The sequence below is a fragment of the Elephas maximus genome, chromosome 22 (assembly GCF_024166365.1).
Source record: "Elephas maximus indicus isolate mEleMax1 chromosome 22, mEleMax1 primary haplotype, whole genome shotgun sequence".
In the NCBI taxonomy this organism is placed as follows: domain Eukaryota; kingdom Metazoa; phylum Chordata; class Mammalia; order Proboscidea; family Elephantidae; genus Elephas; species Elephas maximus.
This window is the reverse complement of record NC_064840.1, coordinates 20,212,202-20,326,091: the sequence shown is the minus strand read 5'-3', so window position 1 is coordinate 20,326,091 and position 113,890 is coordinate 20,212,202. Positions and strand designations below refer to the sequence as shown.

The following is a 113,890-nucleotide window of genomic DNA, read 5'->3' as shown; positions in this document are numbered from 1 at the left end:
CTACCTGGAAATGGTAGAGGAGTGACCTAAAGCCAAGGGTATAAGTAAAAGACTTGGAGCCACCCAGGAAAGGTGAGTGCCCCTAATACTCCCCCCTCCACTCAAATCCGCACTAAGCCCCCACACCCCTCGGTGCAGCCACTAATCTGTGAGATGGGGTGAACGTCACTTTATTGGCAGTTATAACAGTAAGAGATAATTATAGTTGGGGATATGTGCCAACCACATGTGGGTACCATATTGGATGGCTCAGCTGTGAGGGATGTGTGTCCCAGACAGTTAAATTTGGAGAAGGATTCTAGCAGAGGAAGGGTGGGTGGGTTAAAGGTGAATCCCAAGAGAGAAAGACAGGATTACAGCTCTGGTAGCTGGGATGAGATGACAGAGTCTCCTCTCTGCTTCCAAGACCCAGCACCCAGCTGGGGGCAGCCCCAGGGTGAGACCCAAGGCAGGGCCTCCATTCTGAAGCCAAATAGGCCCCCCGTTTGGGGATTGGTGGTGGTTTGATATTCTCCATTGCGCAGCAGTTAAGAGCTCAGGCTCTGATAAGGCAGGTCTGCATTCAATCCCGGCTGCTTCTCTGTCCCCTTGCTGCGTGTCTTTGGGTAGCGATTGTACTTCTCTGAGCATCATGGGAATGTAAGATTTATATCCTGCTAGGTGGCCATGAGGACTGACATTTAGCACGGAGCCTGGTGTCCAGTCTGCCTACCGTAACTGTTGTTAGCTGCCACTGGGTTGATTCTGACTCATGATGACCCCACGTGACAGAAGAGAACCGCTCCATAGGGTTTTTTTGGTCTATAATCTTTAGGGAAGCAGATTGCCCGGTCTTTCTTCTGCAGAGCTGCTGGGTGGATTTGAATCACCAGCCTTTAGGTTAATACTCAGGCACACACTGTTCGCGGCACCTGGGGACCTTACAGTTACTGTGGCTGTTGGTAGTTGTAGCAGTAATAGTAATGTCGTCTTTGTCACCTGCCTGCCCTTCCAATGTGGTAATCCCAGGTGACTGTATAAAGGGCAGAGGCACAGCATGCCAGAATGGCAACTATAGGGGGCCTTTGAGATCAGCTGGAGCCCTGGTGGTGCAGTGGTTAATAACTTGGCTGCTAACCAAAAGGTTGGCAGTTTGAATCCACCAGCTGCTGCTTGGAAACCCTATGGGGCAGCTGTACTCTGTCCTGTAGGGTCATTGTGAGTTGGAATCGACTTGATGGCAATGGGTTTTGAGATCAGCTAGCCTAGCCCTCATATGGGGAAACTGAGGCCCGAGGGAGAAGGGAACCCAGCCAGGGCACACAGGGAGTCAGTGCCAGGATGGGGCTAGAACCCTAGCTGGGCTCCTGGGGTTGGTCCTCGAAAGTCTGCCCTGTGTCCACCTACTTTGCACACAGGCCCCGCCCTGTGGCAGGGAGGAGGTTTTCCCTGGATAGTATGTGGGTCCCTGGCCCAGATCTCCACATGTGGGGGACCACTGATCAGAGGGTGGCTCCAATTCTGCCTCCCTCCCCTTTTCGAATGTTCCAGTATGGGTGGGTGTGGCAGTGGGCCCAGCTACCTAGAGACCAAATTGGCGATTGGGTGGCCAGTGGTGGCACCTGGTAACAGCTGAGCCACAGGTCACCACCCGGCCCTAGACCCTGCTGCTGTGCCTACCCCTTTCCTGAGTGCTCATGCCGTGCTTTGTTGTTATTAGTTGCTGTCGATTCCGACTCGTATGTGCAGAGCAGAACTGCTCCATAGTGTTTTCCATATCTGATCCCTTGGAAGTAGATTTCCAGGCCTGTCTCCCGAAGTGCCTCTGGGTGGGTGTGAACCAGAAACCTTTCAGCTAGTGGTAAAGGCTTAACCGTTTTCACTGCCCAAGGACTCCAGCTGTGCTCTGGTCTCTCGTGAATTCCATCTCTGGTCCTGGCACCTGGTTCAGGATTGCTCACCAGTAGCAGTGTCAGGATTCCAGCCCAGGTGTGGCTCTCTTCAGAGGCTGTGGCCTTACCCCTGGGCTCGCCTGCCTCCTGGGGCTGCCCTGGGCACTGTGATGCCTTCAGGTGGGTTGCGGAGTATGTATGGGGAGGTGTGGGGGAGAGGACTGGGGCTTGATGCTAGATACCTGGCTCCCTTTTACCATCCTTGTGGTGGTGTCTCAGACGCTCCCAGTCCTCATCTGTAAAATGGGATGATTTTATTATGTGCCTGATAGGATTGCTGTGAGAATCAAGTGAGGTCAGAGATGCACTTTGTCGCCTGCCTGTGGCACTTGTAGTATTTATGATTCTCCTGGCAGCTTGTTACCAGTGTTCCTGCTCCTTAGGGGCTGGGCTGGGGTGATAAGCTTGGCTCCCTGACCTGCCTCAGAAGCATACCTCCCCCGCCGCCACCAGCTTCAGTTTCCCCCTCTCTGGAATGATGTTTCCTGGGAGGCTGTGGGAGAGCCTGGTGCTGAGCCCAGCCGGCTCCCAGGGACCTGGTGAGGTGTGCCACCAGGCTCCAGGTGAAGTGAGGTGGGGTGGGGCCTTTTCCTGAGCAGGTGGAGGCCCCCAATGCAGGGTCATATGTACAGCATCCTCGCTTTCTCCACCCCTGGCTCACACCTCTGCCCCAAACCTCTGCATGCCAGCCGTCTGGACACGGCTGAATGTGGGAGGGGCGCCCACATCAGACTGGGGGCCTCCAGACCCCCCCCCCAGCCCATGGAAGAAGAGGGGGCCAAGCAAAGGCTGGGACGGGATGTGGGAAAGAGTTCGTGCTGGGGGGTGTGGATCCCAGCTCTGCCACCTGTTTGCTGTGTCACCTTGGGCAGTTCACTTCACCTGAGTGTCCGTTTCTTCCTCTTGGACACCCTCACCTTGCCAGGGGACTGTGGGGCTCCACTGAGATACAGTGGATATGGAAATGCCTGGCACAGTGAAACCAAGACAAAACCAAACCTGTTGCTGTCGAATCAATTCTGACTCATGGCGAACCCATGTGTTACAGAGTAGAACTGCTCCATCAGGTTTTCTTGGCTATAATCTTTATGGAAGCAGATTGCCAGGACTTTCTTGTGCTGTTTGGGTGGGTTCAAATCGCCAACCTCTTGGTTAGTAGTCAAGTGTAAACTGTGCCATCCAGGGACCTCTGGCACACACTAAGTGCTGAGCTCTGTGGGGTAGAGATGGTCTCCTGCCAATGCCCGGATGGGGGGTGGGTATGTGCTGGGGTACCTGGCCCGGCTGTGGTGGGGCTGGCCAGGGAGATGGCTGTTGCCCACCACTCTGGCCTATCTGAATGCCACACTGCCACCACTGAAGCCTAGGGCATGCCAGGCACAGAGAGGCGCTGGGGAGGCATATAGTGATGGGGGGATGAGGGCGGCACACCCAGGTCTACACACTGTACAGGGACAGGGCCAGAGGGCCCAGGTCAGGTCTGTCTCTGCCACTCTACGGGCTGACCGCAGGCCACGACCCAGCAGCCGCCAGTCTGTGTGCTACTATATAAACGGGGTGAATCATAGTGTCTGCTTCGAGTCGGAAGCCAATGAAACCCCAAATGCACAGTGCCCCCAACATGCAGGGGCCAGGAGGCTCTGGCCAGCTTCCCTGGGGGCTCCATGCCAGCCAGCTGGGAGGAGATGGCCTGTTTTCCTCCAAAGGGGAAGGAGAAAGAGCGAAAACAAGAGCTAAAAACAATCCAACAGCTGAGACACCATCTGTGTTTTTTTTTCTTTTCTTTCTCTTTGCTTTTAAAACAATATAGTGCAGACCGCACTTCTCACAGTAGAATATAATGGTCAATTTTAGTATAAAAAAAAAACATTCTCAGAGATTTGTAAATGCACTTAGTGCTTGAACAGGCCTTGGAGAGATACAGTACCACTTCCGGAGTGCCAAGGGGGGCAGGGCTTGGGGGATTCGGGCCCTGGGGACTTAGAGGGGGACCCCTGCCTGCCTTACCCGCCTGATGCTGGCAGGCGGGCCTTGGAGGTTGGTTTGCAGGAAAGGAATTGGTTCCCCAATTAAAACCAGTCGCCCCCTCACTAGCTTCAAGGAGACCCCTGAGAAAGGTAGGGTGGGGTCCCTCTAAATGGGTCTAAGATGGCAGACCCACCGCTAGCCCCTGTGGCGCCTTTGTGCGAGTATGAAAATGGCGCCCCTTCCTCAAAATGCGGAAAATTGTGATGAATATCCAAGTTTGGGGTACGCGTAGCGTCTCCTTGGATGAGGTGCCCTTGTGCAGTATACAGCCTGCACAAACTGTGCCTGGCAGCCCTGTAAGATGTACTGGGGGGAAGGGGGAGGATGGTAGTCGGGGGTTTGGAAAATAGGGATAGGATTCTTGTTAGGAAGGAATGGGGGTGGGGAGAGGAGGGACTGGGGACTAGTAGTCCCTGGGGCATCTATCTGGGTGGTCTTCGCCTACATTGGCCAGTGGGGGGACGGTGTGAGCCCAGTGACTTCCTATAGGCTCCCTCTGCTCCTTTTCCAGGAGGCTGGGGAGTCTTGGGGAAGGGGAACCGGCTGTCTGACCCAACTCCGACTCTGGAGCATCACATTTCCTCCCGTGTCCCACCCTGGCCTGAGCCCTTTTCCCGGGAGAGCCAGAAAGAGCCATCCCCGTTTTCCAGTGGTTTCTCTTTCCCCGCCTCTGCCGGTGTAGATGGAAGGCGCAGACTTCAGCGGCCGCTCTGGGCCCTTCTGGGTCCTGGGCAGCCGATGGGGGAGGGGTAATCAGTGCGTGAGGTCGCCCTGCCACCCCCATGTTGGGTGGCAGCATGGCTGCAGCCAGCCGGACTTCCCTGTGGGCATCATGGGCACGGGGGGCCTGGCCCCTGTAAGCTGCCCACCCTGCCCCAAGGCCTGCCTCCCCCCAGCGCCCTGTCTGTCTGTGCATGCGCCAGGCAGGCCTTATCTGTAGACAGGCAGGCGGATGTGGGCGTGCTGGTGGTCAAGCAGCCGGGGCACTGCCACCGTCTCGTAGCCCTTGCCCAGCATCTGCTCCTTGATGCAAGGCGGCCGGATGTCGTTGATGAGATACTCCAGCGACTGCAGGCTGCTGCTCAGCACTGACGTGTTGCACACACTCTTGCTGGGCAGGCCCGAGAGGGCATCAGTGGGGGGCCCTGCCAGCTCCCGGGCCACCCCCGGCCCCAGCTCGGCAACTGCCACTGTCGCCGTCGGATTGTAGCAGTCGCTGGTGGGGGTCACCAGCACACTGTTCCAGGGGGCGGCAAAGTACTGGCCCACGGTGAAGTTGGCTGGCAGCCCAAGGCCGCAGTTGAGGGGCGACCCACTGGCCCGCTCATATGCCCGTCCCCCACACACCTCAGGGGATTTGCTGGCCACCGTGCTGCCGCTGTAGGCACGTAGTGGCTGGGGCGGCGGTGGGGGTGGCTTCTGCGGCCACAGCAGGTAATCCAGGCCACCATCCACATACCCTGCAGGCTTGGTGGCCCCAGCCAATGTCAAGGCCGGCGTGGTTCCAGGGCCCAGCTCAGTACCTTTCCGGCAGTCAGGCAGACCAGCAGCGGCAGAGTAGGCCATGCTGGGGAAGCTGGGCACGGGGCCATGCTTGGCTGGGCTAGGGTGGGGGATGGCCACACCCTGGCAGGCCGAGGGCACAGCGCCCGGGGCCTGGCACTGCTGGTTGAGCTGGTAGAGAATGCTGTGGATGGAGGGCAGGTTGGAAGGCGGCAGGGGCAGGCCACGACCAGGCAGGGGGATGACAGAGGCGGCGGTGGCAGCTGCAGGCAGGCCAGCCGGTGGGGCAGGTGCCTCGGGTGGCTTATGGTAGGCCAAGGGCCCCAGAGTGCTGGGTGCCGGGTAGGGCGCGATGCCCACCTGCACAGCGGCTGGCGACAGCTTGGTCCGCTTGCCCTCAGCACTCTTGAGCACACTCTTGGCGGGCCCAGTGGGCGCAGCCCCATTGGAGGAGGAGACGGCAGCCTTGACGATGGCCAGTAGGCCCTGGTAGCCAGTGGCATGCTGTGGGTAGGGGCTGTAGCGCTGGCCACTGGTGTCATAGCCATTGATGGTGCGGCTGAGGTGCTTGTGCTGGGGCACCCGGATGTTGGTGGGGAAGATCTTGATGGAGAGCGGGCTGTTGGCCACCTTCTCAGCGTAGGCGTCCAGCTCGGCCGGGCTTGGGTACCGGGAGGACTGCATGGAGCTGGCCGCCGGCTCGCCTGGGGAGATGAGCAAGGAGATAAAAGCACAGGTGAGCACGGACCCAGCCTCTCCTGCTCCCCACAAGGGCTCCGAGAGCTGCCTTTTCCCCATCTTTGGCTTCTTCATTCTTTCTAGATTTTTTAAGCCTTTTTACCAAAGTATAAAACAAGTAAAGGAAACTACACATATAAGCTTGAACTTTCATGGCGGAACATGCCCATATAACACCCAGGTCAAGAAAGAGAATGTTGTCAGCCCCCCAGGAGGCCCCCATCCCAGTCACTAACCCCTCAAAGTTTAACAACTACCCTGACTTCTAAGTATACAGACCCAGTGGTGCCTGGCTTTTGTACATGGTGAGATGGAATCCAATCTATCTGGCTTCTTTCACATCACATTATGTTTGTGAGATCCACACAGGCTGCTGTGTGTAGTGGTTGCTCGTTCGTTCTCACTGCTGGGTGATGTACACTGCGTGAACACCCCACAGTTTATTCGTCTTTCCTGCTGCTCATGGGTATTTGGGCTGTGCTATGACGAACATTCTTTTTTTTCTTAATATCTTCCAGTGTTTTCGGTGAAAGTTTACACAGCAAATTAGGTTCCTGTTCAACAATTTTTACACAAGTTGTTCCCGTGACAATGGTTATGACGCATGCGCCTGTACATGGCCCCTGGCGCACGTCTGCAGTGAATTCTGTTGGGAGTGTACCCAGAAGTGGAATTCCTGGTTGGAGGGGAAGTCTCTGTTCAGCTTAAGGAGTCTGGCTGGGACAGTGGTTAAGCTCTCTGCTGCTAATTGAAAGGTTGGCAGTTCGAACCCACCAGCTGCTCTGGGAGAAAAGACCTGGCTGGCCATCTGCTCCCATAAAGATTATAGCCTTGAAAGCCCTATGGGGCAGTTCTACTCTGTCCTATAGGGTTACTATGAGTTGGAATCAACTCGAGGGCACACGGCAACATGTTCAGCTTCAGGAGAAAATGTCAAACAGTTTTTCAAAGAGTCTGTGCCCCGTTACACTCTCACCAGCAGGGCACAGAGTTCCAGTAGCTCCTCATCCTTGATGACCCTTGTTATCGTCTTTTATTTAACACCGTCCTGGTGATTGTCCATTCCTTCTAACCCTTCACTTACCTTCTTGGTGCCTCCCTTTCCTCATCTGTAAAATGGGATGACGGGGGCCTGCTGACCTCCTGGGATGGGTTAAGCTCGGTGCCTGGCGTGAGGGGTGGGCACGAGGCTGTGTAGGTCGGGGCTGCTGCTACTGGTTTTCATCCCTGCGCTCACATTCACTGGCTCAATCAAGAGACGGATGAGACACTACTCAGCCCTAAAGAGAAATGAAGTCCTGATGTATGCCGCATGGGTGAACCTAGAGACCATCGTGCTGAGCGAAAGAAGGCAGTCGCGAAAGGACAAATACTATATGATCTCACTTACGTGAAGTACGCAAATACATAAACACCAGAGATTATTAGTGGTTGCCAGGGGTGGGCGGGAGGAGTTTTGGCATAGGGGTAGGTAGTTTATGTTAAAGGTGGTGAAATCCTTCGAAAAGGATATCGAGAAAAGTTGCATAACTTGAATACAATCAGGGTCACTGAATTGTACATGTGCATTGTTGAACTGGTGACGGTATTTTGGCATATATTTTTACCACCAAAAAAAAAAAAAAAGGTGGGTGAAGAGGAAAGGTTTTGGCCCCTTTCTTTGGCTTCCCTCACCCTCTCTGCCCCACAGGCTGCCCGTCCCCCACCTCCCCCCAGAGTCTGCCTGTCAGCTGCAGGGCCAGTGTGGCTGCCACTGCCTTTTTTTGTGTGTGTGTGTGAGCTGTCAGCAGAGAGCTGAAGGGTGTAATCTGTGTGACAGGCTGACTGTCCCCACTGTTAGTGGGCATAACTGGGCCCTGCCACAGGGCAGGTGGGTCACTGACAGGCAGACCGTTGCTCCCATCCAGAACCTCCTCTGGTCCTCAGACCAGTGCCTCCCAGGGCCCTTTGGGGTGGACGGGAGGGGGGCTTTGGAGCTGGCCAGGCCTGGATTGAGTACAGGTTGTGGGGCTGTGTGGCCCTGGGCAGAGTCCTTGGGTGGAACAGTTAACCGAAAGGGTGGTTCAAGTCCACCTGGAGGCTCCTCAGGAGAAAGGCCTGGTGATCTGCTTCTGAAAATAAGCCAATGAACACCCTGTGGAGTACGGTTCTACTCTGACACACACGCGGTCACCATAAGTTGGAATTGACTTGATGGCAACTGCTTTTTTTTTTTTCTTTTTGTGGTCCTGGGCACATTAGCTCATCTGAGTCTAGTGACTCCTGGGGGGGACCTTGGGAAAGTGGCTTCACTCTGAGGCTCAGTTTCCTCATCTGTAAAATGGGAATACTGCTGCTGCTCACACTACCTTCCAGGGTCCAGGGTGGCTGTGAGGACCTGCTAAGTCATGATGGTGGGGCAGGCTAGCAGGAGCAGGTGCTCTGTGTGAGTGTTCATGCCCTCCTGGGCAAGAGCCTTCCTGGGAGAGAAGGGACAGAGGACTCAGGTGGCCCCTCCAATGGGCACAGGTGGGTCTGGTGTTCTGCTGGGAGTCAACTGCAGACCCCTTACCTTCTCTGATCTCGCTACTAGGCAGAAGCCACACAGCCACGTCCCCTCATCTCAGAGCCTCATCCCAGAACCCCCGCACCAGGATCCAGCAGCCAATCAGAGCAAATTCATACTGCGATGGGGCAGCAGGGTCAGCACGGAACCCGGGAGAGTCTATCCCAGCCCGGGCTACCGAGACAGCTTTCTGGAAGAAATAGCCTCCACGTGAAGTCCTGGGGCTGTAGCATAAGGGCGAGGGAGGAGACAGGCATATTTCAGGAAGAGAAAAGGGCACACAGCAAAGGCGCAGGGGCGAGGAAGCAGGCCCGTGTGGGAAGGGGCAATACCTCAGAGCTAGCAGGAGGCTGGGAGCAGGTGTGCAGAGGGCAGAGGGCGAGGGCGGCTCAGGGGGCAGAAGTGAGCCGTGCGAGGGGCTTGGCTTCACCTAAGGTCAGTCAGGGGTGGTTCTGCCCCCAGGGGACACCAGGCAATGTCTGGAGACACGTTCGGTTGTCACAACTAAGGGTAGGGATGCTACTGGGATCGAGTGGGTAGAGACCAGGGATGCTGGTCCCCCCACGCAAAGGATTGTTGCGCTGTTAGTTGCCATCCAGTCGATTCTGACTCAAAGTGACCCATGTGTCAGAGTAGAACTGCCCCATAGGGTTTTCAAGGCCGTGACCTTTGGAAGCAGATTACCAGGCCTGTCTTCCGAGGTGTCTCAGGGTTCAAACTGCCAACCTTTTGGCTAGTTGTCAAGTGCGTAACCATTTGTGTCCACTCAGAGAGTCCTCACAAAGGACTGTCTGCCCTAAATGTCAGCAGTGCCCAGGTAGAGAACTCTGCCCTGGGGTATCGCACAGCCACGAAAGGTTTTAAGCAGGGGAGGGCCAGGGCAGACAGGCCTGCAGTTTAGAAAGATCATTCTGGCTGCCCCGAGGAGAGGGATCCAGCCTGCCTGGGCTCAGGGAGGGATGAACTGAGCAGCCCAGCCAAGCGCCCCGGCGGGGGCGGGGGGAGGGGGGGCTGGGGCAGTGTCCCTCTGTCCCCACCTGGGCTGGGCAGGTGGAGCTGAGCCCAGACCCCCATCCTGGGGCAACCCCCTCCTTAGCGGCCTAAAATAAACTCGGTGTGGAGAATGGAAATGTCACTTTGGCCAATGGGGGAATCTTTCTCCGAGATTGGATTTAAACTACATTATACAAGCAATTTCATGGGCACTTAGCACCGCTCGGAAAGTCCCACAAAAAAGGGCCCGGCTCTTCATTTACCAGCCGTAAATCAGCAGTTGCTATAATGAGCACAAAAATGTCACTTTTATGCAATTTTACAGATGAACAAAACTGGTGAAATTAACTGTGGTAACCTACTATAGTCAGCAAAAGCGGCGGCTGCCAGGGGAAAAAAAAATTATATCTGTACGTATTTTCGTTCCTCTTAAACTCTCTTGCCAAGCAAGTTTCTGCCATTGTGGTGTGAAAACTCATTTGTCCTCACCATTATACTTTCATTTGGAGTTTATCTTGAATATCCAATGAGCCACCAACTGTGAAAATGATTAAATCTACAAAATCTATCTAATGGATGGAATAAATTAGGTGTTTAAAATCTTAAGGAAAAGAAAGAGGGATGCCTCTTCTTAGTCCCTGTTCATTGAAAGAAGGGGCCCCTCTTCGCCCCCTCTGGTGAGCAGGCCTCAGTGAGGGTGACTGGTCCCTCTGCTTTTGTTGGAGCCAATGGTGGTGTCGTAGAGGCCGCCATTGCTGAGTGCTTAGTATGAACGAGGCTCTGTGCCCACTGCCTTTCTTGACGCCTCTTGTTTGGAGCATCTAACACCTCTGAGAGGTGAGTGGTAATGGTGGGCTCCCCAGATAGATGATAGCATTTGGTAGCCAGCCTCCAAGATGTCGACCACCTTTCCTCACGATGATCGTTGCCTTCTGGTTTTCACACCTTTGTTAGCCCCCTCCCACAATGAATAGGGCTGGCCTGTGTAACCAGTATTCTGGAAGTGACAGTGTGTGACTTCTGCAGCTAGGTCATAAAAGATACTGTGGTGCCCTCCTCGCTCACTCTTGGATTGCTCCCTCTGGGGAAGCAGCCGCCATGTTGTGAGGATACTCAAGCAGCCCAGGGAGAGGCCCATGTGGGAGGAACTGAGGCCTCCTACAAACAGCCAGTGAAGAACTGAGGTCTCTAGCTAGTAGCTATGTGAGCCTTCCTGGAAGTGGATCCTCCTTTCCCAGTCAAGCTTTCAGATGAGTGCAGCCCTCCCTGGCCAACATCCTGACTGCAGCCTCATGAGAGACATGGAACAGAACTACCCAGCTGAGCCACTCCCAAATTCCTGACACACAGAAACCAGGAGCGAGAATAAATGACTGTTGATGTTTTAAGCCACTAAGTTATGGGGCCACTAAGTTACACAGCAAGAAATAACTGATACAGGTCCCCATCTTACAGGTGAAGAGCTTCCTGTGGTCACACAACCAGCAAGGGGCAGAGCTGGGATGTGGACCCTGTCCATCTGCCTCCCAATTTATCTTAACCCACCCGAGGCAGGACTCAGCTGAAGCCAGGAGACTCCTGAAGCTCTCCCTCTTTTTCCTTAGAATTAAAAACCAGTTGCTGGCAAGTTGATTCCAACTCATGGTGATCCCACGTGTGTCAGAGTACAACTTCACAGAGTTTTCAGTGGCTGATCCCTTGGAAGTAGACTGCCAAATCTTTCTTTCAAGGCACCTCTGGGTGGACTTGAACCTCCAGCCTTTGGATGGCAGCTGAGTGTGTTAACCATTTGCACCACCCAGGGACTCTTCCAATTGATTGTCGTTGTTAGGTGCTGTTGAGTCGGTTCTGACTCGTAGCGACTCTACGCACAACAGAACAAAACACTGCCCGGTCCTGTGCCATCCTCACAATCATTACTATGCTTGAGCCGATTGTTATGGCCACTGTGTCAGTCTGTCTCGTTGAGTGTCTTCCTCTTTCCCTGATGACCCTGTACTTTACCAAGCATGATGTCCTTCTCCAGGAACTGACCCCTCCTGACAACATGTCTGAAGTATGTGAGATGCAGTCTCCCCATCTTTGCTTCTAAGGAGCATCCTGGTTGTACTTCTTCCAAGACAGATTTGTTCCTTCTTTTGGTGGTCCATGGTATATTCAATATTCTTCACCAACACCACAACTCAGAGGTGTCAATTCTTCTTTGGTCTTCCTTATTCATTGTCCAGCTGTTGCATGCATATGAGGTGATTGAAAACACAATTGCTTGGATCAGGGCACAACTTAGTCCTCAGGGTAACATCTTGGCTTTTTAACACTTTAAAGAGCTCTCTTACAGCTGATTTGCCCAATGCAGTGTGCCTTTTGATTTCCTGACTGCTGCTTCCATGGGTGTTGATTGTGGAGGAAAATCCCAGGAAGGACCATAAAGTCAGGCAGGAGGCTCAGAGAGGAGGTGGCATGGCCCATCAGAGGCCACAGGGCCAGGCAGCTCTCCTGCCCTCAGCTCTTGCTTTGCTCCCAGATGTTGTCACCTGGCAGCCCTGAGCGAGTGGTGCCTGGAGCCATGGGTTGGATGGGGCCTGCTCAGCACTCTACAGCTTTTGGGATGTGACTGCCTCCAAGTGGAGCATGGACCCTCTGGCTCACCACAGTCCACTCTCAGACCTGGCCTGGTTTATGGCGCCCCTCTGGCCCCTGTAAGCCTGGAGTTTGTAGCTCCTGCTTTATACCTTGTTCCCCGAAGGACTTTCTCCTGAGCCCACCCCCAGGGTGCTTCAGACCCAGCCTTTTCACCAGAGTGGGGTGGAGGTGGCTCTAGGCTCCCTGCAGACCCAGCCAACCTCTACTCACGCCAGGCAGGGCCCCCACCACAGCTAGGTAAATGTGCCACTACCTCCCCTGGAGCCACTACCACTTGGTACAATTGCACAGTTGCATTTTGACAAGGTAACAACACAGAGCAAGGCTCCCCTGAGCATTTCCCACTTGGAGGAACCAGGATGGGCCAGCTGTTTGGGTGGCTTCTTGGCAGACCCGTCCCCCAGCCCCAGCAAGTGGCAGGGATGGGGGACAGTGCTCACGGACTGAAAATGGGGTGTGAGGGGGCCAGATGGCCCTTTGGGGAGCCCCAGCACCCAGCTGCAATGCCACTGCCTCCCAGAAACCTTCCCTGTCTCCTGGCTGGGTAAGGGACCCCCACTTGAGTTTCCATCGGGGCCTGGACTCTCCCATCAAGGGGTTTCCATCAGGGCCTGGACGCCCCCATCACTGGGTTTCCGTCGCCTGGGGTCCCCCATCACCGGGTTTCTGTTGGGGCCTGGGCTCCCCCATCACTGGGTTCCATCGGGGCCTGGGCTCCCCCATCACTGGGTTTCCACAGGGCTTGGACTCCCCCATCACCGCGTACTCCGCAGCATATTCTGACTGCCATGGCTCGTCCTGCTCCCCCACCAGCCTGGGCTCCAGGACCCGAATTGTCCACTGCTGCATCCCACAGCCAACAGGACATGTGGTGGGTGCTGAAGGGCATCGGGGCGAATGAGCAAGAGGCCATGGCCAGATAGGCTGTCTTGCTTGGGAGCCCCTGTTCACTGCTGGTCATGACACATGGGATGGTCAGTCCTGGGAGGACCCCATGGAGAGCTGCCTTCTGGAAGCCTCCATCCAGCCCTATATCCACCCAGTGTTTACTGAGTCCCTCCTGTTTGCAGGCACAGTGCTGGGCATTGGAGATATGGCAGCAACCAAAACCAACAAGAGTCCCTGCCCACATGGTGCTGACATTCTAGTTCTGTGCCATTGAGTCAATTCCAACTCACAGCGACCCTACAGGACAGAACAGAACTGCCTCTTAGGGTTTCCAAGGCTGTAATCTTTACAGAAGCAGAGAATCCACGTCTTTCTCCTGTGGAGCAGCTGCTGGGTTCAAACCACTGACCTTTCAGTTAGTAGCCAAGTGCTTTAACCACTGTGGCACCAGGGCTCCTTGGCATTCTAGTAGGCGGAGGCAATAAACAAATACATAATGTGTCAGACAATGACAAGTGCCACAAACAAGGATAAAGCAGGTGTGGTCACTTTAAAACATGCTCACAAATTATCTGGCACTCCTCCTCCAAATTGTGCTTTCTAATTTTCTGCCCACTCAGCAACTCAATCGTAATGAAGAGAATGTAGCAGAATTAACACTGTGACGCTCATGGCTAGATTGTAAAAGGCAATATGGCGTCCCCTTAGAGAGCTATCTCTAGAGGTCCATCCTTGAAACCCAGTCGCCATGTTTTGAAGAAGCCCAAGTTATGTGGAGAGGCCATGTGCGGCCCAGCTAAGGTCTCAGCCCACTGCCAGCATCATCCATCAGGTGTGAGAAGAACAAACCTTCAGAAGCTCCCAGCCCCCAGCCTTCCAGCTCACCTCCCCACCCTCAACATCATGGAACAGAGAGAATCCCTCCCTACTTTTCTGTCTCCAAATTCCTGAGCATAATAGTTGTTTCGTGCCACTAAGTTTTGGGGCAGTTTATTAATGCAGCCACAGTAACTGGCCATCGCTCGTCTGTCAGTCTGTCATACGGTGGTGGCTTGGGTGTTGCTGTGACACTGGAAGTGATGCCACTGGCATTTCAAATACCAGCAGGGTCACTCATGGTTGACAGGTTTCAGTGGAACTTCCAGACTAAGACTAGGAAGAAAGGCCTGGTGATATACTTCTGAAGATTAGCCATTGAGAACCCTATGGGTCACAACAGAATATTGTCTGATATAGTTCTGGAAGCTGAGCCCCCTAGGTTGGAAGGCACTCAAAATACATAGTGGCCTCAACAACGATGTTGAAGATGGTGCAGAACCAGGGCCATCTTGCTCGTGGGGTTACCATGAGTCAGAGCCGGCTTGACTGCAACCACCAACAACACAGTAGTGGGAATGGCAGGGTTGGGGGGCTGAGAGTGACAGGAGGAGGGGCAACTAGCTGGGACACAGAGTCAGGGAAAGTGGATTTAGAGTAAAGATGGGAAGGAGGGGAGGCGTCAGCCATGTGGATACTGATGAAGGACCGGTCTAGGAGGAGGGAACAGCAAGTGCGAAGGCTGGGGCGGGGGTGTGTGTGTGCATCCGGAGAAGCAATTGGGGTTTGTGTTGTTAGTGGTCCTGGCAGAGTGGCAGAAGAAAGGTGGGGCGGGGGGTGGTGCAGTGCACACCCTCTGGGGCCTTGGGGGCCACTCTGAGCACCAAGCCTTTTACTCTGTGTTGCAGGGACCAGATGCAAGCTGGGTTTTAACAGGACCCTCAGGCTGCCTGTGGAAAATGCACAGGGACAGGAAGGGGGGCATCAGGATGAATGAAACCCTGGGAATGCCCGACTGCCCACACGAGGGGGTGGTTTAAATCCCTTGCAGCACACCCAGAGGCGGTTGCCACGGGCAGGGCTGGCGGCACAGGGCCTGGCACACAGGAGGCCCTCAGCAAAGACAGAACTTCCTAGGCATTAAAATCAGGTTTTAGCAGACCAGCACTATGGGGAACTGTTCACGGTCCAGGTGTGTGAAGAGAGGCAGTTACAGCACAGCTACACAGCACTGTCTTGGCCGACTCCGTCTCCCTCCTTCCCTCCTCTGAAGGCTTGAGGGCAAAGGCCCCAGAAGCACACAGTGGCCACCCTAGGAGGAGAGGTGGGCTATGGGACCCACCGATGACCGCCTAGTGCTTTAGCTGGGGGCACGGTGCACAGCTCCCAGCTCTCCTAGGGTCCGTCGTGAGCCTGCAGTGCCCATGACAGCTGCATCACACAGCCCTTCCGAGCGTCCTCCCATCCCCCTGGCCTTGGGCAGCCGCCACATCCCATGGCTGCTGGTTCCCCTAGTGGGCAGAGCACAGGTGGGGGTTCCCAGCCCTTTGAGATGGCAGCAGAGTTTTGGGCGAGGTGAAGGTGGGCTCTGCAGTCACTGGCCTGGGTTCAAATCCTGCCTCTGCCGCACACTGACCGTGGTCTCAGCTGGCTGTCCCTCTCTGAGCCTCGGTGTGCTCTTCTGTAAAATGGAGATGACGTGGCTGCTGCTGACCTTGGTGGGTTGTGAGGGCTGGCTTGGTACCAGCCTCGGTGGGTGCCATGGTGGCGTTGGCAGTGATGATTTCATTAATTTCCCTCTACCACCTCCGAGCTCCCAGCTGCCTCTCTGTGAAACCCTCCATTGAGCCTGTTTGTATGAAGTCTGAGCTGCTCAGAATGGCATTTGAGACCCTGGCCACCTGGCCCAGGCCTCCCTCTGCAGCCCCTCCCTTCCACAGGCCCCTGGACACACACACAGTGTCCCCCCGGCCCCCAACAGTCCCCTGCTGTCGTGCGCTCACTCTGAGCCAGGCATTGTGCCAAACCCTTGCCCTTCCGTCATCCTCATGGCAGCCTTGGGAGGTGGCCTGGGCTTCAGATGGGGAAGTCAGACATTCAAAGCCCAGCAGTATGTCAGGTGCAGGCTGCAGAATTCCCAGCTGACGGGCTGGGAATGAGACTGAAGGCCTGGGCAGGGGAGGCTGTGGCTGCCCAAAGACGTTCACAAACGTGAAAACACTGAGCAGGCCAGGCTACGCACATGGTGGGCAGTGCGGCCTAAGGGCTGCCAGTTTGAGACTCTGATGGCGGAGAAAGGACTTGGGAGCCCGGATATCTACCCCAGGCCCCCGCGGTCAGTCGCTGGCCGTAGCTCAGGCTGTGTCTCTCAGGCTGACGGGCCCTCCCTCGCTGAACGCCGTCCCACTGGTCCTCTAGGGTCCGGCTGGGATGCAGCCTCGCTTTACGCTTGCGTCTGGCCTACATCTGTCTGCCCCACGCCAGAGGCAGAGCCTGGGCCCCCAGAACCTGACCCAGAGCGGCGACTGTGGGTCACGTGGTTGTTGTTGGTTGCCGTAGGGTGGATTCCGACTCGCGGTGACTCTGTGCGTTGGCAGAACAGAACTGCTCCGTAGGGGTTTTCCTGGTGGCACAGTGATTAAGTATTATGGCTGCTAATCAAAAGGTCGACAGCCCAGCTCCACCAGGTGCTCCTTGGAAACTCAATGGGGCAGCTCTACTCTGCCCTATAGGGTTGCCTTCAGTTGGAACCAACTCCGTGGCAATGGGTTTGGTTTGGTTTGGGTTTTTCTTATAGGGGTTTTCAAGGCCGTGACCTCTTGGAAGCAGATCTCCAGATCTTACTCCTGAGGTGTCTCTGGGTGTATTTGAACCACCAGACTTTTGTTTAGTAGTTGAACGCTTGAAGCTCTGTGGTGGCTATGGGACAGAGTGGGATGACCCATGTGGGCAGGGCCGTGTGTTTGCTCACCATCGTGCTCCAGTGCCCGGCAGGGCCCAGCACACAGCAGGGCCTGAACTATTGCTGGGTGAGTGAAGTATGGGTGTGCTTGCACACTCCCTGGTCTACGGGCTCTCCTGACCCTTCCGGTGTCAGCTGAGATTCTGCCTCCTCCAGGCAGCCTTCCCTGATATGCGGCACCCCCCCCCCCCATGATGTAGCCATCTGTTGACTTGCCTCCTTGGCTAAATTTGGATGCCTTTGGAGGCAAGTCCTGATCTTTCTCACCACTCTGATGCATAAAATAACGCTTGGTATACAGTAGGCGCTCATGAAACAAGGCATGAATGACAGCGCAGAGTCTAGAGAAACCCCTGCCCAGAGGCTTTGAGCAGTGGCAGGAGCGGCCACCGGACAGAAACTAGGCTCCAGTGGGCAGAAGCGAGGCGCCCACCCTGTGTACTGGGCTGCCCCTTCCCCTGCCCCCTCCCCAGCCCACGAGGCCCCCTATTAAAGCCTTGTAGGGAAATTTAAAAGGCTGGCTGGCATCACCATCGCTGCCATTAAGTTAACGTTATGGGCCTTTTACAGGTGCGTTAAATAGCCGCAGTTATTAACGAGTATATTAAGCCAATTAAAAACAGCCCTCTGAGTGGGATTTAATGTTGCTACAGGGAGACAGGAGAGCAGATGGCCACGGCCGCCTCTTGGAAGCCATGAGGAGCGCAGAGGCAAGGTGGGGGGCGGGGGCTCCATTGTGGCAACCGCAGTGTGGTGAGCTGCTGGGGCCCTGACTGGACTCATGTCACATGGGCTTGACGCCCAGCTTTGCTACATGCTGCAGGTAACCTTGGGCAGCCACTTAATGTGAGCCTTAGTTTCTCATCTGTCAGAGGGCATGAAGGGCAGGCGCGTCGTGGAGTTGGTGAAGAGTCAGCGAAGACTCTGCACTGTAAGGCCCATAGTACTTGCTCTTCAAGTGGTGGGTGGAGGTGGTGATGGTGGTGGGGGAGGCAGGGGTGGGACACCAGCCCAGACTTCTGATTCCATGATCCAGGGTTCTCAGTGGACCCTAAGCATCTACTGTAGATATAAGTCAGTCCCTCCAGGGACTGCCCAGCCAAATGCAGGAGGCAGACTCTCCCCCAGCACCCACTAGCCAGTGAGGTGAGTCTGGAACTAGCCCCATTTGACAGATAAGAAAACTGAGGCTCAGGGAGGGCCAGTCACCTGCCCTAGGTCCCATGGCCAGCAAATGCAGGTTTGGAACTGGATTCTGCTGACTCCAGAGCTGTTGTCAGGTCCACTCTGAAGTCCCAGGCTCCTACTGATTGACTGGGTGCTCCCCTGTGAAGTTGTTCCCTCAGTGGGTCTTGGTTTTCCCAACTGTAAAAATGGAGCTAACTGTGGCTTTCCCATAGGAGGGGTGGGAGAACTAAAGGCATGCCTGGCACCCGCTAGGTGTTCAGTGGACATCATTATTGCTCACTCTGTTACAGACTCCTGTCCATCCCTTCCTCCCTTAATGCTCAGAAAGTCGCTGTGGGCATTATCTGTGTTGAAATGAGGGAGGGAGGGGCGTCTGGGCTTCCTGGGACAGATGGGGTCCTGAGTGTGGGGCCTGGCCAGCCCTGCCCCAGCCGTGGCCGCAGCCCACAGGGAGAAGCAGCCCACATCTGCATTCCCCTTCGCTGCGACACTCTGCCCTTGGAGGTGGCAGCCTCCTGAATGCTCAATTAATGTGACACTAATTAGCTGGTGGCACCAGAAGAATCCCTAATGAGACCGCCCAGAAGAGGGGGTGGGGGAAGGCAGCCAGGCCAGGGCAGGCACAGCTGTTCTCTGGCATGGAAGGGGCGTGGATGGTGGGGGAAGGCTGCTCAGCCCCTTCCTGGGCTGTCCCAGGGACCTTGCCCTGCCCCCACGACCTGGGTGGCAGCCTAAGGGGCTTTGGGGTCAGACCCAGTATCAATCAAGGTACCCCAGTTACCAGCTGGGTGACCTCAGGCAAGTGACTCCAGCTCCCTGCCTCTGTTTCCCCCAAGATGGGGGTGAGCTTGAGGGTTAAATTAGAGAATACAGCTCAAAGGGCTTGTGCGTAGTTGCTGTTAGGTGCTCTTGAGTCAGTTGCGGCTCATGGCAACCTTAACGTATTGCAGAACGAAACCTTGCCCACTTCTGTGCCATCGTCATGATTGCTAGGTATGTGTGAGCCCGTTGTTGTGGGCTCACAGAGTAAAAAACCAAAAAAACCAAACCTACTGCCACTGGTGGTTTTGAACCACCGGCCTTTTGGTTAGCAGCCAATCGCTTTAACCACTGCGCCACCAGGGCTCCTTGTGGGCTCACAGTAGGTGATCAGAAAAGGCTGGCCGCCTTCCTAACAGGTCTTTCTGGGCCAGATGAGGCAGTGAAGCATAGCGGGTAGTACTAGGCACTGCACAAAGGACCCTCTCTTATTCTCTGAACACGTGTGCATTCACACATATGCGTGCTCACACACATACATGCTTAGGGGCACACGTGTGGAGCTACATGTGCCCAGACACTCAGGGACACCCTGCACGCACAGATGGGCAGGTGCTCTTAGGCAGAGGCACACGTGTGTAGCCATACATGGCTCCCCCTCCCCTCCCCCAGCCCCCAAGACAGTCCCCTTCAGCCCGGGCTGGACCCCTGAGTAGCCAAATGGTCCCTGTAGGTGGGGCTGGGAGTACCTTACTCATTCCTTATCATACTCATTCCTTATCAGAACCTGCCTCAGTTTCTCTTGCCTGTGTTGCTCCCTCTAGGAGCTCACTCCTCTCTCTTCCATCCTGGCCCTTGGCTTTGTCTGTGTCTCCATCTCACGAGCTTGTTGCATTGCTGCCTGTCCGTCTGTCCTCACCGTGGCCCTCTTTGTCCTTTGAAAGTGCCATACCCTCTTTCTTGCTGTCTGTCTCTGTCCACATCCGTGTGGGTCTCATTCATCTATCTCCACCCTCTGCAACCTAATCTTTGCCTCCAGCCATCACTCTCTGAGCCCCCCACCACCCTGCCCCGTCACTGGCTCCCTGCCCATCCCCACACCTATTTTTCTGCAGCCTCATTCATGTCTCTCTCTCCTGGATACAGGTCCCCTCTAAGTGCCGCAGACCCTCTGTGTGGCTTGTCTTGTCGTATGTGGTGCATTTTGTTGAGCCAGTTTTTTTTTTTTAATTGTAAAAACATATAACACAACATTTGCCGATTCAGCAGTTTTCAGGTGTACATTTTAGTGCTATCAATGGCATTAATAACGTTGTACAAGTATCGCCCATAATTGCGGCCAGATTTCCCATCACCCTAAACAGAAATTCACTGCTTCCTAAATAGTGGCTCCCCATTCCCCCATAACCACTAAGAAACTTTGTTCTGTTTATATTTGCCTACTGTTATGATTTCATATATGTGAGGCCATATAGTATTTGTCCCTTTGTGATTGACCTATTTCACTCAGCATAATTTTTTCAAGGTTCATCTTGTTGTGGTGTGTATCAGGACTTCATCTCTCTTCGTGGCTGAGTAATATTCCATCGTATGTACGTACCACGTTTTGTTTATCCATTCATCTGTTGATAGACATTTAGGTTGTTTACACCTTTTGGCTCTTGTGAATAGGGCTGCAGTGAACACTGGTGGACAGGTTTCTGTTTGTGTTGCTGCTTTCAACTCTCTTGGGTACATACCTAGGAGTGGAATTCCTGGGTCACTTAATAGCACTATGACTTTTTGAGGAATTGTCAAACTTTTCCACAGTAGCTGTAACATTTTCCATTCTCACCAGCAATGTGTAAGGGTTCCAGCTTCTCCACACCCTCGCCAATTTTTGTTGTTTTCCATTTTTTAAATCTTAGCCATCCTAGTGGGAGTGAAGTGGTAGGTCATTGTGGTTCTGATTTGTGTCTCTCTAATAGCTAATGGGAAACCCTGGTGGCGTAGTGGTTTAGTGCTACGGCTGCTAACTAAAGGGTCAGCAGTTCAAATCTGCCAGATGCTCCTTGGAAACGCCACACAGTCATTCTACCCTGTCCTATAGGGTCACTATGAGTCAGAATTGATGGCCGTGGGTTTTTTTTTTTTAATAGCTAATGATGCTGAGCATCTTTTTATGTGCTTTTTAGCCATTAGTATGTCTTCTTTAGTGCATGTCTGTTCAAGTCCTTTGCCCAGTTCTTGAATGGTTTGCTTATCTTTTTGTTGTTAAGTTGTAGGAGTTCTTTGTATATTCTGTATATTAAATCCTTATCCCATATATGGTTCCCAAAAGTATTCTCCCGTTCTGTGGGCTGTCTCTTTACTTTGTTGTGAAAGTCTTTTGGCGAACAAAAATTCTTAATTTTTATTAAGTCCAAAATATCTGGTCTTTTGTTGTTAGTGGTTCTGGTGTCAAATCTAAGAATCCACTGTTAAAAAGAGGTCCCAGAGCCATACTCCTGTGTTTTCTTCTAGGAATTTTATGGTTATATTTCTTTCGTCTAGGTCCTTGATCCATTTTCAGTTAATTTCCGGGTACAGTATGAGATATGAGTCCAGCTTGATCCAGCATGTGGAGACCCAGTTGTCTCTACACCATTAACTAAACAGACTCTTTTTTCCACACTGAATGGACTTAGCGCCCGTGTTAAAACCAGTTGACCATAGATGTATGGGTTTATTTCTGGACTCTCAATTCTATTCCATCCGTCTATGTGTCTATTAGTGTACCAGCACCAGACTGTTTTGATCACTGTAGCTATGTAGTATGTTTTGAAATCAGGAAGTGAGTCCTCCTTTGTTCTTGCTCAAAATTGCTTGGTGAGCTACAGTTTAAATTAAAAAAAAAAATTGTGGTGAACTCTTCAGACAAAGATTAGACTGGACTATCAAACATAAAGCAGTACTTGTGAAGAGTGTGCTTCTTAGTTCAAGCAGATACACAAGACCAAATGGGTGGCTCCTGTCCGAAGGCAGGATGAGAAGGCAGGAAAGGACAGGAGCCGACTGAATGGACACAGGAAGCCCAGGGTGGAAAGGGGGAAGGTGCTGTCACATTATAGGGATTGCAACTAATGTCACATAACAATATGTATATACGTTTTGGTATGAGAAATTAACTGGAGCTGTAAACTTCCGCCTAAAGCACAATAATAAAAATTGTGGTGAAAATATACATAACGAAACATGCCACCTCAACAGTTTCTACACGTACAATTCAGTGACTTTGATTGCATTCTTCAAGTTGTGAAACCATTCTGTCTTATTCCAAACCATCCGACCACCGTTAACGTAAACTCGCCGTCCCTAAGCAAAAACTCCACCTTTCCCCTCCCTTCCTTTTATATATTTGCTTATTTCATGTGAGATCATACAGTATTTGTCCTTTTGCCAATGGCTTATTTCGCTCAGCATGTTTTCAGGGTTCATCCATGTTGTGGCATGCATCAAGACTTCATTCTTTACGCTGAGCAGTATTCCATTGTGTGAATATATCCATTCATCTCTTGATGGACATTTGGGTTGTTTCCACCTCTTGGCTGTTGTGAAAAGTGCTGCAGTGAACACCGGTGTACAGGTTTCTGTTTGTATTCCTGCCTTCAGTTCTGGGTATATTCCTGGCATTGGGATTGCCGGGTCATATGGTGGTTCTAGGAACTCTGGGGGCACAGTGGTTAAGAGTTTGGCTGCTAACCAAAAGGTCAGTAGTTCAAATCCACCAGCCGCTCCTTAGAAACTCTATGGGGCAGTTCTACTCTGTCCTATAGGGTTGCTATGAGTCAGTATTGATGGCATTGGGTTTGGTTCGGTTATTAACGGCTAAATAATCTTTTCACGTGCTTGTTGGCTATTTGAATATTCTCCTTGGTGAACTGTCCAAGTCCTTTGCCCATTTTTTGATTGGGTTATTTGACTTTTCGTTGTTGTACAAGTTTTTAAAATATATTTTAGATTAGACCCTCATCAGATATATGGTTCCCCCAAATTTTCTCCCAATCTGTGGATTGTCTTTTTAATTTTTTGCTAATGTCTTTGATGAACTTTGGTTTTAACTTTTATGTGGTACCATTTATCTATTTTGACTTTTGCTGCTTGCGCTTGTTGTCGTCAAACCTGATGGCATGGATTGAACTGTGTCCCCCCAAAATATCTGGCAACTTGGCTAGGCCATGATTCCCAGTATTGTGTGATTGTCTACCATTTTGTCTTCTGATGTAACTTCCCCATGTGTTGTAAATTCAATCACTATGATGTTAATGAGATGGACTAGTGGCAGTTATACTGATGAGATCTACAAGATTAGATAGTGTCTTAAGCCAATTTTTTTTGAGATATAAAAGAGAGAAGCAAGCAGGGAGACAGGGGGACCCCATACTGCCAAGAAAGCAACACCAGGAACACAGCATGTCGTTTGGACCTGAGGTCCCTGTGCATGAGAGGCTCTGACCAGGGGAAGACTGATGACAAGGACCTTTCTCCAGAGCTGACAGAGAAAGAAAACTTTCACCTGGAGCTGATGTCCTGAATTTGAACTTGTAGCCTACTAGACTGTAAGAGAATACGTTTCTCTTTGTTAAAGCCATCCATTGTAGTATTTCTGTTACAGCAGCACTAGATGACTGAGACACCTGATAATCCACTGTTAAAAAACTAGGCCTACAGCCACACTCCTATAATTTCTTCTAAGAATTCTATAGTTTTTGTTTCCACATTTAGGTCCTTGATCCATTTTGAACTGGTTTTTGTGTATGGTATGAGGCATGGATCCTGTTTCATTCTTTTGCATGTGGAAATTCAATTTTCCCAGCACCATTTACTGAAGAGACTCTTCCCCCATTGAATGGTCTTAGCACCTTGTCAAAAATCAGTTGATCGTAGATGTATGAATTTATTTCTGGACTGACAATTCTATTCCATTGGTCTATATGTCTAATACTGTACCAGTTCCAGGCTGTTTTAATTACTGTAGCTTTGTAGTGTGTTTTGAAACCAGAAGTGTGAGTCCTACTTTTATTCTTCTTCAGATTTGGTTTAGCTATCAGGGTCCCCTGCCCTTCTATATAAAATTGAGGATTGGCTTTTCTATTTCTGCAAAGAAGGCTGTTGGAATTTTGATGGTGATTGCATTGAATTTATAGATTGCTTTAGGTAGTACTGACAACTATATTAAGTCTTCAATCCATGAACATGGGATATCCTCCCATTTATTTAGGTCTTCTTTAATTTCTTTTTAGTAAGATCAGGAACGAGATAAAGATGCCTGATCTTGCCACTTCTGTTCAACATGTACCAAAGGTTCTAGCCAGGGCAATTAGACAAGAAAAAAAAAAAATCATACTGGAAAGGAAGAAGTATCTTTTAATCTTTTCCATAGAAAATCCTAAGAAAGCCACTAAAAAAACTATTACAATTATTACATGTTCATGGATCAAAAGACTTAATAGTAAGTCTTTAATGCTGAGCTACAGATTCAACACAATCTATCATTAAAATTCCAGATGGCTTCTTTGCAAAAATTGACTGATTCTGAAATTCATGGACCCAGCCAATATAATCTTAAAAAAGGACAGAGTTGGAAGGCTTGCACTTTCCAATTATAAAACTTAGCTGTAGTACTGGCCTGAGGATAGACATAGAAATCAATGAGATAGAACTGAGAATCCAGAAATAAGCCCATGCATCTATGCCCAACTGATTTTTGACAAGGGTGTTGTCTTAATTATCTAGTGCTGCTATAACAGAATTACCACAAATGGCCAGTAAGCACATGGAAAGATGTTCAGTATCATTAGTCATTAGGGAAAATGCAAATCAAGACTATATGCAATACCACTTTATACCCACTAAATCCATTATCATCAAGTCGATTCCGGCTCATAGTGACCCCATGAGTAAAACTGCTCCATAGGGTTTTCTCGGCTGTAATCTTTATGGAATGGATTGGCAGGCCTTTCTTCCTCAATACAGCCTTTGGGTTAATAGCTGAGTGCAAACCACTTTCGCCACCCAAGGGCCACTAGGATAAAGAACAAAACAACCCGTTGCCATCCAGTCAATTATGACTCATAGTGACCCTATAGGGCAGGGTAGAACTGCCCCACAGGGTTTCCAAGGAGTGCCTGGTTGATTTGAACTGGTGACTTTTTGGTTAGCAGCCAAACTCTTAACCACCACACCACCAAGCTTTCCAAGCCATAATCAAATAGATAATAACAAATGGTGGCAAGTATGTGGAGAAATTAGAACCCTCATCCCCTGCTAGTGGGAATGGAAAATGGTGCAGCCTCTTTGGAAAAGCTTGGCAGTTCCTCAAGAAGTTAAACATGAAGTTACCATGATCCAGTCATTATTCCCCTATATATATAACCAAGAGAAATTAAAACATGTCCACAAAAAAACTTGTATACAAATATTCATAGCAGTATTATTCACAGTGGTCAAAAAAGTAGAACTGACCACTTTTGAATGAGCCACTGACAAATGATTAAAACATGCTATTTCTATACAATGGATTATTATTCAGCAATATAAAGGGATGAAGTACTGATATATGCTACAGCATGCATGAACCTTGAAAATACTAGGAAGAAAAATATTATGCTAAGTGAAAGAAACAAGTCACAAAAGACCACATACTGTATGTACAATTCCATTTATATGAAATGTCCAGAACAGGCAAATCTACAGGGGCAGAAAGTAGATCAGTGGTTGTTTAGGGTTGGTGGGGACGGGGAATTGGGGAGGTGATGGCTAAAGAGTACAGGCTTTCCCTGTAAACAGCCATCTAGAATACTCCACTGTTCTCACCCCTTTGGGAGCAAGGGAGAATGAAGAAAATCAAAGACATGGAAAGGTCAGTCCAAAGGACTAATGGACCACAACTACCACAGCCTCCACCAAACTGAGTCCAGAACAACTAGGTGATGCCTGGCTATCACCACCAACTGCTCTGACAGGGATCACAATAGAGGGTCCCGGACAGTGCTGGAGAAAAATATAAAACAAAATTCTTACACACAAAAAAAGACCAGACTTATTGGTCTGACACAAACTAGAGAAACCCCAAGAGTATGGCCCCCGGACACCTTTTTAGTTCAGTAATAAAGTTACTCCTGTGGTTTACCCTTCAGCCAAAGATTAGACAGGCCCATAAAATAAAACGAGACTAAAGGGGCACACCAGCCCAGGGGCAAGGACTAGAAGGCAAAAGGAGACAGGAGAGCTGGTAATAGGGAACCGAAGGTTGAGAAGGGAGAGTGTTGACATGTGGAGTTGGCAACCAATGTCACAAAACAATATGTGTACTAACTGTTTAATGAGAAGCTAGTTTGTTCTGTAAACGTTCATCTAGCCAAAACCAAACCAAACCTAGTGCTGTCGAGTCAATTCCGACTCATAGCGATCCTATAGGACAGAGTAGAACTGTGCCATAGAGTTTTCAAGGAGCGCCTGGAGGATTCGAACTGCCGACCCTTTGGTTAGCAGCCGCAGCACTTATCTACTACGCCACCAGGGTTTCAAAAAAAAAAAAAAAAAATTACAGCCAAAAAAGTACAGGCTTCCTTTTGGGGGTGATGAAATGATCCTAAAATTGACTGTGATGATTGTACAACTCTGTGAATATACTAAAACCATTGAATTATACACTTGAAATGGGTGAATTCTATGGCATGTGAATTATGCCTCAATAAAGCTGTTACCAGGGGGCAGTGGTGGTTCCGTGGTAGAATTCTCGCCTTCCATACAGGAGACCCAAGTTTGCTTCGTGGCCAAGGCCTGTGTGTTGCTATGATGCTGAACAGGTTTCAGCGGAACTTCCAGACTAAGATGGACAAGGAAGAAAGGCCTGGTGATCTGCTTCTGAAAATCAGCCAGTGAAAACCATCTGGATCACAACAGTCCGATCCACAACTGATCATGGGGATGGCACAGGACCGGGCAGCATTTCACTCCACTGTACATGGAGTCACCGTGATTCGGTGGTGGACTGGTGGCAGCTAATAACACCAGCAAAAGCTACCATGAAATATATGATCTTACACCCCCCATCTTGCTGAACTCTTATCCTAATAATTTGCTGTGCATCCTCTTGGGTTTCCCATGCAGTTTTATTCCTTTCCAGTCCTTATACTTTTAATTTTCCCATCTCACTATGCTAGCTACACCCTCTGTACAGTGTGGAAAAGAAGCAGTAATTTGGATCTTTGTCTTCCTCTGATTTTTGCAACCATTGGGCTTCTTTGTTGTGGATTGTGATTGGATGGTCTGTAATAGATTAAGGAAGTTGCCTCAGTTCCTGGTTTGCTAAGAGCTTATTTTTGGTCTTTAAATCGTTAAAGGGGGCTAAACCTGTCTGGCCCTCTCCCCACCACTTTATCTAGGAGCCTGCCTCTGTCCTCTCCCCGGGGACCCGGGGACCGGCAGCAGGGGAGGCAGCTGACCTTCCCTCCTGCAGGCTGCGGTGAACAACAGCTGTATAATTGAATCTGCTCCACGGCCTGAGATTTGTTTTGAATTGTATTGGAATTTTCAGTTGCTTTGTTTCTTCTGTATTTTATTAGTGTCAGCCGAGGTGGCACCTGCAGGAGTGCTCTCAGGGGCTGCCGGCTGTCTGTCTGTGGCTTGCTGGGCAGTGGCTCCAGGCTTTCAGGGTCTGGGGTCCTGCTGGGTGGGGGCGGGGAGAAGAGCTGACCCTGATCTTCCGGGGTAGGTGATAGGCCGAGCCCTTGAAAGGTGCAGCTCAGCAAAATGAGAGAGACAGGCAGGGAGCCTCTGGTGTCCTTGGGTGTGGCGGCAGGTGGAGTGTTTGAGTCAGCTGGCAGGCCCTGAGGGGTTCTCTCCTTGCCTTATCTCCATGTCACAGGGGAGGAAACTGAGGCCCCAAGAGGGGCGGTCACTTACTTGCCCAAGACCACACACACACCCACACCCACTCAGGGCACAGCCAGGGTTTCCCCCCCAGATCCACTTTAGCCCCAAAGCCGGCACCCTGGGGGCTCATAGGGGGAAAGCAGGCTCACTTACAAAGGGTCCTGCAGGGTGGCAGGCCCCCACGGCGCCTCTCTGGGGCTCTCTGCAGGCCTGTATTTTTAGCAGCGCGTGACTCAAAGTTTGTATATCAACACCATGCTGAGAAAGTCAAATATTTATTAGGGAGGAAGGTCCTGAGCAGCTGAGATAAACAGGCTTCTGTCCCAGGGTGGGCAGGTCCTGTGTGGGATTCGGGGCTCTGGCCAGATGAGAACAGCCTGAGATCTGAGGTGGGGAGGGGGTGGACTCCCTCCCCTAGTTCTTTCTCCTTTTGTTGCCTGGAACAGGCTAGCCAGACTCCTGGACACACGGCTGGCCGTACCCTACCTGCTGTACCAGGCCTGCCCCTGGGTCCCAGAGAGGTGACCTGCAGCCAGTTCTCAGTACAGCCCTATGACAGACGTCAGGCTACCCTGAACCCGTTTTACAGCTGATGACACTGAGGTCAGAAAAAGGAGGGAGGGGTCTCACTGTCATCACAAAGGACCAGAGCTGGATGGCTTCTTTGGTCCATCTGATCTGACCCCTTGCTTTGCAGGAAGAGGACACAGGACCCGAAACGCCACACTGCACGTGGCCTAAGCAGGACCTCTCCCCCTTCATGAGAAGTGCAGTGTGGCCCAAGGTCTGGTCATGTATCTCACGGCCAGCCCTTCCTGTCTTGGTCCTGCCTTGGGGCATGGAGACAAGAGGAGAGACTGAGGGCCTGGTCACCCAGAAGTTGTGCCCAGGAGGAAAGGGCAGGGGCCCCCCGGCTGGTGTCCAGGCATTGACTGGCGGCAGGATGCCCAATTCAATTTGCTTATCTCCCTTCCTGCCTCCCTCTTTCCTGAGCTCTTCAATTACAGGCAGAGTCAGTGTCTTTTCCAATAAGTGCCGGGATGTCAAAAGATGTGAGTGGGCAGAGGACGCAGGACGTCCTTGGTGGCCCTCTGTACTCTCAGGGCAGAGAGCCTAGTTCCAGCCCTGGAGCAGAAGGAAGGGCCAGCCCAGGTCGTTGGGCCTAGTCCCTGCCAGCTGGCAGCAGGGGCAAAGCAGGGGTCCCTGGCACCTGGACAAGAGCAATCAAAGGTTAAAATGCACAGACCCTCCAAGCCAGGAAGAATTTCTTTAGCGGGCACACGTGCACAAAGATGTTCTTTACAGTAGTGAGAGACTAGAAACAACCCAGATGTCCATCAACAACCGGGTAGTTAAACACGTTATTTCTTTTTTTTTCATTTAGTTTCAAGGCTGTGACTTTTCAGGAGTAGATCCTCAGGCCTTCCAAGGTGCCTCTGGGAAGATTCAAACTGCCAACTGAAGGTTAGTAGCCGAGTACTTAACTGCACCACCCAGGGACTCCACGTTATCATTCTTTACCCGTGCAACAGAATACAAGGCATTCTTTCTGTTGAATGGGGAATAAGCGCCAAGATACATTGGTGAGAAAAGGAGAAAAGTCAAGGTGCTGAGAAAGAAGAGTGTAAGGAGGAGAATGTTTACGTAAAAGGTATTTACCGCCCCACACAGATGCCTGGACTTTTTAGGAGGGTGTTTAAGAGAACTGCTAACACTGATTTCCTCTGGGAAGGGGGATCATTTTTCACCGTAAACTCTTAGACCTTCTGAACTGTACGCCACAGTCTATTCAGTAAAGTTGTTAATTTTAAGAAGGAGAATGAGATGTTCTCCTGGAGGTAACAAAGGTGTAAAGGGAGCTGTGTATGAAAAGGCCCTTCAAACCAAACAAAACCCGTTGTCGTCGAGTAGAACTGCTCCACATAGGGTTTTCCAGGCTGTGATCTTTACAGAAGCAGCTCACCAGGCCTTGCTTTGGCAGTGCCGCTGAGTGGGTTCGAACCACCGACCTTTAGGTTAACAGCAGCATACGAACCATTTGCGCCATGCAGAGGCCTCCCAAGGGCCTTCCAAATTATCTGCCATTGTTCTGTTTTTGATGGGGCAAATATTTCTCTTAAGTCCTCTATCTCTGAAAGAAAATCAACAGAAGACCTTCAGTTTTGGGGACTTTGATATAGCATCTTAGGTCCCCCTTCTCTTCCTAGAAATAATCTGAAAGGAACATGCAACGAAAACACAAATTCCATTTTTGGCTAAACTAGGAGGTAGATAAGCTAACCCCCTAAACAAAACATGGAGAGAGAAGCTGCCAAAAGCAGCTGAGATGGAACAGGGCTGTGGGAGAAAGCAGAGAGAAGGTGCCATCGCTTCAGAAAGAGCCAGCAGCGAATACTTCCCAAAGGTGAGGGGCACACCCTGGAGTATAAAACCCAAACCCCTTATTTGCAGCAGTGGAACTGGGGCTTCCCTCCACCCAACTTCGTTCCAAAGAGCAAAGGAAGTAGGGCTAGATCAGAAATCACCCAGATAAGCCATATTTGTAGGTGCTGGGAAGGAACTCTGGTGGTGCAGTGGTTAAGCACTCAGCGCTGCTAACCAAAAGGTCGATGGTTCAAACCCACCAGCTGCTCTGTGGGGGAAAGATGGGGCCATCTGCTTCCATAAAGACTTATAGCCTTGGAAACTATGGGAAAGCTCTCCTCTGTCCTATACAGTTGCCATGAGTCAGAATCAACTCGACGGCAATGGGATTTATGTCTGGAAGTCCCTAGGTGGTGCCAGCAGTTAATGCACTTAGCTGCTAACCGAAAGGCTGGAAGTTTGAGTCCACCCAAAGATAACTCAGAAGAAAGGCTTGGTGATATAAGGCTTGGTGATATACTTCTGAAAAACCAGCCGCTGAAAACTGTATGGAGCACAGTTCTATTCTGATGTGTACGGGGTCGCCATGAGTCAGAGTCGACTCGATACTGGTACTAATTTATATCTGAGACAACTGGAGAGAAATAAAGAATAAATGACTGCAAAACACGAAACTCTGGGTCATATGAAAAATTCCATTTAGCCCAGGACATGGCCCTGGCCTTTTTCCCCAGCCTGAACAGCCTGCAAAAAGCTAGGCTGAGAAAACTCCACCTCCTTCAAAGGTGGTGTTTGTCTTTGGGTGCCTCAAGTCGTTTTTGACTCATGATGAAGGAATCAAAATTGAACCAGCGTAGAATGTGATAAAAAAAATATGTAAGAAAAATGAAGGAAGGGCAAAGCGTACGTAAATGGTAGGCAAAAAACACTTCCCACCCGAAAAATGTAACCACAGAAGAGAGGAAAATTAATGGCTAAACATTTCATCATGAAGGAAAAAACGTAATAATCGACTATTCCTGCAGAGCAAAAAACAAAAGGCAGATACACAAGGGTAGAAGAAAGGAACTTTCTGCTAAAGTAGGGGAAATGGAATGAGCAACGAGGAAAACAAGGTGCTGAGAATGTAGGCAGAAGTTAGAAGAGCGAGCCAAATGAAAAGCAAACAGGGAATCAGAAAAGATTAATCAGAAAAAAGGTGTCTAGGGAAAGAACAGGTAAAAGAGATCCAATACTACTGAGTGGATCCCCACGGAACAAAGCGGAAATGGTACAGGCCTTGACCCTGCAGGTTGAGAGGGCCCAGGACTGTGTTCCCAGGAAAAATACTCTGAATGGTCAACCCCAAGACACATCCTAGTCAAGTAACTGGACAGGAAAGAGAGGGAAAGATCAAAGTCACACGTAAGGGAAGAAAATCAGACCTGCTTCATTCAGCTTCTCCATGGCAACATTCAATATTCGAAGAGAGAAGAACAAAGCCTACAAAATCCTCAAGGAAACAAAGTGACCCAGGACTTTTGTACTCATTCAAGTTGAAGGGCAACAGATAAGGCTGTTCCAGACGTCCGGGAACTCCAGGAGTACTGTTTCCATGAGAAGTTTTTTTTTCAATTGTGCTTTTGGGGAAAGTTTATAGCTCAAGTTGATTTCTCATATAAAAATTTATACACACATTATTACATGACCCTAGATGCAGTCCCCACAATGTGACAGCATGCTTCCCCTTTCCACCCAGGATACCCTGTGTCCATTCAGCCAGCTCCTATCCCTTTCTGCCCTCCCATTCTGCCCTCCGGACGGGAGCTGCCCATTTAGTCTCCTGTACCTGCCTGAACTACCTGCCTGAACTAAGAGCCACACTCCTCATGAATATTATCTTTTGTTTTAGAGTTCAGTCTCACCTTTGTCTGAAGAGTTGACTTCGGGAGTGGTCACAGTTCTGGGTTAACAAAGAGTCCTGGGGCCATGTCCTCTGGGGTTCCTTTAGTCTCAGACCATTAAGTTCTGGTCTTTTTATGTGACTTTGAGTTCTGCACCCCACTTTTCTCCTGCTCTGTCAGGGAGTCTCTGTTGTGTTCCCTGTCAGGGTGGTCATTGGTGGTAGCCGGGCACCATCTAGTTCTTCTGGTCTCAGGCTGATGGAATCTCCAGCTTATGTGGCCTTTTTGCCCACGAGACCTTCTTGAGCAATATGCTAGAGGGCGAACTTTGGGTGATGGGCGGAACTGTGGTGTAAGCACTGACTGCTTTCTAGGGAAGGAAGCAAATGTGGAGATGGTACTGACGTAACCAAATGCTAATATTACACAAGCCCTGAGCACACTGTAATGGTAAAGCTAAAAACCATTACCATTACTGTACTCTCAGAGCTTGTAACGGCACAGCTAAGAACGAGAGCACTGGCGGTTCAGTGGCGGAATTCCCGCCTTCCATGTGGGAGACCTGGGTTTGATTCCCAGCCAGTGTGCACGGCCACCACCGGTCTGTCAGTGGAGGCTTACGTGTTGCTATGATGCTGAACAGGTTTCAGTGGACCTTCCAGGCTAAGACGAACCAGAAGGAAACTCCTGGCGAGATCTACTTCCAAAAATCAGCCAAAGAAAATCCTATGGATCACGACAGTCCAATCCACTACTGATGGTGGAGATGATGCAGGACTGGGCAGCGTTTCGCCCCATTGTGTGTGGGGTCACCATGAGTTGGGAGCCAACTCCACAGCAGCTAACGACAAACCTAGCTAAGAACAGAAGGGAGGGGACAGAGGTACAAGTGTACTGATGTCCTCATCTTAAATAGTTGGGATCAAAAGATGTAATTTAAAGCTGATGTCAGGTAACAGAGCTATATTTAAAAGTACAAAATGAACACCAAGAGAACTGTATGTGCAAAGAAAAAAAGTAAACATGCCAATGTCACCACAGGGATGAAAGTGAAGAGGACTAGAAGCATTTGCTCATGAAGATCAGAGACCACAGCCTTCAGTCTGGATTACACCTCCAGATAAAGAAAACAGAAATCCTTACAACTGGACCAATAAGCAACATCATGATAAACGGAGAAAAGATTGACGTTGTCAAGGATTTCATTTTACTTGGGTCCACAGTCAACACCCACGGAAGCAGCAGTCAAGAAATCAAAAGACGCATTGCATTGGGTAAATCTGCTGCAAAGGACCTCTTTAAATGCTGAAGAGCAAAGATGTCACCCTGAGGACCAAGGTGCGCCTGACCCAAGCCATGGTGTTTTCAGTTGCCTCGTATGCATGTGGAAAGCTGGACAGTGAATAAGGAAGACAGAAGAAGAACTGACCACTTTGAATTGTGGTGCTGGCGAAGAATATTGAATATACCATGGACCACCAAAAGAAGAAACAAATCCGTCTTGGAAGAAGTACAACCAGAACGTTCCTTAGAAGCAAGGATGGCAAGACTGCGTCTTACATACTTTGGACATGTTGTCAGGAGGGATCAGTCCCTGGAGAAGGACATCATGCTTGGTAAAAGTACAGGGTCAGTGGAAAAGAGGAAGACCCTCACCAAGATGGACTGACAGAGTGGCTGCAACAATGGGATCAAGCATAACAAGGATTGTGAGCATGGTGCAGGACCGGGCAGTGTTTCATTCTGGGGTACACAGGGTAGCTGACTCAGCAGCACCTAACAACATCTTAGGGGAAGTAATAAGTACTAGAATAAAGAAATGAGAATCAGGGTCTCATTTAAGGTTATAACCACTAGAACAAAAACATCGACCTTATTAGTAGAAATACACAAAGCAGCCTTTTAAAAGCAATGAAATCAAAATACAAAGTGGCTGAACTAAGATCAGACGTCTGTCATATCGATAATGTAAATGGGCTAACTTCTCCTACTCAAAGAAATAAAAAAAGACATTCAAATTGGATCACAAAGCTTAATCTAACTCTACAGTATGAGTCACAGCTAAACAAAGTAATTCCGAACAGTTGAAAGGAAAGGATTGGCAAAGGTTTAAGGAAAATGCAAATGAAAGCAGAGGTTGCTGTCACAATAAATAAAAGTCAATCCAGGCCAAAAAGTATTAAATAATGCAAAAAAAAAGGGGGGGGGTACAGTTCACGGTGAAGATTTCAGTTATTAATATCTATGCATTAAATAACAAAGCAAAACATAAGGCAAAAGGTCTAAGTGCCGCAAGGAAAAACAAAGGGGAACACATCAGCAGTAGACATTTAATTCGTTTCCCTGTCTGTGACAGGTAAGTGGGGACAAAGAGGACCCGACTAGCATAGTTGATGAGGTAGATATAATTGGTACATACCAAACTGTGAAGCCTGAAAATGAAGCCACACCTTCTTTTCAAGTCCCCATAAAAAAATTCACAAAGCTTATATATATCATAGCTTATATCACAAGGGAAACCTCAATAAACTCCAAAAAAAGTAGAAATAGTAGCATTTTTTGATCATAATGTAATAAAGCTAGAAACAGCCAAATGCAAAAGCGCCTACTACATGGGTGGGTGGGACTCAAACCAAAATTATAAAATATCTAGAAAATAGTAATGAAAGTACCACGTTTCAAGTCCTATAGGATACAGCTAAAGGGGTGCTCAGAAGGAATTCAGAGCCTTAATTTTTCCTTTCTTTGTGTTTTTTATTAATATAAAGATTTGTCACCAACTCAGGAAATTAACAATAGGAAACCAAGGAAAGCAGAAGGTATTCATAAAGGTAAAGGCATAAATTAACGAATGAGAAACCAGAAAATGGTACATACTAATAAATAAATCTTAAAGATGGTTCTTTGGGGGAGGGGGTAATCTCCTGGCTAACTAACCTAATCAAGAAAAACAGGGAAAGAAGCACAAAATACATAAGAAATAATGGTGAAACGTAAAAAATTGTTTTGTTCAATGTCATGCAAATAAATATGACAACCTGGATAAAATGGATACTTTTCGAGAGACATATCATTTACCAAGCTCATTCAAGAAGCCATACAATGATGAAACAGACCAAGTTTTACAGAAGAAATACAGAAAATTATCAAAAAGCTACTCATCCCCCAAATAAAGCATTAACCCAGGTGGTTTCATGGGGGACCAACCAAAGAGATTCTTCTATTTCTATTTATAAACTGTTCCAAAGCATAGCGAAAGAAGGAAAGCTTCCGTTCATTCTCTTTATGAAATGAGCAAAATATTCATAGGAAAACCCAACAAAAATTGTCCCCACAAAAGAAAACTAAAGCCCAATCTCACTTATAAAATTGAGGCAAAATTCCAAATAAAAGAGCATTTCAGGCATACGTGTCCCCCCCTCAAAATATGTGTTGGAATCCTGACCCCTACACCTGTGCGGGATACCTGTAGATGTAATCCCGTTTGGGAATAGGGTTTTCTTTTTTGTGTTAAGGAGGCTATTATCAGTGTAGGGTATGTCTTAAACCAACCACTTAAAACAAAAAACCAAACCCACTGCCATTGACTCGTAGTGACCCTATAGGACAGAGCTGAATGTCCCCCGTACCTGGTGGATTTGAACTGCCAACCTTTTGGTTAGCAGACATAGCTCTTAACCTCTACGCCACCAGGGTTTCCCAGCCATTTTCAGGGGCACCTAAAAGGAGCAAGGAAGCACAAATGGGGAAAGACTGATCCCACGTGGAGACATGGGAACAGAGGAAGCCCAGCTGAAAGAGACAAGGATTTCCCCCAAAGCAGAAAGCCTTTGCCTAGAGTCAGTGCCCTGAATTCAGAGTTCTGGCCTCCTAAACTGTGAGAAAATAAATTTGTTTGCTAAAGCACCCCACTTGGTGGTATTTCTGTTATAGCAGCACTAAGAAACTATGACTGCAATAAAAAAATATTCATCATGACCAAGGGGGGTTCAATCCCAGAAATACAAGGATGGTTCACTATTAAGAACTCTATTAATATAATTATTCATATTAACAGATTAAAGGAAAAAAACGTACCATTATCTCCATAGGCAATGAAGAATCAGTTGGCAAAGTTCAACTGCCATTCTTAATGAAGCAGGAATAGTGGAGACTTATTTAAACTGATAAAATATCTATCTACCCCAAAGGTGGCATTTTGTTTAATGGGGAAATGCTAGAAGCTTCTTGTTAAAGTCAGGGACAAAGCAAGAATGTCTATTATCACCACGGTTATTCTTCATTGTTCCAGAAATAGCAGTCAACACTACTAAATAAGACAAAGAAATTAAGGTATAAAACTTAGAGGAAAAAAAAAAATTATCACTTACAAATGATATGAAAATACACCTGGAAAACCTAAGAGACTGAAATTGAGAAACCATCGCAAACCATGAAAGATGTCAGTAATGTGGCAGAATTTAAAAGCCTTCATATAAATAACCTCCATTTAGAAGATGTAGTAGAAGAAAAGACCAACCAAAAAAGATAAACTATCCACAAGTTAACTTACCCAAAAATGTACAGAATCTAAACGAAACAACTATGAAAACATTCCTGGGGGTCACAAAAAGAGGCCTGAATAAAGGCACGTCACGTTCCCGAAGGGAAAAAGACATCGTAATAAACCCATTGCCACTGAGTCGATTCTGATTCACAGTGACCCTACAGGACAGAGTAGAACTGCCCCATAGGGTTCCTAAGACTGCCACAGCTTTCCTCCCGTGGAACGTGGAACGTGGAACGTGGAACCGGCTGATGTGTTTGAACTGCTGACCTTTGACCTTTTGGTTAGCAGCCAAGCACTTAACCACTGCACCACCAGGGCGACTTAAAGGCATCATGAAAGTGTCAATTCTTCCTAAGTTTATGTACAAATTTGATGCAATCCCAGTAAAAACAGGATTTTTGTTTTAACCTACAGCTCAGACAGAAAAATATATAACAGCCACGAAAATTCCAGAGGAAAAAAAGAATAACGAAGAGCAACAAGTACCACCAAATATTGAAATGTATTGTAATGCTATGCTGATTAAAACACTATGGTACTCATACTTGAATACACTTGGAACCATACCTTACACTTCACACCACATAAATTACAAGACAATTATAGATCATATATTTAAAAAAATAAAACCATTAAAGAGCTAAAAGAAGCCTTGGGGAAATTAAAAAAAAATAATAATCTCAGCATGAGGAGGCACTTTCTGAGTATGACACAAAACTCAAAAGCCATAAAAAGAAGCACTGACAAATTTTACTGCACAAAGAAAAGTCCTACATGGCAGAATCAAAGACAAGTGACAAATTGGGGAAAACATCTGCAATTCATATCACAGACAGAAGTCTAATTCCATTATATACAACTAGCTCCTATAAATAAGGCCCAAAACAACCCAATCGAAGAGACAAAGATTAGCTCAAAGGAAAATCAAATGGCTTAACCTCATTCATATTAGACTTAATTTAAAACTACCCTATGACCTTGCATGACCCTACAATTCCACTTCTAGGTGTATACCCAAAAGAACTGAAAGCAGGAAGGCCAGGTACTTGTACACCAATATTCATTTCAGAACTATTCACAACAGCCAAAAGGGGGAAACAACCCCAGTGTTCATCAACAGACGAATGGAAAAACAAAATGTGGCATATACATACAATAGACTACTACTCAGCCATAAAGAGAAATGAAGTCCTGATACATACCACAACGTGGATGAACCTTGAAAACATGTTGAGTGAAGTCAGTCTGTCAGAATAGGACAAATATTGTATAATACCACTTACATGAGATATCTAGAATAGAGGAATACATAAAAACCCATTGCAATTGAGTCGATTCTGACTTATAGCGACCCTATACAACAGGACAGAACTGCCCCACTGGGTTTCCAAGGAGTGCCTGGTAGATTTGAACTGCTGACCTTTTGGTTAGCAGCCCAACTCTTAACCACTGTACCATCAGGGTTTCCAGCAAATACATAGACCTAAATTTATCAGAGGTTATCAGAGGTGGGTGAGTGGGAGGGAGGGGAAAAGGGGAACTCACTGCTTAGGGTACCCTGAGCTTCTGTTAATGGTGATGGAAAAATCAAGAAACATTTCGTTGTGATGCAAGTTCAAGTTGAAACTGAGGAAAATTAGAACAACTTCATGAAAGCCAAAGTATGACCTTGAGTATATCCCACCCCAACTTAGAGACCATCCAAGAATAGATTTGATGCATTGAACACTGATGACTGAAGACCAGATGAGTTGTGGAATGACAGCAAGGACATCATACATGAAAAAAACATGAGGTCATTAAAAAGACAGGAAGGAAAGAAAAGACCAAAATGGATGTCAGAAGAGGTTCCGAAACTTGCTCTTGAACATTGAGTAGCTAAAGCCAAAGGAAGAAATGATGAAGTAAAAGAGCTGAGTGGAAGATTTCAAAGGGCAGTTTGAGAAAACAAAGTAAAGTATTATAATGACATGTGGAAAGACCTGGAGATAGAAAACCAAAAGAGAAGAACACGCTCAGCGTTTCTCAAGCTGAAGAATGGAAGAAAAAAACTCAAGCCTCGAGTTTCAATAGTGAAAGATTCTACGCAGAAAATAGTAAACGACGCAGGACGCATCAAAAGATGGAAGGAATACAGTCACTGTCTCAAAAAGAACTGGTCAACGTTCAGCCATCTCAGGAGGTAGCAATATGATCAGGAACCAATGGTGCTGAAGGAAGAAGTCCAAGCTGCACTGAAAGCTTTGGCGAAAAACAAGGCTCCAGGATCAAAGGAGAATGAAGAACACCAAGGTCACAAGATAATTATGAGCCCAAGAAACAGAAAGGGCCACATGAACTAGAGACTTACATCACCCTGAGACCAGAAGAACTAGATGGTGCCCGGCCACAACCGATGACTGCCCTGACAGGGAGCGCAACAGAGAGCCCCTGCGGGAGCAGGAGATCAGTGGGATGCAGACCCCAAATTCTCATAAAAAGACCAGACTTAATGGTCTGATTGAGACTAGAAGAATCCCGGCGGTCATGGTCCCCAAACCCTCTGTTGGCCCAGGACAGGAACCATTCCCGAAGACAACTCATCAGACATGGAAGGGACTGGACAATGGGTTGGAGAGAGATGCTGATGAAGAGTGAGCTACTTGTATCAGGTGGACACTTGAGACTGTGTTGGCATCTCCTGTCTGGAGGGGAGATGGGAGGGTAGAGAGAGTTAGAAACTGGAAAAATGGTCACGAAAGGAGAGACTGGAAGGAGGGAGCAGGCTGACTCATTAGGGGGAGAGCAAATGAGAGTATGTAGTAAGGTGTATATAAGTTTATGTGTGAGAGACTGACTTGATTTGTGAACTTTCACTTAAAGCACAATAAAAATTATTTTAAAAAAAAATGGATGCAGAGCCTCTTTGCCAGGAAATTTGGAAGACAGCTACCTGGCCAACCGACTGTTGAAATGCTCGAACAATATCATTAATATCACATGCAAGTAAAATTTTGCTGAAGATCATTCAAAAGTGGCTGCAGGAGTATATCAACAGGGAACTGCCAGAAATTCAGCCGGATTTAGAAGAGGATGTGGAACCAGGGATATCATTGCTGATGTCAGATGGTTCCTGGCTGAAAGCACAGAATAACACAAAGATGTTTACCTGTGCTTTGTGGACTATGCAAAGGCATTCGACTGTGTGGATCATAATAAATTACGGGAATTCCAAAACACTTAATTGTGCTCATGAGAAACCTGTACATAAATTAAGAGGCAGTCATTCAAAAAAAACAGAACAAGGGGATACTGTGTGGTTTAAAGTCGGGAAAGGTATGTGTCAAGGTTGTATCCTTTCACCATACCTATTCAATCTGTATGCTGAGCAAAGAAAATCCAAGAAGCTGGACTATATGAAGAAGAACAGGGCACCAAGATTGGAGGAAGACTCATTAACAACCTGCATTATACAGATGACACAACCTCGCTTGCTGAAAGTGAGGAAGATTTGAAGCACTTACTAAGATGAAAGAACATAGCCTTCAGTACGGATTACACCTCCACACAAAGAAAACAAAAATCCTCACAACTGGACCAGTAAATAACATAAAGATAAATGGAGAAAAGACTGACGTTGTCAAGGATTTCATTTTACTTGGATCCACAATCAACACCCATGAAAGCAGCAGTCAAGAAATCAAAAGACGCATTGCAAAAAAAAAAAAATTTTTTTTTTTTTTTGCAAAGGACCTCTTTAAAGTGTTTACAAGCAAAGTTGTCACCTTGAAGACCCAAGCCATGGTGTTTTCAGTTGCCTCATGCATGTGAAAGCTGAACAATGAATAAGAAAGACCAAAGAAGAATTGATGCATTTGAATTGTAGTGTTGGCGAAGAATATTGAATATACCATGGACTGCCAAAAGAATGAACAAATCGGTCTTAGAAGAAGTACAGCCAGAATGCTCCTTAGAAGCGAGGATGGTGAGACTATATCTCACATATTTTGGACATGTTATAGGAGGGATCAGTTCCTGGAGAAAGACATCATGCTTAGCAAAGTAGAGGGTCAGTGAAAAAGAAGAAGACTCTCAACGAGATAGATTGACACAGTGGTTGCAACAACGAGCTCAAGCATAACAACGATTGTGAGGATGGCGCAGGACCGGGCAGTGTTTCATTCTGTTGTGCTTGGGGTCACTATGAGTCAGAACCGACTTGACAGCACCTAACAACAACAAGTTGAACAACAATTTGAATGTGGTTAATGTCCCTGAATTGTACATGTAAAAAATGTGGAAATGGCCAAAGTTTTGTGACCTATATATTTACCACAATAAAAAAAAAAATCATTTCTGGGGAAAAAAAAAAAACTGCACCGTGATACTATTTTCACTGACCAAGTGAGCAAAGCCTCCAGGTTTGATGCCATGCCATGCCGTGCCAGTGGAGGCGTGGGGAAAGGGGTTCACCGCACAGTGCTGTGGGGTGTCAACAGGTACGACATCTAAAGACGTCAGTAAGACCCACATCTATCAAAGCTACCCATGCACGTACCTCTGGCCCAGTGTTTCCACTTCTAGGTATTTATACTACAGACTTACAACCCTGTGACCCCATGACACATACTCGGTTTTACTGCCACATTGCTTGTAACAGCACCAGGTTGGGTACAGTCTGAGTAGGTGACCAGTCACATAAATTATGGCTCCTTCCTTGCTATGGAAAACTATGTGGCTGTAAACAAGAACAAGGATGCCCCCTAGATGTTGACATACAGGATATATTGCGCGCGTGGAAAAGCGAGGTGCAGGAGGTGTGTAAAATACGTGCGCGCACACTTTTGCTGGCCGTGCATACATCTTCCGGAAGGATACCCAGGAAGCTGATAACACTGGCTGCCTCTTGGAAGGGGAGCAGTGTTTGGGCAACAGGGGACAAAGAGGGGCTTTCGTCTGTATACCCTTTATTTCTTTTGAATATTGGACCACATGAATGTATTGTCTAAAGAAAGGTAAATATTACAAAAGAAAAGCAATTGTGTAAACAACAATGCTAAATGGCAACTGATTCTTGGTTAGGTCAGAGGCAATAGGGAAGGGTGGGGACTGTGGTGAACTGGAGATGGATGTCCCCTTTTAAGAGGCAATAATTCAGTTCTCACCAACAGCAGGAGTGCAGGAACACAGGCCTTTGGTACCGGATCCTCTGATTTTTTTTCAAGAGACACTAGAAGTCCAGTTTTATGCAAATCTCCCTATTTTTAAATACTTTCAAGTGCTTCTTTTTTTTTTTTTTGAACCATATGGGGGTTAAAAATAATCAGACTAGAGGGTTTGGGATCTGTGTCCTAGGTGATCAAGAAGGACAGACCCTTGGAAGCCACTGAGTGCAGCTCCCGAAGTTAGACATATTAAAGCAGCAAGGCCCAGAGAGGGGAAGAATGTGCCCAAGGTCACACAGGGAATCGGGCCCCTAGCTGGGACTAGAATCCCATTCAGGACTATTTTTGCTTCCACTTTATCCTACTTTCGGCAAACATGAGAAAATGACAGCGAGGGAGACAGACACAGCACATGTGGGGATGCAGAGAAGGGCTGTGGTGCCGGTAGTGGTCCGGGAAGGCTGCTGGGGAGGAGGTCAGCTTGAGGGGAGACCCAGTGGACATTGGCCAAAGGTGGGGGTGCCATTGTGGGGAGGGACTGCACAGCTGGGCAAAGGCTGAGAAGCCCAAAAAGAATGTGGAGAGTCTAGGTATGAGTAGCATCCCTGGCTCGGGGGCCTACTCTACAAAGGCCCTGAGCTTGCGAGTGAGCTTGGTGTGCCCAGGGAAGAGAAAAAAAAAACCCTGTGGACTCAGAGTGGACAGAGGGAGGGGACGGGGCTGGGGAAGGGGCTGGTCCACTCACACTTGCGCAGCTCCAGGCTCTTGCTTGGGCAGGCCAGGTGTTGGCCCGGTGGATTCTGGGTCCTCTGCAGACAGGCCAGCATGGCTGAGCTGGGGGCCCGCAGTGGGGCGTGCTCTGTGGCAGGGTCCCTGTGACAACGAGATGAGGTGCTTGTCATATGGGTTGCTCCATACCTGCCTCCCCTACCACTCACCACTGGGAGTTCCTGCCAGCAGCCTCCATCCCTCACCATGAAGAAATGAGAGACTTTCAAAGCAGAGACCCTTCCTCCCCCATTTGACAGATGAGGAGATTGAGGCCTGGAGGCATCAAGAGGCTCATTGAGGCCTCACAGGAAGTAAAAGAGTCCAGGTCTCTAGAGTGGTGGCTTTCCACTACGTCAGGGGTAGAGCTGACCAGTCACGGGCCCTGGGCCCCGCTCAGCATGCATGTTACTTCCTCCAGGGACCTCACTGATGCCCCCTGACTTGGCCAGGTGTCTGTTCCCACAGAGCCTGTCCTACCAGCTAGTGGCAGACATCCAGCTCTTTATAACCACTCGTGAACAGATCTGCTCCTCAATTGGCTTGAGGTCATCAAGGGTGAAGACCACATCTGGTCATCTTTGGTGTCTGTGTGGAGGCGGACCCAGGAAATGGTGGTGGGTGCTGGTGCCCTGATTTATCTAGCCATTGGTCTGCCCCCTGCCTGGGGTGTCCGCACAGCACCTCCGAGTGGGAGGTGTCCAGGATGGGGTCCCTGGGAGGACAAGGGGCGCTCTAGCCCCTATCCCTCCTGAGTCTAACCTTGACCTCAGACTGAGCCTAACCTTGACCTCTGACTGAGCCCTGAGCCCCACCTCCATGTGCCACCAAGGCTGCCCTGGGGTGACCCGGGACCTCTGTTGCTGCCTGACCGAGCTTCCCACCCAAATGAGGAGGGCAGGGCCATGTACAGCAGCTTCGCCAGCCAGGTCTCCCTTAGGTGGCAGCTCAGACATGACTCCGACAGGTCCACTGCTCACCCAGCCTCAGTCAGAACACCTGGCCGACAGTCACATGGAAATGCGTGTTTTAGCTTCACGCAGCCCACTTTCCTGCTGACGGGCTGAGGAACATTCCAGAGAGCCCACACCCCCTGAGTGGCAGAGTCAGAGCGGGCAGGATCTTGGAGACTGCGGTGAGAGGCTGGGAGTCTCCCCACTAGTGCCTTCCTTCCTTCCCTCACAGTAAAGAGAAGGCAGGTCCAGGTGGAGGTTCAGCTCTGGCCATCCCTGATGTCCACCAAGCCCTGGGTGCCCCAATCCCACCCCCCACCCCGAGTCCTGAGCTGCAAAGCTGGGTCAACTCCGTCCTCGTGCTGGTTTTGGAAAAAGAGAAGAAAGAAGCGGGGGTGTGTGTTTGAGGGGAAGAAAGGGAAGTTATTTAATACTAAACAGGTGTCTGGAGCCCCAAATTCTGCCGCTTTCTTCTAATAATGAAGTATTCATGAGGAAAAGCCTTTTTTCACTACTTTCTTAAGATCCTAATTTCACAACAAGCTCCTTGTTACGGCGCAATTATTCCAATCTTGTATTTCCCCGAGACGGTGGCAGCCTCCCGTCTGTCCTGGCCTCGCGGTAAATGAAAGACAATCACGTAACCACCTTTCATTATGCTCTATTTTACTTTCAGCAAAGGTAGCCTGAAAGAAATGATTTCCTCTGAAAGGGACTTTTATTCAGTTTCAAAACCAATTTTCTCCTATTACTGTCTCAAAAAGAGAGAGAGAGAGAAAGCGGGGAATGGATGTAGGGGGAGGCGGGTGGTTCTCAACCTCCCTCCCCCCCCAATCACCAGCCTTAACGCAGCAGCGACGCAATAAAAGCTGCAGTATCCACTTCCCGGCTTTGATTTCTGGTAATTTTAAAATATGCCATTACAATCAGGCAGAAATTATACAGTTTAAAAAGGAAGTGAAGTGGGGCTCATTGCAGGCATGAAAGCCCTTGACTGCCGGGACATGGCGCCTCGACTCAGGGCCTGGGAACCTGAGGGGTGTCAGTGGGGAGCAGTCCTTGGCAGGTCACCGCCACCATGTCCTTGGGCACACTGCACACTTGAGACGCATTTTGCCCACCTGGACACCCAGGGACGTGTGGACACTGGGCGCACTGCCCGCGCCCTCGGCGTCCACACATGCACCAGCTCACTCTCGCATACATGTATTTTCCAGGAGATGGGCATGCCTACACTCAATCCCGCGCCCACGTCGGTGTGACACGTGCCTTCACTCACATGGGCATCTGCTGGCACCCTCCCACACACACGCAGGCAGGCCCACGGGACACACGATCATATGCACACTGTGGACACCTGGAAGTAAGAGGCCTGAGGCAACTCCCCGAGCAGCTTGGCGTATCTGCTGCACTCCTCCCCTCCCTACCTCTCACTGCTCGGACACGGGTGGGGGGTGGGACACAGAGGGGAGCCGGAGAAGGCCAGTCAGTTGGAGCTAAGAAGACCTGAGCCCTCTCCTCCCACAAATGAGGAAACCCAGGCCAGAGAGGCAGCACCCAGCCCAGGGCCACACCATTGGGCTACGCTGCTGCCCACAGGTGGGAGGTCGGCACACTGCTAAGTTAAGGAAGCCTAGGCTGGAAGCCCGGGACCCTCACCCCTAGTGCTCACAATGTGACCCCACGGAAGCCGCTGGCCTTGAAAAGTGCTCTAGGACCCCTGTGGTCCCTTCCGTGTCTTTTTCTTCCAGGGCCCTGTCCATGCCCAGCCCCACCTACACAGGTCCTCCCCACCTCTGGCTTTTCCCCAACCCCTCCCCAGGACCCCACAACTCCCTAAGGGCCATACCTTCCCAGCATGCTCTGCCGCTGGAAAGGGTAGGCTGGGAGCTGTGTGTTACGGTGTGAGGGGCAGGTTGCTATCATGGGGCCTCCCTGGACCCCATCACCTGGCCTCCCAGATGTCCAGGCACTTCTGGGGGCCAAGAGGAATCGCCTGACTCAGCTTGGGGGCCACAGCAGACTTCCCAGAAGACACAGCATCCAAGCTGGGGCCTCCGCTCAGCTTTTCCAGGTCAGCTGCCTGGGTCGTTCCATCTCACACTTCTGGAGGACCAGCAGGCAAGGCCTGGCAGCCTGAGAACCATCCTTTACTTGGACAGCTTTTCTCTCTCTGCGCTCTTAGGCCTCCCAACGTACTGCCCAATCTCCCTGTGCCCTGCTGCTGGGGCAGATGGAGGGTCCAGGGTGGGAGAGGGGCTGGGCCAGCTGAATGTGACAAAGTAGATGACTACTTCCATTTCCTTGGTATCATCCCCACTGCCTACAAACAGGACAGAGTCAGGTCCCTCTCTCTGGCCTTCCAACTTCTCTGTCCTCGGAATAGAGCCAAGCCCTCTCTGCCTGGCCATCTGGACCCCCGTGGCTGGCCTACTGCCCCACCCCTCCCTCATGCTACCCCTTGGCCCTCTGTTGGCTACGCAGGCTGCCTCACACCTCCAACCCCCCTGCCCACAGCCCCACCACCCTGATCCATTCTGTTAACCTTGACTTATCTTTTCAGCCTCTGTCTCACTGATCCCCTCCTCTACAAAGCCTTTTTTGACCCCTCAGGTTGGAGGTGCCTCCTCTGGGGACCCTAATCACACTAAGTACAGTGGCCAATTTTCACATCTGTCTCCCTCCACCGGACTATGGGTTTCCCAGGGGCAAGGGCTGTGTCTTATTTCTCTCCCCATTGCCTGGCAAAGAGTGCTCATTTAATCAATATGCGTTGAATGAATGGTTGAATCAGCAAATTGCTTATTGTCAGATGAAGTTACCGAGGCCCAGAGAAGCCAAGCATCCTGTGCAAGGTCACACAGCAAGCTGGGAACAGACTGGGGTGGGTACCTAAAACACTCATGATCTTCCCATTGACCCAGGCCTGCCCCTCCCCAGCTGGCATTGTCCTATCTGCAAAAAGCCATTTTCAGAGCCCCCACCCAGTCTTCTTACTCCCCCGGCCAGGAACCAGCTTGGGAGCACTGCTCATTTTGAAACCCTGTCTGCAAATCAGACTGTTTATAAGTCCAAGGTCTTTTGTGACTTTAATAATAAAACCAGGCAGGGGGAGGGGGAAATGTCACAGCCTCAATGACAGAATGCTTTGGCACCATCCCTGACATGGGGGCTGATAAGACAGCCTTATCTCAGAGACGCCCCAAGGAAAAGGTCCCTCCGCCAGATAACTCCCCCAGCTGTTGATATGCCCTTTCATAGCTGAGGATTTAGATAAAGGAAACGTGACAGGGGAGGGGAAAGAAAGGAAGGAACTTTCCCAGTCCGAGGAGGAACTGAGTCTTTGCTGCTTGCCTTGGCAGAACAATGAGAAGGAGGAGAAGGATGTCTGCAGGCTGTCTTTATTTTTATTAAAAGAACAGGGAATTGGGGCCTTTGGCCCTGCCTGCCATTTGTCATCTCTCCCTTGCCGGGTGGCTACAGGGGCATCAGGGAGCCCCCAGGCCAGTGGCAGGGAGAACCCAGAAATAACAACATGCATGTTAGTACTATTACTGCTGTCCCATGGGGCAATTCTACTCTGTCACATGGGGTCTCTAGGAGTCGGAATCTAATCGACGGCACACAACTACCACTATAGCGAGGACTGAGTGAACGTTCCCTCTGTGTATCACGCCTCACCACATCCTCCTAATGGCCTCAGGGAGTGGGTTCTCTTCCCAGCCACTTTTCATAGATTAGGAAACCCTGGTGGCGCAGTCGTTAAGTGGCATAGCTGCTAACCAAAAGGCCAGCAGTTTGAATCCACCAGGCGCTCCTTGGAAACTCTATGGGGCAGTTCTACGCTGTCCTATAGGGTCACTAGGAGTCGGAATTGACTCCATGGCAATGGGTTTGGTTTTTTTTGTTTGTTTGTTTCACAGATTAAGAAACAATCACAGAAAAACCAAAACGGTTGCCATCGAGCAGATTCTGACTCATGGTAGCCTCACGTGTAACAGAGAACGGCTCCGTAGGGTTTTCTTGGGGGAGCAGGTCACCAGGCCTTTCTTCTGCATCGCTGGGTGGCTTCAGATGCCCAACCTTTAGGTTACTAACCGAGCGCAGGCTGCTTGCACCACCCAGGGCCCTTAACAGTCACAGAGTGGGGAAATAATCTGTTCAAGGCCACAAAGCTCCTAGGTGGCAGAGCCTGAGTGTCTCAACCCCAGCCAGAGCCTGCGCCCTCATCCCCGAACTGGACAGCCCCCACCCCTTGCCCTACCATGTGGGGGGCTGTCAGCCTGCAGCTCCCGGTCAGCTCGGCATGGAGGAGCAGAAGCAAGGGCATCTTCTCCCCAGTGCCCAAACCCACTCTGATTCCACTCTGGGAAGAGCTGGGCACAGAGGGGGAGGAGATGGGAGGGGGAGAAGGAGGGTTCCCAGGAGGCGACTTATTCATCCCATAAACATTCACAGAGGACAACGCGGCAAGGCTCAAGTTGGGTAGAACAATACTGAGATGAATAAAACCCAGGCACTGCCTGGTCAAAGGAACCGTTTTGAGGCAGCTGTCACTTACCCACTCATTGATTCATTCACTCACTCATTCATTCATTCAGGCAGCAAACACTCTGGAGCATCTGCCATGGGCCAGCCCTGCACCATGTGCTCGGAGTCTGGAAATCAGTGAGAATGTCCTGACAAAAGGGGACACCCAGCCGGAACGGACTCCCGTTCCCAAACCCAGCCCAAAGTGAAAATGGGACTTTTCTGCCTCCTCCCGTTCCTGCCTCCAACATTCCCTCGAAGTGGCAGAAGGGGACAGCAGGTGGGTGAAACTCTCCCTGCTGCGTCCTGCAGGTCAACAGTCTGCCCCCCACCAGGCTGAGCTGGCCCTGGAGCAGGCAGAACGTGGGGAACACAGCAGGGCCAGGCTGTGACCCTGTGAAGGCCATAGGCTGCGCCACTTCCAGTCTCCCCCCACCCCCAGAGTTTCCTACCCTGGCCTCTATGGCTCCACTCAAGGCCAGACTGGCTGTGGCTTGCAGGGGAAGGTTAAGCCAGGCCCTTCCTAACATCCAGCGGGGCTAGGAGTTCAGAGAGTCAACCTCAGAGGCCTCAGGGTGGTGCCTGCCAGCCAGGAGCCTGGGTTCTGATGGGCTGTGTGACCTTGAGGAAGTTGCAGCACCTCTTTGAGTCTCAGTTTCCCTAACTGAACAGTGATGGGGACTAGGCAAGCTGGTCGTACAAGACCTTGATCCTGCAGCTTGAACATGAGAGGATGTTATGATTCAGTTTTCACGCACGATCCAGGACACCTGCTCTAGACACAGTTCCTGTCCTTGAGGGATTTAGAATCCGGAGTACGGGACGAGACTGGAAGCTGGAACAAGCTAGCAGTTACGGAAAGTGCTGAGTGGACTGTCGGGACCCTGAGTTCCCTAAGGCGACAAGGCAGGTGCCTGCCGTTGCTCAGGGCCTCACAGCCTCTGGGGGAGGGGGGGAAAGGTGGGCACTCTCCTGCAGTTCTCCCCTCAGACCCGTCGGTGCCACTAAAGCTTCGTTCTCCTTCACCCTGTCCTGGACACAGAGTCTCCCCTCAAATGCAGGGACGAGTCTGAAATGGTGGGATGCGAATAAGCACTGGATCAGGAGTCTGGGTGAGCTGGGTTCAGACCTGGCTGTGTGGCCCTGAGTGGGTCACTTCTCCATGTGAGTGCCCCCGAGTCACAGCTGCCAGGCCTGGGTGAGCTTTTGATACACAGTGCCACATTTAATCCTCAAGCAACCCCAGGAGTAGGTTCTAGTCCAAACCCCATGTTACAGAAGAGGTAACCAAGGCTCAGAGACACTGGGTGACTTGCCCAAGAACACACAGCTATAAAGCCAGAAGGACTAACTACGAAACCAATGGTAGCGGAGGGCAGTGGCTCTGAGTGCAGTCTCTGGGGTTTTTCTGGCCTGAATTCAAATTTCAGCTCAGCTACTTATTAGCTCTGTGACCTTGGGCAGGTTATTTAACCCTTCTGGGCCTCAGTTTTCTCATCTGTAAAACTGGAAGAATAGTACTTTCCCCACAAGGTTGTTCTGAGATGTCAGTAAGAGAATGCCTGGTATGTAGTGTTTTTTTTTTTTTTTTTTCCTGTGGCCATCAAGCAGATTTCAACTCGTGGCAGTCCCTTGTGTGTCACTCATTCCATAGGGTGTTCAATGGCTGATTTTTCGGAAGTAGATCACCAGGCCTTTCTTTCAAGGTGCCCCTGGGTGGACTTGAACCTCCAGCATTTTTGTGTTAACCTTTTGCACCACCCAGGGACTCCTGGCATACAGTGTAGTTGTTGTTAGGTGCTGTCAAATTGGTTTCAACCCAGAGCGACCCTGTGAATGAAAACACTGCCTAGTCCCGCACTGTCCTCACACTTATTGCTGTGTTTGAGTCCACTGCTGCAGCCACTGTGTCAATCTGTCTTGTTGAGGGTCTTCCTCTTTTTCGCTGACCCTCTGTGAAATGCAGTAGGGCCTCCATAAAGGGCCACCGCTGTTCTTACTAATGAAACGTTGCCGTTACGCAGAATGAATCACTCTGCCTCTGGCCTGACTCACCTATAAAACAGAGAGAAGGAGTACTCCTTCCCAGTACTATGGAGGTGGTCAGGCATCACACACCCTAGCAGGCCAGGCACACGGGGCTCCTGCAGTGTTTCATGGAACCACCAGCTCCAGATGGAGCAGTCTGAACTGGAAAGTCAAGGCGGTGGGCTGGCAGAGGGGCCATGCTAACAGAGCCCAGCAGCTGGAGCTGGGCCAGCATGAAGCCTCAGTCAGCTCAGTCCTCCCTAACCAAGGAGGGGAAGGAAACCGGCCTGCCCTCGGCCAGGACAGAAGGCCGGGGATCCTTGGCCAGTAGTGTCCTAGGGATCTAGGTGCACAGTCCCTCCTGAGCTCTTCCTAGAGCTGTCACCTCGGGAGACGTCGCAGCCTTTTTCTCTCGTCCTCTTCTGTCCCTATCCCTGTCCCTACCGCCACCTGCCTCCCTCCTCTGCTGTCTCCCTGCCCCTCATTCTGTCTCTCTCTTCCTGACCCCATCTCTCCCCTACCCCTTTCCCTCTCTCTGTCTCTCTCTCTCTCCCCCACCACCCTGTCTATCTGCAAGGCAGCCAGAGCCGAGGCCTACCCCCACCCCCTCCTGGGCTCCCCCCCCCCACGCCTGCTCCAAGCCTGAGGCCTTCCAGGGGACCCTGTTAATAATTAAATGTTAATCTAAAAAGCAATTTGAGCTGCGGCTAGGCAGATCTGGTTAGAGATTATATTAACATGGAGGAGGCGAGGGTAATTTTCTTTAACCTGCTCCTGATCTCGCAAGCCCTCGAATCTTCGAGTCACACCGGTACTGCTGATTAAAGCGGCACAGGGCTTGGCTGTGGATAAGGGACCTGTGAAAAGTGATTATTTCCCACTGCCATTTGGGCTGCTGCACCAGAAGGGGATTTTCACTCACTCTCGTTTTTTAAGGGCAGTGGAGCGGGGCACTGCCCCCTTCAACAGGGAGGCCTCAGCTTCTGCCTGGATTACTGCTGCATCCTCCTACCTCCAGGCTGGGGGTCTCTCTAAAATGCAAGTCTGGTCACAGAGCAGACCTGGCTCGCTCTGTTCCCAGAACAGAGTGCCAGCCCCGGCCTGGCCCAACAGCCCTTCGTTCTGTCCTCACCTCCTGTCCTAGCACTTCGACTGGGCCCCGGTGCCAGAGAGCAGGAGCGACAGACAGGCAAACCAACAGTCACGCGTTCTGGACGGCAGCCGGAGTCCTGGGGTGGACATCCCCTTGCACAAACCTTGATGCCCACACTGCCAGGCTTCTGCCCAAGGCACCCCCCTGCCTGCAAGCCCTCCCCAGTTCTCTACATTCTGAGATTCTCTACTCGACCTTCAGTTGAAGCACAGGCTCCTCAAGGGCTTCTCCAGAGACATGCAGGTGCACAATAAACATCTGATGAATAATGGAATAAATGAGCACCCCAGGTGGCCCTCCTACACCCTCCACAGCTTCCTGGTGTTATCAGCCCAGTAGGCCCTCAGGAAAATGTCTCCTAAAGGAAGGAGGGTCAAGAGGATGGACTGGGGTGTTGGGGTACAGGGGGGCATAGGAAGGGTCTGGCTGGAGTACAGGGGTGAGGTTTGGGGCTGGGCAGCTGTCCCAGGGCCCTTGGGCAGCTGTCCCAGGGCCCTTCGGCACCACGGCCAGCTCCCAGTTCAAGGTCCCTTGGACAGGGGGCAGGACCGAGCCTGGGAGCAAGTGATGGCAGTCACCACTGGCACCGACCTTGACTGGTACCTGCCCCAGGCACCACTCCAACCCCTGGAAGTGCATGAGAAGCATGTATTAAGCCCCTACTGTGTGCCAGTTCCTGTTCTGGATGCTGAGTCAGTTGACAGCTGTCGGGCACTGCCCTCTCCTGGGGTGGAGGGAGGCGTGTTACAAGGCAGGGTGACAAGTGGTACCTGTGATGGGGCCACCCCTACCTAGCCTGGGAAGGTCAAGATGAAAGGTTACACCCACTGCCTTGTGAGAGGGTGATGGCATCATCTCTCAGGCTTCAGAACCAGATGCCTGAGCAAGAATCTTGGCTTTATTCCTTAACTCTGGGCCTTGGGCAAATCCCTCCATCTCTCTGACCCTCAGTTTCCTCATCTGGAAAAGGGGTTGATGTCTACCATGAATCAGTACAAATAAAGTGCCAGGGGCCATAGTAGGAGCTCCCTGAGTGGGAGGTGTTATTATAATTGCTTATGATTGTTACCAACAGGTGAAGAGGAAACAGCCAAGTGAAGACGGCAGGGAAGGGGACCCAAACATGGGACTGCTCAGGTGAGGGTGTGGGGACTAGAAGGAAATCAGTGGGGAACCTAAGCAGCTCCATGTTGCTGGAGAACGAACCCCCCTGGTGAGCAACTGAGAGCACCCCATGTGTGCAAGGCCAGCTGGGGGTCACTAGGAGGAGGTAGGGGTGAGAGGAGAGCCTACCACTAAGGTTCCCCACCTTCAAGGCAGGGAGACCCACCTCCTGTGGACAAGTGCTAGTTCTGGGCTGGGAGAGGCTTGGAGAAGGTGCTGGGGGTGGGTGGTTCAGATGAGGGCCACTGGCAACAGACTGGGCTGGCCCTCTTTGCCCTCTGATGGGTGGTACCTTCAGAGTGAGTGGGTGGGGCTCATTCTCATGCAAATGAGACTTAGGGAGGCCCCAGCTGGGGTGCAAAGGCCCTAATCACAAACCCCCCAGCCTCCTACCCTCTCCAGCACCCTTCCCAAGAGCCGGATCCCAAGGTCGGAAGTGCAGGGTGGCCTGATTGTATCTGTCATTTCAAGGTTCCTAGCTCCAGGGCTGGATTTTAGCTCCAGGCTAAGGAGCCCTGGTAGTACAGTGGTTAAAGAGCCTGGCTGCTAACCAAAAGGTCAGTGGTTTGAACCCACCAGCCACTCTGTGGGAGAAAGATGTAGCAGTCTACTTTCATAAAGACTGACAGCCTTGGAAACTCTATGGGGGCAGTTCTACTCTGTCCTATAGGGTTGCTATGAGTCAGAATTGACTTGATGACAACAGGTTTGGTTTCGTTGGTTAGTTCCAGCCTTGGCTCTGTAAGTAAAAGTGAAGTCCAGTCTCCATAGTCACCTTCCATTCCCGAATGCCATCAGATGCTATAATGGAGGCTGGGGGAGCTCCGCAGAAAGGCCTCAACCCAGGTTTTTGGGTGGAGGTCATGGAACCTTACACAGAGCCACACATAAACAGATAGGGGGCGTTACCAGAAGATGCTGGGACACTGGGGTCCCCAGGAGAGTAGTGGCATGTGCAAAGGGCAAAGACAAGACCCATCATGGAGCCCAGAAGGACTCAGGGTTCTAGCCATCCTCCCACCTATTTCCTTGTGTCTGCACCCACAGTTCTGGGTTAAACCTAGCAACAGGGAAGGAGAAAAGCTAATAAGAGCAGTAATAAGAGCTAGTTGTTATGTTTAGTGTCCCCCATGGGCTCAGCACTTCACATCCATCCCCTCGTGTAACCCACCCCACTATGGGGAGAAAGAGAAGACGACTCTGGCAGTTGTATTCATGAGGAAACAGAGACCCAAGGGGGGAAGGAGCTGTCCAGGACCCCAGGGCTGGGTGGTGGAGGAAGCAGAAAAGCCCTGTGCAAGAGGTGGGTCAGGGCCAGACTCCAGACCTGAGGAGTTAGACCCTGAGGGGAGTGGGCCCCTGGGCAAGAATGGCCCAGGGGTACTTGGAAAATAGAGTCCAAGGTTGGGGGGTAGAGAAAAGCGGCTACTCGGGGATGGCCTTGACTTTTAGCCTGAAGCCAAGGGTAGAAAACTCAGATGCTTCTGGGGTCAGGCTGGGGCAGAAATGAGAGGAGTGGTCTGGGCAGGGGCTCGGCAAATGCAAGAAAACACGCCTGCCCAACAACGGTGCCAACCACCCACCCGGCAACTGCATATCCCAACACCCTGCCTGGCTGTTCTACATCCTGCCACTGTGCCCGGCGACTGCACACCCCAACACTCAGCCCAGCAATCCCACACCCCAATACTCAGCCCAGCAATCCCACATCCCCACATTCATCCGGCAGCGAGTCCAGATCCCAACACTCTGCTCAGCAGTTCCACATCCCTGATTTTCCAGGAGAAGCAGGAATTCCTGATTTTTACATGAACTCTTCCAATTTTCAAAATAATTAAAAAAAAAATTTTTTTTTTAACCCCGAAGAGCCAACCAGCCCTCCTATGCGGGCCAGGTGTCTGACATTTGCCCTTTGCTGTGAGCCAGGGTAGAGGTCATGGGTGTCCTCACCCCTTCTCTGGTTGAGGTGCTACCTCCTTGTCATCGGCCACAGGACACTATGACTTAGAAAGAGCAAGGCTCGGGAGCCAGACCGCCTGGGTTCCAAGCCCAGCTCTGCCACTCCCTAGCTAGCTGTGTGATTGTCTCCAGGGCATTTTTCTTCTTCTTTGTGCTTCTCTGTATTTCCCGTTCTTCTACTGTGAACAGGCATCACCCTTTCTAGGGGTGGAGGTGTGGGGGAAAATAACTTTTCAAAAGGGATTTCAACTCCTGACCACCTGAAGAAGAGGAAAGTGGTGCTCGGTGTCAATTCACTCACGTGGCAGTGAGCAGCTGCCCCGGAAATCCCGGAAGGATGACGAAGATGGGGTAGGGTGAGAGGCAGGAGGACAGAAAGCCCCAGAGGCTTTGATGTCCATGAGTGGCAGGAAGCAGGGAACTTTCTGGACAGCCAGAGCTGGGCCAGCTAACCCGCCAGCAGGTGCTGTCAGTGCCTCTTCTAAAACAGGTCCTTGGCTGGCCCCATCACATCCCAGCCTCCACACCATTCTCCACCCCGCAGGGGCCAGGCGAAGCTTTTCCGTGTGTAACTCAACCCTCTCCCCACTCAACAATCCCCCACTGGCTTCCACTGAGTTCCCAATAGGATCCTCTGAGGCCCGTGTGACCTCCCCTCCCGTTCCACTGTCTCTGTCTCCTCGCTCATCCAGCTTAGTCACACTGGCCATCTTCCTGGTCCTCTAACAGGCCAACCAAGGTCCTACCCCAGGGCCTTTGCACTTCCAGCTTTCTCTCTACCCAAGTACTCTATACCAGTGCTGTCTAAGACAAACAGAATGTGAGTCCCGTCAGTAATTTTAACTTTTCTAATAGGGGAAATTAAGTTTCATAATATATTTTATTTAATCCAATATATTCAAAATATCATTTCAACACACAGTCAATATTCAAAAGATCCTAATGAGGTATTTTATTCTTTTTCTCACCTAGGTCTTTGAAATCTGGTGTTTATCTTCCACTCAGGAGTCCCCGTGTGGTGGGAACGGTTAAAGTGCTCAGCTGTTAACCGAGAGGTTGACGATCCAAGTCCTCCCAAGAGGCTCCTCGGGAGAAAAGCCTGGTGATCTAACTTCTAAAAAATCAGCCATCGAAAATCCTGTGGAGCACAGTTCTACCCTGACACACATGGGGTCACCATGAGTTGGCACAGATTCATCAGCAGCTGGTATTTTACAGGACTTCTCAATTCCAGCTTGCCTCAGTGCAGACGCTTAATAACCACCTGTGGACAGCTCTGTCCCCAGCATGTCCCCAACTCCCATAAGTAGGCACTTTTTGTGCCAGCTCCATCTCCCCATTCACACCTCAGCTGAAATACCACCTCCTCCAAGAAGCCCTCCTTGACCACGCTAAGTTGGCAACTCTCTGCTCCAGCCACCATGCCATCACCATTCTATTTCCTCTGTTGTTCTTACCCCTCTCTGAAATTATCTTACTGATGACTAGCTTGGGGTCTTCTGTAGACTCTGCTAGATGCACAGTAGGGCACACAGGTGCTCAGGGTGGGCAGGTGGGTGAAGGCAGAGGCAGGAATGGCAGTGGGCGCAGGCTCAGGGCACTGGTCCACCCACCTCATTCTGAACTGCACTCAGCAATAAAAGGCAGGATGGAGTGTGTGTGTGTGTGTGTGCACGCACACGCTCCTGCACGGGCACAGTATATGTGTGGGGGACGTGTGTACATCCCCTCCTCCCCCTGCCCCTCCGAGCTTCTGAAAAGCAGCCCCAGAAGATGGGAAGATGGGCCTTCTTTCAAAATCAGCCCGGCGCAGAAAAACGGCTGTGACAGCACAAAGCCGAGATTGAATCAGCGACGGCCCGATTGCCTGGTGACGGTTACAAATGATCTGATGTGGAAAAGACGGGCTCAGATGTGTGCAGAACAACGGCGGCTCCGCGCCCCTGTGCGCCAGACAATGGGTGGCTGGGTGGGCGGGCAGGTGGCTCCCAGGGGCCCAGAGCAGAATGAGCCGATGGCTCGGGCCCCAGGACAGGCTTGTCATGGAGCAGACCCTTCCTGAGGGCCAGGCCTGGGCTTGGCGGTGCCAGGGCACCAAACCCATGGGCCCTGCTCAACAAGGACGGTCACAGATGCAGGGGGAAATGGGCACTCCCCGAATGCCCACAACCTGGGGATGGTATGCCCCAACGTGCCACCAAGTGCTTAGCTCTGGGCAACTGGATGAGGGGTGAATTTTATTTTCTTCATCAGACTGGTCATTGCTGTTGTTAGGAGCCATCTGGTCAATTCCAACTCACAGCAACCCCATGTGACAGAGTAGATCTACCCCACGGGGTTTTCTTGGCTGTAATCTTTACAGAAGCAGATCTCCAGGCCTTTCTCCCGCATAGGTGCTGGGTGGGTTCGAACCACCAACTTTTAAGTTAGTAGCCAAGTGCTTAACCATTGTGCTACCAGGGCTCCTTTCAAATACTACATGATAAATATTACTACTTTCCTAACAGGGGAAGAAAAAGAATCTACTCCCTACTCCTCGGCCCCCCCAGCCCAACCTCCACCTTTGTACTTAGCCTCAGAAAGGGGGTGGAGAAGCTACCCTCTCTACCATACACAGCTCTGTGACAGCCATTGGAAACGGTCCCTCCCCTACCCACAAGTGACAGGTGGGGGTTTGACCCTCCGTCTGTGAGACTCCTCGGCCTATGCTCTTAACCACCTAGTAACATAGGTTATCTCATAGTGACCCTTCCCTCAGCCCTGTGTGAGGTGGCTGGGTCCAGAGAGGGTGTGCAGCTTGCCCAGGAGTGCACAGCAGTGAGGTGGCCGGGCCTCAGGCCTCACAGAACCATTCTGAGTCCTTCTACTCCAAGGCCAGGCACGTAGTAGATGCTGGATAAATCCCTGTTGGGCAAACAGAGGGATGGCTGGTGGCTTATTTCCTGCCTGCTCCCTGCGTGGCCCAGGGTCCACAGCTCTCCTCTCCTCTTCACCCTGGCCATCTGCCCTGGGCCTTGGGGGTCTCCCTCCCCTTTGTTTCATTAGACACTTTACCACTTCGACCTCAACCCCACCGTATACCTAGAACACCTGGGCCACCCCAAGAACTGAGTGCTGAATGAGTACCACAAAGTGCTTAGTTCTGAGCAACGGGTGGGCAGGCAGAGGTGGCAGGGCTGGCAGCGATTTGTCAAGACCCTCCTCTCTCGGGCCCAACTGTCACCTGTCAGTCAGGGGCTCCAGCCCATGTCGCTGAGGTTCAAGGTCTGGGAAGCTTCTGGAGGAAGGAGAGGGCCTATCCCACTGGAGTTCTGAGCTGGGGGTACTTCCCCTGCAGTGGCCACACATCTCAGTTCTTGCTGGAGCTCAAGACCATCTTGTGAGTGAGGTGTGAGTGTAGCCATGCCCCCATTCTCCAGAGGGGATGCAGAGGCTCAGAGAGGAGGGGAATTTGCTCAAAGTTACCAGGTGGGTAAGGATGTGCACTGGGGTCTGCTGGACCCTAAAGCCCATGGCATGGCCGTGCCAAGGGGGGCTGGGGTTCCAAGTGGGCAGCCAATGTCCCACATGACTGGTCACTTCTAAGATGGGCACCAGGAGCCAGGCCTCTGACCCAGGCCCTGAGCCACCTTCCCTGGCCTTGGACCTGAGTGGCTGGCATACAAAGCTAATCCCAAAGGGGTTGTCCTGAGGCCAGTGAAGTCACACACACCCCACCCTTACCCACACAATGACATCCTCCTCTTCCTCACTCCAGACACACAAGGCACTGCCCTTTGGTCCCTGATAGGAGGCGTCCGCCTAGAAAAAGCAAAACAGCGCGTGGCTCTGGCACACACCCAGAACTGAATTTGAATCCCTGCTCTGCCACTTATTAGCAGGGCTATATTGAGTCAATCACTGAGTCCCTTGGGGCCTCAGTTTTTCCCATCCGAAAAATGGAATTAGAATGGCACTCCTCACCTGGCCGTGGTGAGGATAAACCAGACAATAAGTCTACCGAGAACACTGACTGGCTCAGTGGTACTCTCAGCACTGCCCTCCCAGGGATGTGACTTCTAGTGCCCAGTGGCGCCCACTGTACTGATCACACCCATTTCAGCTCTCATGCCCGCTTTCACCACCAGGGCCCAGAGAGGACAGTGAGGGGCTTAGCGAGGTGAAGGGGTTTGTCTGGGGTCATACAGCAGCAGGGGGAGGAGGTGTCTGCAGCCCAGGGCTGGGGCCCCTGAACTCCAAGACCTAAGCCCCAACTTCTTCCAGCACATTTTTATTTAACGCTCAGAGGCAAGGTCCTGAACATGCTTGGGGTGAGAATAAGCCTGGGGAAGTGGAGACAGGAGGGCTCTGACAGGCACATTCACCGAACCTTGCCTGAGCACCTACTGTGTGCCAGGGTGCGGGACCCGGGGCAGAATCAGACACAGCAGGGGTGATTAGATGCATCACCCAGACAGCTCCAACCCGAGTCAGACAGAGCACCGAGGGAGCCCAGAGAAGAGGGGTCATTGCCAGGAGGAACAGCTCCCTGAGCACTCCAAGGGTGAGGGCAGCGCCTGGCACAGAGCCCAGAAGGTGCCCAATAAGGGCTCAGGCATCTAATGAGCCAGGCCTTGTGGGGCCAACTGAGTGGCGGGGGGTGAGGGCATTCCAGGTGGACAGGGGAGCCTAGCCACGTACTGATCGTGCCCGGCCCTGTGCTGGGTACTTTGCATTCACTCCCCTGCTGAGTCCTCCTAATTTCCCTTCAGTAGGGACTATTATTGCCCCCATTTTCCAGAAGGGGAAACTGAGGTACAGTGCAAGGAAGCCACTTACTTGCTCGAAGCCATCCAGTGGGGGACTGGTGGAGGGAGGATTTGAGCCCATATCTGTCTGGCCCCATGATCACAACCACCACATGTACAGGCCCATCATAGGGAAGACAGTCTGCAGAGCAGGGATGGGGTCGTTCGGTGGGTGTGAGCGAGGGAAGGATGGACACAGGCTGGAGGGGTCAGGGGGGCCTTGAAGGCTAGGCTGAGGCCTTTGTGCATCATCGACAGACAAGAGGGAGCCACGGAGAGAGCATGGGGGATGAAGCTGGCCTGCATGTGTTCAAGCCCCAGCTCTTCCACTCCCACCAGCTGTGCAACGTTCAGCAGCTCAACTAAGCTCTCTGCTCTTTAGTTTACCCACCTGAAGAATGGGGTTCAGAATGCTCCTACCCCACACATCAAAGAAGTTGAATTATGGGACGCAAATAAACTTATGGGTTTATAAAATGGGGAGGGGAGGAAGAGCAAAGAAATGGAAAACTGGTAGAGTGAGCCAGGACCTGGTCAGGTTTGGAGACAGTCTGGCCCCGGGGAGTGGGCCTACCCTGGTGCATGCCTGCCCAGCCCTGCCAGGTGGGTGCCAGGCCTGGGGTGGCAGCGGCGCCTCCACACTGTGCCGGGGCACGCGTCAGCATGTGCGTGTGCGCGTCTGTGTGTGTTGCTGCCGCAGCTTCTATGCAAACATGTTAATTTGTTTTCATTTTGTGTTTTTTTTCCCTCGCAGGATAATTGGGTGAGTTTGAAGTCTTGGCGAGGCTGCTGATTATAGCTATTTGGGTGGTGCCCTTGCGGGGCTTGGGCCCTGCCTCCTGCCTCTGGCAGTGAAGGCAGTGACTGGAGGCGTCTCGAGGGGTGCGAGGAGGTCTGCTGGGTTCTGGGGGCTCTTGCTGCCAGGGAGGGGGATGGGGCCACAGCTGAGAGCCGTCCTGGGACTCCCATCGTGCCCTTCACCCAGAAAAATTCCAACATTCAAGGGTGCAAATCCCACCCGCAAACATCTTTTCTTTGCCCTCTATGCAGCATTAAAAAAAGGCTAAATTAAAAAAAAAAAAACCCTAAAATTCTCATTGTCTGGATTGTTTTGGAAAAAGCTGGCAGCTCGGGAACTGCTGAGCCCACGTTCCTGACAGGACAAGTGCTTTGTTCTTTTTGTTACCCATCTGGTCCCCGTGGGCACTGAGTGTTCCTTCCAGGATGGGGGATGGGCTTTGGGCTCAGGGTATGAGGCTCAGGTTCTGCCCTCAGAAGCGGTGTGATCTCACAGCCAGTATCTGCCTTTTCTGAGTCTCTTTTCTCATCTATGAAAGCCCCCTGCCTTGCCTTGGAAGGACTAAGACGGCAGAGTTTTCCAGAACATAGTAGGGGCTTGGTTACATGCTCACTCTTTCATTGAGGAGGGGAGTGCTGGTGTGGGTGCAGGGACAGGGGCTTCCTACTGGACACTTGACCTCACCCCTGGCCATTCAGCCTTGTCATGGATCAGTTTATATGACTGTTTCTCCCAAAAGACAAGGACCAGGTCCCTGAGGGCCCACGTCTTTGGTTCAGACATCACTGAAGATCTACTGTGTGCACACTGTGTACAAAGAACTGGGGACAGAAGGGAAGGGCTTGAGGCTCTGGTGGAGGTAAGCAGGGTACAAGATCCATCTGGACCAGGAGGACAGCACTGCAGAGAACACACGTGTGTGTGTTGGGGAAGGGGACAGTGGAGGCTCTCTTGGCGGAAGTCTCACCCTGAGCGAAGGCCCGCTGGTCCCACATTGCTGAATGTGCTGTAAGAAGCCAAGTGGGCTTTGGGGGCTTCTTGCCTGTGGTTCTGGGCCTCCCATGGACCTGGGCTCACAGAGGGGACTTGGTCGGTATTTGCAGTGAACAGCTGCCCGTGAGCCAGGTGGGGGCCAGGAAGAGGCTACGGGCTGGCCCTCCCTGGGAGTCACCATCCCTGTATTCCTGGGTTTCTTGGGACGTTGGAGCCTTTGGCAAGTCACTTCACTATCTGAGCCTCAGCTTGTTTACCTTTAAAATGAGTCTCCAGTGGGACTCTGTCATGGACTGAATTATGTAACATGTGTAATTAATTTGGCTGAACCATGATTCCCCATACTGTGTGGTTGTCCTCTATTTCGTGATTACAAGTTAAGGATTAGAGCAGGATTGTAACATCTTTACTAAGGTCACATCACTGACCCAATGTAAGGGAGTTTCCCTACGATGTGGCCTTCACCACCTTTTATCTTACAAGAGATAAAAGGAAAGGGAAGCAAGCAAAGACTGGGGAACTCATACCACCAAGAAAGCAGTGCCAGGAGCAGAGCGCGTCCTTTGGACCTGGGGTCCCTGTGCAGAGAAACTCCTAGTCCAGGGGAAGACTGATGGGAAGGCGGACAGATAGAGAAAGCCTTCCCCTGGTGCTGACACCCTGAATTTGGACTTTTAGCCTACTTTACTGTGAGGATGCTATGAGTCGGAATTGACTCGACAGCAGTGGGTTTTTATTCAACAGGTTTTACTGTGAGGAAATAAACTTCTCTTTGTTAAAGCCATTCACTTGTGGTATTTCTGTTATAGCAGCACTAGATGACTAAGACAGACCCAATGAGACCATCCCCGGCACATGGGTACGTTCCTGGGAGCTACTCCTGGTCCCCGCCCATCAACCTGTTGTTCTGCTTGTCCTCTCTGCTCTCCCAGGAAACCCCAGCCCATGTTTGTCCACCCTGAGTATGTGTAAGCACTGGACGCCAAGCTCCACGTGTCCTGGCACCACACTCCCCACTGACCCCAGACTCGGTCCTATTTCCTTCCCATTGTTCAGCTCAGGAGACTGAGGCACATCGCTTAATGGTGAAGCAGAGCCCATGAGTCTGGTGAGTTGCCTGACCTCTCTGAGCCTCGGTGTCTTCGTCTGGAACATGGTACTACCACCCCCTGCCTGCGGGGTAAGGGGTAGGCACCTTCCAGTGCCAGGTACACAGCACATAGTAAGCCCACAACAAACCAGGCTAATGGCTGTCTGTGGCTCTTCTAGCAGCCAGAGGGCCCCAGGAAACAAAAGGAAGGCACATGATGGCGGGAAAAGGAGGCAGGGGAGAGGATGACAGGCAGGGACTCCCTGGCCAGGTCCCCTGGGGGTAGCAGGCAGACCTCTGCAGAGGGCTGGGGCCTCCCAGGTCACATGGGAGGCAGCTGGCAGCACCCATCCCCCACCAAGAGCCACACAAAGGGACCTCTATTCCCTGGCCTGAGCATTTGTCCCTGGCTGGGCCACACCACCCTCTCCCCACTCTGCTGGCTGCCCAGCCTGGCCCAAGCCTACACAAAGGCCTGTATGTCCCTGCCCAAGCTGGCTGGCCTCAGGAGACCCCATCCACAGAGAGCTAGGGAGCTCCGAAGTGTTGTGGGGAGGGTTCGCTGTGTGTGGCAAGGCCTCAAGTCCAGGCCACAGTGGGTGGGGAGGGGACAAGGGAGTCACAAGAAAGCCTTTGGAGTAGATGGACCATGGTACAAATCAGGTTCCAGCTTCCCTAGCTCTTACCTGTGTAACCTCAGGCCAGACCTTGCCTTCTTTGGGCCTCAGTTTCCTCATCTGTACAATGGGGACAATGACAACAATGGCCCAACTTTCTGGGCTGTCACAGGGTTCAGTAGTTGATGCTGGTCTGGCACGTAGTCAGCACCCATCACCCCAGAGCCAGGACAAATAGAAGCTATGGGGGGTGGGGGTATCATAGGCAGGAGTTTCACGGAGCCTGGTCAGGCATGTACTCATTCTTCTCTGCCCAACCTGGAAGCCTGGTAGGTCCAGCTCCCTGATGGGGAGCAACAGCAACTCCTAGAACACTCCACCCTTCACCTTCCATCCAGCAGGGCCATGTCCGTTGATACTGACCCTCAGGCCAGGGTGTGAGCTCCCTACCGCCCCTGCTCCATTTCCAGGCAGTGGCATGACAGCAGCTAACGTGTATTAAGCATCTACTGTACGCAAAGGACGTTTAGTGACATCGTATTCTTCCAATCTCTCCACAGCAGGATGGCACAATGGTTATGGGCTCTGGAGTCCAGTAAACCAGGTTCAAATCCCAGCTCCACCACTTCCTCCGTGGGTCTCTGGGCCTCACAGTCCGTGCACAAGAGGGGCCACCCTCCCTCAAAGGGTCTGTGCAACAACCAAATGAGAAGAACCCGCATGATCCCTCAGCTCAGAGCCTGGCCCCAACAAACCTGAAATCCTGACCACCAGGCTATTACCCCCAACTCAGAGATGGAGAAACTGAGGCCCAGCTGGCAAGCAGCAGCCCGTCTGGTGTGCAGGAAGTGGGCAATAAACCTGACAAATCATTCTAGTAGAATCGGGATTCAAAGGCCAAGTCTGGTGGACTCTGAAACCCTCATTTCTCCTGGAGCATTTTGCAAACATTTTTGGGGCAGTTTTTTCTCGTTTCAAAGATGTTCTCAGCTCCCTGGGCCACGAGGCCTATAGAGGGTGGGGCAGGAGGCCCAGGCCCTGAGGCTGACCCATCTTTTCAGCTGACCCTGGGGAGCCCTCTCCCCACCACACAAAATCCCCCTTTCTCCCTCCCAGCGCGGACAGCCAAGTGAACAGCGGAATACCAAGTAATTAAGCCGGCGCACACCATCCGAGCGCCCGGGAACACTGTGGAGTTCCCCTTTTATGTTTATAGCAATTGTATGAAAATGTGCAACATGGAGCGGCACCAGCTGACAAATGAGACGAAACAGACAGGATTCCGGGCCGGCTTTTTTCTGGGCCTGATTGGCATTAATTGTGAGCGTTTACAAAGCACAACTCGGCGCCTGACATTTGCTTCAAGCGAACGTTCCCTTCTAATAGTTTTAATGATTACAACAGGAGTTGGTGATCACTGCTGGGTAGGGAATGGCTGTGAATGGCTGCCTGGTGCCTGGCCTGGGGACCTGCCAGGGCCCTGGCCAGCCTGAGCTTACCGGGGTCCCAGGTGACAGTGCCCAGGTCCCACTTTCCCCTGCTACCTGCTTCGGAGGGCTGTCCCACATGTTAGGCCTTGGGGCCTTGGGCACCAGGACCCCCACACCAAACTGCCAGTTTATAAAGGTGCTGGTGAAGCCCACAGGCACAGTGATCCTGGGCTCAGACCCAAGGGAGAGAGGGAGGGGAAGGAAGGACAAAAAGTGGGACTTGGCTGGCCTGGCTCTGACGCTACAGGGCTTCGGTTTCCTCATCTGTACAATGGGCATACAAAGAACCCAACAAATACTGTCTGCTCTTCCTTGCTGTGTGACCCTGCCAAGCCCTTTCCAGGCTCTGGGCCTAACCTTCCTCACCAGTAACACAAGAGATGGGGACTTGGTCAGCTGGAGTGGCACAGACCAGGGTTTTAGCCCCACCTCTGGCCCCGTTTCAGCTGCATGACCTTGAGTGAGTCCTTTAATCTCTCTGAGCCTGGGTTTTCTTCATCTGATAATGGAGTTCATAATCTCCATAGGTTGCAGGGTGGTTTCTAGATTCCATGAGAAAGGGTGTAAAAACCCTGAGTTCCTGGCAGGCCAAAAGTCTACGTTCTGTTCCTTCTCTGGACGGTCCTCCAAATACCACATTCATGCATGCATTCATTCACACATTCATTCGTTCAGTAAACATCAAGTGCCCTGATCTGCAACCTGGGAAGACAGGAGTGAACAAAGCAAAGACCCTCCTTCAGGACATTGACAGCCTCCTGGGAGAAGAGAGGTGACAAATAGGTATAGAAGTGCTTCACATGCAGTATCCTATTGATTTCTTATCCCCATTTTACAGACAGTGAAACTCGGGCATGAAAAGGGAGAAACAAGTCTGAAGCCACCCACCTAGGATAAGGTGACGTGGGAACCAAACCCTGGAAGGTTGCTTCTAGAGGTGAGTTATCTGAAGACCCCCAGGTGAGGATGAGCCCACTCAGCCTCCAGGCAGAAGCCCCATCTGATGGCCTGAAGAGGGCCAACCACTAGCCTCTGATGGCCTTTCCGTCTTGGGTGGGGCTAACGCAGGCTGGGCACCAGGGCAGGAGACCTGGGCTGGGAGGAGGGGCATTTGAAAGGCCTGGCAGCCCCCAACCTCCTGAGGCTCCACGTCCCGGGCTAGAAACAGGAGAAGGAGACTTGCCCACTCCGCTCATTTGCACTTTTTCATGAGCACATGGAATGCCTGCTCCATGCCAAGTCCTGCCCCAGAGGTACCTCAGCCAGGTGGCTGGGGACAGCAGATGTGTACTTCCAGAGGCCCAGTGTTTTGAGAGAACCCAGTGGGTTCAGGGAAGTACCAGCAGCGTGCTCAGGCTATAGCCTTCTCTTGGCAGTTAGACCCCGACTCTGGGCAGGCCCCACAGACCCATCTCACCCTACCCCGCCTGGCCCCCCAGCTTGCCAGGCTCACCCTGCAGGAGGCCCCCAGGATGGATCCCAGCCCTGAGATTGACTCCAGCCAGAAAAACCTTGGCAACCATTTCTTTTGGAGTTGGTTTTGGGGGGTGGGGTGGAGAAAAAACAACAACAAAAAAATGCTTTTTTTTTTTTCCCTTTTGCATATGGTGGCACAGATGGGCCCATGATCCATAAAAACTGTTTGCAATTAAACTCCCACTTTGCATGGCTGGGTTTGTCAGTTGTCTGAACCATGAATGTGGGGCTCCACGCTGACAGGGAGACGGGACATGGGGCAGGTGGCGCAGAGGCCCAGGAACCTACTCTGGGCTTGGGCCCCGGACTGCTGGGGTGCTACGGCAGCCATTCCAGCTCCCTCTCTGGGCATCCCCCAGCCCATGCCAGGAGCCAGAGTGTAGCCAGGCAGTTGAGGTGGGGCTTGGCAGGGCTCCCCTGCCCAGCGGGGACTTGGCCAGTGTCGGGTGCCCTGGCTGCGGAGCTAATGAGGATGGAAAGAACGAAGCTAATCATTGTTCAGCCCCTGCCAGACACTGGGGCTGGGACCCGGGAGAGCCAGGAGGGTGGCTGGGCAGTGCGAGCCCTATGGGGGTCCAACAGGCAGAATGCGATGGCAGGTTCAAGGATGAGGAGCCAGAACCTCTGGCCCGGTTGGCAGAAGGGATCTCAGGTAGTGCCAGGAAGGGCTGCCAAGGCCAGAACTGGCTCCTTCCTCATTCCCAGGGGAACTGGCCCAGCTTCCTATCCTTCGAAAGCAGCTAGGGAAACCGAGGCAGGAGCTAAGACTATTTGAAGGGCCTAGGCTGCCCCTGCCAAGCCAATGGGCTCTCTGCATTTGGGAGCCCTTTGAACAAGCTTCCAGAGAGGGGATGAGGGGTTTGTACCCCTTCCACTGCCCCAGGCTCCAAAGGCCAGCCTGCCACCCCAGCACCGCCTCAGGATACTTTCTTGTTTGGGTTAACTAATGCATCATTTGGCTTTGGACCATGCGGAGATGGCTAATAATTGCTCCCTGATGAAAAAAAAATAAGGCCCTGATGCCCCCTCCCCTCTCCCCCCCTCAAGCTGGGAAAGAAACGTCATAAAAATAGCTTGTTATCTCACCTATTGAGGCTCCTACTGAATGTTACTGCTAATTGGGTATAACATCCTTGTCTTGTTCTCTGAGAAGCTAAATCAAGAAAGCGCCACTGCTGCGAACTAATTATATCTCCAGCCTGCAGCCTGCAGCTTGTCTCTCCCTTTATTGAGTTAAAAAATGGTCACGAACCTTCATCCTTCATCCCCCCGAGCGCTGGGCCCATGCTGCCCGCCAGGAGAGGATGGTGAGGCGTGGACAGCCCAGCGGGAGGGCCTAGGAAAGATCTCCAGAATAGGCAGCAGGGAGAGGACAGTGGGGGCCCCCTCCCCCGCCACAGGTCTGGTGTTCAGCGTTTCCTGGAGAGAGGGGCTCTGGCCTCGCTCCCCCTGCAGCTGGGCCCGTGGGGAGGTCAGGGGCGAGCGTTTCAGCCAAGGACCCTGCATCTCACACAAGACTCACACTGACCCCAGGACGAGGGTAGCATGATTCCCATTTTACAGATGAGGAAACCAAGGCTCAGTGTGCGAGCCAGGATTGAGCAATGTTCAAATACACTCACCTCGGGGCCAACTCTTCGCACAGGAGTAGCCCTTGCTGCCAACCTACACTCACCCCTCAGTAGAGAGCAGTTGTCATTTATTCACACAACAAATACCTCTTGGATGCCTACCTACTGTGTGCCAGGCACTGTTTTAGGCTGAAGCTTCCAGCAGACCAGAGGCAACCCCAAGCACCGGCTTGCCTCACCCTGGGTGTGTAGAAAGGTTGAATGATTGAATGAATACACTTAGACAAGGCCAAATCACTCTTCTGTTCAAAGAGCTGCCATAGCTCCCGACTGTGGGAGGTCAAATTCCAAATGCCAAGGCCAGGCCCTGGCTCCCTCCACAGCCCCGTTCCTTCCACATTTCAGCCACATCCGGCCACACACTGGTCCCTCAACCTAAACACTCTCACCTGCCTGCTTCTGGGCCACTTCTCATGCTGGTCCCTCCATCTAGAAGGCTCCCTTTCCCCGTTCTGCCTGTCAGAGCCTACCAGCCTTAAGGCCTCAGAACCAACGACAGCTCCTCCAGAAAGGCTGCCCTGTCTATCTGCCTGCCTCCCCCACCCCTGGCCCAAGCTGTGAACTTACAGGACCTGGGTTTGAATGTCAGCTTGGCCACTCAGCAAGAGCATGACCCTAGTCTGTTTAACCTCTGAGCCTCAGTGTCCTCATTTCTAATATGGGCTAAGAATCCTTCCCTAGGGGGGCTGAGGCATGCTGCAGGTGCTCTGTAGGATGAAGAATGAGAGGGCACCCTGAAGGATCTAGCTCACAGAAGAGCTCAAGAAGTGCTATTATTATCAACCAGCCTATAGGTGTCCTGAATGTACCTAGGTGCCCAGCCCTAAGGAGGCACTGCACTGCACTGGTGGGGACATGCATCTCTCTGGTGGTGGCAGGAAGGCAACAGACCCTCATACCTAAACAGCTCTCAAGGCTGAAGAGCCACCCATCTCCTCAGAGAAGATCCCCCCCAGAATCCCTCGCTCTGGCACCCAGGCCCTTGCCCTTACGAGGGTGACTACATGTGAACCTTTACAGAGAGGCCAGTGGAACCCCTGAGCTCACTGAGGTCAGGCATGTGACAGGCTTTCAGCTCACAGGCCCCACTGATTGATTGGTGCTGCCTACCCAGAGCCCCAGAAAGAACCCAAGGTCAGGCCTGCACTCAGCAGGGGAAGAGGGCAGCAATTGATTAGCGATGTCTGCCAAGGCCACAGCGGTGTAAGGCAAGCCAGGCTGGCCACAGACTGGCCATCCTTGACATTTTATGGAGGACTCAGCTGAGGCCGGGTTGGGGCGGAGGTGGGGGGGGGGGGGGCGGTGTGACTTGCTCAAGGTTGTGCAAGGTTCATATAGGGAACAGCTGGCTCGGGCTCGGATCCCCTCAGCTCCAGCCCAAGGACCCTCTCAGGACAGCCCTTCCCCACCCAGCATCCTCACAGGGAAAAGCTAGTGTGGACAACAAACGGGTTCCAATGACCTTCTGTGTGGCCCTGAGGTGGTCCCTTCCCCTCACTGAGCCTCGGTTTCCTCATTTACACAATAAATATAAAAACACCCTTCACAGAGAAATGTGAAGATTAACGGACAACATTCCTCCTTCAGTGAGTCCTCCCTGGCTACCTCAGTTGAAAGTAATAGCTCCCCCCTCTGATTTCCTAGCATGCTTTGAGAGACTGGAGGCCCACAAGGGCAGGACCACGTCAGTCTTACTCCCTGCTGTGTCCCCTGCCTCCTGGTACAATCCTTGTACACTGTGAATATGGTGATCAACCCACTGTACTGTGATGGTGTGCCTGAGGCCACACCCTCAGTAGGCTCCACTTTTCAAGGCAACTGGGGCTTGTGCCCCAATGCCTGGCAGGGAGCCAAGCATGGAGAAATGAATCTCTCTGAATGAACGGATGAATAAAGTGCAGAAATAGCAGTTCCTGTTTACTGCCCACTTGCCATCAGCTACTGCCAAACCTCAGAGCCATCCTCTAAGGTGGACTCAGCCCCTCTGACAGAGGAGAGGCCTGAGTGGTGCAGATATTGGGGGGAGGGCCGAGCCCCAAATTCAGGCCTGGTGACTGCAGGCTGGGAGGCCTTGCCATTTCTCCCTCCCCTGGTGCCAAGCTTAGGCCTTGATCCTGCAGGGCGACTGCCCTGGCCTTGGCAGCATATCCTAGAGCTGGCAGCTGGTGGCTAGCCCTCTCCTCCTCCTCTGAGGGAGGCCCCCTTCCTGCAGACTCTGGGTCATTAAGTTCTGCGTCATTAAGTCTCCGTCACCAGGAGCCTGCTCACAGCCAGCCTCGGCCTCACCCCCTGACCTCCTGGGCCTTTGTCCCCTGTATCCTCTGCACAATGGCAGGGGCTCCCAGGGCCCCAAACAGCTGCTGTGGCTGGGACGCTGACCTGCTGTGGGGCCAGGAGGACAAGCCAGGCCCTGGGCCTGAGCCCTGCCCACCCAGCTCTGGGGGGCTCAGCCAAGCCCCTCCCTCCTGGCTGTCCCCAGACCTCACCAGGCACTTTGCAGACCCAAGCTCATCCCATCCACAAGCCTGTGAGAGAACTGCTATTAGCCCCTTGAACAGATGAGGAAACTGAGGCCCACGGGGTCAAGTGACTTGTCTGAGGACACACAGGTAATGAGTGTAGGAGCCAGGATTTTGTTCCAGGCCTGTGACTCTTAATGCCCTGCAAAGGCTGCCAGTGTGACCTCAGAGGCATCCAGACCCACCCCCCCACCTGCCTGGCCCTGCAGGCATTTTTACTGGCTCGCAGCTGCCAGCGCTCTAGACGAAGTCCATGCCTGAGCTCGGCACTCAAGGCCCACACCCACCCTCCTAGTTGACCTCCCTTTTACCTCTGCCCTCTCCTCAACTCCCCTGCCCTTCCGGGTCATGCCCCTGTGTTCTCAAACTCCCTCTGTTGGTAACACCTCCATTCACTCCACATTGGGCAGATGCACCCAGGCCTCAGGGTCGAGACAAAAGCCCCCTCTGTCGAGATGTCCTCTCGGTTTCCTCACCCAGCCACCATCTCTTCCAGCCTTCCTCTCCTTCCACAGCAAAAGTTCAAACTTCAACTTAGTTGCAGACTCATCAAAAGCCCTCAAAGAGGCTACAGGCCCAGCTGATTCCTCAGAGCCTTGCCCCCTGACAGTGATCAGCACCAAGCCCTTGCCCCAACCCCAGCTGATACCCATCATTGTTGTTAGTTGCCCTCCAGTTAGTTTGGACCCATGGCAACCCCATGTGTGCAGAGCAGAACTGTGCTCCATAGGATTTTCAAGGCTGTGACTTTCTGGAAGCAAACTGCCAGGCCTTTCTTCCGAGATGCCACTGGGTGGATTCAAACCATCAATCTTTTGACTAGTAGTCAAGCACTTAACTGCACCACCCAGGGAGCCAGCAGCTGATTCTCAGTATTTACCCAAAGAGGGTAAGAGGAGGGGAGGGGTGAGCTCCCTCTTCTCACTGTCCGGCACCCGCCCCCCCCCCCCGCCCCCGCCAAATTCCCCACACATGCAGCTCTGGCCACCAACTAGATCTCACTTCTACCACTCCCTGGCTGTGTGGACTTGGGCAGCAAGGAAACCTCCCTGTGCCCCCGTTTCCTCCTCTGTATAGTGGGGCTAATAACCGCACCTGCATTTCTTTGGGTTATGACATAAACCCACCCCCTCATGCACCAGACCTCTAGGCTGGCGATTATCACTGCCACTGTTAATATTTCTGTCTGCTCCCACTAGAGTGGCCCGCACATAAGTTTGGGGTCTAGGGGGACCCGGCTTCCGACCACTCAAGGGCTCTGTGCCTCCATTTCCCCATCTCTAAAATGGTACTAACTCCGCCCACCAAAGTGCCAGCAAGCTCCCCATCACTGTGATCCCGTCTTTTGTTCGCCACACGCAGTAGGAGCGCAGATATTTCTCATCTAACCAATCAATGGTCCAGGTGGAAGGAATCCATCCACTTCTCCCTCCTCCCCACCCCCAGCCCAAGCCGACTAAAATAGTCATTAGGCAGATTTCAAAAGATGTCAGTAGCTTATAATTATAGTCGACATCCTCCGGAGATAAAAGTGATTACCTTGGATGCAAATCACTTAGCAACCAATCAGGGCGGCGGGCAGCGCCCGCGGAGGTGACCGGCCAGCGGCGCAGCCCTCCTCCAGCAGCCCGCACCGCGCAGGCAGATAAAGCGCACAATAGCTCTTGACACGCAAATGGGTTAACACAATAAAGGCGGCTCCGGCCGCTGCGGGGGGAGCGCAGCAATTCCCGGCCCGCGGGAGGTAATAAAGCAGCCCTTTTGTGCGCGCCTCCGCGTTCTCACCACCGCCCCGGGCCCGGAGGACTCGCCGCCTGATTGAATTACGGTTCATGAATATGAGCCGCTTTGCTCGTTTCCTCGGGTTTGTGAGGGATCCCAAGGCGAAGAAGGCCCCCCCTGGCCGGGGCCCAGCCCCCCACCAAGGGCTCAGACGTGAGCCACGTGCACTCACCACGTGGGGTGCCCTTGGGTGTCCAGGGACCCAGTGAGCAGAGGTGGCCCCAGCGATGCAGCTGGAAGGGTGGGGGCCCTTGCCTTCCAGGCTTACCCTTTGGCTCCAGGAGGGACTGGGAGAACGATTCAGGGCCCCCTTCGGAGGATGAGGGTAACAGTGGCCAAGGGAGCCTGAGTTTAGCAGGAGCTTGCTGTATGCCACGCCCTGCCCTGAGTATTCCTTTAGTCCCCACCTGGGTAGTGGCAGGCTATCACCAGCTCCTTCATTAGCAGATGTGGAAACTGAGGCTCAAGAGAGGCAAAGCTACTCAACCAAGATCACACAGCCAACAAGCGCTGGGCTGGGAAGTTGGACCCAGCCCCAGCCCACTCCAGAGCCTATATATATATATACTTTTTTTTTTAAGTTTCTGGTGAAAGTTTACACAAGCAAGTTAGGCTCCCATTTGACAATTTCCACACAAATTGTTCAGTGACATTAGTTACATTTATCACAATGTGTCAACATTCTCTTTGTGTTTCTGTTTGTTCCATTTCTAGTACTCTAGTTTCCCTGCCCCTTTCTTATCTTTGTTTTTGAGTAGCTTTTGAACTTTTGGTCTCATACAGATGGTTTTAAGTACAGCACCGAGCTTATAGGTAATATCCTTTATTTTGTGTATCACTCTGCTGTTTTGCTAAAAGGTGATCTCAGGGGACGGGCTTGGTTCTAGGTTTAAAGAGCACCTCAGGCCGATAGTCTTCAAGGAGTCCTCTGTTCTCTACTGTTCCAGTTTGTCTGGCTTTTTTTTTTCCCCTCCTTTTAATAAGAATTTGAGTTCTGCTCCACATTTTTCTCCCATTCTATCCTGGACCATCTATTATGATCTGGGTCAGAAAGGTCAGTGATGGTAGCTGGGCACCACCTAGTTCTGTTCTCAGGACAGATGAGGTTGTGGCTCGTGTAGACTTGTCTCTTTCCAGAGACCACTCTTAACCAGAAGCTGCTGCCCACCCCAGGGGAGCCTTAGCTTCCTCATCTGTAAAAGGGGGTTAAGGAGCCCAGCCCAAGTCTGGAGCAACTTTGAGGCTCAGAAAGGATGGGGGACGGTTGGTGGGCTTAGGAGGAATTAGACAAGGGAGATGGATTACTGGGGGGGGGGGGCAGGAGTGAGAGGAAGCTAACCTTGAGAAGGAGACTGCGAGGAGAACTAAGAAGGCCCCCTGACTGGAGAAGAGTTCCAAGGTTACCGTCTCCTGCCAAGGCAGGGAGCCCTCACTGGATCCTCTCCCCAACTTAAGCCCACCCATTCTACCTAAGCCTCCAGGACACACCCATTCAGGTCTCCCATTCAGCACATCATGGGCACAAGGGCCCACTCATCCCACTGCCCAGAACATCCTTATTCCTATGCTGGTGGAGCCCCCCTTGTGCTTTTCAAGCCCCTCATGTGGCAACCCCGTGGCTGAGTCTGGAGCCCTATTTACATGCCTGCTATCCCACTGGGTTAAGCAGCCAGCTGTGTGCCCACCTGCAGTCCCTGGGAGAGCTAAGGGCAACCTCGCCTCCCATAAGCCTAGAGGGGCAGATGACAAGGAGCCTAGGGCCGCTGGGTTTCATGCCACACCTGCTTGCAGTGCTAGAGAAAGGTGACAGCAGGTGATGCGACTCTGCTCAACACTGTCCTACAGCTAAGGAGGAACCAGGATTCGAACCTGAGTATCAGTGTGAGCAACGCATCTTGGGGCCAGATGCCCTCATATTCAATTGCCACTGACTCTTGTAGGGGCCCCTGTCCAACAAGTGGGGAGCACCTGCCCTCTACCCATGAAAGGAGGTGGGAAGACGCAGGGACTCTGGAGCCAGAGGAATTCAGGGCAGAACCTCTAAAGCTGCCTGGCTGCACACCCTTTGTTTGTCACTTCCTCTGTCAGAACCTCAGTTTTTCCTCATCTGTAAAATGGGCCACAGCACATGAGCCACCTCCAAGGAGTAACTGAGATCCTATAAAATGCCTGGCACATGCGGAGACTCTCGATAAGCTGGCACTCCCTCCTGCTTGTCGCCTGGCATGACTGCCAAGCCCAGGGAGCTGAGGGAAGGGAACAGAAGGAATTGCCCAATTCTGACAGCCTTTCCCTCTGCCTTGGCTACGGAAGTGTAAATACTCGACGGAGGGCCTCCAACTGCCTGTGTTTGTGGATCTCTGGCGCTTTGAGTTTGTTTCTAAACTGGGAAGCTTCGAGAGGCAGTGCAAACAGCTCTTCTGCCCACCTCTCCCAGTTCTCCCCCAATCTCCTGTTGCTCGTCTGTCCTTGGAAGTCTTTGTGTTTAACGACACCATTTCGGCTGGAAATATCTCCCTGCCAAGCCCCCCAAACCAGCTTCCCCAGTATTTATGGACCTGTTAAGCTAGCTGGAGAGCCTGGCAGAAACTCTGCCTGGAGAAATGCTTGCTGCAAACACAGGGGCCTGGCTTCTCATCGGGACCCCACACATACTCCCTCTGTCCTCAAACCATCCCCAAGATGCTGACCCCACACACACGCCTCTCTGCTCTCACTGTCACAGACCCCACCACCGCCTGCCGCCGAAGCAATGGCACAGTTTTCTAACCTTTTCTTAGAAATGTGATCACAGCAGTTTCACCCACATCCGACAGTGGCGGTAAGTGCTGGCAGGAACTTCAGAAGAGGCATCACAGAACCAGCAGCCGGATGCTAGCTGGAGGTTCTCTGGGCTGTGAACAAGGCCACGCTGGGGTGTCATGGGGAACGGAAGGCTGGTGCCTGACCCCCATCAAAGCTGGCCCCTAGCAGAGCCACATTTTATTCAGACCTTGGCACTGATGAGCCTGTAAGACACCTTGTCCTCCATTCACCAACGGACACCACACTGCTTGTCAAAAATCATTTCTTCACGTCAAAGGGAGAGCGGGTGGGTCAGGAGATAGGGCTTGGCCAAGGCCCCCGCAGCTTGGGCCTCAAGGGCTGGGGGATCCCCTGGACTTGGATGACAGGCAGCAGCTCCTTTGCACCTTCCCTAGCTGGAGGTGGGGTGCTCCTGCTTCTCTAAGCAGGAGTGGCCTGTTTTAAGGCTGGGGACTCACATCTCTGGGGATCTGGGAACTTCAGCCTCCTACCCGGGTGTATGGGGGTTCAAGGGGCCTCCTCTTTACATTCCTTTTGAAAGCAGAGAGTAGCTCTGACTGGGAGTCCTGAGCCCCCAGGCACTGCCAGGCTATGCGGGCAGAGCTCTGAACACCTGTCCTTGGGGGGAGGGGCATCAGCAGGGACAGCTGGCACTGCCTCCCTCCCCCACCTTATGGGGCGCTGGGGATTTAGGTCAGAGGGCTGCAGTGGGGGGTTGGAAGGAGTCGGCCCTCACCCCTCCACCACCCAAAGGCATGCAGTCCCGGCATGGCTAGCGGCCCCGCCCCCGTCAGCCTTGGGTCGAGACAAGTCGGGTAGCCACAGCAACCCGGTGACGTCAGAGGCCTGGCAGTGACGTCACGCCGGGGCCCGTACGGGGGAACCCCGTCCGGGTGAGTTTCTCTTTGGAACTCGAGGCAGGAAAGGGACCCGCTATAGTCTAGCCCCAGAGCACACATTCCTCAACTGCAGCCACCTGCATAGCCGGGACTCCACAGCCCCTCTGAGCTGATGTCCCTTGAAGATCCCGGAGGAGACTCGGGAGACTCCATCGCTGTCCCAAGCTGGACGCCCTTTTCTCCACCTTCCAAGACGCGGGATTTCCAGGGGAATTTTCAGCTGACGGAGCTGCTACTTTTGTCTAATGGCTTTAGGGGTGGGGTAACATATGCTTTCTGGCATCCGCCCCCAGGGCCCTGAGGAGACCCCAAAGCGGGCACTTCCCACCTGCACACCGGCCGGCTGGCCCGTCCGGACAAGTTTTTTTGGGGGGTAAAGAGACAGGGGCACCAATGTTTCAGGATCCCCGACAGCTCAGGGCCCATTTATGTCTAATCGAGGCTGCCCCAAGGCCAGGGGATGCCTCCAGCTCCGCACCCCGCCCCGCGGAACTCACCGTATCAGCCAGACCGTCGAAGGACACCTGATCTCAGCGGCGACGACGCTCCGCTCGGCAGGTCGCAGCCATGCAGGGGCGGCAGAAGCTGCCTGAGGAAGCCCCCTTTGGGGGCCGATGCCCCTCTACTGGTAGGAAGCGGCGTTATCAGAGAGGGCGATCCCGGCGCCGTCCAAAGTCGGGGGGTTTCTCTGCTTAGCGGGGGTCGCGCTCGCCCCGGACCGGGGCCGCGCGGCGGCTCAGGCGGCGCATCCTCGCCGGGCCCTGTGTTCCCCGCGTCCGGCGGGCGGCGCTGCACCTCCCTCAGGGGCCGGGCTCAGAGCTGCAGCGGCCCGCGCCGCTCCCGGAGCGCCCTCTCCGCCCGAGTCGGAGCCGGAGGCCCCAGCCCCTATCGCCGGCCCCCGCGGCAGCTTGTCTTTGTTGCTTCCTCTTGCCCGCCAGCCCGCGGCTGACAGCCCCCTGGTTCGCCCGGGGGTGGGGGGCCGTCTCCTCCGGGATGCGAGCGCCCGCAGTGGCCCCGGCTCCTTGCCGGCGATGCACCGGGCCCCGCAGGTTGCAAAGCGCGGCAGCGAGAACGCACCGGCCCCTCCTTCTCCGGCTCCGAGCACCAGGCGTGGGGGGAGGGGATGCAGGCGAGCGGCGGCGCGGCGGCTCGGATGCTGCCCCGGGGCCTCGGCGCCGAGGAAGAACCAGTCCGGGTGGCGTAGGGCGGGCGCGAGGATGGCTCGGGGGACGGTGCACCAGGCGTGCGAGCCCGCGAACTGCAGCAGGGGCGGCGCGCGCCTGGCTCTCACGCGCCCATGGCCCGGGGAGGCGCGCGGGGGCTCCCGGGGCTGCAGCCTCGCGCTGCTGGGCGCGCGCCGGAGCCTCGCCTCAGTCCCGGGCGCCGAGCGCCGCGTCTCGCAGGCGGTGGACTCGGCTGTCCGCCTACCCCGGCCGGCGCGCGCAGCACCTCCCGGAGCAGCCGGCCCGGCTGTCCTGCCCGCTGCTCCGCTCCGGTCCGAATGACAGGCGCTAGCGCCGGCCGCCGCCTGAGCGTCTTATCCCTCCGCCCGCCCCCCGTGGCCTGGTCCAATCAGCGGCGGCCGAGAGGCGGTTACCAGGGTGACGCGGCGCCGCGTCCCGTGGGGGGCGGGGCCGGGGGCCGCCACGCGCGCTTTTCGCGGCAAAATTCAAAGGCCGGCAGGGCGGCTCTCCAACCTCCTCCCCCAAGCTGGGGCGAGGCGGGGCCTGCCCGGAGAGGACTGCAACTCCCGGCATGCAGTGCGCCAGCCCCCGGCGGGGGGACTGCGACTGAAAGGGCAAGGCATGCTGGTACTTGTAGTCCCTTTATCCGGGAGATGGAGTGGAAAAAATAGTATATTTCTTGAGCACCTACTTGGGGCAAGGCACTGTGCTAAGCGCATTATCTGCACCGTTTCCTTTGATATTGGAAATCTTATGAAGAATTCGCTCAAAAATAATAATGGTAGCAAACACGCAGCGTTTAGGATGTGCCGGGCATTGTTACATCTACTTCACCTAGTCTTCACAACAACTCTGTGAGGTAAAAAAAAAAAAAAAAAAGGTAGGTATTAGTATCTCCCCATTTTACATATAAAAGGAGCCCTGATGGCCCTGCTTGGCTGCTAACAGAAAGTCATCGGTTCGAACCCACCACATGTGGAAGTCGGCTTCCATAAAGATTTACAACAGTAAACCCTGTGGGGCAGTTCTACTCTGTACAATAAGGCCCCTATGAGTCGGAATAGGTTTGGGGTTTTTTGGAATATTTTACAGATGAGTAAACTGTTACGATAGGTGCAATTATTATACTCCCCAACTGACAGAGGAAACCAAGGTTAAGAGATAAGAAGTGACACTTTGAGCATTTTGGCTCACAGCATATTTTGTGCAGTAATGGGTTTTTGGCATCATAGCTGATATCTGTGGAGCACTAAATATATACCAGGCACTGTGCTAAGCTCTTTCCAGGAGTTGTCACATGAAGTCCTGGGTATCCTCCAGTTAACAAATGGGAAGACTCAGGCAGAGTCAGATGGACCCCAAGTCTAAATGTGAATCCATCCAACTATACTACACCTCGCCGTTTACTTTCTGAGCAACTTCATAGGTTCTCATTTGGTCTCCCTGAGAGTCCACGGATGGCCTGTTTAACAGTCCCATTTCCCAGGTGCAGAAGCTGAGTCCTGGGAGGAGCAGTTCTCTCAGTTGCCATGCATCCATCACACAGCAAGGCCAGAAGCCAGTTTTTCAGGGAAGGACCACAGGATCCCACAGAAGTATCAAGCAGTAGCTAGTGTCGCTCCTCAGGCTGTGTGCCCACAGGGCCCCTGGAGTCCCATGGAACCTGGGTGGGATTCCAGCCCTGCCTTGCTAACTGTTGGCCTTGGCCATTTACCTCTTGGGCTCTGTGCCTCAGTTTCTTTCATCTGTGAAATGGGATAATTCCTACCTTATGGGACTGTTGTGAGGGTGAAGGGAATTACTGCATGTAAAGTGCCCAGAATGCGGAAGGCTTTGAAGATCCTGGTGAATGTGTCCAGCAGGATGGACTGATTATAACCAGGGCCCTAGCCTACTTCCCAGAGCCTACCCCCTCCTCACCGGGAGCCTGAGAGGGGCGCCCACGGGGGGCTCCAGGGCAGGCCCAAGTAGGCCACCTGCCACCTAATCTAGGGCAGGACCTGGCCCTGTTTTAGGACGCCAAGCGGCCTCCACGCGTGCCTTGCCTGTAGCTGCGGGCCCCCGTGCCCTGTTCTATTTCTCCCAGGCCACCCCCTGGGAGTTGGGGAGTTGGGGTGGGGGTGGGGATTTACCTGGAAATGCGATCCGGCCTCCAGCTGCTTTCGCTCTAGGCCAGCTGCCAGAACTGCCAGTGACGTCAGAGCCGGTTGCTGAGGGGACGCACCCGGTGGACGCAACATGGACAGGTGGGGAGAACTCGTGGCCAGACTAAAGCCCTGGGCTGGGGGAGGGACAGCGACAACCAAAACCCTGGGAAGGCAGAGAGAGAGCGTGGAGGGCAGAAGGAGGCAGCCGGTCACACCACAGTCTTTCTGAAGTTTGGGAAATTTTCCATTGTAGGTCACCGTGACTTGAGGGCCTACTACGTGCCGGGCACCTGCTCAGTGCTATTTGTATTGCTTATTTCTGTCTCAGTTTACTCTCACAGCACCCTTGGCAGGTGCTATAATTATTATCCCCATTTTACAGCTGAGGAAACTGCGGCTACCAGAGGCCAGGGGACTTGCCCAAGGTTACACAATGCCAGAGGTGGGTCCCAAGTGCCAGAGCCCCTGACTTTGATGACAGGGCCCTTAGCCGGCTACTAATTAGCTGTGTGTGACTTTAAGGGCAAGTTTCTTCTCTTCTCTGGACCTCAGTTTCCTCATCTGTAAAATGGAGGGTGGAGCCTAGGCCCTATTCCAGCCTACCAGTCAGAATCTCTGAAGGTGGGTTTGGAGGGCAGTAGTAGCCAAAGGTCCCCAGGTGATCCCAATGTGTAGCCAAGGCTGGCAACCAGGGGTTTAGAAGAGCTGGAAAGGCCCCTCCATCTCGAAAGTTCTGCCAGTCCACGATATGTTGATGGTGGGATTTCAGGCAGCAGCAGGCTAGAAGGTTAACTATATAGGTGAGGAGAGAAGTCTTCCAGATGTCTCTCATACTCTGCCAGGCAAGTATGTGAACACCCCAAAGATGCTCAGCCTCAGGCTTTCATATATGCCCCCCAAGTGCCCACACACACTCACACGTGCCAACTGCACCCCATGTACATGCCCCATGTACCTGCCCACCTCCCTGAGGTCAGACCCTCACACCGGTGCCCACTGCCCCAACTCTCAGCTTCTATCCAGTCGCCCCTTGCTCTTGGCCATGTCCAATAAACTGTATTATGCATGTGTGGGCAGTGTCAAGATGGATTTACCATGGTCCACAGAATCACCAGGCAGGTCAGCCCCTGAACACTGGCTCCAGCCAGGGATCTGAGAGGCCCCGAGGGGCCAGGGGGACAGAAGGCACCTCATTCCTCCCTGTCCCTGTATGCCCCCAACACCCCAGCCTTGTTAAATACCAGCACATCCTCCCTGTGCCTCTCTCACCTCCAGGCCTTTGCCCAGTGCTGCCCCTTCCACCTGGATTGTCCTCCCTCCAGGTAGCCCTTCCTCCAGATTTCAGCTAGGGGCCACCTCCTCCAGGAGGCCTTCCTGGAATACTGGGAATACCAGGCTGAAGCGCTTCTGCCTTCACAGCTGTGCCCAGTCTGTGTTATAACAGCGCAACTTTTCCCACCAGCTCTGAGCACAAGGGCTGTGTTCGGCCTGTTTTGTCCCTCAGCACAGAGCTTGGCTTACAGTCAGCACTCAAAGTTTGCTGAATTAATCTCTGAGTCAATGAATGAATCTGGCCCAGTTTGTTGATTTGGGGAAGGATGGGAGGGAGCAGAAGGAGCCCTGGTGGCTCAGTGGTTAAGAATGGGGCTGTTAACCAAAAGGTCGGTGGTTGGAACCTACCAGTCACTCTGTGGGAAGAAGATGTGACAATCTGTGTCTGTTAAGGTTATAGCCTTGGAAACCCTATGGGGCAGTTCTGCTCTGTCCTATAGGATCACTTGCTATGAGTCAGAATCGACTGGATGGCAATAGGGGGAAAGGGAAGCAGGGAGAAGAGGAGGGATGGTGTCAGACTGGGTTTGAATCCTGATGCTTCAGGTTACTAGCCATGTGACTTAGCCAGAGAGTGCCTCAGTTTCCCCCCTCTGAAATGGGACTGGTTGACATATAGGCACTGCTTAGAGGGCCTGGAGCCTGGAACCTTTCAGCCCACCCTCTCACATCCCTAAGGTTCCATCAGGCCCTCGCTTGGCCCTCAATCACTGACGCTTGACTAGGGGTATTCTCTTTTTACCGCTCATCATTTACTCATTCATTTAGTCAGCATTTCCGAAGTACCTGCCCTGTGCCAGACACGGGGGATTCAGCAATAACCAGACACTGTCCCTGGCTTTGGGAAACTCAAGTTTCACGGGAGCACTTAGAAGGCATCTAATAGTTATCACCTAGGGTAACGGGGAAGCCCAGAGTGGGCGCCTAGCCAGTCTCAGCTGGGCTGGTGATGGAGGAAAGGCTGATCAGCTGTCCCTTGTGGGGAGGGCCAAGGGGAGAGGGATGCATAGAGGACTCCCAGCAGAGGGCACTGCCAACGCAAAGGCCTAGTGTCCCAAGTGAGGGCGCTGTGAGTTCCCCAAGAGAGGAGGGGGGCCAGAAGCTGAGCCAAGGAGGTTCAGGGGCGGGGGACAGAGACTGGGCCTTTATCCTGGTGAGGGGAACAGGCCTGCCCCGCCTCCCTCCCCAGCCCCCAGTTGCCTCACCTGCCCTCATTGCTGTAATCTAGGCCACAGCCTGGAGGGAGCCGAGCCCCCATTGGTGCACACCACGAAGGTTTTTCAGAGATAATTTAATCAGAGCTATTAATAAGCAGAAAAGAAAGAGCTCTTTATGCTCCTTCTGGAGAAGGGGGGGAAGGAGAAGCACGTGTAACCTTGTTATTCACCCAGCCCCACCCCCCAGGACCTGGAGCCTCTCTCTGGGTGGGCGCAGCGAGAGGGGGCAAGGTGGTGGTTGGGGGCCGAGGCAGCCCAAGTGGCCTCAGAGACCAGCGCCTGCTCCTGACCACACGCCACCCTCACTCAGCTCCAGCCCCCTTGGCCCCTTGGTTGCTGTTTCCCACCTCAAGACCTTAGCACAAGCAGTTTCCTCTGCCTGGAGCATGCCTCCCTCTGCCCTTTGCACAGCTGGCTTGTTCTCACGCTTCCAGGGCTCAGCTCAAATGCCGCCTCCTCAGAGAAGCCCTCCCTGACCACCCCATCGGAAGCTCCTCTCCCCAGGGCACCTCCCTTTTGCTTTTCCCTTCCCAGCATGCACTACTTTTCGCAGCTCCCTGAGCACTGGTGGGTAGACGTTTCTGTCTCCCTCTCTGGACTGCCAGCTCTGGGAGAGGAGGGACTATTTATCGCTGTGTTCACTACTGTGTCATAGCCACTGGCACATAGTAGGTTCTCTGTCAGTAGTTCTTGAATAGATGAGGAAGTTGGGAAAGGTTCAAGGAGCCTGAGGCCTTGGGACAGGAAGGTGGTGGGGATCCCTGCCACCTGGGAGACCCCTCAAAGAATGTGGGGACTATTAAATGCCTCCTTGTTTTCACCATTGGGCCATCAGAAGGCCCAGAGAAGGAAAGGCACTTGCTCAAGGTCACACAGTGGGTTTGGGCTAGAGGTAGGACTTGAATCCAGAGCCCTTTCAGTTCTGTGTGAGTCTCATCTCCAACACCAGCTCTGTGTTGAGGAGGATCCTGAGGCCTCACTCAGGTTCAGAAGGGAAAGAGTGCCTGTGCTGCCATTGATTAGTGATGCCTGTCATGAATCTGAGTTGGATTTATTAGTGATGTCTGTCATGAATCTGAGTTGGATTTTGGGACACTAGCCGCCAAGAATCTACTCCTATGAATGGAGTTTGAAAGAGCAAGGGCTGCGGCCGGGAGTCAAGAGACTAGGTTCCTTCAGTCAGCACCACCGTCTTATCATGTGACCTCTGGACACATCAGCCAACTTCCTGGGTCTCAGTTTCCTCATCTGTAAATTGGGGTTATCTGCCCCAGCCTGGCCTAGCTCAAGGACTATAGAAATAGAAGATGGGTGTAACATTTCCCGGAGTATAATGGCTTCTACAAACATGTTGTTATTGTTAGTTGCCATTGGGCCAATTCCAACTCATGGTGGCCCCGTGTGTGCAAAAGTGCTGTGACCTCTCAGAAGCAGATTGCCAGGCCTGTTTTCTGAGTTACCTCTGGTGGGTTTGAACCGTCAACCTTTTAGCTAGTAGTCAAGTGCTTAACTGTTTGTGTACCCAGGGATTCCTACAAATATAGCCAATGCCTATTATTGTTATGTTTTATGTATTATTATTATATATCAGCAACAACAATAATATCCATCGTCCATCAAGTGAGGACACAGGATGAACCAGGCACTACCCAGCTGCTTTGCTTATGTGATCTGAAGCTTTGCAACAACCCTGTGAAGAGGAATCACTGGCCTCATGGTACAGATGTGGATGTTGAGGCCAGGGTCAGTGGCCTTACTCAAGGTCACCCACAGCTCCTGAGGGCGGGGACCAGAATTTGAACCCTGCTCCCTCTCTCCATGGTAGAAGGATTCCGACTTTGCTGGAGGCTTTAACAAACAGGAAACAGTGGCCAGAAGTGGGGGTGGGACCCACAACCCCCCAAGGTTAGTCAGTTCGGCTCTCAGGCCAGCTGAGCCTGGTTCTCTCCAGCTCTGAGTGGCAGGGAGATTTCCAGCGGATTAAAGGCAGCCCACCCTGCCTCCCCTCTGGCCTGGAAAGGCCAGCAGGCCCTCCTAGGCCTTCCCAGATCTGCCTGGCAGATCTCCTTTTGTACGAAAAGCTATTGACTTATCAAGGTTAAAATACATTCAGAGCAGGCCAATAAAACAGGGATACCACTGCATCCTGGCTGTCATGTGCAGCCTGGTTTTCATGGCAACAGGCCCTCTTCTGCACATTAAACGGTTCAGTTGTGCAAAGTTCAGGCGTTACATAAACAGGGAGTTAACAACAGACGCAGAAATCAATGTCTGGCCAGGCATGGCCTGGAGAGATAGCATTGATTGGGCCCTTCGTCGTCAATACAGTGGGTCCCTGCTTCCTGGCCCAGCCGCCTGCTCAGACCCAGAGAGCTCCGGGAAGGTGCCCCCGCCCTTGTCTCCAAGCCCCTAGCTGGCTGTGATCCAACAGGGAGGGGATCTGCTAAGCTGTCTGCAGCCATTTTGTAAACCATTATTACTCAGAGACGCCATCCATTGCCTTAAAAGATGGACACACCATTGTTCATGGACAAAGCATCCTGCCTCTTAAACCATCCTTGCAGCAAGAACAATCCCATTGCCTTCATGTTTAGCCATAAAAACCATTAACGTATCATGACATACCTTCCTGGGGTCAAATGGAGCAGGATGTAAAACCAAACGGGCTGTGTGACCTTGGGTAAGTCACTTTACCTCTCTGAGACTCAATTCCCTTGTCTCTCAAATGGCAAGAATAATAGCATCAACTTCACGGGGCTGTAGGGAGGAGGAAATGAGGGGACAGGTGTGAAGTCCCAGGCTAGGGTCTAACAAAGAACAGCTTGTGTTGGGAAGCTAACCCCCCGTGTCTCTTTTCTGCAAATTCCAGCAGACACCTGATGGTATAGAACAGAAAAGGGAATCAGGAAGTCATATTGGGGTTCAAATCCCTGCTCCACCACTAGCTGTGTGACTTTAGGCAAATCACTTCACCACTCTGAACCTTGGCGTCCTGTTACATAAAATGGGGAAAATGTCCTTCCTTGAAAGAGGAAAGGATTAAATGAGCTCAGCTGTGTGAATGTGCTGGGCACACGGAAGGTGCCCAATAAAGCTTTATTGAATCAGATGGTTCCTCCAATGTTCGAATGTCAGACCCGCCCACTCTTGTAAAATGGGAAATCTTTTGGGCTCTCCCTCAGGAAAGGGAGGGCTCAAGGGGAAAGAGAGGTCTTTTCCATTTATCGGAAGGTTCTTGAGGACAGGGGCCTCATCTTGTTCGTTCCAGTCTGGTCAAGACTTGGCACAGTGCACAAGTATACAACAAGAGATCACTATGTGTTAACAAAGTTAAACTCCTCTGGAGAGCTGGCTAGGCCCCCTTTGATCTGGCATGGAGGGATGGCTGGGGTGACTCAAGATGGCTGGGGAGTGGGTTCCAACCATGCTGGCATGGTGGACAGCCAACCTGTCGCTGAATTCCATGACCACTTCACTTCCATGGGATATGATGGATGCTGGGAAGCAGCGCTCAACTGGGGACTACATATCTGGACATGGCTATGAAAGTAGCTCTTGCCAACAGAATGTGAGCAAGTGTGACTTGACAGCCGTCACGCTCTCTCCACCAGCTTTCCTTTCTGCCCCGAGGCAGAGGATCCTCGCTTCAGGGCAGGGCCAAAGGATGGATAGATAGAAACTGGTCCCTAAATCAGCTGCCCACCTGTTGACCAACAACACCTGCTTTAAACTGTTATGTGAGAAATGAACTTCTACTGTGTTAAGCCACTGAATGCTGGGTCTGTTTGTTACAGCAGCTGGCGTTGTCCTCACCAATTCACAGGGCTTCCCAGAGTATCCAGACCCCACTCCCCGCATGGCCTCCTCTGAGTCATGACGCTTTGCAGAGCTGGGAGGGGGCCTTTATCTGATAAAGTAAGTACAGCATCTTATCTACCATTAATATTTGCATTAACAGTAGAACCCAGGTGGTGGGTATTTGCATGTAAAATATCTTTCAACTTGGCTGTACGTTTGAAAATTTTCATAATAAAATGCTTGAAAAAAATGTCCAGTCCTGTATTTTCCAGACCTTTCTAGGAACCTTGGGATTTTCGGATGATGCCTCAGGGACCACTAGTTGGTGGTGGAGGTGGACAGAGAGGGCAGCCAGCCGCCACCCCACCATCTTCAACCAGAGCATCTTATATTTCATCTCTTTTTCCTGTTGGGGCACGACGTGTGCTTTCATTGGAAGAAAGGTGTCCACTGTTTATACAGTGAAAGTTTGAAAACCACTGAGTTAAGCCCTCTCATGTTGCAGATGGGGAAACTAAGGCCCCAAGAGGGGAATATGCTTGCAGTCACACAGTGAGTCAGTGGCTGGGGAGGAATTTAAACCAGGTCTCCTGGCTCCCAGGGCAGTTACTCTCAGTGGCTTTCTGGAGGTTCTCTGGGAGTGTCTACCAGGCGGGGGGCTGCTGGGAGCAAAGGAGCGTAGGTGGGACACCAGGCCAAGCTCCCCCATCCCTCAAGTCCTGCCAGCCAGAGCCCTCTGCTTCTGGCTGTCTTATATATTGGGTTCCAAGGTACGTGAACCAAGGTCTCCGTGGGACCCTGGATGGGTAGTGGGGGTTTAGGGGCTGAAGATGGAGCACTGGAAAGGAGGAGAGACTTCATTGGGGCCAAAGATCCCAGCACTATGGCCTTCTCTCTAGCACTATGGGAAGATGGATGGGGTGAGGCAGGGATGGGACAGACCACTCGGGATGATGGATTCGGCTCTGGCCAGAAGCCCCCAGGGTCATTTGGGGCCACAAGCAGAGATGAGAGGTCATCCAGCCAGGGTGGGTAGGTCAGCAAGGGCCAGGAATGGGGACAGGGAGTCAGTTCAGGGATCTGAAGGCTGGTAATGAAGAGGCTGGTGTGTACTATAAGCCCAGAGCTAGCTGTGCCATTAATTCATCTCACAGCTCCAGTGTACCAGGCTGGACACTGGAGATTCCAGGATAAACAGGCACCATTGCTGCCCCCGAGGGGCTCACAGTGCAGGCAGACAGGTGGGAAATGTAGAACGGTAGAAGTGACATGGGAGGCAAAGTGGTACCCCACCTCACCCCCAGCAAACACCCAGCCATGTGACCTAGGGCAGGTCTCATCATCCATCTGAGCTTCAATTTCCCCATCTGGGAAGCGAGGATAATTACAACTCCGAACTGATCGTGTGTGATCCATTTGGCACTGAGCCTGGCATGGAGAAATGGTAGGTCTCTTCCCCAGACTTCCAACTAGAAGAGAAGGGCCCCCCTTATCCCATCTGGGCTGTTTCAGGTAAGACAGGGGCATGGGTTTGAATCCTGCCTCCACCAACTATTAGCTATGTGACTGTGGGCCAAATCACTTCCCCTCTCAGGGCCTGTAAAATGAGGATAATAATAGTAACTGCCTTAATGGATGACTACAAGGTTTCAGTGAATTATTATATGAAAGCCTATAGAACACTCAATGGAATGTTACCCTTTGTTATCAGCACTATGATGGATGCTACATAATAGCATCGCTGGTGAATACTGGCCCCACTGCTAGAGGAGGACTTGGAGACCATCTAAACCCAGTCTGGCATCTGTGTGCCAACTCTGACCCAATGGGAGGGAATGCCTGGAGCACTGGCTTGGATTGGTTTTGCCATTTGTCATGGATTGAATTAACCCAGGGCTGTCGAGTTGATTCCGACTCATAGTGACCCTATAGGACAGAGTAGAACTGCCCCGTGGAGTTTCCAAGGAGCGCCTGGCGGATTTGAACTGCCGACCCTTTCGTTAACAGCCGTAGCACTTAACCACTACGCCACCAGGGTTTCCATGGATTGAATTATGTCCCCCCCAAAATGTGTGTATCAACTTGGTTAGGCCATGATTCCCAGTATTCTGTGACTGTCCTCCAGTCTGTGATTGTAATTTTAAGTTAGAGAGGAGTAGGGTGGGATTGTAATACCCTCACCAGGTCACATCTCTAAACCAATGTAAAGAGAGTTTCCCTGGGGTGTGGCCTGTACCACCTTTTATCTCTGAATAGATAAAAAGACAAGGGAAGCAAGCAGAGAGTTGGGGACCTCATACCACCAAGAAAGCAGTGCCGGTAGCAGAGCATGTCCTTTGGAACTGAGGTTCCTGCGCTGAGATGCTCCCAGACCAAGAGAAGACTGATGACAAGGACCTTCCTCCAGAGCCAGCAGAGAGAGAAAACTTTCCCCTGGAGCTGGCATCCTGAATTCAGACTTCTAGCCTACTGGACTGTGAGAAAATAAACTTCTCTTTGTTAAAGCCATCCGCTTGTGGTATTTTCTGTTATAGTAGCACTAGATGGCTAAGACACCATCCCATCAAAGCTCAATGAGACCAGTGCTGAAACCGATTAATGATGCCTGCCATGGGCAAAGGAGGGGAGAGTGACAGCAGGCATGCCATCGATTAGCCATTCCTGAAGCTGGTTCAAGCCCTTTCCTTGTACAGATGGGGAAACTAAAGCTCAGAGGAGGACCGAGACTTGCCCAAGGTCACACAGGCAGACTGAGGCAGGGCTCCAGCACCTGCCTCCCTGGTTCCTTGTTGGGCCCTGGTCTATGTCATTTAATCTTGTGGAGAAAAGTCATTATTTTCCCATTACATTTCCCAGCCTGTTTTCTGGAAGGGAGTTAATTGATTTAAACTTTTCCTGGATGATTCTCCCCCTCCTCCTCTCCCCTGGGCCCCCAATCCTATTATTGCTCTGCTCACGGAAATTAGGAGGTGGCATCTGCGAGGGCCGGCACAGAGATCTCTAGGCAGGGTCTCAAAGAGGGTGTGGAGAGTGTGGACCTTGCCCAGATCTTCTTGGGAATCCACGTTTCATGACAATAACCCCCATGACTCAAGTGTGTGGTACTGCTCATCATCACAGCAGCTGCCACCTGCTGAACTAGTACTATGTGCTGGGTGCGGCTAAGCACGTTCACTGGCTCTTCACATCCTCCCGACTTACAGAAGGGGAAACCGAGGCACAGAAAAGGGCCCAGAGCTGGGTTTCAAACCCAACACTGCCTGACCCCGCATTCCTTGTTCTTGACCATTCACTGTCACTGCCCCCTCAGCTCTGTCTCAACCATTCTGAAGGCCCTTTCAGATTCTCACCCTAAACTTAGGATCTTGGCTGAGGGGTGGTCATTTACACCTTTTTGATGGATAGGTAAACTGAGGCCCAGAGTGACTGATTCTGAGCCACTCTGCAAGTCAGGCCAAGGCTCTGTCCTTTGTCTGCCCCTCTGAGGAAGGCGAGGACAAGAGAGGCTCAGAGCAGGGCTGGCCACAGAGCCCTCCTGCCGATTCATCTTTCGAGCTGCAATATTTACTTACGCACCCCATTTAATCAGGATATGTGGTAATTAGAGGCAGATTTGTGCCTCCTGCCCCTCGGATTATTTATTTCGGGTTCCCGGCGGCCACTTCTCGTGCCGAGTGTGTACCGGGCCAGGATTTCAATCAGGCAGGGCATGGCAGCGCTGTCCCCAGGGACCTCATGGCAGCGATGCCCCCCTCCGAATGATGAACGAGCCCGCAGACAGCAGAAATGCTGCCCAGCTGCTCTGGGGGGGCTGGTGTGCATGGGGCATGGAGAGGGTGGTTCTCACCAAACCCAGGATCCTGTAACTCTCCCTCCTCCAGTGCCAGACAATAGCCTGGCATTCCCCAACCCCAGGAAGGAGCATACAAGAAAGATGGCACCACAGGGTGCACTCTGGTCCTGGCTTCTAGAATCCTAGGTGGGCAAGGACTTTGAAGGGTCGCCAGTCCCAGTTTTGTCTCAGGACAGGTTTCTATCTCAGCTTCTCTTGGCCTTGACCGTGGGGAGCACAGCCCCCATGGCTGGGAAGTTCTTTTGGCTGTCTAACTTTAAAAAACCAAACTAAACCGGTTGCCGTCGAGTCGACTCTGACTCACAGTGACCTCACGTGTGTCGGAGTGGAACTGTGCTCCACAGGGTTTCCAATGGCTGTGATCTTCTGGAAGGAGATTGCCTGGCCTTTCTTCTAATATATCTCTGGATGGGTTCAAACCATCAGCCTTTCAGTTAGCGGTTTTCTTAAGTCATCTAGTGCCGCTGTAACAGAAATACTACAAGTGGGTGGCTTTAACAAACAGTAGTTTACTCTCCTACAGGTCAGGAGGCTAGACGTCTGAATTCAGGGTGCTGGCTGTAGGAGAAAGCTTTCTCTCTCTGTCCGCCCTGGAGGAAAGTCCTTGTCTCTTTGAGCTTCTGCTCCTGGGCGACCTTCATGTGGCTCGGCATCACTCTTCCCCCATCTCTGCTTCTCTCCCTTGCTTGTTTAATCTCTTTTATATCTCAAAAGAGATTGATATAAGGTACACCCTGCACTAATCCTGTCTCATTAACATAACAAAGGCAGTCCATTCCCAAACAGGACTATAACCACAGGCTCTCAACCATTTGTGCCGTCCAGGGGCTCCTGTCTAAGTGAAGGTAAAAGATGGTGCAACTCTGTCCCCCAGGTGATCCCACAAATGACACCCTCTGCCTCTCTCTAGAAGGCTCTGGGGGATTCAGGACGGGTGGGGAGTGTGGGCAGAGGCTTGGCTTTGATACTGGAGGGAATGAAATAGAAATGAAAGCTCACTTTGATTGAGGTCTCCTGTGTGCTAAGCCCTTCACAGGTGTTTAGAAGGGTTTCTTAACCTCTCAGTGCCTCTGTTTGCTCATCTGTAAAATGGTGGTAATGGCAAGGCCCAATTTCTAGATAAGGGCAGTCCTTACCCCTCCCTAGGACTCTTATTTGGGACAGTGGGTGCATAGGTGCTGACCTCTCAGGGGACTTTGGGACTCAAACGAGAGCACCTACAGGAGATACCAGTGTAGGCCTGGCACGTAGAGGTGCTTGGTCCTTTAGCCACGGAGGAGCCGGGTGCTGGGGTTGGCTTGAGCCCTCCACGAGCATTTCACACATTGTGAAATGATCACAGGGAAGCTGGCACAGCTCCCGGGGGTCCACCGCCAATTAGGCCAGACGCCCACATACAGATCCCATTAGCCCTGCCCTAATTGGGATGGGGTTTGTGGCTGTGCCTTCCCCAAGGACCTCTGCTTCCAGGGCACCTGCCTTAATGAGGTCAGTGGGATATGGAAGCTGTAACAGGTAGAGGAGGGGCTGGGGGCCCTTATCCAGAGCTGAGTAAGCCACCTGGGCCCCATCTTGCTGATGAGGAAACCGAGGCTCAGCAAAGGGAAGTGCCTTGGCTGAGGGCACAGGCTGTAAACCCTGAAGATGCTGGGAGCACCCCGAGTTAACAGGACCTGCATGCCCACATGCACAGATTGGAGGCTGGTCTGATCCAATTCCTCTTTGCAGTGTGGCTTTGGGAGAGTTAATCAACCTCTCTGAGCCTCTCTTGCCTCAGGTGCCAAAATGGGAATAATATCTACCTAGAAAAAAAATAGGGGATAGGGAGGCATGGAGAATGTGAAGACCACGGGATGCTGGACACACTGGCTGCTCAGAAGATTCTGAGCTTGAAATGGGACAAAAGAGTCTTGGGGAGCAGGGGAGCTTTGGCCCCTCCTGGCTCTACACTGTGCCTTCTCACCTATGCCCAGGCTGTTCCCTCTGCTTGAAATGCCCCTCCCTGCCCCTTTTCCAGGTTAACTTCTACTCATTGTCTGTGTCCAGCTCAATTGTCACCTCCACCACAAAGTTCTCCCTGATGCTCCCCCCACAGATAGGTTGAGTTCCACCCCTGCATTCCCCTAGCCTTACCCTGATCACCCTGAATTGTGTCACCTGCTTACTTGCTATGAGCTCTGCGCAGGCAGGGGTGGTGCCAGTCTGGTTCATGCTGCAGCCCTGGTATCCAGCACAGGGCCTGGCACATAGTAGGTGCTAATAGTGTTTGTTCACTGAATGAATGAATGATGAAATGGGTGGAATTCACTGGCATGCCCACCTCTCCTACCTCCTGGCCCCCCATCTGCCTTCACAGGGAACCAGGAAGCTGGCAGCCTGGGTGGCAGCAGCTAAATTTGAATCTCTTATAACAGGAGCTGCCCAGATGTAAAGTCAGGTCATCAGCTTCTAATTTGCTTTCTCCAGAATGGCAGGGTCAGGAAGAAGCTGCTGGGGAGGAGCCGGCTCTGGCACCTATGACAGCAGCAGAAAAGAAGGGATCTGGGGTCAGCCAGACCTGGGTTCAATCCCAGTCCTGCCACATTCCAGCTGGGTGACCACAGGTAAACACCTTCATCTCCCCGGGCACTGCCGCCATCCTGAAGCTGCTGCCCACACTTAGGCAAGCCCTTTGATGGGACTAGAGAAACACAGGCAGAGTCCAAGGGCCCAGTGCTGGGCTTGAGGGACCCTCACTGTCTGCCAATCCCATCCTCCACAGATGCTGGAAACTTCCACTGGGAGAGGAGACAAAAGTATCTGCAGTTGTTTACTGAGCACCTACCATGGGCCAGGCACTGGATACTCCTGCTCTCCCATTTTACAGATAAGGAAGGTAAGGCACAGAGAAGGGAGGATAGGTGCCCAAAGGCACACAGCTGGGAAGTGCTGGACATGGGACTTGAACTCATGTCTTCCTGGCTCTCTTTGGGTGACAGCTCATGGTCCCTGTGACTTCACAGAAGACATAAATCCAAAACTGACCTCCCAACCTGGGCCCTACAGAAGTGAGTGCAGAGGGGAAGTTATTCTGGGGGTAGTAGGAGACAGGAAAGGAAAAGAAGCCCCCTGTAAAGACTGCCATTAAATACTGTTCTTGCAGTTTGATTAATAGTTATAATAACCCTGATTGTGAGCCTGTACCACATGCCATAAGGAGCCCCGGTGGCGCAGTGGTTAAGCACTTGGCTGCAAACCAAAAGGTCTGCGGTTTGAACCCACCAGGCGTTCTGTGGGAGAAAGGTGTGGCAGTCTGCTTCTGTAAAGATTACGGCCTTGGAAACCCTAGTTCCAAGTTCTGCTCTGTCCTATAGGGTCGCTATGAGTTGGAATCGACTTGATGGCAGTGGGTTTCCACACACCATGCCCACTGGAGCCTCCTGTTGTGGATTGAATTGTGCTGCCCCAAATTACGTACTGAAGTCCTGGCCCCTGTACCTTTGGATGTGATCCTATTTAGAAATAGATTTTTCTTTTTTTATATTAATAAGGTCAGACCAGAGTAGGTGGGCCCTAAACCTAATCACTTCTGAGATTTAAAAAGAGCAGAACAGACACAGAGACACACACAGGGGGGAGATGCCATGTGAAGATAGATAAACGGCAGATGGTTTGAAAATCCCAGGAAGGCCAAGGATTGCTGGAAGCTACTAGAAGCTGAAATACTCAAAGAAGGACCTCCCCCGAGAGCCATGCCCTGAATTTGAACTTCTAACATCCCGAACTGGGAGAAAATAAATTCTGTTCTTTACAAGTCACCCACCTGCGGTGTTATTTGTTACGGCAGCACTGGGTAACTCAAACACCTCCCAACAAAACTCATCTCCATTTTACAGATGAGGAAACTGAGGCTCAGAGAGATGAGGTGACTTGCCAGAACTTGCCCAACTGGAAAGAGGCAGAGCTGGGATTTGAACCCTAGCAACACGGAAGCTCATGCTTCTTGGTCTGGGCCTTGCACAGGGATGACATCAGGAAACCTTTGTTGACTCACTGGCTGAAAGAATGAATGAGGGAAGCAATGATTTAGTCAATGAATAGACAGCCCTAGGATGCCTATGGGGGGTGGGAGGGGCTACAGACCAGCTTCTAAGCCCAACCCAGGGCCCCCAGCCTAAATCCTGACCTCCCCCAGGGCCTGTGCATTCCTGGCCCATGGGGGAGGGTGGGGGAGTGGTGCCTCCACCCCCATCCAGCAGGCAGAGCCCGTGGAAGGGGCTGAACTCCCCCCACCACCTCTCCTGCCTCCAGCTCTCACACTCTTTGTGACTTATTGTTTAACTTTACAAGCCCCTTGGCTTTTATGAGGGTTATTTATAAAGCTCTGGGCTTTGATCCGCAGCATAAAAAAGCAGACTCCTGTGTCTGGAAATGTCACTGGGGATTAGAGGAGCCTTTGAAGTCCCCTCGTGGCAGGCAGCGCCAGCCCAGCTGCCCCTGCAAAGGGCCTCTGGGCCTGGGAGCCTTGGCCAGGGCCTGGGAGCCTCCTTTGGGGTGGAAGTGGCCTCTGTCCAGGTGAGCGGCAGGTGGGGACCCCTCCCCCGGGACGCTCCTCCCAGCAGGGTGGGGAGGGGAGGAACACTTCAGGCCCCTGCCTTCCCAGCCGGAACCGGGCTCCCCTGGTCTCCAGATGTTGATAACATCTGTCTTTCCCTGTTTATGGACAGGCTGGCAGTAGGGACTGCAGGGGTTTTAAAAAATGGATTATTATTACTGGCTTATTGGGAAGGAGGGATATATGGAATGTAAACAGGAAGGTAGAAATAACAGCCCTCTGAGGCAAGGGTCTGGGTTTCCAAGACTGCTTACCCCTTCCCCCCAGCCCTGGGGTCTAACCTTCCACCCTGTCTGGCATAGTCAGTCAGGTCACAGCCGGAGGGGTTTAGGTTAGCTCACCGGGCTGCGGGAGAAACTGACCCAAATGGACAGTCTGGAGAAGCAGCCATGTTCCCTGTCCCCTGCCCAATTCCCTGGTGGCGGCGTGGGGCCAGAGGGATGGACAAAATTACCTCACCCTGCTCCAATCAGTTTCTCACAGCCTGAGTGCTTCTAGGACTTTCCTTTGCTTGCTCTCTTGGGATCTTAGGGACCTCCAAGCTTCTCAGTAGCCAATAGCTGGTGAGAAGGTGAAGTCTCAGCCTTCCCACCTCCAAGCCGTGTGTCCTTGGGCAAGCCCTGCCCCTCCCTGAGCTGCCCTTCCCCCATTTCCAAAAAGGGCCTCATGCCACAGGACGTCGTTCCTGAGAGCATGTGGGGTGCTTGTGGTAGCTCTCAAAGGAGCCAGGTGTCCCTCCTGTCCCTCTCTCCAGATCGGGCTTCTTTCCTCAGCCCTGGACTGAGGCACAGAAGGAGGCCAAGAGCAGGCCCGAGCGCTGGGTTTCTGAAACTGTTTACCTCTTAGACTGGGGGTCTAACCTTTCACCCTGCCTGGTAGGGAGGGGTCCTCTTCCCCTCTGCCCAGCTTTCTCCCAGACCCAAGGCCTGGCCTCTGTCTAGCGGAGGAGGCAGGCGCCATGACCTCTAGACCTTTCAAGGACACTGAGGAGGGATGCAATCCTTCCCTCCGCCTGCTGCCCTGCAGTCGATTCCAGCTCACGCTGACCTCACTAAGTGTGGCTTTATGGGGAGGAGGAAATAAGGCATGAGATGGCAGTGGGTGTGTGCCAGTGAGTACGTTCCAGGCAGGGGCTGTGTGGGTGAGGGTGGGGGGGTGTGGGAGGCAGGCCTGTGGCAGACTGGGGGTGGGAGCATGGAACTGGGTGAGTAAGTCTGTGACTGGGTACGAGAGGGGAGTGAACAGGCGAGTGAATAAACAAATTGCAGTGTGTTCCTACAATGGAGTACCACTCAGTAATAAAAAAGGACCCCTGGCAGCATAAAAGGTTAAGGGCTTGGCTGCTAACGTAAAGGTCGGTGGTTTGAACACACCCAGCAGCTCTGCAGAAGAAAGACCTGGCAATCTGCTCCTATAAAAATTACAACCTAGGGAACCCTATGGAGCAGTTCTACTCTGCAACACATGGGGTCGCCATGAGTCGGAATCAGGTTTTTTCTTTGTTTTGTTAATTACTGATACACCCGGCAACATGGATGACTCTCAGCAGCATTCTGCTGAGTGAAAGAAGCTAGGCTCAAAAGACTACATGTACACTGTATGATTTCATTTATATGAAATTCTAGAAAAGGTCAACCAATCTTGACAGAAAGCAGATGAGTGGTGGCCAGCGGCCAGGCTGTTGGGGTGGGAATTAACAGCAAAGGGGCACTAGGAAAATTTGGAGGCGATGGAAATGTTCTATAACTTGATTGTGGTGTTGTTGACACGACTGTATACAATTGTCAAAACTCACCAAATTGATAATAAAATCTATTAAGAAAACATTCTGCATCCTGCTTTGGAGAATGGCATCTGGGGTCTTAAACGCTAGCAAGCAGTCATCTAAGATTTATCAGTTGGTCTCAACCCACCTGGTGCAAGAAAGAATGAAGAACACCAAAGACACAAGGTAACTATGAGCCTAAGAGACAGAAAGGACCACATAAACCAGAGGCTACATCAGTCTGAGACCGGAAGAACTAGATGGTGCCCGGCTACAGCCGATGACTGCCCTGACAGGGAACACAACAGAGAACCCCTGAGGGAGCAGGCGAGCAGTGGGATACAGACCCCAAATTCTCATAAAAAGGCCAGACTTAACGGTCAGACTGGAACTAGAAGGACCCCAGAGCTCATAGTCCCCAGACCTTCTGTTAGCCCAAGACAGGAACCATTCCCTGGGCCAACTCTTCAGACAGGGATTAGACTGCAATATGGGATGGAAAATGATACTGGTGAAGAACAGGCTTCTTGGATCAAGTAGACACATGAGACTGTACTGGCATCTCCTATCTGGAGGAGAGATAAGAGGGCAAAGGAGAATGGAAGGAAGGTGTATGCTGTCTCATTATGGGGAGAGCAATTAGGAGTGTATAGCAAGGTGTGTATAAATTTTGTATGAGAGACTCTCTTGATTTGTAAACTTTCACTTAACGCACAATAAAAATTAATTAAAAAAAAAAACTTGCCAAATTGCACACTTAAACTTAGTGGCTTTTGTTGTATGTAAATTATACCTTGATAAAGCTGACCATAAATAAATACAAGTTTAAAAACAAACACAAAAAACACTTGCAAATAAAAAGCAAGGAACCCTAGTGGCACGACAGTTAAACACTTGGCTACTAACTGAAAGGTTGAGAGTTCGAACCTACCCAGCAGCTCCTCGGGAGAAAGACCTGGCGATCTGCTCCCGTAAAGATTACAGCCTAGGAAACCCTACGGGGCAGTTCTACTCTACTGTATCCCACTGCTCTCCTGCTCCCTCGGGGGTTCTCTGTTGTGTTGCCTGTCAGGGCAGTCATCGGTTGTGGCCGGGCACCATCTAGTTCTTCTGGTCACTATGAGTTGAAATGGACTCAAGAGCACCCAACAACAAATAAAAAATAATCAATCATTATGGAAGCATATAAGATAAAAAAGTAAATTTCTACTCCCCCGAAGAAAAATGCATTCATTCATTCAGTCACTCAGCTAATATTTACTGAGTATCTACCTGTGCCCTGCAGCACTGTAGCTACTTTGAACAACGGTATAACTTTCTATAAACATTTTCTGGATACAGTGGTTTTTAGACAAATGTAAACCTGTGACAGTTTAGTCTGCATCTTGGTTTTGTACATCCACCAGCCCAGCCTGGAGAGCTCCATGTTAGCATGTTCTCATCTTCCTCTCGTGTGGACTACAGGAGTCCATAGAATAGATGAACTGAATTTATTAAACTTGCCCTGTCTTGACAGACATTTAGGCTGGCTTCGCGTTTCATTTTCCATCCCATGCAGCGTTGCAGTAAACATCCTTCCATTTATGTGGCTCTGTTCATTGGGTGGGCTTAGTCACATGGTAAACTCCTGTGGGTCAGAGAGTCTTTATATTTCAAATGCTGATAAAGTTCAAAATTCAAATATCTTAAGTCAACCCTCAGCTTGACATTTAGGTGTCTGCCCACTCCCACCCAGGCTGAGAAGCCACAAAGGCCTGCCCCTGCTGACTCCTTTGGCTTTATCTCATTCTTTATGCTCCAGCCACACTGATCTCTCCCTCCTACTGTGCCATTTGCCCACACAGCTTCCTGCCTCCTCTTCCTCCTCTACCTGGTTAAACTCCCCCTCATTTTTCAGAGTTCATCTTGCAGGAAGTGCCACCGCCTCCACGGAGCCTTCCCTGACTGCTATGACTGTGTACGTCCCTTTGTTACCACTTTCATAGACCCTGTTGCTTCTCTTCAGAGGCTTGATCTTCATTTATAAAGACACACTCCCCTCCCCTGCAACAGGATCCTATGAACAATGCCTATCTTCCCACTAGACTGAGCTCCACAGGGCAGAGGTGGCATCTTGAGTTGGGCCTGAGTAATGATTTGTGTGACTGTTTAAGAAAGTGCTCTGGCTCCTGCTGAAGGTGGATAAGGGGGAAGCAGGACAGGTGAGTGGAGCAAGCCAAAATGATTCCGACTCATAGCGATCCTATAGGACAGAGTAGAACTGCCCCATAGAGTTTCCAAGGAGCACCTGGTGGATTCGAACAGTTGACCTTTTGGCTAGCAGCCGCAGCACTTAACCACTACACCACCAGGGTTTCCAGAGGAAGCCAAGCAAAGTGCAGTTTCAGGCAAAGTCCATTCCAGGGCTCCTCTGTGGCATCAGGAGGGCAGCTCCAGCCTGACGTCACGGAGGAGCCCTGGAGCGTGAGTTACACCAGGGAGCTGGACCGTCACGCTTACTGAGAACAACCCCAGCATGGGGGCAGTGTGTAAACCCCCGGCTCTCAGCACGTGCCAACAAGATGGCTTGAGTGGACCAAGAAGAGTCCTTTGAAGAAGAGTCACGAGTGCAGACAAATGAAAGACAAATACACAGAAGGTGGTGGAAGGGCACACAGAAATGGTCAGAGGGACCCTCAGGGATCTGGGTGGGGCACTGACAGCACTCACCACAGACAACGTCTATTTTCTGCACTAGCCCAAGTGCCTAGCACAGTGCTTGGCACGGAGCAGGCACTTAGTAAAGACCTGGTGAACGAATGTCTTCGTTTTCTGGGGCTGCCATCACAAAATACCACAAAGTGGGTGGTTTTGCAGAAGAAAGTCCTGGCAATCTGCTTCCCTAAAGATTACAGCCAAGAAAACCCTATGAAGCACTTCTGATCTATAACTCATGGGGTTGCCGTGAGTCAAAGGTGACTTGACGGCCATGGGTTTGGGTTTTTGTTTGTTTGGGCGGTTTTAATGAACAGAAATTTGTCTCACAGTGCTGGTGGCTAGAGGTCCAAATCAGGGTATCAGCCGTGTTGATTCCTTCTGAGGGCTCAGAGAGGGACTGTTCCACGCCTCTCTCCTAGCTTTTGGTGGCTCTCAGCAATCCCTGGCATTCCCTGGCTTTTAGATGAATCTCACATGGCGTCTTCTCCCTGCATGTGTCTGTTCTCCGCTTTCATGAAACACCACTCAGAAGGGATTAGGACTTCCCTATTCCAGTATGCCCTCATGTAAACCCGGTAATACCTTAAGAAAGACTCTACGTCCAAACAAGGTCACATTTCATAGATACATGAGTTAGAACTCTGCTATGGATTGAATTGTGTCCTCCAAAATGTGCGTTGACACCCTAACCCCTAAATCTGTGGATGCCATCCCATTTGAGAATAGGGTTTTCTTTGTTATATTAATGAGGTTCTTTATCAGTATGTATCCGAAACCTAATCACTTCTGAGTTCTAAAAAGAGCAGATTAGACACAGGAGCCAGCACAAATCGGGGGGAAGATAGATGCTACAAGACGATCTCAAGGAACCATGGGAACACCGGGGCCACAGAAGGTGAAAGAGCCAAGAATCTTCCCCCAGAGCTGGTGGTGCCTGAATTTGGATTTCTAGCCACCCGAACCCCCAAAAAACCAAACCCACTGTCATTGAGTCGATTCCGACTCATAACCACCTAAACTATGAGAAAATAAATTTCTATTCTTTAAAACCACCCACTAGTGATCTTTCTGTTACAGCAGCACTAAGAAACTAGGAGAGACCTCAACATTTCTTTTGGGTGCACAATTCAACCCATAGCAACAAGTGAATAAATAAAGGGATGAACACGAGTGTAGGGAGGACATATGAGCATCAACCCTATAGGACAGAGTAGAACTGCCCCATAGGGTTTTCAAGGAGTGCCTGGTGGATTCAAACTCCCAACCTTTTGGTTAGCAGCCATAACTCTTAACCACTACGCTACCAGGGTTTCCATATGGCCAGAAGGAATGGGATATAAGCAAAGGCTCAGAAGTGGTGCTAAGCAGTGATGCACCGGAGCCAGCTTGTACCAGTCCACAAGAGCTACCTGTTAAATTTTCAGGCATTTTATGAGCCAGTTGTTAAACATAGCTATTATTAAATTTTAATTATATAAACTTAGAGCTAAATATATTAAAAACAAAGGTAATAAATGCTCAAAACTCATCATTTCTTAATTACTTTACTACATTTTGCTATAATCTGTGCTTTTGATAACAAACAGCACTCGTTTGTTGTATTGTGGTGGCTTGCCTGTTGCTGTGATGGTGGAATCTATGTCACCAGTATGTCAAATATCAACAGGGTCACCTATTTAAAAAAAAAAAAAAAAAAAAAAAAACATTGCTTCTGAGTCAATTCCAGCTCATAGTGACCCTATAGGACAGAGTAGAACTACCCCACAGAGTTTCCAAGGAGCACCTGGTGGATTCAAACTGCTGATCTTTTGGTTAGCCAGCTGTAGCTCTTAACCACTATGCCACTAGGGTCACCCATGGTGGGCAAGTTTTAATGGAGCATCTAGTCTAGGACAGACTGGGAAGAAGGACCTGGCTATCTACTTCTGAAAAAATTGGCCAATGAAAACGTTATAAATAGCAGTGGAATGTCATCTGATACAGCGCTGGAAGATGAGACCCTCAGGTTGGAAGGTACTCAGAAGACGACTGGGGAAGAGCTGCCTCCTCAATGTGGATGGAGTAAAGCTTTTGGGACTTCCATTTGCTGATGTTGCGTGACTCAAAACGAGAAGAAACAGCTGTAAACATCCATTAATAATCGGAATGTGGAATGTACGAAGTATGAATCAAGGAAAATTGAAAGTTGTCGAAAATAAGATAGACTGCTTGAAGATCCATATCCTAGGCATTGGTACGCTGAAATGGACCGGTACTGGCCATTTTGAATAGGACAAGCATATGGTCTACTATGCCAGGAGTGACAAATTGAAGAGGAATGGCATTACATTCATTGTCAAAAAGAACATTTCAAGATCTATCCTGAAATACAATGCTGTCAATGATAGGATAATATCCATACTCCTACAAGGAAAACCAGTTATTACGACTATATTCAAATTTACGCATCAACTGCCAATGCCAAAGATGAAGAAATTGAAGATTTTTACTAACTTCTGCAGTGTGAAATTTGATCAAACATGCAATCAAGATGCATTGATAATTACTGGTGATTGTAATTCAAAAGCTGGAAACAAAGAAGGATCAGTAGTTGGAAAATATGGTCTTGGTGACAGAAACGGAGATCACGTGATGGGATTTTGCAAGACAAATAACTTATTCACTGGAAACACCTTTTTCAACAACATAAACAGTGACTATACACATGAACCTCGCCTGATAGAATGAATACACAGGAATCAAATTGACTACACCTGTGGAAGGAGATGATGGAAAAACTCAATATCATCAGTCAGAACAAGACCAGGGGTCAACTACGGAACAGACCATCAATTGCTCATATGCAAGTTCAAGTTGAAGCTGAAGAAAATTAGAACGAGTCCCCGAAAGCCAAAATATGACCTTGGGTATAACCCAGCTGAATTTAGAGACCATCTCGAGAATAGATTTGACACATTGTACACTAATGACCAAAGACCAGACGAGCTGTGAGATGACATCAAGGACATTATACACGATGAAAGTAAAAGGTCATTAAAAAGACAGAAAAAAAAAAAAAAGACCACCAAGAAGAGACTCTGAAACTTGCTCTTGACCATAGAGTAGCTAAACTGAATGGAAGAAATGATGAAGTAAAAGAACTGAACAGAAGATTTCAAAGGGTGGCTCGAGAAGACAAAGTAATGTGCAAAGAACTGGAGTTAGAAAACCAAAAGGGAAGAACACGCTTGGCATTTCTCAAGCTGAAAAAACTGAAGAAAAAATTCAAGCCTCAAGTTGCAATACCAAAGGGATTCTATGGGCAAAAATTGAACAATGCAGAAAGCATCAAAAAGAAGATGGAAGGAATACACGGAATCACTGTACCAAAAAGAATTGGTTGATGTTCAACCATTTCAGGAGGTAGCATATGATTAAGAACCAATGGTACTGAATGAAGAAGTCCAAGCTGCACAAGGCATTAGTGAAAAACAAGCCTCCAGGAACTGACGGAGTACCAATTGAAGTATTTCAACAGATGCAATGCTGGGAGCTCTCACTCACCTATGCCAAGAAATTTACATGACAGCTACCTAGTCAACTGAGTGGAAGAAATACATATTAGTGCCTCTTCAAAGAAAGGTGATCCAATGGAATGTGGAAATTATTGAACAATATCATTAATACCACATGCAAGTAAAATAATGTTGAAGATAATTCAAAAATGGTTGCAGTAGTACATTGAAAGAAAACTGCCAGAAATTCAAGTCAGATTCCAAATAGAGCATGGAACAGGGATATCAATGCTGATGTCAGATGGATCTTGGCTGAAAGCAGAGAATACCAGAAGGATGTTTACCTGTGTTTTATTGACTATGCAAAGACATTCGACTATGTGGATCATAACATACTATGGATGACGTTTCGAAGAGTGGTAATTCCAGAACACGTAATTGTGCTCACGCAGAACTTTTACATAGACCAAGAGGCAGTTGTTCGAACAGAACAAGGGATGCTGAGTGGCTTAAAATCAGGAAAGGTGTGTGTCAGGGTTGTATCCTTTCATCATACGTCCTCAATCTGTATGCTGAGCAAATAATCCGAGAAATGGGACTATATGAAGAACAGGGCATCAGCATTGGAGGAAGACTCATTAACAACTTGCAATATGCAGATGACACAACCTTGCTTGCTGAAAGTGAAGAGGGCTTGAAGCACTTACTGATGAAGATCGAAGACTACAACCTTCAGTACAGATTACACCTCAGCTAAGGAAATCAGAAATTCTCACAAATGGATCAATAAGCACCATCATGATAAGTGGAGAAAAAATTGCAGTTGTCAAGGATTTCATTTTTCTTGGATCCACAGTCAACACCCATGGAAGCAGCAGTCAGGAAATCAAATGACGTGTTGCATTGGGCAAATCTGCAGCAAAGGACCTCTTTAAAGGGTTAAAAAGCAAAGATGTCACTTTGAGGACTAAGGTGCACCTGACCCATGCCATGGTATTTTCAATTGCCTCACATGCATGTGAAAGCTGGACACTGAATAAAGAAGACTGAAAAAGAACCGATACCTTTGAATTATGGTGTTGGCAAAGAATATTGAATATATCTTGGACTGCTAAAAGAACGAATAAGCCTGTCTTGAAAGAGTAGAATTAGATGGTGCCCGGCTACCACCACTGAATGCTCTGACAGAGATCACAATAGAGGGTCCTGGACAGAGCTGGAGAAAAATGCAGAACAAAATTCTAACTCAAAAAGAAAGACCAGATCTGCTGGCCTGACAGAGACTGGAGAAACACTGAGAGTATCGCCCCCGGATACCCTATCAGCTCAGTAATGAACTCACTCCTGAGGCTCACCCTTCAACCAAAGATTGGACAGGCCCATAAAACAAAACAAGACTAAAAGGTCACACCAGCCCTGGGGCAGGGATTGGAAGGCAGGAGGGGACAGGAAAGCTGGTAATAGGAAACTTAAGGTTGGGAAGGGAGAGTGTTGACAGGTCATGGGGTGGTTAACCAATGTCATAAAATAATATGTGTACTAATTGTTTAATGATAAACTAGTTTGTTCTGTAAACCTTCATCTGAAGTACAATAAAAATAATTTTTAAAAAATCTGTCTTGGAAGAAGTACAGCCATAAGCTCCTTAGTGGCAAGGATGGTGAGGGTTCGTCTTACGTACTTTGAACATGTTATAAAAAGGGGCCAGTCCCTGGAGAAGGACATCATATTTGATAAAGTAGAGGGTCAATGAAAAAGAGGAAGTCCCTCAAAAAGATGGATTGACAGAGTGGCTACACAAAATGGGCTCAAACACAGCAACAAATTGTGAGGATGGGGCAGGACAGGGCAGTGTTTTGTTCTGCTGTATATAAGGTCGCTCTGAGTTGGAACCAACTTGATGGCACTTAACAACAACGTTTTTGAGGTTATCTAAATCTGTTGTATCTATAAGGTGGAAATACTATGTAATGGCATTGCACCTCTCTCCCCAACTGTGCGTTCAGTGACATGATGTTGGCAGCTTGAAATTGAAGTATTTGCATCATAGAAATTGGCAAGTGCTACAAATCAGGAGGAGCCCTGGTGGTACAAACAGTTAAGCGCTTGGCTATGAACTGAAACGTTGACGGTTCAAGCCCACCCACCATTTCTGAGGGAGAAATACCAGGCAATCTGCTTCTGTAAAGTCTGCAGCCAAGAAAACCCTGTGGGGGCAGCTCTACTCTATTACATGGGGTTGCTACGCATCGGAATTGACTTGACAGCATCCAACAAAAACAGTAACAAATCAAGGCTTAATTCATTTTGTTGATTGTGTAAACTTAGAAAAGTAATGGATAAAATGTTAATGGATTAAATCTAAAAGCATTTTGTGTCTGTAGCCATTACAGGTGAATAACACATATTGAGGAAATGTTGTTAGGTGCTGTCAAGCCGATTTCGACTCATAGTGACCACAAATAACAGAGCAGGACTGCCCCATGGGGTTTCCTAGGCAGTAATCTTTATGGAAGCAGATTGCCAGGTCTTTCTTCTGCAGATCAGCTGGGTAGGTTTGACTGCCAACCTTTCCGGTAGCAGCCAAGTGCTCAACAGTTGTCATGCCACCAGGGCTCCTACAGAGGAAATATTCTTCCCGTATTCAAAAACAATTATGCAATTCAGCAAGGAAGTTGCTCCTGTCATTGACAAATGAGTGAATGTAAAAAATGGTGTTGGGAGGTCAGACCTCGTCCTCTAACTTCGGTACCAGCCCAAAGCTCATCCCTGTGAGGTGGAGGTCAAACATACCTCCAGTGGTGTCACTAGAGGAGTATGGGGGGTGTGGGCTGTACCAGGTGACATGGTCACGGGGGTGACACTGTCAGAGAGGGTGACAACAAAATGACCGTCCATAAAATTTTTGTGCTGTATTGCAGCAGAAATGTATTATTTCTTAATAAAAGTATCCCTGTAGTCAGTTGGAACAACAAAAACATTTTTCGTAAGCCCAGCTTAACAAAAAGCCAAACCCACTGCTGTTGAGTCATTTGAACTCACAGCGACCCTAGAGGACACAGTAGAACTGCCCCATAGGGTTTCCAAGGATTCGAACTGCTGACCTTTTGGTTAGCAGCTGAACTCTTAACCACTGTGCCACGAGAGCTCCACGTATCAATACATCTACAAGGCTAAAACTCTATGCTAATTTACTTTTTGAACCTTCTAAAGCGCTCCGGTCAGAGCCACCATTATTACTCAATTACAATGACACTTGGAATCACATAGTTTTGTCTGGACTTGATTTTGTTGCTGCCAGTTTTTATAGTTGCTGATTTTGTCAAATTTTCTGCTGTTTTGGCTACAATAGTGTGGTAATTAATATTTGTGAACTTATATCAATAACTTTTTTTAGAATGAAGGAGTAATTAAAGGAAAAGAAGGAGTTACGATTTACAAGTAACTTAAGTACAAAAAACATGACTAAGGATTCTGTCTGGTCTGGTATGGGAGCAGATCCATGGGGGGGTGACACCATGAGTTACCACACTGGGTGACACCAACCCTAGTGACACCACTGCCTACCTCCACTCTCTAACCTTTTTACCAATTCTGAGACCAGCCGGCCCTCCCACGCCATCCTCTACTTCTCTGCTGGGTTTGATAATCGTTGCAGTGGCCACACGGAACTAACGGACCATATTCATAGTTATGGGGCTTATTAGGGAAGTAACAGGTTATGACTCAGGATCAGGAACTACTCAGGATACAGTTCTTCAGTCAGGACAGCTCCGTCCCTGCAGGGAGGCCTCTCTCGACTCTTTTTTTGCCCCTTGGCCCCCGGCCTGGCCTCTGCTTTGCTCAGGCAAGTATTACAAAGCTCTTTCAGCTCTGCCAGTAACTGCCTGGAGGCACCCCACGTCACCAGCAAGGCTCCTGCCCAAAGGCATTCAGCTCTCTCATTCTGTGGGTTAGCACACCCACCGTAGCTGCCTCACTCCGTGGGCCAGGAGTCATGTCAGTCTCCTGGTTCTGCTGCAGCTGTTTCTCTGCCACTAGATTGTGACATGCTTGCTACCACGTCTTGCTGTCCCCAGTGTTACAGCTCTCTGTCTCCTGGGTCCAGGAAGTTCTCAATGCTGGGACTCCAGGTCCAAAGGACGTGCTCTACTCCTGACTCTTCTTTCTTGATGGTAGTGAAGTCCTTCCTCTGCTCTGGGATTCGCTCTCTTTTAACCTAGCAGGATGGCAAAACTGACCAATCCCCTTATTAGGGTTCCATACACCTTATTTTCGTGGTTCCACCCCCCACAAGAGTTCCATGCACCTTATTCACATTAGCAGCAAGCTGTCCAACCCCCTTGATGGGCCACAAACACCTTATTTGCATAGACTCACCCAATCATATTGTCGGAGTCACAAGACCATACATGGCTAGAAGGGACATACTAAGTAAGACACACATGTTCATTGTTTCAGCTTACCCACTAACATTTAAACAAAAATACCAACCAATCTTCACGCCTGAAGTATACTTGTTCATCAGCTGCAACTACAGGTTGGCTACTAACACAATAGTCTGGAAAAATCAATGAAAGCATCTTACGAGAATCAATCGGTTCTATGGAATCTACAAGAAAGACTTTCACATATTTTACTATTATTTGTAAATTGTGTGCTACACATCCTTTATATGGGTAAAGTTTGTAATAAACTTATGTACACACACACATAATACATACATATTTTTTTTTCCCCCAGAGAGCTGGGACTAGACACTGGAATTAGCAGTGTGGGTGGAGCAGAAGAGACAGGGTGCTGGAGGTGCCACAGCTGGAGACGAGACCCAGTTCAACAGTGCAGGAGCCTGGATGCCAAGCTCAGAGAGGGAGACAACTTGCTCTAAGTCAGACAGCCAGAAGTGGTGCAATTGGGACGCCAACCTCCCTGAGTTCATGTGAAGGTAGAGGTAGGGTCCTTCTTCCTCTCCCAGGCCTTCTGTGTCCCCCACTGAGGACTCAGCCCACTTATCTTAGGCGCAAAAAAAAAAAAAAAAAATTTTTTTTTTTTAAACCTGGGTTGGCAGGGTGTGGGAAGCTAACCCAGCCCTGCCCCAGATCCCACAAGCAGATCCATTATCAAGACTGTAAGTGCCAATTAATGGGACAGGAGCCTGATTACTCATTCTGACGTAGTAGATTTGGGGAATTAATCAGGCTGGATGGGTGGCAGTGGCAGAGAGGGGGAGGAAAGAGGGGCATCAGTGCTGAGTGCCTGGAGGACCCTGGAGGTCAGTCCTTACAAGGGGCCATTGAGGCACCTGGAGAGGATCGACCTTTGCTCCTGGGAGAGGCCAGTGGTGGGGGGACATCCTGGGGGGAAGTTGAAGGCAGCCAGGAGGGCCTGCCTATACTTCCCCAGAAAGACAGCACAGGCCATAGGTCAGTATGGCTTGGTCCACGACCATCTGTCAGTTTGTCATACTGTGGCAGCTTGTATGTTACTATGATACCGGGAGCCATGCCACAGGTATTTCAAATACCAGCAGGATCATCCATGGTAGACAGGTTTCACTGGAGCTTCCAGACTAAGACAGACTAGGAAGAAAGGCCTGGTGATCTATTTCCAAAAACTAGCCAATGAAAACCCTATGTATCATGACAGAATGTTGTCCGATATAGTGCTGGAAGATGAGTCCCCTAGGATGGAAGGCACTCGAAATACACAGTGGCCACAACAATGGACTGAAGCATACCAACGATTGGGAAGATGGCGCAGGACTGGGCCATGTTTTGTTCTGTTGTAGATGGGGTCGTCTTGAGTTGGAGCTGACTCATTGGTGACTGTAACAACTAACAACATGGCTTGGGAAAAGACTGGAGGCCTACTACGTCTCTACGGAACGGAGCCTCGCCTTCCAGTCCTGGATTGCAGAGGTTAGAGAGGGTGGTAGAAGGGGCCAGGTAAGATAGGAGGGGGCACTCCAGGGGTAGCTGAGCAGAGTGGATGGTGTCACAACCCCTGGCCCTTCTCTTTAGCCCTAGCTGGCCCGGGGGAATGAAAGAAACTGTCTCCCATCTACTGGAGCTGGGGTGGCTCTTTAAAGCGGGTGGTGGGGGCAGGGGTAGGCCCATGTGCCCCCACCTGGAAAGCACCATCTTGGAATACTGGGCAAAGTTCTCAGCTCAGGCCAATGTGTTTGCCTTTTAAAATCTGTTTCCACCAGGGTTACAGGGAGCCAGACTTATTTATCTAGTGCTGCTATAACAGAAATACCACAAGTGGATGGCTTTAACAAACAGAAATTTATTCTCTCACAATTTAGGAGGCTAGAAGTCTGAATTCAGGGGGCTGGCTCTAGGGGAAGGTTTTCCCTCTGTTGGCTCTGGAAGAAAGTCCTTATTCCTTGGCTCTCCGGTGATCTTCATGTGGTATGGCGTCTATCTTCTCCCATCTCTGCTTCTTTAATTGCCTCCTTTTATATTGTGTAAGAGATTGACTCCAAACACAAAATACACTATTTCTATCTCATTAACATAACAAAGACAACCCATTCCCAAATGAGATTATAACCACAGGCAGAGAGGTTAGGATTTACAACACATATTTTGGGGGGACACAATTCAATCCATAATAGAGCCCATCTGAGGGATTTGTTGGAATTAGAGAAGGTACCCCCTCTGAGCAGACCCATTAGGACAAGGCACCCTTCTGTGGAATAATTACCAAAAGGCTGCCCTTTCTCCAGGCTGTAGAAGCTCCTAGTATAGCAAGCCTCAGCTAGTGGACCACGAGCTGAACGTCAGGTGCATTTCACCACCCTCCCTCCATCCCGTTCCCTCAACCAGGTGCCCCTGAGCAGGGCACAACCTGAACTGTACCCTGCAGCCCTATTCCCACCTAGGACCTCCCAGGTCACCTGTGACACCATGGAGACAGCATACACTCCAGAATCAATTTGCTCTGCGTCCAAATCCCAGCACTGCTTTAGCTCCATGTGTGCCCTCCCACTGCTCTCTCCAGGTCTCAGTTTCCTCATCTCTAGTATGGGGATAACAGCTCTTTCATCCCAGGGCTCAGGGACGATTAAAGGAGATCACACGTGCAGCCCTATGTGGCCCATCACAAGTGCTCAGCACAAGCTTGGGCCTTTGTCTCCTGGCACCAACCCAGACCCCATGCTGTACCCTCCTAAGAATGAAGAACCAAGTCTGCCCATTCTCCCTCCCTGTGGCAAGTGACTCAAGGACTGGGCCTGGAGTCTGGGGCTTGGGTGGCATAGGCCCAGGAGACCAGGCCCATCCCTCAGAGCAGTGGTCCTTGGCTTTTTGGTATCACGGACCTTCACAGACTCCTTTGGGCCTTTGATGGAAGCCTTGGACCCTCTTCCCAGAAACATGCATGTGGATATACATGAAAGAATTCCTACTGTAAAAGTTAGCAGGCTCTGCTCCCCACCAGAGGGCCCATGGGCACTGGATTCTCCAGAAGAAGGAAAGGAGGGACAGAAGGAGGGAAGAAGAGAGGGAAAAAAGGAGGAAGAGAGGAAAAAAGAAAGGAAGGAGAGAGAGAGGGAGAGAGGGAGGAGAGAAGGAAGGAAGGAAGCTGAGCTCACACTTATTATCTCCTCTAAGACTCTCAGCAATCCCATGAGGTAGTAACTACTCCCACACTACAGATAAGAAAACTGAGGTTCAGAGAGGCTAAGAGGCATGTCCAAGGTCACATAGCTGGTTAATGACAGAGTCGAGATTTGAGGCTTGCTTGTCTGATTTCACAGCTTGCTCTACTAGACATGGCCGAAACCTTTTCCTGGTGGGCAAATGCCTTTTCAGGAGGGAAGAAGGGTGTTGAGGGCCTGATTTGTCTGGTCTGATCCTGAATGCTAGAGAAGCTCTTTCACTCAGCCCTAACCCCTGTCCTGTGCCCTGCTCTGTGTCCAACTCCTCCCGGCGCTCCCGTGGCTCCCAGGACAGCCTGAGTCCTATTTGCTGCAGCTGCCACTGCTGCTGGCAGAGGACACATTAGTTATCTGTCCTCCAGATAATCCAGGCTTTGTCCCTGGATCAAGTCAGATCAAATTACCCTTTCCGCAGAAGTGTCCACGCAGCGCCACAAGCTGCTGGAGCCCTCAACTGGCGCTGAGTGTTGATATGGGAAAGAATCACACGTGGACTGCTTCTGTGTGCAGAAATGCTATCAAAAAACTGACCCAGAATGGTGTCCAACCAAGGTCATTCTATGGCATATGGAGTCTAGAATGGCCCAGGGGACACATGCCTGCCAGGACACATTCCTCCCAGGACTCTGTATCTGAGCAAGGTCTCCCTCTCTGGAAAACCCATAGTTTTAGTTCCCTTAACCTTTACTTTTGGCAGACAATGAGAACTAGGAAAACAAACTTGTTTGCCTCTTTACCATGGCTGCTAGGGAGCTCAGGGCCAGGTTGGACTTTAATTGCTATCATTTCCCTTAGGCTAGGTTTTCTGGTACAATTTATCTTGTCACATAGGTAAAAAAAAAAAAAAAGTAAAGACTACATTCTCCAAAACTGGTGCCTTTTAATCGACTTCTGAAGAAATACATGAAAAAACCAAAAACAAAACCCAGTGCCATCGAGTCGATTCCGACTCATAGCGACCCTATAGGACAGAGTAGAACTGCCCCATAGAGTTTCCAAGGAGTGCCTGGCGGATTCGAACTGCCGACCCTTTGGTTAGCAGCTGCAGCACTTAACCACTACGTCACTGAAGAAATATATTGACCTGAAAATTGTCTTTCAAGACTGTGAGAAACAGAGAGAGAATGGTCAGAGTATGGATTCTTTTCAGTTCATAGCCCCCATCCAATGGCATCAACCTGCCCCCCAGACCGCCCCCTCTGATGTAAAAGCCTGGCTACCTCTCTGCTCCCAACTTCCTTTATAGTTGGCTCTTGTATTTTATTTCTAGTTTTAATGGTATCATATTAACTAGGCAGGTTTTTTTCCTAATGTTAACTGCCTCAAATAGTTTCTTAGAAGCAACACAATTGTCTATATAAAACACTTACCTTTAAATGCACACACATGGGTGCACATGCATGTACACACACATCTAGTCTGAAGACCTCCTGGCTCTTTGCTTCCCGGGACTCTGGCTCATCTACATTCTTCCCTCTCTTGCCTAGGAGCATCCTAGAGCCTGGTTGCTGGATTAAAAGATCTACAGTGCTGACTCTCCTCCAGATCCTTGAAGATTTCTGTCATCTGCCCACTGGCCTAGTGGGGCCCAGCAAAGAGGAATCACAGTTGATTATGGCCTGTAGACCCAGGGCCATCAAGGAAAATCCAAGGAGTAAATAGACTTACTCTACCAGCTTCAACATTTTTTCCTACTAGTGGACTTTGTCCAAAGTATCTTGACTTCTCTGATCCTCCGTTTCTTTTTTTTGAAAAATGGGGCATAACAGTTTTGTCTGTAAAAAAAAAAAAAAAAAGTAGTGAACAGTTATTTCAAGCCCTAACTCTGGGAGACTGTGGATGACTGACAGGTGAGAGAGATTCTCAGTACTTACAAAGGGAACTACCAAAGCTAGAAGGTGACATCTACGAACCCATCCACCTATCTATCAACCCACCAGTCCACCTACTAACCCAGCTATTTATCCACCTACCCACCTTCCTATTTATTCATCCACTCAGCATGTATCCATCTACCTATCAACCCTTCTACCTATCCAGCCAGTCTCCTACCAACCCACCCATGCATCCATTTATCCATTCATCCACCTACCAAACATCCATCCATCGATTTGCTCATCCATCCACCCACTTATCTGCCTACCAACTCATCCATCCACCAAACTACCAACCTAACCATCCAACCATCCACTCATCATCTACCAACCCATCCATCCATTTATCATCTACTCCCTCATCCATCCAGACACCCATCCATAAAGTCTTGTCTGTTCATCTATCTATCCATGTATCCATCTATCCATTTGTATAACCATATACTTACCCATCCATTCATGCATTCATCTTCTTGCTCAGTCATCTATTCAATCATCTATCCTTCCACCCATCCAGCTACTTTAGCATCTACTCTGGTCCTTGCTCTGTGCCAAATGCTGGAGACAAAGAGGGGAATAAAACATAATCTTTGCTCTTCAGAACTCCTGGTCTCCTGATTAAGTGTAGCATTTTCTCATGTGTGCCCCACCCCATCCCCAGGGCGCCAGGAAAAGAAGTGTGGGAAATCTTGCCTATTCAATCTCCCTCTGGGTGATTCACTACTCGCATTATTAGCACATTAAAAGATATGACAAGTCCTGCAGTCAAGGACTCTTTTCAACCCTTTTCAACCACTATCACCCAAGGTGATTTACCCCAGAAGCTATTTTAAGGGGATTGCCTGTTAATACCCCATGGAATGAGATTGTCTCAGAACAGATTTTGGGAAATGCTGCTAAACCAAGGAAGAAAGGGCTAATTGTCATTTAAAAAGCACAGAGTAATATTGGATTAAAACCCAAAGCATGAGATAATATCCATGAGTCTATACTGATATAAATGGTTGAATAAATAAATAAAGGGGAGAAGACACGCAGAATTATTCCAAATAATTTATGGAGAATGATGGTCATAACTCTACACCCCTTAAGTTTAGAATTCACAAACCAACTTCCTTCTAAAGAGCACAATATGGAATGGGGAGGAGGGGAGTAAGTGTACAGTGACGAAACCTGACAACAAACACTACCTCAGCCAGGGGATCAAGGTTAAGGTCAACAGTGATGAGTCATGTTGATAGAATGTACCCTTGATAGGATGTGATGAACATGGCACTTTACCTCTGTGGTCCCCCAAAAAACACATAACCTCAGACTGATTATGAGAAAAACATCAAATAAATCCCCACTGAGGGACATTTTACAAAATACCTGACAGGACTCCTCAAAATGGTCAAGGTCATCAAAAAACCACAAGAAGTCTGAGAAACTGTCAAAGCCAAAAGAAGCTTAAGGAACATGACTACTAAATATAATATATCCTGGAACAGAAAAAGGACATTAAATAAAAACTAAGGAAATCTGAATAAAGTATGGACTCTAGTTCATAACAATATATCAATATTGGTTCATTAATTCCAACAAATGTACTTTTCTAATTCAACTTGTTATAAGTAGGAGAAACCAAGTATGGGGAATATGGGAACTCTACCACCTTCGTGATTTTTCTATAAATCTACAACTATTCTAAAATAAAAATACATATTTTTTAAAAGCAAGTAAATAAATAATTTAAAAAGCACAGATTAAGTGATAGCAAAGCATAGGGTTTGGAGAAGAGCCTGGAAGAGGAGGAGGGGAGACACGAAATCAGAGAGACCTGGGTTCTACATCTGAATCGCTATGCTATGTGATCTTAGGCAAATTACTTAATCTCTCTGAGCTTCAGTTTCCCCATTTGTAAAACACGCCTACTATCTAGTTGATTTGGATTAAATAAGGCAACGTGTATAAAGTACTGTTGTTGGGTGCCATCAAGTTGACTCTGGACAGCAAAGGGTTTGGTTTTTGTCTTAGTCCCTAAGGAGGGCTGGGGCCTGGGAGGAGCTAGAGACCTCATAGAGAGGCTCCTAGCTTCCCACCCCAGTTACGGCCCTGGCTTGCTCTCGTTCTGCCAGGGTCTCTGGGCTAAGTAATTGCTAATTCCTCCCTGATGAAACACCTGTATCTGTAAGCAAATGAGCTGGCAGGTGGCGGCCTGGATAAAATACCTGCTCAGCAGGGGATTTGCTTACCAGTCAGAGGTGACCCATCCTGCTGCCTGTTGCCTGGAGGCCTCTGGATAAGGCATAAATCACCAGTGCCCACGGGGCAGGCAGGAGGGTGGGAGGGCAGGAAGGAGGGAACAGCAAGTGTCCCCCACTCAGTTCCTAGGCACAATCTTCTTGGTGGTTTATGGAAAAAGAACCAGGACTGGGAATCAGGAGACTAGGGGGTTAGTCTTGGCTTGCCCCAGATTTGCTGTAGGGTCTTCGGTAAATCACCTTTGCCCTCTGGGCCTTAGTTTTCTGGTTTTTTTTTTTTTTTTTTAAGACTAAGTGTTCCTCTTTCCCTTCAGGTTTATTACAGAGATCACAGGAGATAATGTATAGAAACACAGCATTTGCTACAATCATGATTGTTACTATGTTGCTCCCTGTGCAAGCCCCAGTGAACAGAGCTCAGAGGCTGGTAAATTTCTGGTTGGCTGGTAGCTTCCGGGAATTCCCTGCAAGGCTATAGTATCTATTGACAGAGAACAGATCAGACTTTTCCAAGGAGGCAACATTATAGATGGAAAAGTCCCTGTTCTGGAGGCATCAGACACTGGTTCCAGTCCTACAGCTGCCACTCATTGTTAGGTGCCGTCAAGTCAGTTCCAACTCATAGCGACCCTATGGACAGCAGAAGGAAACACCACCTGGTCCTGCACCATCGTCACAATCATTATGCTTGAGCCCACTGTTGCGGCCACTGTGTCATTCCATCTTTTTGAGGGTTTTCCTCTTTTTCACTGAC

General features: G+C 50.8%; 1 protein-coding gene across 2 annotated transcripts; it reads right to left on the bottom strand.

The window, feature by feature from the left end:
• Nucleotides 1-3,700: 3,700 nt before the first annotated feature.
• FAM222A (family with sequence similarity 222 member A) lies at nucleotides 3,701-75,850 on the bottom strand. Of its 2 annotated transcripts, none has more exons than XM_049866085.1 (3): nucleotides 75,773-75,850; nucleotides 42,578-42,705; nucleotides 3,701-6,166 (listed from the first exon to the last, which is right to left on the bottom strand). In XM_049866085.1, the coding sequence occupies exons 2-3, from the start codon at nucleotides 42,657-42,659 to the stop codon at nucleotides 4,890-4,892; spliced, it is 1,359 nt and encodes a 452-aa protein (XP_049722042.1). In that variant the 5' UTR covers nucleotides 42,660-42,705; nucleotides 75,773-75,850; the 3' UTR covers nucleotides 3,701-4,889. The 2 variants fall into 2 exon arrangements, with proteins under 2 accessions (XP_049722042.1, XP_049722043.1); XM_049866086.1 differs by lacking the exon at nucleotides 75,773-75,850 and adding an exon at nucleotides 32,161-32,505 and having other exon boundaries at nucleotides 42,578-42,635.
• Between the last annotated feature and the right edge of the window lie 38,040 nt (nucleotides 75,851-113,890).

What these genes read in the sequence shown, in the direction of transcription:
- FAM222A (XM_049866085.1), bottom strand. Translation starts at nt 42,659, where the DNA reads ATGCTGGCCTGTCTGCAGAGGACCCAGAATCCACCGGGCCAACACCTG. An exon ending in GAGCCTGGAGCTGCGCAAGT is followed by an intron (nt 6,167 to 42,577) that starts GTGAGTGGACCA and finishes TCATCTCCCCAG; the next exon opens with GCGAGCCGGCGGCCAGCTCC.